The sequence below is a fragment of the Anopheles gambiae genome, chromosome 2 (assembly GCF_943734735.2).
Source record: "Anopheles gambiae chromosome 2, idAnoGambNW_F1_1, whole genome shotgun sequence".
Classification (NCBI taxonomy): Eukaryota; Metazoa; Arthropoda; class Insecta; order Diptera; family Culicidae; genus Anopheles; species Anopheles gambiae.
Window position 1 is genome coordinate 71,500,198 of NC_064601.1, and position 144,179 is coordinate 71,644,376.

The 144,179-nt window shown below is 41.1% G+C and overlaps 8 protein-coding genes and 5 long non-coding RNA genes across 16 annotated transcripts; 3 read left to right on the forward strand and 10 right to left on the reverse strand.

The window, feature by feature from the left end:
• Positions 1-4,706: 4,706 nt before the first annotated feature.
• LOC133391363 (uncharacterized) lies at positions 4,707-6,341 on the reverse strand. 2 transcript variants are annotated; one of them, XR_009764867.1, is made up of 3 exons: positions 6,141-6,341; positions 4,818-5,410; positions 4,707-4,748 (listed from the first exon to the last, which is right to left on the reverse strand). It is a non-coding gene; the product is annotated as an uncharacterized LOC133391363 (long non-coding RNA). The 2 variants fall into 2 exon arrangements; XR_009764868.1 differs by having other exon boundaries at positions 4,713-5,234; positions 5,366-5,410.
• A 10,208-nt stretch (positions 6,342-16,549) lies between these two features.
• Positions 16,550-18,241, forward strand: LOC133391674 (uncharacterized). Its single transcript, XM_061647338.1, has 10 exons — positions 16,550-16,734; positions 16,826-16,933; positions 16,993-17,046; positions 17,107-17,160; positions 17,329-17,442; positions 17,501-17,614; positions 17,674-17,727; positions 17,802-17,849; positions 17,907-17,963; positions 18,144-18,241. Exons 1-10 carry the CDS (start codon positions 16,626-16,628, stop codon positions 18,239-18,241), a joined length of 810 nt encoding a protein of 269 aa, XP_061503322.1. The 5' UTR covers positions 16,550-16,625.
• Positions 18,242-18,979: 738 nt separating this feature from the next.
• LOC133391769 (uncharacterized) lies at positions 18,980-21,513 on the reverse strand. Of its 2 annotated transcripts, none has more exons than XM_061647903.1 (4): positions 21,125-21,513; positions 20,638-21,052; positions 20,238-20,545; positions 18,980-20,182 (listed from the first exon to the last, which is right to left on the reverse strand). In XM_061647903.1, the coding sequence occupies exons 1-4, from the start codon at positions 21,303-21,305 to the stop codon at positions 18,990-18,992; spliced, it is 2,097 nt and encodes a 698-aa protein (XP_061503887.1). In that variant the 5' UTR covers positions 21,306-21,513; the 3' UTR covers positions 18,980-18,989. The 2 variants fall into 2 exon arrangements, with proteins under 2 accessions (XP_061503887.1, XP_061503886.1); XM_061647902.1 differs by having other exon boundaries at positions 20,638-21,055; positions 21,125-21,511.
• Positions 21,514-32,368: 10,855 nt separating this feature from the next.
• Positions 32,369-33,626, forward strand: LOC133391678 (uncharacterized). The gene is made up of 2 exons (XM_061647340.1): positions 32,369-32,978; positions 33,058-33,626. Exons 1-2 carry the CDS (start codon positions 32,648-32,650, stop codon positions 33,624-33,626), a joined length of 900 nt encoding a protein of 299 aa, XP_061503324.1. The 5' UTR covers positions 32,369-32,647.
• Positions 33,627-52,477: 18,851 nt separating this feature from the next.
• Positions 52,478-54,066, reverse strand: LOC133391983 (uncharacterized). Its single transcript, XM_061649533.1, has one exon. It carries the CDS (start codon positions 53,809-53,811, stop codon positions 53,173-53,175), a length of 639 nt encoding a protein of 212 aa, XP_061505517.1. The 5' UTR covers positions 53,812-54,066; the 3' UTR covers positions 52,478-53,172.
• A 6,361-nt stretch (positions 54,067-60,427) lies between these two features.
• On the reverse strand, positions 60,428-61,690 carry LOC133395135 (uncharacterized). Its single transcript, XM_061663831.1, has one exon. It carries the CDS (start codon positions 61,688-61,690, stop codon positions 60,428-60,430), a length of 1,263 nt encoding a protein of 420 aa, XP_061519815.1.
• A 2,732-nt stretch (positions 61,691-64,422) lies between these two features.
• Positions 64,423-66,078, reverse strand: LOC133391656 (uncharacterized). Its single transcript, XM_061647225.1, has one exon. It carries the CDS (start codon positions 66,076-66,078, stop codon positions 65,440-65,442), a length of 639 nt encoding a protein of 212 aa, XP_061503209.1. The 3' UTR covers positions 64,423-65,439.
• Positions 66,079-66,332: 254 nt separating this feature from the next.
• LOC133395136 (uncharacterized) lies at positions 66,333-70,910 on the forward strand. The gene is made up of 4 exons (XM_061663832.1): positions 66,333-66,634; positions 67,533-68,589; positions 70,642-70,764; positions 70,902-70,910. The coding sequence occupies exons 1-4, from the start codon at positions 66,603-66,605 to the stop codon at positions 70,908-70,910; spliced, it is 1,221 nt and encodes a 406-aa protein (XP_061519816.1). The 5' UTR covers positions 66,333-66,602.
• Positions 70,911-72,429: 1,519 nt separating this feature from the next.
• LOC133395137 (uncharacterized) lies at positions 72,430-73,692 on the reverse strand. Its single transcript, XM_061663833.1, has one exon. The coding sequence runs from the start codon at positions 73,690-73,692 to the stop codon at positions 72,430-72,432; it is 1,263 nt and encodes a 420-aa protein (XP_061519817.1).
• A 10,389-nt stretch (positions 73,693-84,081) lies between these two features.
• On the reverse strand, positions 84,082-84,375 carry LOC133391536 (uncharacterized). The gene is made up of 2 exons (XR_009765026.1): positions 84,292-84,375; positions 84,082-84,224 (listed from the first exon to the last, which is right to left on the reverse strand). It is a non-coding gene; the product is annotated as an uncharacterized LOC133391536 (long non-coding RNA).
• A 1,346-nt stretch (positions 84,376-85,721) lies between these two features.
• LOC4397751 (uncharacterized) lies at positions 85,722-87,680 on the reverse strand. The gene is made up of 3 exons (XR_009764995.1): positions 86,855-87,680; positions 86,486-86,797; positions 85,722-86,422 (listed from the first exon to the last, which is right to left on the reverse strand). It is a non-coding gene; the product is annotated as an uncharacterized LOC4397751 (long non-coding RNA).
• A 5,208-nt stretch (positions 87,681-92,888) lies between these two features.
• On the reverse strand, positions 92,889-94,841 carry LOC133391492 (uncharacterized). The gene is made up of 2 exons (XR_009764996.1): positions 94,663-94,841; positions 92,889-94,581 (listed from the first exon to the last, which is right to left on the reverse strand). It is a non-coding gene; the product is annotated as an uncharacterized LOC133391492 (long non-coding RNA).
• Positions 94,842-106,826: 11,985 nt separating this feature from the next.
• On the reverse strand, positions 106,827-108,246 carry LOC133391658 (uncharacterized). 2 transcript variants are annotated; one of them, XR_009765136.1, is made up of 2 exons: positions 107,466-108,246; positions 106,827-107,219 (listed from the first exon to the last, which is right to left on the reverse strand). It is a non-coding gene; the product is annotated as an uncharacterized LOC133391658 (long non-coding RNA). The 2 variants fall into 2 exon arrangements; XR_009765135.1 differs by having other exon boundaries at positions 107,462-108,246.
• Between the last annotated feature and the right edge of the window lie 35,933 nt (positions 108,247-144,179).

A 144,179-nucleotide genomic window follows, 5' to 3' on the forward strand; every position in this document is an offset into this window, starting at 1 on the left:
CATTTCTCAAACACAATAAAAGCGCAGCGTAGGTATAGATAATCAAACATTTAACAGTTGAAACTATTTATACATAGCACGCCAATGCAGGAACAGTTTAAACAGTATAACCTACAAGAGTTACAAAAGTCAACATTCATGCTAACAAAAGATAACAAGATAAAAATGATAACTTTGAAACATACAACCCTCAATGAGCATAAATAAAACCATCACGTATCTTAAGGCAAGGCCTCTTTGCCAAGGTAAGACCTAAGCTCTTCTAGTAAGGAAATTTTTAATGAAGTATATGTTCGCCTGGTAGATCCATTGCAGGATCAAACTAGGTAGCGATGAAAAGTTTTCGCAAAGTTTAAGTTAGGCTTATACCAGTAAAATGCTAATTTTCCTCAAAAGGTGTTCGAAAGCCACTGTGACCAATGAGTGTAGCTTGGAGTAAGGTAGTGGTAATCGCTCTTGCGGGCGTGAAAAATCAAAATTGTTTGATTCTGCGCTAATGAAATACATGCCGGCGGAGGACAAACAAAAAATTATACGCGACCATGGTGATATGACGGGTCGCAAGTACCAACAACATAGACGTGGCTATCTCGGTTCGCTGGAGTAGATGCCACAAGCCCTAATGAAGCTGCTTGAGAACATATCATGGGAAACGATTAGCGATAAACCCGTGCTGTACAACATTTTCGTGATTGTAAACCAATCGTGGCTCGCAAAACCTCGCAATCGTACACGTTGCCGTCTTTTTCCCCGTCTAGATCGATCTCAATCGCTTCCAGATGATCAACATACAATACATTGTCAGCGTAATAAAGCAGTGGGTTTTCGTCATCGAAAAATTCATACTGTATTTGTATACATACCTTCTTCCTCTTTTTTTTGTCTGGCATATAATCTAAAAATAGAAAACTGGGGTTATATATCTAAAAATATACATTCTATCACTCCTTTACTACCCATTTTTGTGTGTTTCATCGTAAATTTCGCGCAAATACAACAAACAACGTTTTACCGACAAAAATGTAAACAATGATGAAATGTCATTCGAACGCGCTACCGCGGAAACGCAGAAATGTTCATGCTGGACATCTCTGCGGAACTGTTCTACTGTTATACTCGTTTGAACGCGGGCGCGGAAAACGCGCGTCGTGTATTTGCGGCCTAACGTGCTTGGTATGGTGAACTATAAAAGCGAGAGAATTCGGGAAGCAAGAATCAGTCGATGTACAACTTTTAAACAATACACGTCAATAAAGAGAACTTTACATTTGGTATTAGAAGTCGGATGAGCACGGATGAGCACGGATGATCAAGGATGTGCACGGATGAGCGCGGATAAGAAAAGAAATGGAAGGACGTGATATTGGATGATAAAGGTGTATGCGACTCGGAATTTGCTGTTGACGAAATTCCTACGAGCGACGTGTGTGTGTGCTTGTGATAGCTGCGCTATAGCTTGGGCAAAGACGTGCGTTTCGTGTGCGTTGCGTGTTGAGATGGACGCGCAACCGACTAATTTGGATACGTGTGTTGTGTGCTGTGCTGTGTGAAGAGCATACGACTGGAAGACGTGTGTGTGTGCGTTGAGTGTTGAGACGAGCGCGCAATCAAAATCAGGAAGACGTATTTTTGCTTGCGTGCTGCGTTCTGGCGCGGATGCGCAACCGGTATACGCGAAGACGTGTGTTTGCTTGTGTGTGCGCATCGGGGCAATTTGAAGTCGTGTGTTCGCTTGTATCCCGGCAGGCAATTGACAGCTAAACTGATGGCGCCGGAGGAGGAGAAACGGGCGCCCAACCGTGCATGGCTCAGGCGCCCAACGGAAGACATGATTGGGCGTGGGGGGGTACGGATGAAACGGACCACCCGTTCTTTCGTGTATTGTTTACATTCGTTTATCCGTGTATTTCTTTCATTCGGGTTGTATATCAACACAGCTTCTTTTCAAATTGACCGTTACTTTATTGAAAATTAAATATTCTAAAAATACACTATTTTTCATACAAACCTTATTCAGCGCACGAAAACGTTTATCACGCAGCAGCATTCACCTGTAATTAAATTAAAACATAATACATAAAATAAGTAAAAAAAGTTATTTGCGTTTCACATAAATTAAGCGTTGAGAATGCTACACATTACCATTAATTATAAGAAGCCAAAACAACATGTTTGTTTAATTGAACATGTTCAAACAATTTGTTGTCGTCATCGAGGACTAAGCCAGCTTCATCGTTTTGGCAGCATTCCGTTACCCAGATGTGATTGTCCTTCGTGATGAAGCGTAACTAACCGACCGTACATGATGTGGCATTGATGAGAACGGTCTATCTGAAACTAAAGAAAGAAGAATAATATCAGTCAAGTGCATTTCATGCTGATCGTTCGCGATCGTTTCTTGTATGTACAAAGGAATAAGGGCGACATTTTTACATATTTTTTCATTTGCACGCTTCCTACCCGCACCAGTGCAACCGGTGCTAGCGGACGAGCTAACACCCAATACTATGCCATAGATTTGGGCGCGGTTGTTGCGTACCTGTGGGCCCAGCATGTTTTTACACTCTCGGAACGTACCTCTGTGGCCCAAACATATGTGCTAGCATTTTCAGAGCGCAAGTATCGCCTTGCAATCATAACGCGTCTACCACGTCCATTCGTTCGGCGTACGTTTGCTGCAGGTGGTTGCTGTCCGCTTGGGCTTGCTCCAATATGCTGCGCTTCGTACGGTGGTGATGATCTTGATGTTACCAAATCACTGCGACTTCCGGACGGTTGTGAGAGCCAGCTTTAATTCTCACACCACAGTTGAAATAGACACTATAAGAGAAAAATATTGTTAGGGGAGCGCAATCCATGTAAACCATTAATTTTAATTATATTACTTTAATCGTCAATTTGTCTTTCTCTTACATTTTACACTGTCGCTAATTTCGGTAGCTTAGGTAAGCTAACAGTACGACGATGATCTGAATACCGCCAATTACCGGCTCGTAGATGCATGAACGCATTCATCATCACTGAAGATTTAGATGAAAAATATAATGTCGGTTTAGCTTAATAAACATTAAAATGAAATATTTATTTTGCTTTTTCGCACGGCATATAACCTGAAATGAAAAAAATAAACATTGTTAACCAGTTTATCAAACTGTCTTTCTATTACTTTAGATACTGTCAGACTTACTTCAACTTTGCTTCAATTTAGCATGGATCCAAGTTTCAGCCGATATGCATGTTGGTGGCCAGTGACCCACGGGGTTTTCCGTTGTTTCCAGTTTGTGGTAGTCCGGTAGTTTTTACAGAGCAGTGACTCCCACATTCTCCAGACGGTGCCGGAGGAACGCGTGCTCCAATTTTGTCTTTGCGGTGGCATTAATCGATCCGATCCGAATTAATATGATCCGACTACAGCGCGATGGCGAGTAACCCGGAAACACTAAGAATGGGTACATAAAACACGGGTATGTGATGAGTAGCTTGGCGACATTCAGAAGTACAAGCAACAGGCACAATACTCGACATCACACCATATCTTATGCCTTCTTCACAAGTCCTTATACTTCTCCCACTCATTCATAAGTCTGCGCACCGGCAACTCGAAATGCAGTATAAAAGGAAGTTGTGGAAGAGTCTCAAGTGCCACTTCCTTTACAAGTGATGCCTTCGGCCATTGCGGATGTGTAATCGTTTCGTCAGTCAGATGTACCAGTCCGTGTTGTTGGACAACTTCCGACGACAAGTGCAGTGCCATCGGTGGATTCAGTGGCCGGTCAGCGCGAGTCAACAAAGAATGCCAGTCCGTGTTGTTAAACAGCTCAAGGTAACGGATGCAGTGTCAGCGCTGGTCTCGAATGCCGGTGATAATAATCATCATCGGTCAACATTACCTGGTGTTCCTGCACCATTCCGTCCGTTAGGCCAGCAACATGGACAGCAACCATCAACTAGTACTGCTGCGCCATCAGTGGTACCGGTTGCTGATGCTCTACCGCAGGAATCAGGCATGAAGATCGGTAGACAACAGGCATTGACGGGATCTGCAGTACCATCGATTGCATCGCTTGCCGAAGTTCATGCTCCGAAGAATCAGCGTGGTATGATGACCGCTGTTGTAAGACAACATTTACCCACCAGTGCTTCTGCATCGGTGATAGCGGCTGCTGGAGGATCTGTTTGTATTGTGAGTCGTACAAGCCAAAATGATCAGCGTTAATGTTAAAAAACCATCAACGAGTACTGCTATGTTTGAGCAATCTTTTACCTGTGTTCCTAGCCACATCTGTCCGCCAGGCAAGATAGTTGACGGTGGTAACCAAGTGCCATCGACAAGCGCCGGTACATCGTACATAAAGGCCGGGCTACATTGACCGTACTCGCAGGTATAATTTCGATTTTCACTAGCGCATCTGGTGGCGGCTGGTGGAAGCTTTTTTTGGTCGTCGGGGGAATGGTCGTGCCAGATCTCAAAATTAATTAGTTTTTTCGCCGTTTTTCGATGCGAAAACGGCTGAAATACTTGCACAACATATTTATGTATCAATTACAAAGCTTTCCCAGTCCAGTTAAAGTAAAAAACATAGAAAAATTACGTATTTTCTGGAGCATCCCCAAATTGTTTGGCAAAATGCTTCGGTCAGCCGCCGCCAGATGCGCTAGTGAATATAAAAATTACACTTGCGAGTACGATCAATGTAGCCCGGCCTTAACGACTGAACGAGCAAATGGTCCTGTTGTAATAAATTTGCCTGAAAATATAACCAGGAAAAGTGATCAGAAACCGTTTACGAGTTCTGCTACGTTTTCGGTGTACGAACCTGTGCTGCCTTCGTCGCCAATAATGATGATCACCGACGATGAACACCAGGCTGCAGCAGGAGCAAATCAAGCAGTCCTTTCAATTACTTCTACAGAGTATTCTGGAAGCTGCTGCCTTCGTTGTCGGATGCTGTTAATGAAAATAGATGCACGCAGCGCACAGATAATGGTGATTTTAAATGAGCAATACTGAATCCTATGAAGGGTATAAGAAGAAATGCGGAGAGTTTAGCACTTTAAAAAATCGGAAATGAACAACAGTTTGATACATTTTGAGCAAAAATAGCTGGAGATGATTTTGCATTTTGCAGTTATACTTAAATAATAGATGCAGATATCAGCAGCAAGGATGCCAACAACAGGATGCATACGGCTTTAAACGTGATGTTTGATAGGACTTTTCTTGCACGGTGTAGCTGGGAAGGATCGTCAGGACAAAAATAGCTTTTAGTAACTATCCAAATACAGTGCTTATTTAAGTCTATCGCCACAAACCACGTGGGAATAGACGTAGATATGATAAAGAATATTTAAAAAGAAAACTGACACATGCACCGGCAAGAGTAAACATGCAGGGAAATGTTAAAACAAGCTGCCATAGAAGGAAGAAATAAACATATATTTATTTGGTTAAATTGCTCTACCTATTTTAGTTGCTGTTTATACATATTACATACATTACATATTATTTATTGATAAACACATTGCTTTTCCATTTTTATTAATCGCAATGTCCTATTGATACTATATTTATCAATCATCGTTGATCTATTCTTTTCTAATTTTAAAAATTAAATGATAAATTGTACCTTTTATTGTACCTATCACACAGCTAATGGTAAGTAATACACATTTGCTTTGGTAGCTTTCTGGGACAATGCTTGTTTAAGATAAAAAATGTAAAATGGCTGTTGGTATCATTTTGCAAATCACTAACAGCCATCGCGTTTTTGCTCCTATCATTTATTGAACTTTATTGCCCACTGTCAACCGTTTGACCGAGGAGGAACAACGCTAACGATATTCCGGAAAATAAATAATGCTGTTGCATCTTAATAGATATAAACAAAGTGCGTTAACAGCAATAACACGATTACACGACGACAATACGACCATAGCAAACTCTGATGTCACTCGTCGCGGTCAAGCAACAGCAACTAAACCCGAGAAAGGCCGGGATAAGCTGTTCCGTTGGAGCAATTTACTTAAAAGAACAACAAACAACATACGTCGATGGAGCGTTAATGCTCAAATTAATAAATAAACGATTTAGTGAATAGTTAGATAAACACATGCATTCATAATCTATATATAGATGTTACCATCGATTGTTTGCAACGATGTTCACAGTGTGCCGTAACTCTCTTCAATTCCCAAACTTGATATAATTTCCACCTGGAACGAAATGCTCATCCGGTTGTTGCTCTGACCGCGCAGTTCCCATAAGGCCCGCGCCGACGATCCAAGGTTGTTGTAAACAAAAATAAGGATAAGAAAACTAAAAGTAAAAATAATTAAAGTTTCCTTACCATCATGCCCACTTCTTTGATGGCTTTCCAATATCCTTCGCATGAAATCCGCTGGGTGCATACGAGGTGAATTGGATTTGTGAGTCTTCGGACAGCTTGGAACACTCCTGAAGAACATTGATAACATCGATTATTCATAATGTTTGACGGAAAATTTTATTCGATGAGTTATTTAATTTCAGCCCAATGAAAAATTACAAATACAACCACTTTAATTAACATACCTTCCTGCGGAGGCGAAATAGCTGCACGTAACTAACCTCCAATCTTTTTCTCCTGGTAAACGATAAGGACACCAAAAAATATTGAAAATTAGATGGGTACAATCGAACATTAGACGGATACGTATAAATATTTCTAATTTATAACACTTTAGCACACATTTTTGCTTCACACTAAGCATAACAAACTAACATAGGAAGTTTCGATATTTCAACGCTTCAATATTCGCCAACAGCACACAAGTGAATAGCACCATTGATCACCATTGAACTTTTAAGTTCACATTACACACTTTAACACTGAAAATATGCAACTAAAATACATGTTTATCACAAAGACGCTTCTGCATCAAACTCTTTCACTTTGTAAACATAACCTCGATCCATCTTCGCTGCCTAAAATTACACACACACATCCACACACTGTACGTCGTCACATGCCGTTTGGTGATGTTGCACGCACACAGTTGCAGTTCATCACCGCTCGTCCGTGCTTCTTCCTGCTCTTCCATGCGTTTCAACGCCCCTCGCCCTAGTATGAAACGTCAATTGCCTGCCGGGATGTGCTCGTTGAGACGGTCGCGCAATCGGCAAACAAGAAAGTCGCGCGTTTGGGTATGTGTCTGTGGTGAGGAATGAAACGGGTGCAACCGACAAACTTAACCGTAGAGTTGGCAACCAGATTTACACACGTAAGTTGGCAACCGGCATACCCGGGTATTCCACACGTTTTAATGCAAAAACTTAACGATTTTCATAGGTAAACAATGCTTTCTATATTTTAAAGCTGTAAGCAAGTAATGCCGACCATATATTCTCTTCTATTTCATTTATTCATTAAGTTTTTTTTTTCATTTTATTATAAAACTAACAATCAAATTGAAAGTTGGAATCGCTTGAATTTGACTCGAAAATAAGCACAATACGAAAAGAGGAAGAAGAGAAACGTCATTCTCCATACAAAATGTTTGGAATACCCGGGTATGCTGGTTGCCAACTTACGTGGTAAAGTTAAAAAAATTCAAAATAAAATACTTACAGGCTGTTTAAAATTACAACTTATGCACCAAAAAATCAGAAATTAAAAGTTGGGAGGCTACGGAAAATTTCAGGTCAATTAAAGCAATGAATCAAAAGTTATTGCAGTTTAAAATAGAAAAAAATACCCGGGTATCCGATTGCCAACTTAAAGTTTAATCAGTGTGGTGACAACTGCGTTTGTTTACGTTGGCGAAACTCCACAACTTTTATTGATCGTGCGAATTTATAGGGTTCTGCGACAAAGGTCGACGGAGGGATACAGTGCACTCCATTTTGCAACAACGGTTTTGATGGCGGTGGGGAGAAAAGGGATAAATAGCCCCGAAATACGCGCCCTCGATCTCTTTGTACGCCACAACACCAGAAGAAAAGAATAAAAACTAAATTTGTGATTTTTATTCCCAGTAAATATCTACATTTGCTCCTATTCTTTCGGTATTTCGCAACAATCAGTGTTTCACTTTATTTGACTGGCACCAACCTACGAGATTCTCCAGTCCAGTTTGTCCAGTTAATTTAAAACAATAAACAATTAAACCTTTAAACAAACGGAAGCAAACATAACTCAAGCGACTTTCCGTCATTTGATTGCTACGGAAATTACTACCACGAGTAGAAAATCGCATAAATCGTAAGTAAGAACGAAACGAATAAATTGGAATGTGTTCATAACAGACATAATACCTCCCGCTGCGCAAATTCGAGCAGTTTCCAGCGCAGAAAATGCACCAAAATCTGCGCTGGCCAACGCAGATTTTGGCCCGATCCCCGCGCTGGACTTCAGCGATTCCTGCGCTGGGTCGAGCAAGTTTAGCGCCATCTGCTGGCGAAATGGACGAACTATTTATGGCGGCGGAGCAAAAAAAACGGTCGAAAAAATTTAAAAAAATTGGCGCCCATTTTTTCGTCCGCTTCTTCTCCCTCCCTCGCCCTGCCTTGGCCTTACTTGCGCTTCAGCCCGTGTCTTCCGCCGCCAGCTGATTGGGTGTTGTGGTGTATGCGTTGGTTCATATATGTGCATTGCGGTTGTGTATTGTTATTGGTGGGTGTTAGCATTTATTAATTTGTGTGTGACCTTGAGACGATGCGGGAGAAGCTGGATTGGGATTCAAAGTGTTATCGGTGTATTGATGGTTTATTTTATTTCGTGCCGCTGCTGATGAGACCATTCGATGCCCCTGCCAGTTGAGGGTGAAGAAGCCTATTTAAAACAAGCGTAGGAGAACGTCTAACACTAATCTAATATTTTTTAATTTGAACATGTTTGATGCTTCAACGACCTTCTAAGCATCATGTAGCACAGTGTATAGTGGCAATAAAATATTTTTTTGAATGTGCCGAAATCTGTCTCGCGTTTGCGGGTCTCGTCACACACACGCACACACACAGCGCGGGGAAAGTGACCGTTCACTCTATCATGTCGCGATCCCCCACCCCGCCTGGCGCTAAGGATGAGGATGCTACAAGAAAGCTGAACCAACCGTTCTACCGATAAGGTAGCCGTAATCGATCATGCGTGGAGGGGGGGGGGGGGTGGTCTAGTGGCTCGCGAGCGCGCTTTCGTAGGGGCGTTCTCGCGTGCGCGCGCGCGTTTGTGTGTGTGTGTGCGCGCGCGCGTGTGTGCATGTGTGTGTGCGCGCGTACGTGCATGTGTGTGTGTGTGTGTGTGTGTGTGTGTGTGTGTGTGTGTGTGTGTGTGTGTGTGTGTGTGTGTGTGTGTGTGTGTGTGTGTGTGAGTTTGCGCGCGCGTGTTTGTGTGTGAGTTTGCGCGCGCGTGTTTGTGTGTTTGTGTGTGTGCGTGCGTTTGGAAAACTATTTGATTCTGATGGGTACATTTTCATCCGCTGCGGCTACAAAATATCACGCATTTTCGATCTCGCTACCTGAGAGACAACACAACCATTGGCATTGGCATCTTTGCGATCGGCTCTGCTGTTGGGGGTATTAAAAAACACGCGATCTAAGCAAACGTGCGTGTGATATATTGCACATTTATTTCTAATTCAGCTTGCGGACGCAAGTGGAAACAACATTTTGAATTGAATTCAGACATAAGAGGATTCTGGATTTGTTTATTACGGTGCGCGTATGGTGCTGCACCTGTCCGTCCAGAATCTGGTGGCTTGTTGGTTTGGAGTAGTTATCATGACGCCGATTGACCGGCAATGCCTTGGAATGGGTTCGGATCGGTAGGTTCATGTTTTGGTCGAGTGCATTCCGTGAATTTGTCGCGCCACAGCGGTAGACTCGGCAGCAACAAATTCAAAACAAAAACTTTCCCCGAGTGTGGACTGCTATGCTAAGTTCTTCTTCTTATCATTATTTTTATTATTGGCGTAATGGCCTACGCGATCATGCCGGTCTTTTCAGGACTTGAGTACCACGTAGCCGGATAGTCAATTCTTGCTACGGCGGACGGTTCATACGCGATTAGAACCCACGACGGGCATGCAGATGTGCGGAATGATGGCGGTGCCGCGGGCCCGCTCCTATCCAGTGTGCAACCTGCATACTGCCACACTGTCTCCTGCCCGGTGCATACGCTGCGGCAGGGGGAAGGATGCACATCCACAATAAAAAAAAAAACACCGTCATGAACCAGCGGTGGATCTAACGGTAGGCGGACTAGGCGGTCACCGAAGATCTCTAGTCTGTAGTATGCCGTATGTCTACAAGTGGACAGAGTGTTAGCGACAAGGGCCCCCGGAAAGATGGTCATTGGGGCTCCGTGGCAGGAGAACCATTTGCACCTCCCCTCCCCCCATGGCGACAACAATTTTAGGGCCTGTGACCGATGATCGTAGGAGTCCCATGGCCACCCCCCCCCCCCCATCCGCCGGCAATTTAAGTATACCGTTCAATCTTCCAACAGCTGTGTGTCAGTACCCCCTCCTCAGGGGCCTCAATTCGTCTTTCCGCCTTTCATGAACACCTTCCTTTCTTTGACCGATGGATTATAACATTCCGGAAGAAATTACATTTCGCGACAGTTTTGCATACACACGCACACTCACAATCATGCGCAGGATGCTTTGCATATCTATGTAATCCACAACAGACGAAAGCAAAAGCTTAGTGTTAGAAACGTGTTGGGGCGAATTAGGGTTCTGCGCGTTGCACAGCAAACCCTCCATAGTGCACTAGCGATTCCGTAATCATTTTTAAGGCCGGGCTACATTGATCGTACTCCGTAGTGTAATTTCGATATTCACTAGCGCATCTGGCGGCGGCTGGTGGAAGCTTTTTTTGGTCTTCAAGGGAATGGTCGTGCCGGATCTCAAATTTAAGTTGTTTTTTCACCGTTTTTTGATGCAAAAATGGCTGAAATACTTGCACAACATATTCATCTATCAATTACAAAGCTTTTCTAGTCCAGTAAAGGTAAAAACCATGGAAAAATAACATATTTTCTGAAGCGACTCCAAATTGTTTGGAAAAATGCTTCGGTCAGCCGCCGCCAGATGCGCTAGTGAAAATCAAAATTACGCTTGCGAGTACGATCAATGTAGCCCGGCCTTTACATTGCGCTTTTTTGGTTTGATTTGTAAAAATGCAACTTCATCGCCGCAATGTGTATGAACGGTTTTTTAAGCGCCACAGCAACTCATGAGCATTGTCCACACGCGAGAAAGAGATAGCGCTATGGAGGGAAAAAGCACGGACGACGGCTGACAGCGATTGGCCGTCTGACGCACCAACACATCCAAACCTTCGGCAGCGCGCTCAGGCGAGGGGTATGAGGCGGAGCCAGGGACGGGTAGCTCGACGAGCTGCTCGACAAATTTGCCGTTGGAGAGAAAAGGAAGGCATGATAAAATTCTCAGAACTCCATGATTTCTTCCGTCGCTTTGCGCAGCGGGCTTTTTAACATTAGAACCGCCGAATCGCATTCGAGAACTTATTCCGCTTGCCGTCGTGACAGCTCATTGAAATTTTCTGACTTTTATTTAGTTTTAACGATCTTTTGAATGCACCTGTAATTTTTTTTTAAATCTCATATGGTATTTAAAAAAATCATTTTCAACCTAAAACCGCCATATGGAACATTTATGTCCCATAAACAAAATTAATTGTAATGACTGGCCTCTCTGATGTAAACGAGTGACTGTTGTGCTTTTGCAAGTCTGGCAGCACTGGCGTGGCGTGTTTTCGTGACAAGGCATGTCAATACGAATAGAACAATAAAAGTGCGCGAAAGTATTCAACTACTTTACTACTTGCTTACACTCCACTGCAATTTTATTAGTAGCACTGGTTCGTCTGAGAGTCCCTATCCTCCGCTCTCCAACCAAAGCATGGACTACTGTCTAGTTCGTATTGGGATCCCCAGCACAATACTTGCAGATCCAAACAAGTAGCCTACACGTTTCAATTGGTCCGGTTTGCTTGGTCGCTGTGTATGCTCTCCCAACACCCGCGCAACCAGTTTGCCTGGTGCACTAATTGTTTGCAAGGTGCAATATTTATTTGTGCGCCATCTCAATATAACGCTCCAGCTTGGTTTACGACCCGGAGAGATTGTCGATGCTCTGAACAACAGTGATCAATCACCCGCTGCGCAAAGCGACGCAAGAAATCATGGAGTTCTGAGAATTTTATCATGCCCTCTTTTTCTCTCCAACGGCAAATTTGTCGAGCAGCGTTTCGAGCTACCCGTCCCTGGCTCCGCCTCATACCCCTCGCCTGAGCGCGCTGCCGAAGGTTTGGATGTGTTGGTGCGTCAGACGGCCAATCGCTGTCAGCCGTCGTCCGTGCTTTTTCCCTCCATAGCGCTATCTCTTTCTCGCGTGTGGTCAATGCTCGCGAGCTGTTGTGGCGCTTAAAAAACCGTTTATACACATTGCGGCGATGAAGCTGCATTTTCACAAATCAAACCAAAAAAGCGCAATAAGTTCAATTGCTGCAATGTAAAAATGACTAAGGAATCGCTAGCTAACGCTGGAGGGTTTGCTGTGCAACGCGCTGAACCCTAATTAACTCTAATACGTTCAGTCCGGCGCTGATTTTCATCAACTTTTCTATCCGCCGGCATTTAGAACGCAAGCTGATTGTGAAACATTGGCATATTGGAAAGCTCACTTGCAGTCCCTGGGGCATGTCATCGTGCTGAACGTGTTAAGCATTAAGCATAACTTTGTTACCTTAACCTTTTGCTTTCGTATGCTGTAGCTTACACAGATATGCTGAGCCATCTGCGCGTGGGTGTGAGCGTGCGTGTGTGTGCAACACTTTCGCCAAATGTGTTTTCTTCCGGAATGTTATGACCCATCGGTCAAAGAAAGGAAGGTGTTCATGAAAGGCGGAAAGACGAATTGAGGCCCCTGTCAATGGTAACTGATGACCGGGAGCAGGGGGTACTGGCGCACAGCTGTTGGAAGATTGAACAGTATACTGAAATTGCCAGCGGGGAGGGAGGGAGATGGTCATGGGATCCCTACGATCATCTTTCCGGGGGCCTTTGTCGCTAATACTTGTAGACATACGGCATATCAAAGACTAGAGATCTTCGGTGACCGCCTAGTCCGCCTACCGTTAGATCCACCGCTGGTTCATGACGGTGTTTTTTTTATGGTGGAGGTGCATCCTTCCCCCTGCCTGCTGCGTATGCACCGGGCAGGAGACAGTGTGGCAGAATGCAGGTTGCACACTGGATAGGAGCGGTCGCGCGGCAACGCCATCATTCCGCACATCTGCATGCCCGTCGTGGGTTCTAATCGCGTATGAACCGTCCGTCGTAGCAAGAGGTGACTATCCGGCTACGTGGTACTCAAGTCCTGAAAAGGCCGGCATGATCGCGTTGGCTATTACCCCAATAATAATAATAATAATAATAATAATAATAATAAAAATAACTTAGCATAGCAGTCCACACTCGGGGAAGGTTTTTGTTTTGACTTTGGTGCTGCCTGGTCTTCCGCTGTGACGCGACAAATGCACGGAATGCACTCGATCAAAACATGAATCTACCGATCCGAACCCATTCCAAGGCATTGCCGGTCAATTGGCGTCATGATAACTACTCCAAACCAACAAGCCACCAGATTCTGGACGGACAGGTGCAGCACCATACGCGCACCGTAATAAACAAATCCAGAATCCTCTTTTGTATGGATTCAATTCAAAATGTTGTTTCCACTTGCGTCCGCTAGCTGAATTAGAAATAAATGTGCAATATATCACACGCACGTTTGCTTCGATCGTGTGTCTTTTTGATACTCCCAACAGCAGAGACGATCGCAAAGATGCCAATGCCAATGGTTGTGTTGTCTCACAGGTAGCGAGATCGAAAATGCGTGGTATTTTGTAGCCGCAGCGGATGAAAATGTACCCATCAGAATCAAATAGTTTTGGGGTTTCCAAACGCACGCACACACACAAACACGCGCGCGCAAACTCACACACAAACACGCACGCGCAAACTCACTCACACACACACACACACACACACACACACACACACACACACACACACACACACACACACACACACACACACACACACACACACACACACACACACACACACACACACACACACATACATACATATACACAAACACACACACACACACACACACACGCGCACACATGCATGAACGCGCGCACGCCAGCACGCACGCACGCACACACACACGCACGTACGCGCGCCCGCGAGCATGAAAGCGCGCACGCCAGCACGCACCCACGAAAGCGCGCTCGCGAGCACGCACCCCCGAAGTCGCGCAAGCACGCATTCCCCCCCCCCCCCCCCCCCACTAGACCACCCCCCCCTCCACGCATGATCGATTACGGCTACCTTATCGATAGAACGGTTGGTTCAGCTTTCTTGTAGCATCCTCATCCCTAGCGCCGGGCGGGGTGGGGAATCACGACATGATAGAATGAACGGTCACTTTCCCCGCGCTGTGTGCGTGTGTGTGTCGAGACCCAAAAACTCGTGACAAATTTCGGCACATTAAAAAAATATATATATTGTCACTAAACACTGTGCTACATGATGCTTACAAGGTCGTTGAAGAATCAAAAAAGTTCAAATTAAAAAATATTAGATTAGTGTTAGACGTTCTCCTACGCTTGTTTTAAATAGGCTTCTTCACCCTCAACTGGCAGGGGCATCGAATGGTCTCATCAGCAGCGGCACGAAATAAAATAAACCATCAATACACCGATAACACTCTGAATCCCAATCCAGCTTATCCCACAGCGGCTCAAGGTCACACACAAATTAATAAATGCTAACACCCACCAATAACAATACACAACCGCAATGCACATATATGAATCAACGCATACACCACAAACACCCAATCAGCTGGCGGCGGAAGGCACGGGCAGAAGCGCAAGTAGTGCAAGGCGGCAGGGCGAGGGAGGGAGAAGAAGCGGACGAAAAAATGGGCGCCATTATTTTTTTAAATTTTTTGACCGTTTTTTTTTTTTTTGCTCCGCCGCCGCCCGAACTGTCCGAACTGTCCGAACTGCCCGAACTGCGCGACCCAGCGCAGAAATCGCTGAAGAACAGCGCGGGAGACCAGGCCAAATCTGCGCTGGCCAGCGCAGATTTTGGTGCATTTTCTGCGCTGGAAACTGCTCGAATTTGCGCAGCGGGCAGAAGGGGATACTCTGTCGGATACCTCAGATTGCGATTTTTTTATCGATTGGTATGCTCATCTAGTGAATCATCCGACAACAAGCATGAAGATTGTGTTCCAGAACAAGTACAGCACTCAGTTGAAGGCAAGTATCATACAACAGTTGTTTGGCTGGCAAACCACTTTTATAAACTTTTTCACACATATGCTATCAACAAAATAATTTCATTTTATGTTTATTTCAGATAAACAATCTACATGTCAATGCCCTGGAAGAAAGCGTACCTCCGTCACAGACATCGGTACTGAGCCTTCAAAAGAAGTCCTTCATTTTTGAATATTCTGGATTTGGTGGGAATCAATGTTTGGGTCTTGTACAAAGAACTTACAAAAGAAAAGATATCAAGACGTGATTTTCTTTTCTAGCTAGGGAAGATCTTGCCGAAGAGTACGTTGAAATGTCTCGTCGGCGCTGCCAGGTTGAAATGTCTTGTCACGAGGGCAAAAGTGCTAACGAATGCTTCACATGCAACAGACCAGTATGTAAAACATGTACTAAAAGAGTTTCGTACCTATGCGTTTCATGTGAGCCAGGTTCTGATGTAGCAATATAATTTATTGTCCTGGTGCCAAGAAACCTAAAGATGTGTTATAGATGCTTGATATAATTAATCTAGGTGTTCCGTTTGCTTTTGAAAAAGCTTTGCCGTCTTCTTTTGACCATTTAGAACTGTATTGATATCAAATTTTTGTAATGGTTCAAGAGGAAGTCACAGACGCCCACGTAGACCAAAAGAACGAAGAACAAAAGACTTGTTTCATTATCTTATCACTTAAAACTCTACTTATCACTTCACCAGCAGCACCAGTGTCAAAATTCAGGCTCACCCGAGTGTCATCTGAGCCCTCACTGTGAGTGTGGAGTGAGTGTGGAAAAACAGTCCAAATTGACATTCATAACGAAGGGCGGGGGAGCGCTTGCTGTCAAAAATGTGGGTGAAAGAAGCCCTATTTGACTGTGGATCGTTTGGCTAAAAAAAAGTAGGTAATATTGTCCCCCACACTTGTGTACCATTTCATTTCGTGTTGTTGTTGTGTATTGGTATTCCACCGTGTGCTCCCGTTGTGTGCCATTGCGTGTTGTGTGTATTCGTATGCCATCGTGTACTCTCGTACTCTTTTGATACTTGGCCTGTGTGAGAGAAGAGAGAGAGAGAGGTTAGACTTTTTTTAATTAAACTTACCGTGGCGCTGCTGGTATTCGATTCATCGACGACATCAAGTAGGGCCTTTCGCTACAGTCGGCGTTCTCATTTATCTATTGGTCTGGATCGAATACGAGTGTGTTACGTTGCTACATATAGAAATTAATATTGTGTTTACCACTTTCATGATGCGATGGTAATGTTTCATTATTGTTCACAGATATGGAAAACAAAAACAAAAACGTAAGCATCGTAGACGAAAATGGGAATCCTGGTAAGCGGCCCTTAAGCATGCTAAGAAATTTTGAAGAAGAAGAAGAAACAACACTTGGTATGTATTTAAATGTTATAGTTCGATTTTCACCATTCTTAAACTTTGTAATTAATTTGCGTTATGTTGCTTCGATGTTGCTTTTATACAGATTCTGGAAACGCTAAAAAGCAGCAAAAAGAGCAACCATCTGGGACAATGAAGAATTATATTGTTTTTCCAAATGGACAAAAACTAGAAATTCGTGGCACTATTTGTGGTGAGTGTAATGGAGAATTCGTTCTTACGTTGATTAGTAATTTTATCGTTTCCATGCAGGTGCTGTCAATCTGGATCAAACTGTATGTGCGAAACCATTAGATGCTAATCCGAGTGAGTTATTTCAAGATCCTTTATGTTACTTCGTTATTAACAGTACTTTTTTTCTTACAGGCTCCACACAAACACAGCAAACTATTTTTTTAAAAACTGCTGGAGCTACTCCATGTAAGATTCATGAACACCCTTCCCTCAACCTTTTGAAATAATCGTTATCTTTTTCCCGTCACACAAACACAGCAAACTTTTTTTTTTAAAACTGCTGGAGCTACTCCATGTAAGATTCATGAACACCCTTCCCTCAACCTTTTGAAATAATCGTTATCTTTTTCGCAGGTACTACCAAACCTGTACAACAGCCATTAGATGTTAAAAAGTCTGCTGGAAAGCCACATCCCGTTACACAAACACAGCAAACTATTTTTTTAAAGACTGCTGGAGCTACTCCAAGTGAGATTCTTGAACACCCTTCCCTCAACCTTTTTAATAATCGTTATCTTTTTTGCAGGTACTAGCAAACCTGTACAACAGCCATTAGATGTTAAAAAGTCTGCTGGAAAGCCACATCCCGTTACACAAACACAGCAAACTATTTTTTTAAAGACTGCTGGAGCTACGCCGAGTAAGTTTTATTTTAACCAATTTCGTACGCTTTGTAATGACCATATTCTTCCTGCATAGGTTATAGTAAATCAATCCAACAAACGTCTTTGGAAACGTCAGGAGATATTATGGGTAGGTTAATTGACGACACCTTCTTTAAATATGAGTTCGTTACATTCGTGACAAATAATATGTTTTCCATTCAGAGTATAGCAAACTAAAATCGCATTCCAAAACATCTTGCGCTACTCCGGGTAAGCAAATTGAAACATGTTTTAATTATAATTGTGGTAATCTATCTCATTTTATAGGTCCGAGCAAACCGAGTCTGCAAATGGTTAATACCGAACTATCTGGTGGTTTGCTTGGTGAGTGAAAAAGAATTAAAATTTAGTTCATAGACCTAATCAACTTGTTGTACAGCAGCCAATACAACTTATTATGAGCAAACATATTCAGAGCGTAGAAACAAAAAACCAAATAAGGCATGTGTTAAATATATTTGTTTTATTTTTAATATTTGGTTTGTTCTTCCATCTTTATTTCAGATCCCGACGATACTCCATTCTTAATCACCAAGAACATATTACGACAGCTTATTCGTGGTACTTATATGGGTCCGAAGGGTGACTTGAATATATGGTAAATTGTTTTTTATTTGTGATTTTAGATGAAGTTACTAGCGTATTCCAGGAACAAAGGGATAGTTTCATGGAACCAATGTTTCGACGCATGGCCGGAATGGAAGCGACTTTTGCTTCACTGTATAATCAAATCTCGTCACAGACCAATCAAACGAATGTTGATCCAAAAGTGTTGGAAAATTTCGAGTTTGATACCATCGACAGTGGCGAAGCATTGACTGAACTTGACGAGCGACTTAAAAACGATGATCAGTATAAAAATACGTTTGTTGCATGGGTTCAAAGGTACATTAACGTGCCAATAAGTACAAAAAGGATGTCGAAACTGCTCAAAGCGTTATTTACACCCAAATTTCTTTGCCTTCTGACATGGAGTGGAAGAGGAAAAAGAGCAATGTACACTTTGTCAAATTATAAAGGAATAATAGACTTCTTTAAAACTGTAGGAAGTACTGAACTTTCCAAAGTAGGGGACCGTGAAGTTGCAGATTTCTTCATCCTTAAATTGAGATACGCTACATACTATCTAAGCCGGCAGGAATGCAACCAAACAAATAGTTGAGGAATCTTTAAGTTTAATTGAGGTTTAAAAGCCTTTGACTTTACACTTCATTTAATTTCGCCTCTTAATTCATGTGATATCTTAGAATTCTTATATATACAATACAATGCAGTACAAAATAAATGAAATCGATGTTTTGTTAACAAGTTATAATAGTTTTTATTATTCACTAATCAAGTTATTTTGTATTAGTCATTGAGTGTATTTAATAATGGAAATAATACCATATTTCCATCAGCTTCTTTGATAGTTCTAGCAAATTTAAGTATGACATCGGAGCATTCTAATAAAACCTCGTCATTTTTCAAATCATCTTTATAAACAGAGTATATATGTAGATTTGTGGAAGAAATGTGCTCGTCAAAATATTCGAAAATACGGGAAAACATTTTTCCAACTATCATCAACTTATCCTGCTCTTGTCTTACTGAAACAAATTTTAAAATTACGTTTTTGTTGGTCATAAACAAATCGTTGACATCATCATTTCGCAGCTTTAAATTTTTCCTCACATTCATAATAATAGTTTGCCCTCTTTGCGTATAAAACGGCTGACGAAATGGTTGATCGTTTTGTTGAGCTCCTGTAAAATTTTCAAATTCCGATATTCTACGAATTGCCTGTTCTAAACATCTATAGTTAGTTCTAATGAGCCTGTTTTTTATATTTCCTAGCTTGCGTTCATATGCATATGTTGAGTGATAGTCCAGAGGACCAAACCGCTCTACTTCTTCTTCGAGGTGGATTAGACTATGTACATTGGACGTAACAGCTTTTTTATGATATGATGTATAGGCAAATGTTTCTACAAAAGTTTTTAGCATAGTACCAGCAGCTTTCCAGTGTTCTTTATGTTCGGTTGATGAAAATATCGTTATAGCACAGAAATAAAGCATAAAATGCTTATATTCCTGCTCACTCAACAATCCTTCCAATACTACGGGAGCCACGTAATGGAGAAACGTTTTGCAATCTGATCCTTTCCAATATGCTAGGTCGTCAATCGGGCGCATTTTTTGGTTCGTTTCAAAGGGGAGTTTTTGTTTTAGGAGTCTTTGTTTAAATTCTTCACGTTGCTGGCGATTCCATCTTTTCCATTCTTTTAACACTCTTATGTACCAAATGTGAAGTAGTTTTTTTGTAAGACCAATGTCTATTTGATGGAGACGATCAACAACAATCATATCCAGAATGATGTCAAATTCGTCCAAATCAATCAACGGTGTAGACCCCGTACAATGCAGAATATAATCTCCATCTAAAAATCCTTTGTGAGTGCGCTTTGCCGCAGACGTATCCAAAAAGACCATTCGTTGTGACACCGATTCTCCTTCACAGCAACATTTTAAACAGGAGTGTCTTCCAGTATGACCTTGGACACCTGCAAAGAAACAACATTTAGAAAATTTTACCTGTCATAAATGCTTATATTTTACCTTTAATGAAAGCTCGTGCTGGTGTATCTGCGATGATGGCTCGTAATTTTAACGTGATGGCATTTTCTCCCACCATCAGTCCAGTGCTCGATAATAAATTTATCTCATCGACTAGCTGCCGCAGATAAAGCTCATTACTTTCCGGTTTTGTTGGTCCGCAATAGATAGCCACGATCATCACTGGCCAATCCGGCTGGTCAACAATCTTCAACAAAATTGGCCAGAACTGTGTTTTAGATCGCGTATGAAGAGGAAGGCCATCGATGTTAAGATCGTACTGAAGCGTCTGTGGCACTGCAGTATGTTTTCTTTTAAAAGAGAAGGTTATTTAAATTATTACTTAGTATTCTCACATCAGCTTTTCGGGATTCGTATTCATAAGCAATGTAGATTTACTTACCGCATTTCACTTGTCAAGCAGTGGCGTATTCCATTATACCAAAATTTGCCATTTCCTATGGACGAAAGGATAGCAGGATTTCGTCGTGTCCGCAGCAATGTCCTTGGATCTTTAGGCACACGGAGATCTGTGTTGGCTCGAAGATATTTTAACAAACTTTTTAAAGATGCGTGCGATTCTGATCGAGCTAGCGCCCAATACCGTAAGCCCTCTTCGCTTGTCATTTTGGTGTAGTCAGGATCGTTTTCATCGTCCTCAGATGCTATGTCCTGATCGTCGTCCATCGATGCTTCATCTTCCGATTCACTTAGGTTCAGTTCCAAATCCTGAGTTTCTTGAAAAAGCATGAGTTCGGGATCAACTGATGATGCCATATCGGTATTCTCGCCATCGAACAGCTCCGGTGAAGTCGACGCTGCTACAAAGCCAACAAGAAATGCTAATTATAGAACTGTAAACTTAATAGCTGTTACATTAGAATACTTACCTTGTAGTTCTGATGGCGATACCACATTCACAATATCTTCCACCGATTCTTTATACTGCTTTAACAGTTTTGCGGCTCTTCGGTATAAAACGCCAGACTTACGCAGAGCCTGCAAATGGCGATTTTTGCCACACAATTTGTTTATAACCGAGAGTTTTTTCTCATTTGAGTCCATTTTCATAAAGAAAACTAACTTAAATATCAACACAAATGCGTACAAGGTTGCTAAAATGCTGCGAAAGACGCCACGAAGCTGCGAACCACAAACATGCAAAAGACGCTACGAAAAATGTTTTGATTTTTTCCTTCTTCTCTTCCAAACATATTCTCCCTCTTCCCTTGCTGCCAAGTTTCTCAGTAGCGTCACCTATCGGACTTTGCACAAAGCTCTGAAAAATGTATGATTTTGTTGGATTTCGACACTGTTTCAGACAGAAAGGCTCACAAATCTGTGTTTTGACAGCTTCGGTGCTGCTGGTGTTGATTGTTTAAATAATATATAGTTATAAGTTATAGATAGATATATATAGATATATATAGTTATAGATTTACTGTCGTTCAACTCTGTAAGGAATAATTATGAGCGTTTATCACTTAAAGCCCAATACTATTATATTAATGCAAAGAAAAAACCATGGTATGCGGTTGATATGATCGCTATTCGTTTTTTTTATTGATTGAGTTGTTTATAAAGATTTATTATTCTTATTTATGAAGTTTATTAATTATTTTGCCACAAGAAACCCTTAGGAAATAATAAACATGTTTAAATATGTACACATAACGAATGGGACAAAATTATCCCTTATGGCGGTTTTAGTAAGGTTGAAAAGTCCGGCGGTTCTAGTGTGAAGCAATATTTAATATTCGATTTTCAGGGAAAATGCTGAAGGACGTACTACTAGAGTAGAATATGAAAAAATGGTCGATATGTTGGAAATTGCTCGAAACATCGCCAGAGCATTGTTTAAAGGCGATCAAACCCGATTCTGGACTAAGTTGGTAGAAAATCTAAATGCACTAGGGCCGCCAATGAGACCCTCTGCCACATGGAAGCGTGTTTGGTTTGACTACAAGTGTGCTGTAAAGGCCTCGCTACGCGAACCGAAAACTCGAGGCGAAAACTCAAAAATCTGAAATCTTTACGTCAAAAAGATTTCGGGTCGTGTGGACGCGTTTTGTGCACCACCGAAAACACAAAGCCGCTGTCAATTGAAGCAAGCGAAAACTTTCTGTCAGTACTGTCTGTTCAAATGTTTGTTTACAAGCAGAATCGTTTACGCGTTGTTATCGATTGTGTATAAATTTATCCGGATAAAAATGGATACTCTTTTAATGAGTGAAGAATGGTAGGCTTCGCTATCGTGGGCGGTAGAACTAAACGTGGAACAGCTAAGGGGTCGCAACCAGCGAATTGTGCGCAGCTGGTGGATGCGACCAATGTTTTTTCAGCGACGTCAAGACGGCAACCGTTTGTTGGATGATATTGTCGCAGAACGGACCAACGAAACTGTTGTGGATGATAGGCGACCCCTGTTCTCACCGCGACAGTCTTCCTGTCGATGGTGGAGTCCCAGTGAGGATGCCAGTGTGCGCATGCACACTCCGGCGCATCCATAAGCACCGCACGATCAGAGTGTGTGGAACAGCCGATAGAGCAGGAGCTCTCGGCAGGGCACGCGGCCCGTTTTACTGTGATTGTATAATGTTTTATCTGTAAATATAAAACGTTCTGTTTGTGCCGTGTAATACTTCAATACTGTGTATTATTTCATTTGCTCGGACACAACAGAAACAATTAATACCTTCATTCGCGTAAAACCAGAAGATTTAGAATTTTTACTGCGAAGCATTGCGCCGGAAATAGCTCGTATGAATACGAATATGCGCGATGCCATCACCACTCAAGAAATATTGCTAATATTGCTTCTTTACATAGCTACAGGCCATACCTTCAGTAGCTTGCAATTTTTATTTCGGGTTGGTATGATTAGCACGGCTTAAAAACGAAAAATATTTTTTTTTATTTCAGGTGTCTCGTTCTTCGATTAGCAGAATTGTGAAAGAGACGAGTCTTTGCCTAAATAAAGTGTTACGTCCCTATTTGAAGGTATGCGTTTGAATAGTGTTGGATGTATTAAAAAGTTCATGTTCTCTAATATTGTGATTCATGTGTGATTCATGTCATCATACAACTCAAGTTAAACTAATTATTCAATTATTTTTTAATTCATTTTTCATTTTCATTCAATACAGTTCAAAACATAAACACTACCTAAAAGCTACAATAAAAATTCAAAGTAGTAACTAAAACAAAATTATAAATAAACCCTATCCTATCCTAATTCTATACTGTATGCTAACAATTTACAAGACTATCTACTATCTAACTAACTATTAACTAATTATATACAACTATCTACATAACTCAAGGCTGATCCCCATCGCGACGGTTGGCCCGGTTGGCCAACACAAACTCCTCGGCATCTAGCATGGTTCGCTGAATCCTTGAGGTCACAACACGCTGTTCCTCTGGCGTGAACCTCGTCAGGAATTCAGCGACCCAGCGGCCAAACACATTCTCCGAGGAGTTTGCATTGACCATCGTGGCTTCCGCCACGCGTGTGAGGGCCTCGCTCATACGAAGCCCCTCGTCGCTAGGGGTTCGTCGACGACGCCGTCCTTGCCGAGGATGGGACAGGTTTTGGATGGGAGAGGCTTGGAAAGGACTGGAGACTTGATGAGGAAAGGATACCTGAGAAGGGGAGGGAAGGGGAGAATTTCGGGAGGGTGTAGGATGACGGATTGGTTGATGGAGGTTGGAGGTTGGCTGGGACTGAAGAGGTTCGCTGGGACTGAAGGATTGGGTGGAAAAAGTGTTTGTAGGGTCGGGACTAAGGGAACAAGGTGGATCATACTCAATGTATGAGTGATCGGAAAGGATCCGGGATCGTGCAACGGCCGAACCCGTTGTGACGAGGGAGTTCAGAGCAAGGCCCTCATCTTCCTCGTCAAGCTGAAATGAAAAATGGGTACAAAATTAATAGAAATAATAATGGAAAAAAATCTTGTTTGCAAGATAGAAAATGTATGCTTATATTAATAATCCTTGCATCTACCTAATAATATTTTATACACAGTGAAAATTATGGGATAATCTCGCGTATTTTTTTTAAATTTAACATTTATTATTACTAATAAATAGTCGAAGGTTCATTATGTTTACTTTACAAAGGCTTTTGTCTTAATTTAAATGCACGCTAATTCAATGTTCCTTTTTATTTTCAGCTACCGTCCACTAAACAACAATGGCTGGAGGCACACCGGTGGACAAAAAGATAGGAAAAAAATTTGTTGTGTGTTTTTTTGCGTGCAATAGGTGTGTCATCGCCAATAGTTGTTGTTGTTGTTAATATGGTTTAGAGAGGCTTTGGCTCCTGCGGAGTTCGTTGGCCTCTTATCGCCAACAGATCGAGGCGTATGTTGTTGTTAGTATGGTTTAGAGAGGCTTTGGCTCCTGCGGAGTTCTTTCGCCTAACGTTCGAGGCGTACTGAATTTGCAATCGCTGTTTGTTTGCCTTTTATACTCGCATTTGTGGTGCGCTACTTATCTGAGTTTTGAGTAACGGCAGCGTTTTTCGGTAGTATAAAAAGAGATCCAAACCGTGTTGCGCTTCATTCTTCATTCAGTGGTAAAGGTGAAAGTTTGCGATTTGAAAATTCCACAAATTCATCATAGGTCGCGGAAAGCACAGCACTCCAGAGGAGCGGAAACATATTCAGGGTTTGTATCGTGAGAACGTGCCTATCAAAACCATCTGCAAGGCGTTCGGCCGTTCGCGGACGTTTGTGGACAACGCCATTCGTAGCGAGGCTACGGGTAAATCCACAGGTCGTCCGCGAAAAACAACGGCTGACGTTGACGCGCAGATGGTTGAGATAATCAAGGCGGACCCTTTCAAAACTTACAATCGTATTAAGCAGGAGCTTAGATTGCAAATTTCGGCGAAAACGGTGTCGCGCCGTTCACACGCCGGTGGGTTCTGTGCCCGGAAACCACAAAAGGTTCGTAAGCTAATGCCGCACCACATAGAAGCGCGCATTCGGTTTGCCGAAGAGCATTTAGCTGCATCCATCTTTTGGTGGAGCAAAATATTTTTTTCGGATGAGTCCAGAATCAATCTGGATGGTTCGGACGGCACTAAATACGTCTGGCGCCTTCCTAAACAGGCGTATCATCCAAAAAATACTATAAAAACCCTTAGTCACGGAGGCGGCCACGTAATGGTGTGGGGTTGCTTCTCCTGGCACGGCCCGGGTCCTTTGTTCCGTATCAAAGGGACACTGAACTCGGAAGGGTATAGAAACATACTACGTCGTAAGATGTTGTCACACGCCCGACAAAAATTCGGAGACGAAGAGCATTACATCTTTCAGCACGATAACGACTCAAAGCATACATCACGATTAGTTAAATGTTTTTTGACAAACGAGTATGTGCAAGTTCTACCGTGGCCTGCGTTGAGTCCAGACCTCAACCCGATTGAAAATCTGTGGTCAACTCTCAAGCGTCAGCTTAAGAACAAGCATGCACGTTCTGCCGATTCGCTATGGAGACGCTGCAAGGCTATGTGGAAACGCATAGACAGAAGCGAATGCCTATGTTTTTCGGTCACAGAAAAAAGTTCCTATTTTTATGTCCACCAGTGTATCACAAAGGTTGGAGCAGCGTTGGAACTTCCCCCATGCCATTGGTGCGATGGACGGAAAGCATGTCAAAATCCGCGCTTCTGCACACAGTGGATCCTATAACTAAAATTACAAAAACTTTTTTAGTATTGTGCTTTTAGTAATAGTGGACGCTGACTGCAATTTTCTGTTCGCGGATACGGGAGGAAAAGGAGGCATTTTGGATGGAGGAATACTTCGAAACAGACGATTGTTTCAAAAACTGGAAAACAAGTTGTGAAATATACCTGATCCAGAGCCTTTGCGAGTACCATATAGAGTTGCAGTACCGTACTTCTTGGTAGGAGACAAGGCTTTCGCCTATACCGATTACTGCTTCCGTCCATTTGGTGGAATCCGTTCACCTGGAAGTTATCAGCGCATTTTCAACTATAGACATTCCCTAGCTCGAATGCCCGTTGAAAATGCGCTGGGAATTGTGACAAACAAATTCGAAGTATTAAGTGGGCCAATACGTCTTCCACCGGATGTAGCAAAACACGTTGTTTTAACGCCATTATGTTTACACAATTTCTTGCGTAAAAGTGCTTCAAGGCATATCTACTCGCCACCATCTTCATTCGACAGAGTCGTTAACGGAAACTTGATACCTGGCGATTGGAGAGCAAATGAAGGGTTAGCAGGTCTGCCAGGTGTTTCGTCAAGGACACCTGATCGATTGTTGAATATTCGAACGCATATAGCACTAGACTTCAAACATAATTATAATCATTATGGTTGAACTATTAACCATAATGGTCAGGTCGTTGCGCAACATGTCAAATAAGAATAAGCCATTGAAATACAACGAATTTGTTTGAATTGATTTATCAACGACATCGTCCTTAACCTTCACTAATAACATGTTATGATATTGATGTGATATTATCTATATATTTAACATTAACCATACAAATTGACCAACACGCTGAAACAGCTACTTTAACGATGAAACTCATGGTGATTGTTGCACTCTCAAAACATGAAGACTAACATCAATAAAATCAACAGAAATATGAAATAAAATTAAATATAACTACATTACTCGATTATAAACGGTTTATTGGCAACAGTTGATTTACAGATCAATGAAAACAAATAATTATAATCCTTAACTAGTAAAAACATATATAATATTTTAATATTGATGAAATATATTGGTAATATAATATTGAGAGGCTTTACTCTGGTAAATTTAGGGTTCAGAGGTGAAAATAAAGTATTTAATAAAAACAACATTTGTAGAGTTGGAATGCTGGTACAAATCTCGATATGATGCCGGGCTTTTCTGCAGCAAACCATGGTCTTGGCCAAAGTGGGCAAGTTGCACGTAAGAAGGTATTAGTATGTTATAAATATACCATTTGTGACAACGCTGCTTCCGAAAACTTTTTGAAGTGATATCATGTAACAAGATAACACGAAAAAACATAGAGCTTTCAAAGAAATATCATATAAGATCAACAACAATGCATGTAACCACGCATGAATTGTAACAAACTCAGTTGATTTTGCAACGCATGCAAAAAGCTAACTTTTTTAATATAACACATAGGGCAAAAGTTATTGAAAAAACAGAAATGGTACACGTTGGTACAGTAGCACGTTGAAAGTATGTAATTCTAGGGATAATTTCAACGGTAAATAATTTTGTGAACATATTATCCTGTATCACATGGTTATTAAATCAATGGATGAACTTATTGCATCCCTGTTTGCATTGTAGTTATTATTTTGTATGGTCACCTTGAAACCATAAGCAGGGTCATTCGCCAATTGTTGCACACGACCAAATTATTGCTCATTATTTCACCAGAGCAAAAACTATGCCGGTTTGATACTATTTAATGAAAATGGTATCAAGCTACCGACTAATTTCCTTCGATTTCGAAATATGAAACTAAAGAATTTCAAGGCTGTGACGGTTTTGCGCATTATTTGCGCACTTCGTGGTAGGTAGGAAAATAATTTATAATTTACAATATTTAGCCAATGGCTAAATGTTTTTTTTACATTATTATCGATAATGTAACATAATAAAACCGCTTTTCAAAAAAAGAAAGAGCTAATACATTTCATATCTTAAAGTGTGCAACTAATACATTTAATAACAAAGTGTGCGGTAGATCGATTAACAGAAACAAAAAAAACAGATTATTCTTACCGTGTCTGCATGTTCAGCGTCCTCCGACGCATCGTTCATAAACGACAAAGCCTCCCAGGCTGGCCATCGCGGGCGATTAACTTCGGCGTAGGCTAAAATAGTCAACAGGTTAGTTGTAGCCTTTTAGCTTGAATAAAAAAAAAAACAATTTACCTGACCAGGTCTGCATGCTCTGGCGCACTTTGGATCGGTATGACCGATATTTGGCCAGCATGTTGTGCCACATTTTTTTGGCCTCTGCCATGGTCAACCCGACCTCTTCTGCGACACACATCCATGCATCATTTTGACGGTCTCGGTTTTTATAATGCGGAGATTTTTTATTGTAGATGATGTTTTGTTTTTCCACCGCATTAGCCATCCGCAAGCAGAGCTCCAGGTCCTGGAATAGTAGTTAAAAAAATTAATAAGACGTACGGTGTTTTAATTGTAAAACATAATAAGGATAATAACTAAAGAAAACCGGCATAGAAAATGAGATGGTTGGATTTTTGGAGGAGCACGATCCAATAGACACAGGTGCAGGAACAAAGGAAAAATTAAAAAAAAAACCGGTTTAGTAATGAGTTTACTAGAGGCAAGTTGGCAAGAGGCAAGTTGGCAAGAGGCAAGAGGCAAGATAAGGGTGACCCTGGGGTAAATTCTTAAACCATGTAAGCACCACTACTACGACCAACGGCAGTTGCAGCGATCTAGTTTTAACCTCATTCAACATAGTCACTCAGTCGTTGTTAATTAAGTACACCCATACTCACCTCTCGCATATATTTACGCGGTTCCCGTCCTGATCCCGAGCCAGTCCTGCTCCCGATGCCAGGCCTGATCCCGAAGCCCGTCCTGCTCCCGATGCCGGTCCTGATCCCGATGCCCGTCCTGAAATCTGTGCCAGTCCTGATACCGGTGCCAATCCTGCTCCCGATGCCAAGCCTGATCCCGATGCCAGCCCTATTCCCGAAGCCCGTCCTGATACCGGTGCCTGTCCTGATGCCAGTGCCCGTCCTGATACCGGTGCCAGTAGTGATACCGGTACCCATCCTGATATCGGTGCCAGTACTGATATCGTTGCTAGTCCAGGTCCCGATTGCTGTACCGATTTCGATCGCTGTCCTGACGCCGTTCCCGGTCCTGATCCGTTCTGATTTACATTCATGTTTTTAAATGTTTTGTTTGGTTCTGCTAAAATAATATACACATGAATGTTTATGTAATATTAACACGGAAAATAAGTGATAATTAATACCGTACTTTTACAATGCCGGCTTTAAGCTTGTTTTGTTTTATTTTGTTTTGTTGTGATAATGCTCTTCCTTTTCCTGTTGACACCTACAATGCTGTCATTTTGAGTTTTCGGGTTGCTGTCGAAAAGATTTCGGATGAGATTTCAGCTCTCGGAGCTGAACTCTTTTTGACGTAAAGTTTTCGCCTACCCCCCCCCCCCCCCCCCCCCCCCTTTGACCGAAAACTTTTTGACATTTCAATTCATGTAGCGAGGCCTTAAAGAAAAAATGCGGCTTAACAATAATACCATTCATGCAACTGGTGGTAGGCCGTGCCGCCTTAAGCCTCTGAATGAGTTGGAAGAGAGAGTTTCAAACCTCACCTACCTTAATTCAACAATAGTGGACAATACGAGCAAATCACATGGCTACCATCCACCGCCAGCAGAGATAAATAATAACCAGAGCACCACCAATCACTACAACAAAACCACCCAACGAGCATTGTTTACCTTAATGAGGCTGGCTTGAGCGACTGTCCTCTAGATGCAACTCACGGACGGTATATTGGTGGTAGTGCGATGGTCTGCGAGCGAGAGCGCTCCATGCGAATGGATGGCTGCCAATCGGCATGTTGTGAGAGCAAGCATGTTTCTCATTTAGGCAGCGGTCAGAACTTCGCCGCATGCGATTTTACCGCAAGCTTTTGTATGGAATGTGAAGTTTATGACAGCTGCTGCGATTTTGACGCATGCGGCGTTGCGGCAAAATCAAAATCGTTTGATTTTGCCGCACGCCGCATGCGGCGTCATCTGTCATTTCAATAATTTTGGTGAAAGTATCCGTATGTTATTAACTTCATCAACATGGTGCCGGACGAAGAAAAATTGATCTCTTTAGTTCAAGAAAAAAGATGTTTGTGGTCTCATAAAGACGCAAAATATAAAGACAACAAACACAAACAACAACTTTGGGATGAAATTGGACGAGAACTAAATGTTTCAGGTGAGTATTATATTGCATGTCGATGGTATTTAGTAGTATGTACATTTCGCGTTAGTAACAAAACATGGGAGTATGTACCGTCTCCTAGCTGTAGTCGGGACTATCATATGAAATGTTAAGCATAAATAAAAAAGTGTTCTAACCTGAGATAACGTATGTTTCCCCTTATCGCAGTAACTTGTTTGCCATAGGTTACTTATTCGGCACTACAACCGCAGTGTGATTGATCATGCAGGAGTGGTCTTCTTTGCCTCTCGAGGACCTCGTGCCAGTTTTGTTAAGCATGAACACTTCCTCCACGATAAACGTCTCTTTCCTTCCCGTAATTCCTTCCTCTCCCTTCCAGCGCTTCCCACTACACCCAGTGACGGGTCTTCCGGTACGGGTTGCCCTCGACATAAACTATGCATCGCAAAACTCGCACGGGTACAACGGTTTCCGCGTGTGAGGCGCTGCTACGAGTTGCTTCTGACAAATCTTATACTTGAACAGCTTGCCACATTCTCCGCACTCAAAGTGTTCTCCCGTGTGTAATTGCTTTTTGTGATTTTTCAGCGTAAAAATGGTTCGGGCTGACGTGTCCGTAAACATCGCACCGGCAGTACTTACTTGCCCACCTCCACATGCTTGCAGCGCACTTGTTAGTGCAAGTTGAACTTCCCGTTCAGCCGCTTGTCACAGTGAGGAGTCAAACTTCTCGATCGTATAGATACCGTGGTTCTGTTTGATGTGCCGTACCATGCTGCTGGAAAAGTTATTGCCACCCAAATCGCAAATGTAGTAATTGCGTACTGTGTCGTGTATCTGTGCGAAATGGTGCTACAGGAACCAGACGTTTACCGTCTTGCCACAAATCCTCGTTTCGTGTACGGGTCGTGTATAACGTCGTTTCCTGTACGGGCAGGTGCCGATTCGTGAACGAAAGGAACGAAGAAACGATTCGTGCTGCTGTGTGTGAAACGTTCAGTCACAGTTCTGGCAGGATAATGTTGGCCCCTCATCAACGTGCTGATGGGCATTGCTGCGCATTATGGCGTTAATTGCATATTGCACTAGATCGTCTTGCGTCTGTTTCCGTGTTCCTCCCGTGTTCCAAGAATAGGAAATTTGCCAACATGTGAAGGTAATTATTGGTTATATATTTGGTGAGTCAATTTACCAAATTTGTTTCATTTTCATTCTATTTCTACAGACACATTCGAAGCGGAGTATCTCGACGATGATAATGTCCAGGTAGACACAGATCATACTGATGGAGATGGACTTGTGTCGACCAACAACGATGTAGCTATTGCTCCTACAAGAAAGCGTTCCAAGGAAAAGCCTGCTGATGATGCTTTGGAAGCATGATTAGAAATAGAACGCGAAAAACAGCAGCTATTGCGAGACATTGAAATGCGGAAAAGCGAAAAGAATAAATCTACTAACTATTATTTTCTGAATAGTTTGACAGAACCGCTAAATTAACTTTCGCTTGTTGCGCTTGTTGAATATAAAAGAGCAGTTCTCTGCAATTTTGCACGCGTCATTGAGAGAAAATGCACAAAACACTGAAAATCAGATGTAAAATATAGTTTTTTTCCTTACAAAAAAAAAACAAATTATTCATTAATTAGTATCGTCAACACCCACCTCGAGAAAGGAAAGAGCGCGTAGTCTCAATGAAAGGCTGCTGCTGCTTATAAAAATTGCAGTGGCTTTGATTATATATTAGTGATGAATGGCTCGACCCGAACCTATCGGGTCGGAGCCTTCCGTAAGTGACCCGGAGTCATTCGGGTCGACTCGAAAGGTACAAGTAGGTTCAGTAGGTGCAACAACTCCGATAGGTGCAAGAAAGCATAAGTGACACCGACCCGTTGGTGCAACGAGTTCGGGTTGGGTCGGACCAAGGTGGGTTCATCGGCGGGTCGGACGGTGCAGCGAGTTCGGGTCGACCCGACTGATGAGTAGGTGACAAGCGACTTCGACCCGTTGGTGCAGCGAGTTCTGGTCGAGTATTGAACCTACCTTGACCCAACCCGAAATGCACCAACGTGTCGGAATCGAGACTGCTTTCTTGCACCTACCGGATTTCCGGAATCGTTGCACCTATTGAACCTCCTTGAATCTTACGGGTCGTTTCGAACGACTCCGAGTTGCTTCCGGATGTCTCCAATCCGGTTGGTGCGGGTCGAGCAGGACATCACTACTTCACAAACCACACAATCAATCGTCGATATCGGTTGAGTGTGTTTAAATGTATTGTACTAACGAAAGAGTAAAATCGGTTATGTGTGGAAGTGTAGATCGCGCGGGAAAATATTGCTCCGTATGTAGTTGAATGTTTTGATCAACAAAGTGGTGTACAGATTAAAGATTCTCTCTTTTATTTATTTCAAGTTTTATTTTCACGACAAACCATTTACCATGGATATATTTGCAGCAGTCAAAAATTCCAGTGACCTGAAGAAGCTAACCGCGGATGAGGAAGGGTTGGTTCGTCTTTTGCAGGAAGCTGAACTTTTGCCGCCAACACAACAATGCAGCAAGTGCAAGAGGCAAATGAAACTGAAGGTAACCAAGCGCTCCAATGCTTGCAAATGGATTTGCAAGCCTACATCGAGCTGCTGGGAATGTACTGTCCGCACGGATAGTACTTTCAAAAATTCGAGGCTGTCTCTATCCCAGTTGATGGAGATAACCTTCGAGAGGTCTCGAAATACGACGCGGATGGTTGCGGAAGCTGAATGTGCAGCCGGTAATTTATTTTTAGTATTTTTTTCAATCAGTCGGTTTTGATTAATTTTTTGTTTTGTTTTATTTTTATCTCATTGTAGGTAAGACAGCCATTCTAAAATGGTTCAAAATACTCCGTGAAATAAGCGCTGAATATGTGGAAACCCACCAACAACAGATCGGAGGCAAAGGGCTCACTGTGAAGATCGACGAGTCCGTCATTACCAAACGGAAGTACCACAGAGGACGGATCGCGGACAACAACCAGGTTTGGCTGGTCGGTAGTATTTGTCGGGAGACAAAAGAGATTTCTCTGGAGCTGGTTCAGAAACGCGACGCTGGCAACTTGCAGGGCATCATTATGAACAATGTGGCCCCCGGAACGACAATTGTGACGGATGGTTGGCGTGCCTACATCGGATTAGACGGAAAAGGGTATGAGCACGAGATGATAAACCATTCAGAAAATTTTGTCGACCCAAGCGTTCCATTAGTACACACACAGACCATCGAGAATTTATGGCGCTGGGTCAAGCCCTTTTTAAGATCTAAAGGCACAAACCGGGGAGCATTGATTGAATATATACGCGAGTACCAGCTTAAGCGAGCCCAGCCTAACAATTTCATTACCATCTTGCGTGCCATCCAATCAGTTCAGGAGTTTGAGTAAGTATTAACATATTCTTCTTCGTATTTTTAAACACTTTAAATTCATCGAGCTCTTTCCAGCTGGCTAGCTAATGCCAGGAAGCGGATGTATTATTATGCAACCGCTATCTTGGAACTCCGAATCCTACCTCCTCGTGGTGCTAGCTGGAATGCGACGTCAATCGCTGACGATCGTATACTAACAGGATCGGGGGACTATGTTTTATTTTTATTTATTTATTTTTATTTATTTTTTTCTGTCTACATACTTAGCCTTGACCTTTTATTATCATTGACAATACAGCATACGTATTTTACTCGACTGTATGTTAAACAATAATTATTTGACTAAAGGAACAAACTCTTAAAACTATCATCAGGACGATCACATGTTGGTACTAACCACTCCCCTTCGAACAGTCCTTTCCTATTCAGTTGGGCTCTTCTTCGTAAAACACTGACCTTCCGCAACAGTGCTCAATGCCCGCTGTGGCCTGCGAGCGTTAAAATCTTCAATCGGTTTCTTTGGCTTCTCTGTTCTTCAATGAAGGAAAATAAGTTGATTGTTATGCACTAAACTAGTTTTCCAAACAACATGCTCGTCATGGGCTCAAGCCCCTCATACGTAGGACTGACTATCCTGATCTGGGTGATCAATAGCTTAATTACACTGATACATCCATTAGTGGTACAGGCATGCCAATAATGACAACAGTTATATCCAAAGACGAATAAGAGAAGTAAAAACACCTGACTACATTGATTGTTTTTTCATGAAGCAGACTGACCAAACCTTTTCGCAAACTAGTTCCATTTCTCACACAACGGTTTGGTTGATGATAGAACACCTTCTGTTAAGACGGAAGCACTTTTATCGTATCCATCTCGATAACGCAGCACATTCTTTCTATTTGGCTTAACGACATACACATCGACCTATACAGGATTTCGAAACTGATTTAGTACCACGCAGCCGGATAGTTAATCCTTGCTACGGGGGGACGGTCCGTATGAGGTTTGAACCCATGACAGGCATGTTATTAGGTCGTAAGAATTGATGACTGTATCACGGGACCGCACAGTGTTGCACTTTCTTGCTATTTATTGCGTAACAAATAAATAATTGTTATGCTTTATTTTCGCTATAGCTGACATACGTGGTCATGCAGACGTTATGTTTAAATGCTTACAAGACTTATTCGTATCACCTAACCGGACAGTTAATCACTGGTTGGTGTGTGCTGGGCGAGGGAATAGAACTACGTCAAACCTATACAGATACCAACTTTCTGCCATATGGGCATACGGAATGATAAATATTTTTTTCCTATTTCAAGTCACTTCGTCATGAAGCTAGTTGAATAGGTCATCTAAAAAAAATGCCTAAAAAATTATCCTACAATAACATATTTATTTATTTATTTATTTATTTTTATCTTATTAATTGCTCGGCCACGTTGGGTTACAGCAATAGTGCTTACTGACTATAGTATACAATTATTCACGAAGGAGTTGGAAGGAGTTTATGGTACGGAAAAGGAGCGAAGACGGGATCGGTAGACAGGATAGGATATGTTGAAATCGAACAGATCAGAAGTACTATTAAAAGACGACATAGCTCTTACAAAAGGCTCATTGCGAGCAAAACGTGTACGACATATAGGTAACTGGAGACGAAAACGATAACGTAAGGTGCGACAAGGTGCATACAAATGTAAGCGCGACAGAAGTGAAGGAGTATCAATCGTATTGAGCAATATGCCAGCGACGAAAGAAGCCTGAGCGACCGAGAGGCGGTGCTCCAACTTGGCAAGGCCTAATAGATTGCATCTATCGTCATACGAAGGAAGCGGAATAGAGTGATGACCCAGCGACCTACGAAATACGATCCTTGTAAAACGTCTCTGGATCCTCTCAATCCTTTGGAGCAGAGATAGTTGAACAGGAGACCAGATGACACAGGCATATTCCAGTACGGAACGGACCCAACAACAATAAAGGGACTTAAGACAAAAAGGATCACGAATTTCAGTGGACATGCGACAAATATAACCAAGACTTTTGTTGGCCTTGTTGATGACATAGTCCGTGTGCTCCTTGAAAGAAAGACTCGGGTCAAAGAAGACGCCAAGATCCTTAGACAAGGACGCACGGGGAATAGGGGCATCACAGACACTATAAGCATGAGTTATACTTGTAGAAGATCGGAAGAAAGACAAGACAGAACATTTTTCAGGACACAGGACTAAACCGTTAGAAGCACACCATGTAGAGAATTTACAGAGCCAGGATTGAAGGACTAGACAATCAGCTGTAGAAGATACAGGAAGAAAAATTTTAACGTCATCCGCATATAGCAAGAAGCCGTTAGGAGGAAGGATCGAAGTACAGTCATTGAGGAAGAGAATGAACAGTAAGAGACTAAGGACACTACCTTGAGGGACACCCGAAGAACTAAGAAAACATTCAGAGAAAGAGCCACAGATTTTAACTGCATATGAACGATTCTCAAGATAGGAGTTGAACCACGGCAATATAGAGCCACCGAAACCTAGTTTTCGAAGCTTAGCAACAAGTAATGATAGAGGTATACTGTCAAATGCCGCTTTGAAATCGGTATAGATAGTGTCTACTTGCTTACCACTAGACAGATAGTGATATAGGGAAGACAAAAAACACATTAGGTTGGTGGACACTGAGCGATTGGGCATAAAGCCGTGTTGTTCCGTAGAAATATAATTTTTTACACAAGGCATTAAAGATAAATGGACAATTGACTCGAGGATTTTAGAACACGCACAAATAATAGAAATGCCTCTGTAGTTTGATGCTAGTGTGCGGTACCTTTCTTATAAATGGGAACAAGCCAAGCTAGTTTCCATTGACTAGGAAAAATCCCTACACTAAGCGAGCGAGAAAAAAGACGAGTGAGAATAGGAGTGAGGGTATTGCCACATTTTTTCAAAACACAGGCAGGGATGCCATCGGGGCCTGGTGAAAACGAAGTTTTAAGTTTGGATAAAGCGGATTTTACTAGGCTTTCACTTACAACGACTGAATTACATGATATCACATCAGAGGGCGTGTAAGACAAGCCTACGTCCAAAGGAACCTTAAAAGTACTAGGATCGACAAATACACTAGAGAAATGTTTGGCAAACAGGTTACATATATCAGGATTGGACGTAGCAGAGGACAGATCAAGAAACAGGGTGGATGGAAGGCTAGCAGAGCCTCGCCGAGAGTTCGCAAAACGAAAGAATGACCCAGGATCAATAGTGAAGCGCATTTGAAGACGCCTAACGTAGCGACGATACAGATGGCGATTAAGAAGACGATAAGCCTTAGCCGCATATTTATATACACAAAGATTGTGTAAAGTATTATTTAAACGGTAGGCGCGTTGAGCGCGGTTTTTGTCCGATTTTAATAGACGTAAAGCTCTGTTCGACCACTTAGGATTAGGAGCGGGTTTAAGGAGAGGACAGCAGGAAGGGAAGGCGGAAGTGATTACATTAGTAAACGCTGCTACAGCTTGATTTATGTCACAGTCAGCATCAATAAAGGACCAATCGGTATCGGCTAATATACGATGAAGCTTTTGGTAGTCCAATTTCCTAAAATTGAACATACGAGCCGTAGGTATTCGTTGGGAGGATGCAGGGCGAGAGTGCGTAAGGAGCACGCTTGTCTCAAGAGCAGGATGATGATTGTCTAGCGCGACGAGTGGAACAGGTGAAGCTATGACGGGGGAGCAGCACTCCAAGAAGGCAGCATTGGCAAATAGAAGATCTAATTGTCTTCCGCGTATATTTTTTATGCCGGATAATTGCAGCAAACCGTTTACCGACATTCCATCAAGCAGAGAAACATTTTCACGAGATACACCAGTAGGAATGAACTGATTAACGCACGATGCCGACGGTTGCCAGGAGAGTTATGGTGAATTAAAATCACCAAGTAACACCATAAGATCATTTGGTTTAAGTTTGCCAGCAACGAAACTAACACTCTCATGTAAAACGTCAAGGACTACTTCGGAAGAACGCAAATCGGGTGGGATGTAAACGGCGCCGATATAGATTGCAAGGTTTTGAAGCTTAACAATTGTCCAAACAGACTCCAGCGAGTCGAACGGCAGTGATAAAGTTGACATGTTCAGCACGGAAGAGCAGGCAATGAGTACACCACCACCACGGCAACGGTTACTGTTGAGAGAATTTCGGTCGCAGCGATAGATGACATACGCATCCCCCGAGATAAGAGAGGACGGAATTGAGCCATCGAGCCATGTTTCAGTTAACACCAACACATCCATATCAAGCTCAGATAGAGAGAGGCGTAACTCGTCTAGTTTTGTGCGCAATCCTCTTACGTTTTGATAGTAGATGTTTAGTCGATCGATCGAAGGAATGAGAGAGCGAGATGCGCCGGGAGTGCTCTCGCTGCAAGTTATTAACGGCGGAAGAGAGTGAGACGGATTGTGTGTATTAGATGCAGGGTTAGCTTCCGTCAATTCGGGTAAAGTCGGTAGTTCATGAAAATCTTCAGCCGGATCAGCCGATTTACGCTTGCTGAAAGTACTGCGTATAAGGCAAGCTCATAGGACCATGATCGGGCGAAATAGTGAAATCAGCGTTTCGCAGTTGTGTCGTGTGGTTGATAGAAGGTGGCGATGAATGATGATCCGATTCACGGGTAACAGGCGCAGAAGGTGCATGGGATGCTGTAGTAGTGGGTCGCCAAACATTGACGGAGCGGGGATTAAGGTCGATGAACTCCTTAAAAGAGATCCCGCGAGGCCAGGTTGAAGCAGCCAAAGCAATAGCCCGGTGCGAATCCGGTACACCAATTTTAAAAGATACGTAGGAGAGCGTAGAAAGATCCCGGTCGCGTCGTACAAGGCTGTATACCAAGATGTCGTCTGTCCCTATGTTGGAACAGGCCATTTCACGGATCGCTTCAATCGGAGTATCAGGAGCAATACGGGAGATAAAGACCCAAGTACGGCGTGGGCGTTCAGGAACGGTCGTAATATTGTTGTAGGACAACCCTGTACCCGATGACAGCATAGCGCGTGTAACGGTATTGGTAGGCGACGAGTCGGGAGAGCGATCCATCAATCGACGTTTGGAAGGATTCTCACCAACAGCTTGATGGGTGAGCTTAGAGGCCGCAACTGGATTCGTGGTCGTTGAGTGCGTAGCAGGAATCGCGGAATGGTGAGCACTCGATGTAGTAGTATGCGTGGCAAGATGAGAGTTGAGCTTGTTCATTAGTGAGTTGAAGGAAGTGAGAAACTCACGGTGCATGAGATCAAGCCCCTTGATGCCATGCTTAACTTCATCAAGCGTTGTGAGTAGTGGAGCCTGTGAGTAGTTGCGTTCCATTGAGTGAGAAGCAGTAAGTGAGTCGATGAAATCTTTCACGGAACGAATTGATGATGCTGATTCCTGTTTCATCAAAGCTATCTCGTTTCTAAAACAATCCAGTGAAGAGGAAAGTTCGAGTCGCAAGCCAGCTGATGTCGCCTGCACAGAACGTGAGGTATCGCGGAAATCGGACAGCAACGATTCCAACAGGTAGGCAGCATCACGAGAAAGGCCGTGCGAGAAGCGTAAAGAGTCAACGGCCCGCAAACGCTGAGCACAATCCGCGCAAGCCCAGAATAAATTTTGTGACTTCTTAAAATCACGCAGGAGCGGGGTTGAAAGTCCAATGCACTTATCGTGGTAATAGTGTTCACACAGACCGAAGCACGGAATTGGATCGTTGCTAATAGCACCTTCACATTTCTTACAGATCACGGACGCCATCGCAAAATAGCGCAAAGTTCAACTGCACAGTGAGTGGTCACAACAACCGCAGGCGGATCGCAATGTATATTTGTTGAACCGTACAATTCACAGGTGCCGCACAAATTTGTGATACGTGAACGCGCGAGTGCAAATTAACCGAACTAAAACAGTTCAAGCACTTAAACACCAAGAAAATCGCGATAAAAATCAACTTGGAAATAGCAGAGTGAGAAAGCACAACCAGCCGCTATGAGTGACAAGTGACAAGTGTAGTACCATCAAGTATCAAGTATCATCAAAAAAAACTCATTAGCTCTATCTTATCGTTGCAACGAAAGGTGCATGGCAGCGCCGAAATGACCCGCTGCGCAAAGCGATCGAAAACTTCTCAATCTCAAACTGCAAACATATTTCACAGCCCATGGCTGTGAAATATTTCGCTTTCAAACTTGTTGCAAATTTATAAATGAAATATTTCGAAATTTTCAGCGCTGACATTTTAGGATGGAAATATTTCTTTGACCGGAATCCAAGCGTTTTCCCTGACATTTCTGCTCGCTTTTTCGATCGCTTTTGGCGGAAAGCGATCGAAAATCCGAGCTACAAAACAGCTCGATTTTGTCGTGCGGGATTTCTGCTCGCTTTTTCGATCGCTTTTGGCGGAAAGCGATCGCAAATCCGAGCTACAAAACTGCTCGATTTTGTCGTGCGGGCGCTCTCCTTTATATAGAACTGAAGCACTAAAGGTACCACGAGAGGCTGGTCACGATTTTGTTCATCACAATGCAAAACCCATCAATTGCCATTCAAATACCACTACATGTTATAAGAGAAAGGGTTTACAAAACTAAAGGGTACAGGTACAGTATCGGACAATGAGATAGGGCCTCTTTTTATCATTGCACCGTGCACTTGTTTTTCGTGTGTGTGTGTGTGTGTGTGTGTTTTTTGTTTTTGTTTTACGAGGGGGAATCTTCGAAAGACTCCCGTTGTCGCACGGGTGTTGACATGGGATTCTTACCCAGTAAACCCCCTCCTTGGGCCATATACCCTTCCCCATGGGTTCACCTTTCGGTATGCTTCTTGGGGAAGGGCTTATGCAATTATGTGTGTATGTGTGTGTGTGTGTGTGTATGTGTGTGTGTGTGTGTGTGTGTGTGTGTGTGTGTGTGTGTGTGTGTGTGTGTGTGTGTGTTTGTGTGTGTGTGTGTGTGTGTGTGTGTGTGTGTGTGTGTGAGCGTGTGTGTGTGTGTGTGTGTGTGTGTGTGTGTGTGTGTGTGTGTGTGTGTGTGTGTGTGTGATCATGTGAAACAACGTGCGTTCACACTTGGATAAAAGCTAAAGTTTGCATCGACAGCAGCACTTGTTCCTCGGAAGAAAACGAAGGTGTGCTGATTGATGAATGTGCATGCGACAGCGATGCGAAATGGACACGCGCACAATAGCAATGAACTCGCTATTCCCTCACAGGTGTTTCTCCGGTGCACGCCATTGAAAGTCCTGCGTGCATCTTTCCGTTGAACGTTGTGTGCGCATGTTAAACTTTGTGCGTGCATTAAGCAAGCGCGCAGGTTTTCGTTTGATGGGCGTTTTGTTTCATGAGCGCGGCAGTATTCTTTTCTCGTTTTGAATGGGTAGACGCTCACTCGCTTACTCATTGATAGTTTTTATCCATACGCTTTTTTTCGCTGCTCTACAACGATGTAATTCATCACGTATAGAAGCAGAACGCAGGCAGAGCACGGGATCAGCCGTGTCCATGTTTTTAACCAGCGCGTTCTTGACGGTCCAAGCAAGCAATGTTAGTAACAATGGGTCGAGGTAAACATTGTACCGATTATCAGCGCCATATCATAAAGCGAATGGCGGACGCTGGCATTAAGTGCAAAACGATCGAGTTCGTGATGGAACGATCGCGCACTTTTGTGGCAAACGCGCTTCCGACAACCGAAACGTGCTTGGACAACCGAAACGCGCTCGGACAACCGAAACGCGCAAGTCAACCGGACGTCCTCAGAAGACCACGGCGAAAGAAGATCGTAAAATTGTTAATAGATCGAAAAAGTCACTGATCGCGAGGGCGGTGGTCCTGCTTATTACATCAAAAACCTTACCCAAAACACAGAAAAACTACTAACAAATCTATCCGAAACGACATACTTGTGAAACAAACACACACACCAATACACACTCAAACATACATACACACACATTCACACACACACAAACACAAACACATACAAACCACACATAAACCTGTCCCAACGGGTGCATGGTGCGTTGAAAAAACTAATGCCCTATCATTATGTCCGATACTGTACCTACAACAATGAGTATAGTAAAAAAGGATTCATACAGAATGGGACAAAACGGCAAAACGGAAGAATTCGAAGAGGGAGAATTCGCAAAACATACCCGTGCTTAAATACGCATTCCGCAAGGTTGCGCGGAGCGGGTGCAAATTTCCATAGCATTTGTCTCTATAACCCTGTCCTTGCATTAGGGTGGGTCCTTTTTTGAAGCTACAATGTCGTCAAGGGCCGGATTCAAATAGCGAGCAACGGAAACCGGCAATGATAGTGGTACCAATTCGTCAACTTGGTCAGCAACTGAGTTCGATATACCACTACAGCCAGGCATCCGCGGCTTACTCCCATCAATAGAACTGCCATCAACATCAGCAGTGCCAGCAAAAGCATCATGGGTACAACAGTATGCATCAGCATCAGCTGGAATGGTGTCGACGATGAATGAGGCAATGCTCGGGAAACCATCATCGGGGGCCTTTACGATTCTAGTTAGTTTTTTTGTATGGAATTTGACAGTTGGAGGCTAAAATCATGTAAACAATCCATACAAAACCACACAAAAAACTAGCCTGCGATTTTCAGTCTAGAAAATTTTAGCCTAAAAGCTAGAATTTGATTCGAGTACCTGCTCGAAAACACGGGTTTGTTTCCCACGCAACAATTTCCCATATAAATCTTGACAACATTTCCTTAAGACCAAGGGCAATAAGGCAATCCGGATTAGCCTAGTGTTCACCCGGATAAGATTGAATTTGACATGTTGACAGAGCCGTTTAGCCGGTTATTCGAGTTCAAGCCTGATGACATTTGTTGAAGCGGCCATGTTTATTATTTGACTACGATGGTGAGTGTGTGTTCGAACACATCGACAGGGAAAAAAAGAACTCACTCCACCTATCCCCTCCCCCCCCGCTTCCACCCCTTTTCGGCTTGTGTTAATCATATTGAATCTGTCTTGTTTTTCCTCCCGACTACCTACTTCATTCTCCCTCTTTTTCACAAGTGCCACCCGTGTTGCTATTGCACCGTTATTCCTTGAATTTGTTTTTATTGTTCGAAGTTTCGATGTGATCAGTCGCGGATCCTAGCGAGAGTCATTTATGCTCATTTGGCAGCCGGAGTGTGTTGTATCTGAAAGAAGAGAGGAGAACATATTGCTACAAAGTATATTATACTTACCATCGATCTTTAGCCGTCCGTGTTCCTGTTCAGCACGGTATGTATTTGACTATCGTAACGATTGTGATTAATGTGGTTATTTGAAAAATAAAACTCGATTTACTCCTCGTAGGCATCATGCATCAGCCAGACAAAGAAGAAGAAGAATGGTTAGAACTGAGTACTTTTTCCTTTTCTTCGTCTGAACTACTTAGTGAAAATGTGGCAGAAACAAGTTTTGGTGCTATCAAACGAAAAAAACAGGGACTAAAATCTCAAAACCATTATTCTCCAAATCGAGGAATAATTTTATCACAGAACAGATCAGCAACTCCAGTGCCGTGTTCGTCCACTTCAAATTTTAGAAAAGAGAGAAATAATATTGACCATACATATTTTACCCCAAGAACACCTGAACAGCAGAACATTCCAATTTTAGAAACTAATCAATCAACTAAAAGAGATTGTAATTTATTGAGCATCAGTGAAGAAACTAGGTGGGAAAATATGTTAGGAAAAATCGTACGGAAATTAGAAAACTTGGAGGTAAAAATTGATTGTATTGTAGACAACGTATGCATCGACAGGAATACCCAGCGGCGCGTAAGATTTGAATATCAGCAAATTAGTTCAGTGCAGAAGATGAAGGAATTTGACGAAAAACTTGCGGATATGACATATTTATATCGCACAATAGATTGGCTGAAGACCATCATTACAGAACAAGACATAGAAAACAGAATGCATGATGCATTAGATATTCTAATAGAAAGGGTTTTTTTTAGCACGTGCACCTGGAGTGGTAAAGGGAAATTAGAAAAAAAACACGCATTTGGAGAGTTTCACAACATTTTAAAAATGTTTCAACTATTTGCTGGTAATAATTTTAAAATTCCTGCAGAAGAATTTGTCAAAAAATATATTCAAAAAAAACTTTCGCACGGCACGGATAGAGCAAAAGCACAAGGTATAAGAAAAACAAGTTGCCACAAAAGACGAATTCATTGAAAATTATTGATATAATCCTGACTTTTATCTAAGTAATACGTTGTTTTTTTATTATGCGAACCGTACCGTATGGCATTGCGCGTTTATTTTCGGGTTCTTAGAATAAAAGACCAAACTGAATTGAATATTAAGACATTTATTTGACGCACGTTTCTCATTCTTTTCTGAATTAATTAGATCATGTGGAAACATAAGAAATTTATTTGTTTTACGCAATAACCTCCTAAATTTATCAAATAAGCGTATGTAACAAAGGAGTGAAATATAATTCGTTACCTAAATCTATAAGCACTAATTTGCACATAACATCTTCAATGCATACATCACTTAAATTCGATGACAAATCTGTAGCATTAGCTTTAAAGTTGTATATTACACTTGACGGAACTGGTTCCGAAAATGTATTCGCCGTTTTTGTAAATTCATATGCCTTAATTGTAACGCAATCCAATGTTTCAAATGTTGTTACATATTTGAATATTTTTAGATTTTTAGTTAAAAACCAACAATTATTATGACTTTGTCTTAGCATAAAATTTTTGTTTATGTGCAGTACTACTTCCTGTTTAGTTATTTTTTTAAAAGGATATGTTTGCTCAGAACGTTTTGTAGCAATTTCAATTTCCTGTAATTCTATCACACGGTTAACTACTTGTGCTAATGGGTTTGGGCCACTTCTTACCACATTTTTCATGGAAAACAACTTGTTTTCAAAAGGATAAGTGGAAATTTTGGGAAGAGGTCCATGATTTTTTACATCAGTTACAACGTGGAGAAGATTATGCACATTGCTTGTAACATGATTTTCGTGGTAATTGGTTGCAAATTGTGCAACAAACTTTTCTAATAAAATCCCGGCATATAACCAGTGTTTTTCAAATTTCGAAGAAGATAGTAATATGCAGCGACATAAAATAACTTGAAGTGTTCAAAAGCTTGTTTACTTATGTAACGACTAAGTATTGGAATACTTGCGTGACGTAAAAAGCTTCCAAACTCTAAAGCTTTCCAAAAGGGCAAATATTTCAATGAACGTAGTTTCCTGTTTATATCGCTGGGAAATATAATTTTAAGTAACAGCGCTGATACCTGTGATTGTTGTTCTGGTGACCATTTTGGAAAAGGCTTGAGGGCGCCAGTGACAAAACCCTGTATCAATTTACGAAATACACCTATATCTATAAGATGAAGTAGATCAGCGATAATGAAACCAACAATAAGATCAAAGTCATTCAAATAAAATAGTGGAGATGTGCGTTTCACGTGTTCCTTGTACACACCGCCTTTTAGTTCCTTGTCAGTGCGAGGTCAGCTTGAACACTTTTATAAACAACCTTTCGTGCGCTTTTAATAAAAGTGCCTACACTCTTACATTTTATGCATCCGTGCACTGCATTATGATACGCAACTCCTGTAAAAATTAAAGTAAAAGGTACGGATTATTTTATTTTGATAGAACATTTCAATCAAACCAATACCTTTTAAAAACGAGCGCGCAGGTGTATCAGCAATTATTGCACGTAACTGAATATCTCTCATTTTTCCATTAATAATGGTTCCTTGGTCTGATAGATGGTTTAGTTCGTCCACCAATTGACGAAGATAGCCCTCAGCATTTTCTGGCTTTGATGCTCCACAAAAAATGGCTACCACCTACACTGGCATTGGATCAAAATCCGGCAACGTCATTAAAATCGGCCACAATTGTGTTGGCCCGCTGTTATGTAACGGCAATCCGTCCATGGAAAGATTGATATTAATTAGGCTCGTTGCGGGTGTAACTTGGCTGAAATAGTTGTTTTGTATTAAAACATGTATGACATTTAACATGTAATTGTTTTATCCACTCACCAAAAATATTGTTTAAGGGTTTTCTCGACTCCACGATACCATAATTGTCCACCAGCCACATTTTCTATTTGATTGCCAATAAGAATAGGAGTTTTTAAAAACGTTCTGGCAGGTTGAAATCCGTTTTATGACTAAGCAATTTCAGCAGTTTGGTTAAAGTTGTTAGCGGAACTTTGCATGAAAGAGCCCATAGTCTAAGAAGTGTTTCAAATGGTTTTTGGAAGTCATTTTCGCTTTCTTCTTCGGTATCACTCTCCGCATCAGTATTAGTTGACGGAATAGATTCCACGTCTTCATCATCTTCCAAAAGTTGAGTATCACTATCAATGCCTTCTGGCATGCCAAAGTCTTCTTCAATCGAAGTAGGAACAACTGAAGGGCCAGCTGAAAAAAAATGTTTACATAATGTTAAAAAATTCACTTAACTCTATTACAACAACAAAAAACCTACGTTAGGGATCCATCAATGCTTGCATTTCACGTTCAAAATTGGTTTGGTGGGTTCGGCAAATTTTAGCGAATTGCCCCGATTTTCTCAATTTCTTTGAGTACATATCACCTTCGAAGCTTGTGTTAGCTTGAAATAAGCCTGAAACTTCGATGAAATAGTTGATTTGTACGACCAAAACAAAAATAAACGCCAAATAAATATTCACTACAGTATTGATTGCAGCAAACAAAACACTGAAAATGGCTGATGCACAACCACTCACTAACGTTGAAGAAAAAACAACTCGTAAGAGGAGTAAGAAGCTACCGACGACAAGTTGAAACTCGTATGGAAGCAACACGCTCAGGACGGGGAACCGGGCAGACAAAGCGAAATCAGGTGAAGGGAGCTTCCAAACCAATGACGTTGGTACTGCGTCCATACCAAGGATAATGTATTTAGAAGGTTGATTTTTATCGCTTTTGCTGGGCGACATTGTGGGGGACCTCTGTCACTCTCTGCATACAAATTTCATTACCCCGCACCAGCCCTCCCCGATTTTTATACCCGAGCCCCAGGAGGAGAAATGTCAAGTCGAGAAATGTCATTTTGCTCTGAACAACTTCACCTTGTCATTTATAACACCTTGGCCCATACAGACAACACGGATTTGACAGATCTCCATACATTTTCCTGCTCGATTGTTGCGTGCAAAGTGTATGAATATCAGGTGGTCTCGTCCCATACAAATTGACAACTAATTTCGAAATCAAAAAAATCTCCTTTTGACAGAATGGGTGAAGTGAATTTCCATAGGAACCGTTCGCTTTGTTCTTAGCAACACATACGTAGTACACATTGGTGTCCTCATCGACGGCATTATTTTGATCCAAAAACGGATTTTAATTAGTTCAGATTTGGTTTAGCTTACAGTAACATATATTTTGAGTGCTTTTTAAGGTATTTCAGTGCAAATAACGAAGATTCTAAGATTGTTTGTGTGTAAGGCAAGTCGTCAGAAAGCTTGTTTGGGGAAATGTTTTCACCCATGCTGTCAAAAAGTGACGTTCAACTTTTGCTATGAAAAACAGGCTATGAGACCACCTGATATTCATACACTTTGGTTGCGTGGGTTACATTTATCCCAAGGTGCATTAAAGAAATCAGGTGATCGAATCTGGAATCAAAGTGTATGTAGTCCAGGTGGTCTTATAGCATTTTTTATAACCAAATTTGAATATCACTTTTTAACAGAATGAGTGAAAACTTTTGCTCCAACAAGCTTTCTGGAGGCTTGACGAATACTCAAAACACTTTTACAATCTTCATTAAGAAACAGAAGCGATAAAAATCAGCCTTCTAAATTCATACACCTTGGGATAAGCCCACCTGTATATTATACTCACTTAGATAGCTGCTCGAAAACTGCTATACAATGCAAACAGCTGACAGGCTGAAATTTCAGCCTACGAGCTTCAAACGGAAAGGGCCCCATCATCAGCTAGACCGCTAAATTTATCTTCACCAACTGCACTGCCAAAACCGCCATCATCATCAACAGGGCCGCCAAAACTTCCATCATCATCAGCTGGGCCGCTAAAGCTAGCACCTAGGCCGCTAAAGCTAGCATCATCATCAGTTGCACCGCCAAAACCACCATCATCATCAACAGGGCCGCCAAAACCGCCATCATCGTCAGCTGGGCCGCTAAAGCTATCAGCTGGGCCGCTTCAGCTAGTATCATCATCAGTTGCACCGCCAAAACCACCATCAGCATCAACAGGGCCGCCAACCACATCATAATCATCGACAGGGCCGCTAAAGCTATCAGCTAGACCGCCAAAACCATCATCATCATCAGCTGCACCGCCCCAACCATCATCATCTTCAGCTGGACCGTCAAAATCACCGTCGTCATCAGCTTCAGCCACGTGTCGAACTGCACCTTCTACTGTTTCAGGATTTACCGTGGTTGACCTAGAAGCAGCACCGACTTTGGAGCCAGCGTCATTACCAGAGTCAGTACCAAATCGTGTTCTGGCCGAATTTTCCAAAACGGAGCCAATGAATTGGACACCCAACCTCGTCACATTGCTGTCCCAGAAGGTAGATTAGCTACAGTCATCCGTGGACAAACTGGAAAAGCGGTTTACTCGGCGAGACAAAGATATCGCACTGCTCCAGGTGACTTTGGATGACGTTGAAAACAACGAGTGCGGACGCCCGAGGACAACAGATGACGAGAATTTCCAATTCAACATGTTAGACAGCGTAGAAGAGTAGGTGGAATTTGAAGATAAGCTGGCAGAGCGAGCATACGTTGAAAGTGTGTTGAGATGGGAGAACAATCGCATTACCATGGAGGAATCTAACGCCAGACTCTTTGAAGCAAAGGATTTGATCTTCAGCAGACAACTCCAAGCAGTGTTGGACTGGCACGGGTAAGAAGCAGAAACATCCTCTACGAGAGCGAAGAAAGGTGGTGAAGTTTTTCCAAGCATTGTGTAGCAACCGATATATGTCCGTGAACGAGGCATTGGTGGCTAAATGTATTAAAGACAAATTTCGATATGCCCAGAGTCGTCTCAATCAGGAAGGCTTGCGCCAAAGTGGACCGCGCAACAGAGAATTTTTCGAACACGAATAACATAACTTTTAAATTTTGAACTTAATAAAATACAACATACTCTTACTCAAGTCATATAAATGAAACAATTATTTAAAAAAAAGCATTAGCAAGTTCACAATTATGGACAAAATATACTTTAATAAATATACCCTATACTTTGCTGTGCGGTACTGGGACAAACTGAAACACATCAGCCTCATTTGTATGCACCGTGACTAGTTTACACTTTATCTCCTCGACAGGTATTTTTTTTTATAGAGAAATCTTAATCCATCATGCTGGCAGACCGGATATTCATTACGAAGGACGAACATGGAACATTAAAATTTTCGAAGGTTTTCCTAAAAATATTACAATCGACAAACATGCTACCTTCCTCCTGGGATGTTGTTTTGTACATCGCAACATTATTATCTTTCAGCAAAAACCAACAATTTCTATCGTCCGCTTTCAAAGAACAATCAGGCATCGCATGAAGAATAACAGTTTGTCCATTGGCTTTAATATATGGGAATGATTTTGAGTTTCCTGCTTTGGCATATTGGATATGCTGTAATTTAAACAGCCTATTAACAGCCTGTTCCAAGCAGTTTTTTCCAGATCTTAATAATTTTTTAAATTTTTTGAAGGAACGCTTCGAAAGGATATGCCGACAAAGTGTGCAGTGGACCAAACCTGTCTACATCGTCAAACACATGTATTAGGTTGTGAACGTTGGCTGACACTAGTGTGAGGTCATATACGCTCGGGAAATCAATGACCTATTGTCGTAATAATTCCCTTGCATAAGGCCAATGTTCCACATACTCTTGGGAGTTAAACAGTGTCATGGCACAGAAGTAGTGCATGAAATGGGTGTATTCCTCATCTGTGAAATATATTCACGAAAAGGGGCTGGCTGTGATATTTGGAGGAAATTTGAATAGGGAAGTGTACACCTTTATCGCTGGTCGGTTTGCAACTGTATATTCGTTTGTCCTTTTTTTGTATATAATAATTCATGCAGTTCATAATTCATGTAGATCGAGCAGTTTCTAACGTCGAGTAGTTTATAACCTAATCTTAGTTTCCTAACGCTTTGTTTTATGCAATTCAAATTTATGTTCGAAAATAATTATTCTAATTCCAACATTCCCGGCCACCAAAGAAGAACTTCTTTAAATTTCATGCAAAATATAAATTCAATAATGAGTTCAAAAAAGAATTCAAAAACAGTTCGACTCTTGAACCTGACGCTTATCTCCTATCATACTGCTCGTGTGTGTAGATGTGTGAATGTGTGTTGCGTGTATCTTGTTCTGCCATGAGTGCGAAATGTAAACAATGTCGCGTAGCTTGCAGCTGCGCGTTACTCAGTGCCAGTGGTTTCCTTCTGCTCTAAGTTGCTAATTACGTCCGGATTAGGCAAAACCGCCAGACGATTTGCTTCCCTGAAGCAGTGCGCAGTGTAACGACGCGAACAACATCGTCCTTTCCAGGGTGTACTGCAACGATGCGCCCAATCGGCCACGAGGTAGGAGGTACATTGTCTTCCTTAATAATCACCAGTTGATTTTCTTCCAGCACCGCTGATTTCCCGTTGCAATATTCGGCTCGAGCTTGTAACTGCTGCAGGTACTCCGGATACCATCGAGCCCAAATGGTTTGCAGAAGTTTGTGTACCAACTGGTATTCTCTCAAATAGTTGCTCGGTGTCTCGGTGTAATCGATGATTGGTACCGCTTGCAGATTGCCACCGACGAGGAAGTGTCCCGGTGTCAATGGTTCCAAGTCCGACGGCTCATCGGATAGAGGTGTAATCGGTCGCGAATTCAAACATTGCTCTACCTGGGCAAGTAGGGTAAGCATGCTCTCCTGTGTGATGCTTGTTGTTCCTATTGTTCTGACTATATGCTTTTTAGCTGCCTTCACCGCCGCCTCCCATAAACCTCCAAAATGTGGTGCTCTTGGTGGGATAAACTTCCACTTCATATGATTCATCGCGCACCAATCAAATATAGCAGCTCGATCATGTTCGATATGTACCGCTCTTGTTGAAAAACATACAAATATGGCGATGTATGCTTTAATCGGACTTCTGTTGCGTATGGTTTGTTTTATATAGATTGGTCCGCAATAGTCTACTGCGCATACTGAGAATGGTCTTGTTGATGTGACTCGTGATGTTGGCAAATCGGCGATACTTTGCTTAATAAGTGTGGGTTTGGCCTTAAAACATGCGTGGCAACTGTGGTACACAGACTTGCATAAATTGCGACCGCCAATTATCCAAAAGCTTTGGCGTAGTGTTGTTAAAAGCAGTTGTGGTGCAGCATGCAGCTTACTCAAGTGTATCGAAACAGCTAGTAGAGCGGACAGTGGATGTTTCGATGATAATATTACCGGGTGTTTTTCTGATTCCGACAGATGTGCGTTACTGAGCCGGCCACCAATGCGCAGAATACCTTGCGTATCTATGAAAGGGGAAATCCATTTTAATTTGGAGTTCTTTGGCATCTCTTTGCCCTTCTGCAGGTGTTGTATCTCCTCGGAAAAGGTGTCTTGTTGCGAAAGATAACACAACTAGAGTTCTGCCGCCTTGAGTTCGTCTACAGTGAGCGGAGGGATCTCCTTAGCATGGACCTTGTTTCCTACGCGACGCTTTGCGTTTTGTATAAAGCGCAAACAATATGAAACAACTCTTTGCAGTTTGTGGTAGATCGAAAATCGTGAGAACAAACTGTTTTGAAATTCGCAGATTAATGCTGTGCTTGCAACCCGTGACGATAGTTTTTCATCTTCTGCGCTCTCATCTTCGCTTGGTGATGGTGTGTTCTGTGGCCATTCTTCCGAGTTGCATGCTAACCAATGTGGCCCGTGCCACCAGCGCTCACACACTAGCAACTTTTCCGGAGTTAAACCTCGCGAAATGTCGTCTGCTGGATTGTCCGAGCCTGGAACATGCTTCCAGCATTGTATTCCAGCCGTTTGCTAAATTTTTGCAACCCTGTTTGCAACGAAGGGCTTCCATCGATTTGGTGCTGAATTCAGCCAGTGAAGGACAGTCATGGAATCGGTCCAACAGATGGTGGTAGCAGAAATTTTCAGTGATTGCTGGACTTTCTCGTATAGGAGTGTGGCTAGTCGTGCTGCACATAATTCCAATCGAGCTATGGAATGTGAATTGGATAACGCAACGACCTTTGATTTGGCTGTCAGCAGCTGCACGGTGACTCCTTCCATGCTTTCAGCCCGAATGTAGCAACAAGCACCATATGCTAGTTGTGATGCGTCAGCAAAGATATGAATTTGCAGACTTGTTGCCGTGCATTGCTATATGTACCGTGGGACTGTCAAAATGCGTAGTGAAGATAGTGTAGAGTGAAATTTCGACCATTCATGCTGTAAGTGCGATGGTAGCTCGCTGTCCCAGTCATATGCCTTTCCATTAAACTTGAGAGCCCATAGTTGCTGCATAAACATCTTTGCGATGATGATCGTTGGGCCCAGTAACCCGAGGGGATCAAATATTTTGGCGATGTAAGATAAAATTAGCCTTTTAGTTATGCTGGGTGTTGTAGGTGGTATCTCAATACGAAACCGTAGTGTATCAGTTGCCGGTTCCCATACGATGCCTAACGTAGATACTTGTTTCGAGCTCTTCCACTCGTGCGAGAGTTGTACCGCCACATCTTCTGAAGAAACGTTCTGCAATGCTTCGGTGCGGTTCGATGCCCATTTCTTCAGCGTGAAACCAGCTGAATTTAGCATGTCTGAGATTTGCCTTTGTATAACGATTGCTTCGGACAAATCATCGGTACCCGTTAGCAAATCATCTACCTAAAAATCGTTCATGACCGCGTTCATTGCCAAAGGATACTCTTCCTTGTGGTCAAGAGCAATTTGTTTTAGGGTCCTGGTTGCCAAAAATGGAACAGAGGCTGTGCCGTACGTAACCGTCTGTAGCTCAAATGTCGATATAGGATCTGCAGGATGTTCTCTGTACCGGATGCGCAGATAGTTACGGTCATGAGGGCTATGTAAAATTTACCGATACATCTTCTCTACGTCTGCAGTGAGAGCAATGGCACGAGAACGAAACCGAAGGATAATCGATAAAAGATCTTCTTGAACGACTGGTCCCACTAAGAGTTTGTCGTTCAATAAGTAACCACTCGAAGTCTTACAGGATGCATCGAACACGACACGCACCTTCGTGGTTGTGCTTGATTCCTTAATGACAGCGTGATGTGGGAGGTAGTAATGCTCTACCGAATCGTTTGCAGGACTGGTAAGCCGCTTCATATGCCCCAAATGCTCATATTCTTTCATAAATTTCACACACTCTTCTTTCATTTTAGCATTGGTGTTCAACCGCCGTTCGATAGAACGCAGTCTGCGATCGGCTATTTCCTTCGACTCTCGACGATATTAGGGTTGGAGTTAAATGGCAAACTAACGACATACCTTCCACTTGAGTTGCGAACAGTTGTTGCTGCGAAATGCTTCTCGCAAGTATTCTCCTCAACCGATAGCACAGGATCCTCGGCTATGGTTTCACTCTCCCAGAACCGCTGCATGGTCTCCTCCAGTGGAGTGTCGTATGCAGATAGATGGCACAGCCGCGGACCGATGGACGAATGATGAGTGTTGCCGGTGACAACCCAACCAAAATGGGTTTCGACCAGCCACGGTTTGCCTCTACCGATAGAGCGCTTGCGACCGGTGTGGAGCTCCCAGAACGTATCGCCTCCGATGACGATGTCGATTTGCCCCGGACTGTTAAAGGTGCTTTCCGCCAATGCCACGTCCGGCATTTTCCATGAAGAGACGTCCGTTGGTGATGTAGGGATGTTTGCGGATGGCGTGTCCAGAACCAAGAAAGTCATCTCCGTTGCGAAGGGTTGTGTCTTGGACTGAACGGTAGCGACGATGGAACCCTTGGTCTGCTGTACTGCATTGCCGATGCCCGATACAGCGACGTTGACGCTTTTGCGACTCGTCAGCAGTTTCCGTGCGAACTCCTCAGCGATGAAATTAGACATGGATCCCGAATCCAACAAAGCCCTTGCTTCATGGGTGTTCCCGTAGTCATCCTTGATCTGGATGTTTGCCGTCGCCAGAAACACATTGTCTTCATTTGACTGAGCTGACAATGTTACCGTTGCGGGTGGAGCATGTAGGGATCAAGAGTGAGAGAGAGAAGTTTAGCGAAATCAGAGAGAGCGAAAATATTGAAACATGCAAAAATGAGGATGAGAGAGGAGAGATTGGACGAAAGCAGAGATAGAGATGGAGAAGGCGCGTGGAAAAGGAGACGGACGTCTACCGGTAGTTAGCGGTAGCTGGGATCAAGAGAGAGTGAACTCCGAGAGTGAATCGAGAGAGAGAGTGTGAGAGAGGGATAGATCGTGAGATCAGGGAGAGAAGACAAGTCAGGCGACAGGGAGAAATAAAGGAGCCTCGGGTCAGTCTTGTGGTTGATCGCAAAGAGATCGGTTGAGCGTGAAACAACAACAACAAAAAAAAAAAAAAGAAATTGAATAAAAAAAAGCCTGATAAATAATTAAAATGTGTGACGATTACGACAATGGCGCATGTCGGTAAGTTTGGTGGTTTGATTAGTTCGAGATATCCTATAGCATATATAAAAAGGCAAAATAAGGTACTCGGTGTTTGTTTCGCGTGTTTTGCGTGCGTGGTGTGCGTGAACAATGTAAGGACGGAATTGACGCTTTAGCACTACCATTGTTCTCTTAACAAAAGACCGTGCATAAAAAAAGTGTGGACAAAATTGGCGCTCATACACCAGCCTTGTTCTTTTGACGTGATGATGTGTGTGTGAATAATGTGTGGTCGGAATAAAAAAAAAAAAAAAAAGGGGAGAGCCTCGAGCGGTTCGGTTTGTATCATGATACGAATAGCCAATTTTGATACAAAAAAAGCGAGAACCTCGAGCGGATTGCGCATGTGTATGATAAAATGAGAGCCTCGAGCGGTTCAGTTTATATTGTAATACAAAAAAAAAAAAAAACCAATTGCGTGTATGTTAAAAAAGCGAGAACCTCGAGCGGTTCGCACGTATATATACATATTATAAAAAAAGAACGAGAACCTCGAGCGGTTTGAACGTGTGTATGAAATAAAAATGAGAGCCTCGAGCGGCTCAGTTTATATTGAAATACAAATAACCAATTGCGAGTATAAATATATATATATAAAAAAAGCGAGAACCTCGAGCGGTTCGCACGTGTATATATATATTAAAAAAAAAGGGGAACCTTGAGCGGTCCAAACGAATTTAACATAGTAACATAACAAAAAACTAGCTGGTATGCAAAAAAAAAAAACGGTGATTCGAGTAAGGGGGGGCGACTCAACACGTATTCGAAGAAACCTTACCGCACGCGTGCGATCGTGATACACACACATTGAACGCTATTAACACTTTAAGCGCCGCGTCATATGAAATCGCATGACGGTTTTGCTCACCGCTCAGCTTTGTATCTGACGCTCAGTGATTCTCTTGAGAACGAATGAGGTAGGAAAGAGAGAACGAGAACGACATGTGCTACGCCGCTTATCGCAATCAAACAAAAGAGTGATAACAATCGCACGACAAATTGTCGCTCTCATCGCTCTCTTGCCATGCGCTACGTGCTCACTCGAAAAACTGTGACGTCAGGCTGGCGGTCAAAGTGTTAAAACAAAAAGGGGTACAGGAAACTGACATGAACTATTCTATTGTTGTCTTTTCGTTAGCGACAGTGAAATAACAAAAGCGAACGTTGACGCTTTGATTCGGGCTTTGGAGAAAGAAAAGCAGAAGAACTCCTTTTTAGAATCACTGTTAAAGGATGGTTGCGTGAGTTCAACGAAACGACGAAATGACTGGATCGAGGAACCTTCCGACAACCAATTGTTCGAAGCTACTCCTCGTGGATGTTCTACATTTCTTGATTCTGGAACACAATCCACCAACGAGGCTTCCATGTCGGCGTCCATGTCTTTCGCCACATTGCAAATAGCCGTTTGCCAACCGAAAGACGGAAAAGAAGAAGTGGACAAGACGACATTCGATAGATGGAGAGAGTTATTTGAAGCGGCAATGGAGTTTGCGGGAATTACCAGTGAAACTCTAAAAATGAATGCCTTTAAAATGAAGGCAGGCCCTTCACTGTTGGGCATTCTAGAAAGTACATCGACAAATGATTCAGCCAAGGATGCGAAACTATTTCCATACACTAACACAATGGATCGATTAGATCACTATTTTAATTCCCATTATTACGTGTTTCGTCAGCGTCAAAAATTACGCACGATGAACCAAATCAAAGGTGAATCGGACTACCAATTCGTAAAACGAGTGATCGAATCTGGGAAATTATGTAATTACAAGGAGGAACAATTAATCGAAACAATTGTCGACGTGATACAGGTGCATGCTATTAACCCCAAAGTACGTATGGCAGGATGGAAAATTCTCAAAAAACGCGGAACAATAACAGATCTACTGGAAAAAGTTCGAACATGCGAAATAGAGAAATTTAACGAAAACGCTTTCGCTAGAGACCACAGACAAAATGAAACTACATTAGAGGTTTCCGCTGTGTCGCATAACACCAACGCAAAAATGTCACGCACTAGGGAGTTTCAACGTGATTATCCCTCATACAAACAAAAACATTGGGGTATGCAGGAGAATAGAGGCTTTAGCAAAGGCGAATTTTCAAAATTCTCCACAAATCGTTCATTCGGTATTCGTCGCATCCTGTGTAGGAGATGTAGCAGCAATACACACCAGCCAGAAAACTGCTACGCTATAGATAAAAGATGCCGCCGCTGCAATGTCATAGGACATATAGAACGTGCGTGCCATCCTGATCTCTTAAACAATAGCAAGCGCTATCCGACAGATGTTGTCGAACCGGCTGTACCTAATAAAATTCGGAAAATTGCTGCTATTACGGAAAGCGGTATTCCTGGAAAGTCGGATCACGAGCAAACAGCCGATGTATCGCAACAAGTGCTTCAAAATAATTCCATCGAGATCAATAATTTCGTGAGGGAAAACAAATCTTTGCATAGCATTTGCCAAGAAAAAATCGATCTCGTGTTCATTACAGGTTACGTAGCGGGCCTCGCTATTAAATTTATGATTGATTCGGGTGCGGATGTTAACACTATAGGGAAAGATAGTTTCGATTGTCTATCAAAGGAAGACCCTAAGTTGTCTCATATTTTCAATTTAAAGAAAGGGTCTGATCACCATTTAAAAGCATACGGAATGGAAGAAGACATTCCGGTAATAGCTTCCTTCGTAGCTGAATTATTTATATCTAACGACCGCCCTCGAACGATGGAAAAATTCTACGTCGTGCCTAACGAAAAAGCATTATTAAGTAGAAACACAGCATTGCGATACAGCGTTTTACAGCTGGGCTTGAACATTCCAGTTAAATCATATTCGGGATATAACACAATCCGATTATTACCCGGAGAGATTTTCGTATTGACAGATTTGATCGAATTTCCTAAATTTAATGTTGCTCCTGTAATGTTATCATACGATAAAGAAATGCCACCATCCCGAAACGTGTTCACCAGTATTCCACCAGCGTTTAAAAACGAAACGTTGAAAAGATTGGACGACCTTCTAACTACGGGCATCATAGAACGCGTTACGGACAAAATGGAAAATTCATTCTGCTCATCTTTGTTGGTGGTTCCAAAAGGTAAAAACGACATCCGTTTGGTCGTAGACCTAAGAGGTCCTAATAAAAGAATCATCAGAACACCATTTCGAATGCCAACATTGGAGGCGATTTTATCAGAATTAAATGGTGCCTCATGGTTTTCCACGATCGACCTGTCGAGTGCTTTTTTCCACGTGGAATTACACCAAGACTGTAGACACCTGACAAATTTTTTCGCTGGAAATGGTACATTCAGATTCAAGAGACTGCCATTCGGTCTGTGCAACGCCCCCGACATTTTTCAAGAAATTCTACAAACGAAAATATTAGCAGGATGTCCAGGTGTCGTGAATTATTTAGACGATATTTTAGTTTTTGGTAGCTCGAAGGAAGAGCACGATAGTAATTTAAAAATTACACTCCAAAGACTGCGAGAACATAACGTCCGGTTAAACTCCACCAAATGCGTGTTCGGATCCCAATCGGTAAAATTTTTAGGGTTCAATTTATCTGGAGACGGATGGCGAGTTGAAGACGATAAAAGGAAAGCAGTGGAAAATTTTCGAAGACCGGAGTCGTTGTCCGAGGTAAAAAGTTTTTTGGGCTTGGTTAACTTCACCGAGCGCTTTATCCACAAACGTGCCGAAAAGACTACAAACCTTAGAGCACTCGCAAAGTCAGACACCTTCTACTGGACAACGCAGGAGGAACAAGAATTCGAATACTTAAAGACAAGAGCATTAAACTCTATTGTCAGGCTCGGATATTTTGACCATAAAGATCGTACGGAACTATACGTCGATGCGTCTCCGACCGGGTTAGGTGCAGTTCTCGTACAATACAACGAAGAAGGTAGTCCGCGTGTAATATCGTGTGCGTCTAAGTCCCTTACCCAATCGGAACAAAAGTATCCTCAAACACAAAAAGAAGCACTGGCGATCGTTTGGAGTGTTGAGCGATTTTCATATTACCTGATAAACAAATATTTCAAAGTAAGGACTGATTCAGAAGCCAACGAATTTATTTTTGGCGGGTCTCATCGCACTGGTAGACGAGCTATGACAAGGGCAGAAGCATGGGCCTTACGTTTACTACCGTATCATTTCGGCATCGAAAGAGTTCCTGGTAATATGAATGTCGCCGATGTTTTATCCCGACTAATTTGCAAGTCACAGGTTGACGATGCTTTCGACGAGGACAACGAAAAGCACATATTGTATTCCTTGGATGCGGGAGACATGTCTATTTCGTGGACGGAAATACAGACAGCCTCGGAGACAGACGAAGAACTGGAAGCAGTAAGGTTAGGAGTTCAAACCGGAAAATGGTCCAATGCTCTTAAACGTTATGAATCCGAATCAAAACATCTAAGAACGCTTGGTCACATTGTTTATAAAGACGATCTAATAATTCTACCTACATCTCTTCGTTCCAGAGCAATTAAAGCAGCTCATCGGGGTCACGTTGGTTGCGAAGCTACCAAACGAATTTTACGGGAGTTTTTCTGGTGGCCGAATATGGCAAAACAAGCAGCTCTATTCGTATCTAATTGCGAAATATGCCTGGTTATATCTAAAAGGAATCCTCCTATACCTCTTTCCAGTAGACAACTTCCAGATGGACCATGGGAAATTTTACAAATTGACTTTTTGTCCTTACATGGCTACGGATCCGGTGAATTTCTCTCAACCGTAGACACCTACTCCCGTTATTTACATGTTTCTGAAATGAAACAAACTGATGCCAGAAGTACTAATGCTGCCCTTTGTAGAGTATTTTCAGTTTGGGGGCTACCTCTCATCATACAGAGCGACAACGGACCTCCTTTCCAGGGATCAGAATTCATCGAATATTGGGAAAGTAAAGGAGTGAAAGTCCGGAAATCGATCCCTTTAAGCGCGCAATCCAACGGAGCCATCGAAAGGCAAAACCAAGGAGTTATTACAGCCTTGGCAGCGGCAAAACAAGAAGGTAGGCCCTGGAGAATGGCGTTAGACGAGTACATCCACGCTCACAACACACGGAAGCACCATTCACGGTTAGGAGTGACGCCGTTCGAGCTGTTAGTCGGTTGGCGATATAGAGGAACATTTCCGTGTTTATGGAACTGGAAAAACAAATTAGACAGAAATACGGTCCGAGAAAATGATGAGTTTTCAAAACTGGTTAGCAAGCTGTTTGCTGATAGTCGTCGAGGAGCGAAGGAAAGTAACATAATGGTAGGCGATATCGTATTGACTACTGTTTTACAAAGATCTAAGACAGATCCTACTTTTTCGAAGGAGAGGTTCACAGTGTTAGCAAGGGAGGGAGCAAAAATCGTTTTAATTAATGGGAAAGGTGAGAAGTTAACTAGAAACATACAAGATGTAAAAAGGGTCCCCAATGGGGCAACAGAACAATCAATTGAGGAGGAATTAGTAGATCCAATTGAAACTACAGAAATCGATTATAGCGAGAGTGATCATTTAAAAAGACCCAAAAGAATCATACAAGTCCCTAAGAAATACAAAGACTCAATTATGTATCATATTTGCTACCAAGAGTAGGGGTGATGGAAGATTTAGGGATCAAGAGTGAGAGAGAGAAGTTTAGCGAAATCAGAGAGAGCGAAAATATTGAAACATGCAAAAATGAGGATGAGAGAGGAGAGATTGGACGAAAGCAGAGATAGAGATGGAGAAGGCGCGTGGAAAAGGAGACGGACGTCTACCGGTAGTTAGCGGTAGCTGGGATCAAGAGAGAGTGAACTCCGAGAGTGAATCGAGAGAGAGAGTGTGAGAGAGGGATAGATCGTGAGATCAGGGAGAGAAGACAAGTCAGGCGACAGGGAGAAATAAAGGAGCCTCGGGTCAGTCTTGTGGTTGATCGCAAAGAGATCGGTTGAGCGTGAAACAACAACAACAAAAAAAAAAAAGAAATTGAATAAAAAAAAAGCCTGATAAATAATTAAAATGTGTGACGATTACGACAGAGCATAGGGTGGTGAATGATGTAGAAGTGTGTGATGACGCTCACGACACGTGCGACACGAATAATCCGACTTGCACGCTCTAACCTGATGATTGCTGCTCAAACAGTTCCAGCACAGCCGCTTCGATGCGACGACGTCCCGTCGCTGTTGGACCTCCTTGGCGATGAACACTGGACAGTTGCGCAGTGTGTGGTCTTCGGAACACTCCAATGGACACTTTGGCTGTTGGGTGTGCGCAGTCGATGCAGCAGGAGCCGAGCGAGATGTAGCTGCATTCGCGATGAATCTCCGTTGCCCTGGTTGACGAATGAGACCGGCCACCTTGATACCACTAGCTGCTTGATCCTTCACGAAGTTGTTGGTCGATTTCAAGATTTGGATACGATCTTGCACGAAGTCGATCACATCCTTATATTTGTCCGTCGTGAAGTGCACGGAATGTTTCTCCCAAGCCAACAATGTCTCTCGATCCAACTTCATCAGCAACATGTTTGAGAGGGGTGTATCCCACGAGTCAACCGGTTCATTCAGCCTTTTCAACCCGTTGACGAAGCGGGTGAATTCATCCACCAGGTGTGTGAGCTTATCAACGCACACCAATTGAACTCCCGGAAGGTAGTGCAATTTGCGATAGTATTCGCGAATCAAAAGACGAGAATTGTCGTACCGTTTAAGAAGCGCCACCCAGGTAACCGAATAGTTGTCCGCCGTTAAAGGTGTATGCTCGAAGAGTACCGCCGCGTCCCCCTTCAACGATGACAATAAGTATTGGAGCTTCGCGATAGATGGAAGCTCGGCTGAAGCGTCGATCATTGCGATGAAGCGATCTCGGAAAGAAAGCCATTTTGTGTGATCTCCGTCAAATGTTGGAAGTTCGATTTTGGGCAAACGTAAATTTGGCGCGTGGGGTCGACCGAATGCAAGCGTTGAGGAAGCCAAGCCCGTAGTATCATTGAGCGAACCTTCTTCCTTTGGCTGTCTTTCCCGTAGAAATGATTTTAGCTTGCGACAGCGTTCTTCAATATCGATCCGTTCCATTATGCTGGCTTCGACCGCTTCGTCTTTATCTTTAAGCTCTTCCAGTTTCGAAACTGCGGTGAAAAACTCTTCCTTATGTTTCGCCAGATCTTCTAACGCCTCCGGAATCTGCTTGGCATCATCACTCGAATATTTCGCCTGGAACCGTTCCAGCGATTTTATGTTCTCCAGGGCGATCCTCTTTTTCAGTTGCACTGCTTTAATTTTCTTATCCATTGCACAAAGAAAATACTGCGATATCACACGAAAATAACGAACAAAGCGACGGCACGAAATTCAAAATGATGGCGTGTAACCGACCGTTGCCCTTGATGCGGGGCGATATGCGATGGCGGGAATTGTCACGGAATGACTTGCACACTTGACGACGAATACCGAATTCCACTCTTGATGCAGAATGAAACTTATTTCTTCTCCGTATATCACGATCCGGTTCGAAGGACCAAAAATGTGAAATATATTCACGAAAAGGGGCTGGCTATGATATTTGGAGGAAATTTGAATAGGGAAGTGTACACCTTTATCGCTGGTCGGTTTGCAACTGTATATTCGTTTGTCCTTTTTTTGTATATAATAATTCATGCAGTTCATAATTCATGTAGATCGAGCAGTTTCTAACGTCGAGTAGTTTATAACCTAATCTTAGTTTCCTAACGCTTTGTTTTATGCAATTCAAATTTATGTTCGTAAATAATTATTCTAATTCCAACATTCCCGGCCACCAAAGAAGAACTTCTTTAAATTTCATGCAAAATATAAATTCAATAATGAGTTCAAAAAAGAATTCAAAAACAGTTCGACTCTTGAACCTGACGCTTATCTCCTATCATACTGCTCGTGTGTGTAGATGTGTGAATGTGTGTTGCGTGTATCTTGTTCTGCCATGAGTGCGAAATGTAAACAATGTCGCGTAGCTTGCAGCTGCGCGTTACTCAGTGCCAGTGGTTTCCTTCTGCTCTAAGTTGCTAATTACGTCCGGATTAGGCAAAACCGCCAGACGATTTGCTTCCCTGAAGCAGTGCGCAGTGTAACGACGCGAACAACATCGTCCTTTCCAGGGTGTACTGCAACGATGCGCCCAATCGGCCACGAGGTAGGAGGTACATTGTCTTCCTTAATAATCACCAGTTGATTTTCTTCCAGCACCGCTGATTTCCCGTTGCAATATTCGGCTCGAGCTTGTAACTGCTGCAGGTACTCCGGATACCATCGAGCCCAAATGGTTTGCAGAAGTTTGTGTACCAACTGGTATTCTCTCAAATAGTTGCTCGGTGTCTCGGTGTAATCGATGATTGGTACCGCTTGCAGATTGCCACCGACGAGGAAGTGTCCCGGTGTCAATGGTTCCAAGTCCGACGGCTCATCGGATAGAGGTGTAATCGGTCGCGAATTCAAACATTGCTCTACCTGGGCAAGTAGGGTAAGCATGCTCTCCTGTGTGATGCTTGTTGTTCCTATTGTTCTGACTATATGCTTTTTAGCTGCCTTCACCGCCGCCTCCCATAAACCTCCAAAATGTGGTGCTCTTGGTGGGATAAACTTCCACTTCATATGATTCATCGCGCACCAATCAAATATAGCAGCTCGATCATGTTCGATATGTACCGCTCTTGTTGAAAAACATACAAATATGGCGATGTATGCTTTAATCGGACTTCTGTTGCGTATGGTTTGTTTTATATAGATTGGTCCGCAATAGTCTACTGCGCATACTGAGAATGGTCTTGTTGATGTGACTCGTGATGTTGGCAAATCGGCGATACTTTGCTTAATAAGTGTGGGTTTGGCCTTAAAACATGCGTGGCAACTGTGGTACACAGACTTGCATAAATTGCGACCGCCAATTATCCAAAAGCTTTGGCGTAGTGTTGTTAAAAGCAGTTGTGGTGCAGCATGCAGCTTACTCAAGTGTATCGAAACAGCTAGTAGAGCGGACAGTGGATGTTTCGATGATAATATTACCGGGTGTTTTTCTGATTCCGACAGATGTGCGTTACTGAGCCGGCCACCAATGCGCAGAATACCTTGCGTATCTATGAAAGGGGAAATCCATTTTAATTTGGAGTTCTTTGGCATCTCTTTGCCCTTCTGCAGGTGTTGTATCTCCTCGGAAAAGGTGTCTTGTTGCGAAAGATAACACAACTAGAGTTCTGCCGCCTTGAGTTCGTCTACAGTGAGCGGAGGGATCTCCTTAGCATGGACCTTGTTTCCTACGCGACGCTTTGCGTTTTGTATAAAGCGCAAACAATATGAAACAACTCTTTGCAGTTTGTGGTAGATCGAAAATCGTGAGAACAAACTGTTTCGAAATTCGCAGATTAATGCTGTGCTTGCAACCCGTGACGATAGTTTTTCATCTTCTGCGCTCTCATCTTCGCTTGGTGATGGTGTGTTCTGTGGCCATTCTTCCGAGTTGCATGCTAACCAATGTGGCCCGTGCCACCAGCGCTCACACACTAGCAACTTTTCCGGAGTTAAACCTCGCGAAATGTCGTCTGCTGGATTGTCCGAGCCTGGAACATGCTTCCAGCATTGTATTCCAGCCGTTTGCTAAATTTTTGCAACCCTGTTTGCAACGAAGGGCTTCCATCGATTTGGTGCTGAATTCAGCCAGTGAAGGACAGTCATGGAATCGGTCCAACAGATGGTGGTAGCAGAAATTTTCAGTGATTGCTGGACTTTCTCGTATAGGAGTGTGGCTAGTCGTGCTGCACATAATTCCAATCGAGCTATGGAATGTGAATTGGATAACGCAACGACCTTTGATTTGGCTGTCAGCAGCTGCACGGTGACTCCTTCCATGCTTTCAGCCCGAATGTAGCAACAAGCACCATATGCTAGTTGTGATGCGTCAGCAAAGATATGAATTTGCAGACTTGTTGCCGTGCATTGCTATATGTACCGTGGGACTGTCAAAATGCGTAGTGAAGATAGTGTAGAGTGAAATTTCGACCATTCATGCTGTAAGTGCGATGGTAGCTCGCTGTCCCAGTCATATGCCTTTCCATTAAACTTGAGAGCCCATAGTTGCTGCATAAACATCTTTGTGATGATGATCGTTGGGCCCAGTAACCCGAGGGGATCAAATATTTTGGCGATGTAAGATAAAATTAGCCTTTTAGTTATGCTGGGTGTTGTAGGTGGTATCTCAATACGAAACCGTAGTGTATCAGTTGCCGGTTCCCATACGATGCCTAACGTAGATACTTGTTTCGAGCTCTTCCACTCGTGCGAGAGTTGTACCGCCACATCTTCTGAAGAAACGTTCTGCAATGCTTCGGTGCGGTTCGATGCCCATTTCTTCAGCGTGAAACCAGCTGAATTTAGCATGTCTGAGATTTGCCTTTGTATAACGATTGCTTCGGACAAATCATCGGTACCCGTTAGCAAATCATCTACCTAAAAATCGTTCATGACCGCGTTCATTGCCAAAGGATACTCTTCCTTGTGGTCAAGAGCAATTTGTTTTAGGGTCCTGGTTGCCAAAAATGGAACAGAGGCTGTGCCGTACGTAACCGTCTGTAGCTCAAATGTCGATATAGGATCTGCAGGATGTTCTCTGTACCGGATGCGCAGATAGTTACGGTCATGAGGGCTATGTAAAATTTACCGATACATCTTCTCTACGTCTGCAGTGAGAGCAATGGCACGAGAACGAAACCGAAGGATAATCGATAAAAGATCTTCTTGAACGACTGGTCCCACTAAGAGTTTGTCGTTCAATAAGTAACCACTCGAAGTCTTACAGGATGCATCGAACACGACACGCACCTTCGTGGTTGTGCTTGATTCCTTAATGACAGCGTGATGTGGGAGGTAGTAATGCTCTACCGAATCGTTTGCAGGACTGGTAAGCCGCTTCATATGCCCCAAATGCTCATATTCTTTCATAAATTTCACACACTCTTCTTTCATTTTAGCATTGGTGTTCAACCGCCGTTCGATAGAACGCAGTCTGCGATCGGCTATTTCCTTCGACTCTCGACGATATTAGGGTTGGAGTTAAATGGCAAACTAACGACATACCTTCCACTTGAGTTGCGAACAGTTGTTGCTGCGAAATGCTTCTCGCAAGTATTCTCCTCAACCGATAGCACAGGATCCTCGGCTATGGTTTCACTCTCCCAGAACCGCTGCATGGTCTCCTCCAGTGGAGTGTCGTATGCAGATAGATGGCACAGCCGCGGACCGATGGACGAATGATGAGTGTTGCCGGTGACAACCCAACCAAAATGGGTTTCGACCAGCCACGGTTTGCCTCTACCGATAGAGCGCTTGCGACCGGTGTGGAGCTCCCAGAACGTATCGCCTCCGATGACGATGTCGATTTGCCCCGGACTGTTAAAGGTGCTTTCCGCCAATGCCACGTCCGGCATTTTCCATGAAGAGACGTCCGTTGGTGATGTAGGGATGTTTGCGGATGGCGTGTCCAGAACCAAGAAAGTCATCTCCGTTGCGAAGGGTTGTGTCTTGGACTGAACGGTAGCGACGATGGAACCCTTGGTCTGCTGTACTGCATTGCCGATGCCCGATACAGCGACGTTGACGCTTTTGCGACTCGTCAGCAGTTTCCGTGCGAACTCCTCAGCGATGAAATTAGACATGGATCCCGAATCCAACAAAGCCCTTGCTTCATGGGTGTTCCCGTAGTCATCCTTGATCTGGATGTTTGCCGTCGCCAGAAACACATTGTCTTCATTTGACTGAGCTGACAATGTTACCGTTGCGGGTGGAGCATGTAGGGATCAAGAGTGAGAGAGAGAAGTTTAGCGAAATCAGAGAGAGCGAAAATATTGAAACATGCAAAAATGAGGATGAGAGAGGAGAGATTGGACGAAAGCAGAGATAGAGATGGAGAAGGCGCGTGGAAAAGGAGACGGACGTCTACCGGTAGTTAGCGGTAGCTGGGATCAAGAGAGAGTGAACTCCGAGAGTGAATCGAGAGAGAGAGTGTGAGAGAGGGATAGATCGTGAGATCAGGGAGAGAAGACAAGTCAGGCGACAGGGAGAAATAAAGGAGCCTCGGGTCAGTCTTGTGGTTGATCGCAAAGAGATCGGTTGAGCGTGAAACAACAACAACAAAAAAAAAAAGAAATTGAATAAAAAAAAAGCCTGATAAATAATTAAAATGTGTGACGATTACGACAATGGCGCATGTCGGTAAGTTTGGTGGTTTGATTAGTTCGAGATATCCTATTGCATATATAAAAAGGCAAAATAAGGTACTCGGTGTTTGTTTCGCGTGTTTTGCGTGCGTGGTGTGCGTGAACAATGTAAGGACGGAATTGACGCTTTAGCACTACCATTGTTCTCTTAACAAAAGACCGTGCATAAAAAAAGTGTGGACAAAATTGGCGCTCATACACCAGCCTTGTTCTTTTGACGTGATGATGTGTGTGTGAATAATGTGTGGTCGGAATAAAAAAAAAAAAAAAGGGGAGAGCCTCGAGCGGTTCGGTTTGTATCATGATACGAATAGCCAATTTTGATACAAAAAAAGCGAGAACCTCGAGCGGATTGCGCATGTGTATGATAAAATGAGAGCCTCGAGCGGTTCAGTTTATATTGTAATACAAAAAAAAAAAAAACCAATTGCGTGTATGTTAAAAAAGCGAGAACCTCGAGCGGTTCGCACGTATATATACATATTATAAAAAAAAGAACGAGAACCTCGAGCGGTTTGAACGTGTGTATGAAATAAAAATGAGAGCCTCGAGCGGCTCAGTTTATATTGAAATACAAATAACCAATTGCGAGTATAAATATATATATATAAAAAAAGCGAGAACCTCGAGCGGTTCGCACGTGTATATATATATTAAAAAAAAGGGGAACCTTGAGCGGTCCAAACGAATTTAACATAGTAACATAACAAAAAACTAGCTGGTATGCAAAAAAAAAAAAAACGGTGATTCGAGTAAGGGGGGGCGACTCAACACGTATTCGAAGAAACCTTACCGCACGCGTGCGATCGTGATACACACACATTGAACGCTATTAAAACAAAAAGGGGTACAGGAAACTGACATGAACTATTCTATTGTTGTCTTTTCGTTAGCGACAGTGAAATAACAAAAGCGAACGTTGACGCTTTGATTCGGGCTTTGGAGAAAGAAAAGCAGAAGAACTCCTTTTTAGAATCACTGTTAAAGGATGGTTGCGTGAGTTCAACGAAACGACGAAATGACTGGATCGAGGAACCTTCCGACAACCAATTGTTCGAAGCTACTCCTCGTGGATGTTCTACATTTCTTGATTCTGGAACACAATCCACCAACGAGGCTTCCATGTCGGCGTCCATGTCTTTCGCCACATTGCAAATAGCCGTTTGCCAACCGAAAGACGGAAAAGAAGAAGTGGACAAGACGACATTCGATAGATGGAGAGAGTTATTTGAAGCGGCAATGGAGTTTGCGGGAATTACCAGTGAAACTCTAAAAATGAATGCCTTTAAAATGAAGGCAGGCCCTTCACTGTTGGGCATTCTAGAAAGTACGTCGACAAATGATTCAGCCAAGGATGCGAAACTATTTCCATACACTAACACAATGGATCGATTAGATCACTATTTTAATTCCCATTATTACGTGTTTCGTCAGCGTCAAAAATTACGCACGATGAACCAAATCAAAGGTGAATCGGACTACCAATTCGTAAAACGAGTGATCGAATCTGGGAAATTATGTAATTACAAGGAGGAACAATTAATCGAAACAATTGTCGACGTGATACAGGTGCATGCTATTAACCCCAAAGTACGTATGGCAGGATGGAAAATTCTCAAAAAACGCGGAACAATAACAGATCTACTGGAAAAAGTTCGAACATGCGAAATAGAGAAATTTAACGAAAACGCTTTCGCTAGAGACCACAGACAAAATGAAACTACATTAGAGGTTTCCGCTGTGTCGCATAACACCAACGCAAAAATGTCACGCACTAGGGAGTTTCAACGTGATTATCCCTCATACAAACAAAAACATTGGGGTATGCAGGAGAATAGAGGCTTTAGCAAAGGCGAATTTTCAAAATTCTCCACAAATCGTTCATTCGGTATTCGTCGCATCCTGTGTAGGAGATGTAGCAGCAATACACACCAGCCAGAAAACTGCTACGCTATAGATAAAAGATGCCGCCGCTGCAATGTCATAGGACATATAGAACGTGCGTGCCATCCTGATCTCTTAAACAATAGCAAGCGCTATCCGACAGATGTTGTCGAACCGGCTGTACCTAATAAAATTCGGAAAATTGCTGCTATTACGGAAAGCGGTATTCCTGGAAAGTCGGATCACGAGCAAACAGCCGATGTATCGCAACAAGTGCTTCAAAATAATTCCATCGAGATCAATAATTTCGTGAGGGAAAACAAATCTTTGCATAGCATTTGCCAAGAAAAAATCGATCTCGTGTTCATTACAGGTTACGTAGCGGGCCTCGCTATTAAATTTATGATTGATTCGGGTGCGGATGTTAACACTATAGGGAAAGATAGTTTCGATTGTCTATCAAAGGAAGACCCTAAGTTGTCTCATATTTTCAATTTAAAGAAAGGGTCTGATCACCATTTAAAAGCATACGGAATGGAAGAAGACATTCCGGTAATAGCTTCCTTCGTAGCTGAATTATTTATATCTAACGACCGCCCTCGAACGATGGAAAAATTCTACGTCGTGCCTAACGAAAAAGCATTATTAAGTAGAAACACAGCATTGCGATACAGCGTTTTACAGCTGGGCTTGAACATTCCAGTTAAATCATATTCGGGATATAACACAATCCGATTATTACCCGGAGAGATTTTCGTATTGACAGATTTGATCGAATTTCCTAAATTTAATGTTGCTCCTGTAATGTTATCATACGATAAAGAAATGCCACCATCCCGAAACGTGTTCACCAGTATTCCACCAGCGTTTAAAAACGAAACGTTGAAAAGATTGGACGACCTTCTAACTACGGGCATCATAGAACGCGTTACGGACAAAATGGAAAATTCATTCTGCTCATCTTTGTTGGTGGTTCCAAAAGGTAAAAACGACATCCGTTTGGTCGTAGACCTAAGAGGTCCTAATAAAAGAATCATCAGAACACCATTTCGAATGCCAACATTGGAGGCGATTTTATCAGAATTAAATGGTGCCTCATGGTTTTCCACGATCGACCTGTCGAGTGCTTTTTTCCACGTGGAATTACACCAAGACTGTAGACACCTGACAAATTTTTTCGCTGGAAATGGTACATTCAGATTCAAGAGACTGCCATTCGGTCTGTGCAACGCCCCCGACATTTTTCAAGAAATTCTACAAACGAAAATATTAGCAGGATGTCCAGGTGTCGTGAATTATTTAGACGATATTTTAGTTTTTGGTAGCTCGAAGGAAGAGCACGATAGTAATTTAAAAATTACACTCCAAAGACTGCGAGAACATAACGTCCGGTTAAACTCCACCAAATGCGTGTTCGGATCGCAATCGGTAAAATTTTTAGGGTTCAATTTATCTGGAGACGGATGGCGAGTTGAAGACGATAAAAGGAAAGCAGTGGAAAATTTTCGAAGACCGGAGTCGTTGTCCGAGGTAAAAAGTTTTTTGGGCTTGGTTAACTTCACCGAGCGCTTTATCCACAAACGTGCCGAAAAGACTACAAACCTTAGAGCACTCGCAAAGTCAGACACCTTCTACTGGACAACGCAGGAGGAACAAGAATTCGAATACTTAAAGACAAGAGCATTAAACTCTATTGTCAGGCTCGGATATTTTGACCATAAAGATCGTACGGAACTATACGTCGATGCGTCTCCGACCGGGTTAGGTGCAGTTCTCGTACAATACAACGAAGAAGGTAGTCCGCGTGTAATATCGTGTGCGTCTAAGTCCCTTACCCAATCGGAACAAAAGTATCCTCAAACACAAAAAGAAGCACTGGCGATCGTTTGGAGTGTTGAGCGATTTTCATATTACCTGATAAACAAATATTTCAAAGTAAGGACTGATTCAGAAGCCAACGAATTTATTTTTGGCGGGTCTCATCGCACTGGTAGACGAGCTATGACAAGGGCAGAAGCATGGGCCTTACGTTTACTACCGTATCATTTCGGCATCGAAAGAGTTCCTGGTAATATGAATGTCGCCGATGTTTTATCCCGACTAATTTGCAAGTCACAGGTTGACGATGCTTTCGACGAGGACAACGAAAAGCACATATTGTATTCCTTGGATGCGGGAGACATGTCTATTTCGTGGACGGAAATACAGACAGCCTCGGAGACAGACGAAGAACTGGAAGCAGTAAGGTTAGGAGTTCAAACCGGAAAATGGTCCAATGCTCTTAAACGTTATGAATCCGAATCAAAACATCTAAGAACGCTTGGTCACATTGTTTATAAAGACGATCTAATAATTCTACCTACATCTCTTCGTTCCAGAGCAATTAAAGCAGCTCATCGGGGTCACGTTGGTTGCGAAGCTACCAAACGAATTTTACGGGAGTTTTTCTGGTGGCCGAATATGGCAAAACAAGCAGCTCTATTCGTATCTAATTGCGAAATATGCCTGGTTATATCTAAAAGGAATCCTCCTATACCTCTTTCCAGTAGACAACTTCCAGATGGACCATGGGAAATTTTACAAATTGACTTTTTGTCCTTACATGGCTACGGATCCGGTGAATTTCTCTCAACCGTAGACACCTACTCCCGTTATTTACATGTTTCTGAAATGAAACAAACTGATGCCAGAAGTACTAATGCTGCCCTTTGTAGAGTATTTTCAGTTTGGGGGCTACCTCTCATCATACAGAGCGACAACGGACCTCCTTTCCAGGGATCAGAATTCATCGAATATTGGGAAAGTAAAGGAGTGAAAGTCCGGAAATCGATCCCTTTAAGCGCGCAATCCAACGGAGCCATCGAAAGGCAAAACCAAGGAGTTATTACAGCCTTGGCAGCGGCAAAACAAGAAGGTAGGCCCTGGAGAATGGCGTTAGACGAGTACATCCACGCTCACAACACACGGAAGCACCATTCACGGTTAGGAGTGACGCCGTTCGAGCTGTTAGTCGGTTGGCGATATAGAGGAACATTTCCGTGTTTATGGAACTGGAAAAACAAATTAGACAGAAATACGGTCCGAGAAAATGATGAGTTTTCAAAACTGGTTAGCAAGCTGTTTGCTGATAGTCGTCGAGGAGCGAAGGAAAGTAACATAATGGTAGGCGATATCGTATTGACTACTGTTTTACAAAGATCTAAGACAGATCCTACTTTTTCGAAGGAGAGGTTCACAGTGTTAGCAAGGGAGGGAGCAAAAATCGTTTTAATTAATGGGAAAGGTGAGAAGTTAACTAGAAACATACAAGATGTAAAAAGGGTCCCCAATGGGGCAACAGAACAATCAATTGAGGAGGAATTAGTAGATCCAATTGAAACTACAGAAATCGATTATAGCGAGAGTGATCATTTAAAAAGACCCAAAAGAATCATACAAGTCCCTAAGAAATACAAAGACTCAATTATGTATCATATTTGCTACCAAGAGTAGGGGTGATGGAAGATTTAGGGATCAAGAGTGAGAGAGAGAAGTTTAGCGAAATCAGAGAGAGCGAAAATATTGAAACATGCAAAAATGAGGATGAGAGAGGAGAGATTGGACGAAAGCAGAGATAGAGATGGAGAAGGCGCGTGGAAAAGGAGACGGACGTCTACCGGTAGTTAGCGGTAGCTGGGATCAAGAGAGAGTGAACTCCGAGAGTGAATCGAGAGAGAGAGTGTGAGAGAGGGATAGATCGTGAGATCAGGGAGAGAAGACAAGTCAGGCGACAGGGAGAAATAAAGGAGCCTCGGGTCAGTCTTGTGGTTGATCGCAAAGAGATCGGTTGAGCGTGAAACAACAACAAAAAAAAAAAAAGAAATTGAATAAAAAAAAAGCCTGATAAATAATTAAAATGTGTGACGATTACGACAGAGCATAGGGTGGTGAATGATGTAGAAGTGTGTGATGACGCTCACGACACGTGCGACACGAATAATCCGACTTGCACGCTCTAACCTGATGATTGCTGCTCAAACAGTTCCAGCACAGCCGCTTCGATGCGACGACGTCCCGTCGCTGTTGGACCTCCTTGGCGATGAACACTGGACAGTTGCGCAGTGTGTGGTCTTCGGAACACTCCAATGGACACTTTGGCTGTTGGGTGTGCGCAGTCGATGCAGCAGGAGCCGAGCGAGATGTAGCTGCATTCGCGATGAATCTCCGTTGCCCTGGTTGACGAATGAGACCGGCCACCTTGATACCACTAGCTGCTTGATCCTTCACGAAGTTGTTGGTCGATTTCAAGATTTGGATACGATCTTGCACGAAGTCGATCACATCCTTATATTTGTCCGTCGTGAAGTGCACGGAATGTTTCTCCCAAGCCAACAATGTCTCTCGATCCAACTTCATCAGCAACATGTTTGAGAGGGGTGTATCCCACGAGTCAACCGGTTCATTCAGCCTTTTCAACCCGTTGACGAAGCGGGTGAATTCATCCACCAGGTGTGTGAGCTTATCAACGCACACCAATTGAACTCCCGGAAGGTAGTGCAATTTGCGATAGTATTCGCGAATCAAAAGACGAGAATTGTCGTACCGTTTAAGAAGCGCCACCCAGGTAACCGAATAGTTGTCCGCCGTTAAAGGTGTATGCTCGAAGAGTACCGCCGCGTCCCCCTTCAACGATGACAATAAGTATTGGAGCTTCGCGATAGATGGAAGCTCGGCTGAAGCGTCGATCATTGCGATGAAGCGATCTCGGAAAGAAAGCCATTTTGTGTGATCTCCGTCAAATGTTGGAAGTTCGATTTTGGGCAAACGTAAATTTGGCGCGTGGGGTCGACCGAATGCAAGCGTTGAGGAAGCCAAGCCCGTAGTATCATTGAGCGAACCTTCTTCCTTTGGCTGTCTTTCCCGTAGAAATGATTTTAGCTTGCGACAGCGTTCTTCAATATCGATCCGTTCCATTATGCTGGCTTCGACCGCTTCGTCTTTATCTTTAAGCTCTTCCAGTTTCGAAACTGCGGTGAAAAACTCTTCCTTATGTTTCGCCAGATCTTCTAACGCCTCCGGAATCTGCTTGGCATCATCACTCGAATATTTCGCCTGGAACCGTTCCAGCGATTTTATGTTCTCCAGGGCGATCCTCTTTTTCAGTTGCACTGCTTTAATTTTCTTATCCATTGCACAAAGAAAATACTGCGATATCACACGAAAATAACGAACAAAGCGATGGCACGAAATTCAAAATGATGGCGTGTAACCGACCGTTGCCCTTGATGCGGGGCGATATGCGATGGCGGGAATTGTCACGGAATGACTTGCACACTTGACGACGAATACCGAATTCCACTCTTGATGCAGAATGAAACTTATTTCTTCTCCGTATATCACGATCCGGTTCGAAGGACCAAAAATGTGAAATATATTCACGAAAAGGGGCTGGCTATGATATTTGGAGGAAATTTGAATAGGGAAGTGTACACCTTTATCGCTGGTCGGTTTGCAACTGTATATTCGTTTGTCCTTTTTTTGTATATAATAATTCATGCAGTTCATAATTCATGTAGATCGAGCAGTTTCTAACGTCGAGTAGTTTATAACCTAATCTTAGTTTCCTAACGCTTTGTTTTATGCAATTCAAATTTATGTTCGAAAATAATTATTCTAATTCCAATATCATCTGTTAACCTGCCCTTTAAAATGACCGAACTGGCATTATGTAAGAAGTAATTACACTCCATTCCTTTCCAGAATTTAATATATTTTAAGCTTCGAACCTTTTGAGCGAATTCTACAGGGAACTTTAGCTGTTCCAGGTCCTTGGAAATCGCCTTACGCACCTGTGGAGACCATTTCGTTGCGGCAGAAAACTTTCCCTCCGACCATCCCCTCATACACTTCCGAGATATCCCATAATCCTGGAAATGCATAGGTTCGCTCGAAATAATATCTGCAATTGTATCGAAGCCATCAAGGTCTGTTAAAGGGGTTGCATTGTTGTAGTGACCCACGTATACACCCCTCTTGAAATCGTCGTGATTCCGTGGCTCATCATCAATCTGCCCATAATAGGTGCGATGTGTTGCGGGATCTTTGGTTGTCACCGTTTGACACTTTTGATACCCACTATGGGCGTTGAAGTTATTTTTTCATTTTTCTCATTTTTTTCATATTTTTCAAAATAATTTAACTCCTTCACAAACGATCGCAAATAATCCTCAACCGATTCCGGTTTGGATTCGCCCGCAAAAATGGCCACTGTCATCACCGGCACCTCTGGCATCTCAGGGAGCCGCATTAGAATCGGCCAGAATTGGGTCAATCCACTTGTATGAAGAGGTAACCCGTCCATAAAAAAATCCAATTCTATTGTCCCTAAATTTGGAGTCACCAGCCTATAGTGCAACCGAAAACGTATTAGTTCAAAACAATCTTTCCAACCCCCTCCCCTCCCCAAACCACGTTTAAAAGAAGAAAACACGACATAAAAGCACAAATACAGCTACCCCCCTCCTCCCACCCATGACACACACACACACAATCACCCCACCCCTCTGCTCCTAACACAGACACACACATTCCCCCCCCACCCCCCTGCCCTAACTAAATAAGAAACATGCTTACTCTCACAACATGCCGATTGGCAGCCATCCATTCGCATGGAGCTCTCTCGCTCGCGGACCACCGCATTCCCACCAATATACCGTCCGTGAGTTGCATCTATGGGAAGGTCGCTCAAAGCAGCCGCAATAACGTAAACATTGCTTGCTTGGTGCAAGTTGTGGATGTTTGCAATCATATAGGAGAGTGTTGCAATTAGTGTTGGGCATTGTGCGCGAGTGCGCACTGTGTACGCACAGCACACCTCATTGTGCGCACTGCACAGCACACTTTGTACTGAGCGAGCACACTTCGCACAGTGCGCGCACTTCGCACAGTGCGTGCGCACTCCGCACTTTTCGCACACTTCGCACAGTGCGCGCTTTTTTCGCACAGTGCGAGCACACTTCATGCTGTGCGAGCACACTCCGCATAGTGCGCGCACTTTACGCACAGTGCACAGTCCGGACGTTTCGCACACTCTGCACAGTGCAAGTATATTTTGCAAACATCGTGCAGTGCTTCACTTTGTACTGTGCGAGCACACTTCGTACCATGTTATAGGAAGTCAGGTGGTGTAGTACTGAGCATGTTTTGACAAACCGCCTTTTAGCATTAGCATCAGTTAGCATTAGCGACTCCGATCCGTTGGTGCAACGAGTAAAAGTCGGGGCGAATCAAAGGTCCATAAATCGCTTGCACACATTCATACCACACACATGCCCATCGCCCCCCCCCCCCCCTCCTCTCGCCCTGTCCCATGTACCCATTTCTTTGGTTAATTACAAAATTTGACTAGGGCTCCGACTGAAAATTGTAATTTTTGTATTAAAACATGCCACACTGGCAATGAATTATGTTTCTCGCTCCCAATGGCTTGGACCAACGATGATTAACACGTTGTCTGCCACCATACATGCCCACTGAACTGCCCCGTCAGGCCACGGAATCACTCTTTGAAACGAATGCATTTGCTTTTGCATTTTTTCTCTTTTAAATCAAATTCACCAATTCTCTTTGTTGTCTCAGTCGCTCCACAATGTCGTTTGTTGGGCTAATTCCATGGAATTTCATTCTTGGAACCCCCCTCCCCTCCCTTCCCTTCCCTTTCTTTACCTCTCGCAAAAGTCGGTGACATTTCGACTCCAACGCTTTGCAACGCTTTGGTACGCGCAGGCAAACGATGCTACAACAATGACAGGCAAAGCATGGGCCGATGAAAGGCACGTGAAACTGTGAAAAGATCGTTTACGTATTGTCCAAGCTGTCCCGATCAACCTCAACTTTGTGATGAGTGTTTTAAGATTGTGCATCAAAAGTAAAGGATGAATAAATGAACTCCAAGATCTTTTAATTATTGTTCATTCTCATTCTCATTTATTTATGAAAACATAATAGAAACTCATTTTGATATTTGAATCATTTTTTTGAGAAATAATAACCGTGAAAGAAAAGCATTGTGAAGAACCGATCCAATACGTGCAAATTTATCTCTTGTAACACGTCTTTTCTAATGTGTAATGTGCCAGCCACTATGTGGACGACGTGGCCCGATCGGAAAAAAACCCGGAACGGAAAAAAAGTTATACTTAATGCGACACGTACCGATATATGGTTGTGAATTGTGTAAGGTAATTTCTTCGTTTGAACCGTGAGAACGGTTGGCTATCTGATTATGTTTGTTGTGTTTCTGAAGCGCGCTATTGCTTGAGGCGTGTTTTGCTTGATATATGTTTACTTGAAATGTGTTTTACTACATCCGCACATACGCTTTTACTTCGCAATGAGGTCGTACGCAACAGATCAACTCTACACTTCTTGCGGTAGCTTATCGGCTGACTCGGGCTGAGTGGCTGGTTTGAATGGTTGATTGTTTAATTGAAGCAATTGTCCACATCTTGGGGCTAACAGAATTATTATTTGTTTGAAACATTGATTCATATGAGAAGTCATCGTCTGTTTAGTCATCAATATACTCCACGGCTCTGTAATGGGATGGGATCCGTAGCCCCAGTGACGTCCTCGTCGTGCAGAGTGGTAACATGTGTCACCACATATCCAAGCTTGGGTACACGGGCTTGACCCAACCCCTTGGGCGGATGGTGGCATATGGCGAACCAGGATTTGCCATATGGGGGGGTGGGTATGCCGGGAAACCGGGTCTGGACGTCGGGGGGAGGGGGGGGGAAGGGGGCAACCCGACGCTAAACAAAACGATCACGTGGGCGCGAGGCCAGTCACCCAGTCCCATGAATCTACGACTACGGAAAAAAGGAGGAGCCGCTATAATGACGAGCTATACGAGATGTACGGCGACCTCACTGTCGTACAGCGTATTAAGCTCGCCAGGCTCCGGTGGGCTGGCCATGTTATACACACTTAAAAATATTTCACGACCTCGGTTAAAAAACTGCCGAAATCCGTCGGCTCTTTCGATTCTTGCTGATATGTCAGTTGAAAAAACCCAGTAGCCGAAAATCAGTACCATTTAAAACTGAAATATCAGTTAAATAAAAATTTGAACCGAAACTCGGCAACACAACATGCCGAGCACATACGTTAACACTGCTGTCACCGAGATAATAAGTCAAAATAACCGAGATTTCAGCTTTACTACTTGGATTAGCCGAGGCTCGGTATTCTATCTGCCATTCGCCATTCTGTTAATCTCGTGCTAATGAAACGAAAACCTTTCGGAGTGATGTTGTGATGTAAAATAAAAAATGTAAAAAAAAAGTAAAAATGAGTCTCTCAGCGTGAAAAAAAACGAGAATCAGTTGCGTGCGATCGAGCACAGGTATGGAGCGGGGTTGGGGCTAGGAAACTCAATCAGCGCACGCAACCGGTGCTCTTCAGAGCGTCGCTCGGAGCAGTCCCTATTTAAGGATCAGATGTGGAAGCTAATCCGGTTGGTTCAACCTTTGCCAGACCGTTCAGACTTCCAGGATTCATTTCCGGTCACCTACACGAGGTAAGTATCAACACTCGATCACATGAAATCTAAAAAGGGTTCATTCAGACATGTTTCACTCTGCCCGCTTTACAGAACCGTGCCTGTACCAGTGCCCACTCCTTGTCCGGCTCATTTTCCTGTACCGGTACCACATCCAAACGCTGTGCCCCATCCGGCGGTTGAATCGGCGCCTGTCTCAACGCTTTCCATCCATGGCCTCGGCAACCACAATGTCACATATTATGTCACATTTGTCGAGCCTTACAAGGGGTGTTATGTGAATCTTATCGTCCGGATATTTGTCTTCACAAAACAGACCTTGTAAGCGTGATTCGCAAGGCGCCCCATACAGAAAGTATACGCGACTACCGTCCCTTTCCGTGATGTACTTCATACAGGCGTTGTATGCGTTGTGCGATTTAACACCTGAAAGAATATAATAAATATATATTTTCTTCTTCGTTTCTTCTGAAAGGTCTTCTAATCTAATGCTATAAATATTCAAAATGGCCGAGTTACACGGTTGCATAAAGTATGACCTTTGTCGAAGAAAGTATTGACTCTCTACTGTCACATTTCTATTCGATTCTGCTGCGTTTTTAAATTTCATAATCATATTATTTTTCAACAAGTACCATTCATCACGCAGGCCTTGTCTTAACAAAAAAATCTTTCATACATGCAGCGTGGTTCGATTTTGCTTCATCGCTATTACTGGGTATTTGAGCAAATCCTGATCTGCTCTGCTGCCTGTGATGTTCATATTATCAAACTCTCTTACACGGTTAGTAACTTGTGGCATGATGTTGTTCCCAGTTCGGATAAAATATGTTATGCTTTGCAGCATACTTTCAAATGAGTATGTGGAATAATCATCCAGCACCCCAAAGCGGCACACGTTATCGTACAAATGCTTTAAGTTATGCACATTGCTGGTGATAGTACTTTCACCGTACAAAGTAGCGTAGTCTTGAACGAATTCACCTAGCATTTGGTGTGCCATAGTATTGCTCATGAGCTGGTGGTGAAAAAAATCTTTTCGTTTTCGTTTGTATGTTTTGAATCCCTAAAAGATTCCTTTGCGATTCGATTGAGATTGGGATTCGTTTGGGATTCGCTTGGGATTCTGATTGGAATTGGGATTGGGATTGCGATTCGATTGGGATTGCGATTCGATTGGGATTGCGTTTAGGATTGGGATTGCGATTCTGATTGGGATTCGTTGAGGATTCGATTGAGATTCTGATTGCAATTGGGATTCTGATTGCGAATGGGATTCTGATGGCGATTGCGATTCGTTTGGGATACAGGGTTTCCCACGATTTATTGGTTGGTTCTCATCAATTTTTGGTGGGTTCCCATATTTTTTTGGTGCGTTCCCACGATTTTTTGGTCGTTTCCCAGAATTTTTTGGTCCAATTGTATTGATATCCAATCGGAAAATACCAATAAATTATGGGAACGAACCAAAAATTTATGGGATACGACCAAAAAATCGTGGGAACACACCAAAAAATCATGGGAACTGACCAATAAATCGTGGGAAACCCTGTAAGGATTTGTTTGGAATTGGGATTGGGATTGCGATTCGATTGGGATTGGGATTGCGTTTCTGATTGGGATTACGATTAGGATTGCGATTGAAATTAGAGGCTTTCCCCGAGATACGCTATTCATGGGTCGAGAGAAACCACGTATCTCTAATTTCGGAAGTCGAATCACGCAGTTTTCAATCAAAATCTAGCAAATGTTCTTGTAATGAGAAGTTATAGTCACTAAATAAATAATTTGATTTGATATTGAATAAAGATTCACGTATCTACTAATTATGATTGAATAAAGAATTGAATAAAGATACGTGTTGACGCTTCGCTTGGATGTCAAATGATAACTTGACGAAAGTGAGTTTCGTCAAGTGAGAATGAGCACGGTAGGAAATGATGAGTAGCGGGTGAGTTGCCACTCGCTTGAGTGGCAATCTTAGAAAAATTATAAATAGGGCAACATAACCCGTCCGGCAAAATGAGTGTATTTTTTGAGTGATTTGAGTACCGTCCCCCGTTAGTAGTTACTCTTAGAGGAATGAGTTATACCCTCGCGCGAGGCCTCCCCCTCCCCACCCGTAACGCACGGTGCGCTCTGCAGTTCTCAATGTGTTGTGTTCTTTCCCATCATGCTACCAACACATCCAAAGATATTTGTTTCTTTCGTTTCTCGTTTTCTTTCATTCATTGCCACGATCTCAAATACGCACTTATTCTAACAACAAACACAAACACGGTCATTTTTGGTTACATGTAACACTTTATTGAAACATAAATTACACTTTCACAACACATTTAGAATACTTCATACTCACGAATGGCGTCATACTGTAAAGTACCGGGTCGAGCCAGGCTGCGGGAAACTTGTCGACAATCTGCGTTGCCTCTGTTCAGCAAATTCTTACCTGTCGATGCACGCACTGCATGTGCGTCTGTACACACTGTTCACTTCACACTTTATCAAAACACACCGGCGCACGAGACTTATAACGAAATGCGCATCAACGCACAAACACTGCGCGCGGAACTTAGAACGAAACGCGCACAACCATCTCCGACAAAGCGTCGCGCTGTACTGGTTCGATGCTGTAGTGTAAGCGAGACAACACGATGTGACGAGCAGCTCCAAGTTGAGCTCGCTGAAAGAAGACACACACACACACATTCACAGACGGCTCGTCAAAGCACGGTATTTGTATTGGTGTTAGTGAAGCGCGCGTGTAAAACAGAATGCGAACTCTCATCGCAGCGCGTTTCTCCTTGCTTCCTCATGCTTCCTCGTACCCCTCTGCCTGAATCACTCAAAATTTGGGGTCTCATTGTTTGCGTGGAATGAATACACTTTCTCTTGCACTTTGGAAATTCAAACACATCGGTAAATATTCAGCGCACGCAAAATCATATCCGAAACGTTCGCGATTGTTCAATACGCGTAGCTACTAATTATGATGTAAATACTGCAAAGTGAAATAATTTGGAGTAAAATCGAATAACCTCTTATTCCACCTTCAACTATTTCCTACACCCCCCCCCCCCCCCGCCCCCGCTGCAAACTAGAATAAAAAGCTATACGAGATTGGGATTGGATTCGAAGATTCAAATCTCTTCCAAGATTCATTTTTCCCACAACTTCATTAGATGCCGCATTACGCCCAGGTCAACCTAATAAAGTTGATCCGTTGAAGGCATGTCCATAATTATATCGAAATTGGCGAGGTCTACGAGAGGAGTGGAGTTTCTAATATGAGCCCGGTACATTCCATCCCGGAACAGTGAATCTGTGCGGTTCGGTGCGTCAATGCCCACGAAATATATCCAGCGCGCCAAATGATCGTACCTGGTACGCTCTGCGCACTTGAGGCAAGATTCGTGCCCGGTATGTTCTATATTTCCTATGTGTTTTTGCACGAAGCCGTAATTTCTTTCGACGAAAGAACCCGTACACGAAGCACTTACACACGGATAAAGATAAACACGTTTTATTTGCAATTAAAGTATACTTGCGGTGATCTCCGTTCACGTTGAGATCAATATGATAAGAGAGCGATCGATCCGCTGATCGATCGCTTTATAGATGCTTCTCGCAGGAAGCAGGATAGCGCATTCTCTCGTTGCCACGTGCCGAACGATAACGTGTCGGCCCGTGATTGGTCGAGCTGGTGCGTGGGAGAAACGCATTCTCCTAGACGTATGCGGGAGAAACGCATGCGAGAATTCGCATGCCGACGTGTCGGAGTCGACATCAGGATTACAATTCGATTTGACCGTTTATTGCGACAACCACCTATGGATAAAAATAACAGATTAGAAATAGCAAAACGCTATTTCGTGCTGCCGTAATATACCCTTGACGAACGTTCGATTATGTATTTCAAGTGGTACACGATCCACAATATAATTTATAAAATATTAAATAAAAGAATTAAGAAATCATAAATCAATATACTGCAATATATGTTATAAATAATATAAGCACACAGAAAAAAATCTTTCACAAAGGATCCAAAAACAAAATGGTTTATTGAAGTGCAATTCTTATATGCCCTCGAATAAACGTTGCGTAGCCCTGTAACCGGGCCATTTTAACTAGTTTAAGTAAAAATATCGTAAAATTGTGCATCTGTTACACAATGCATATAAGACGACGGGCAAACATGAATAAGGTGATTTTCGATAAGTTTTGGAGTATCGACACTGTACTGAGGGTTAACATTGAGTAACTACAACATTGAGTACAGTATAAAAAGGAAGTACAGGCGGTCCCCGAGATACACGGTTAATGGGGACCAAAAACGGCCACAAAATACCGCGTATCTCGAATTTCCGCGTAAGTCGAATCTCGTGATTTCCAGCTAAAATATCACAAATTTTCATGTAATTTTGCAAGTAAAGGGTGGTTTTAGTCACTTTATGAATTATTTGATATTATTCTGACTGAATATAACTGTTTTAAACCTTTTTAAATAGTTTTTAACATTTGATCAAAACGGAAATTATTTGGCAATTTGCAATTGATGTGTCAAATCAGTACAATTTGCTCAAAGAATTGTCAAATTTAGAAAACCGCGTATCTCCGAATCCGCGTATAAGAGGTACCGTGTATCTCGGGGACCGCCTGTATACATACAGAATGAGACAATGCAAATATCCGTTGGCAAAACGGAAGAATACGAAGAGGGAGAATTCGCATAACACATACCCATACCCAAATACGCATTCCGTATCGTTGAGCGGAGCGGGTTAGCAAACACATATAAATCTTGCTTTAGTCTGTATCCTCCATCTTTCTCAATACAACCAGTACGCAGTGCACTTCAAGTATTAGAAATAGTATTATTCAAATATTAGGTTCTGATCATTTGAAGCATTTGAACATGTCGTCAAGGATCGGATTCAAGGTACCAAAAGCGGAAACTGGCTGTGATAATGGTACCAATTCGTCAACTTGGTCAGCAACTGAGTTCGATATACCTCTATAGCCAGGCATCCGCGTCTTACTCCCACCCATAAAACGGCCATCAACGTCAGCAGTGCCAGCAAAACCATTATTGGCACAACAGCACGCATCACTAAAGCTATCATCAACAGTTGCACCGCCAAAACCATCATCATTATCAACAGGGCCGCTAAAGCTATCAGCTGGGCCGCTTAAATTATCATCATCATCAGCTGCACTGCCAAAACTGCCATCATCATCAACAGGGCCACCAAAACCACCATCATTATCAGCTACGCCGCTAAAGCTATCAGCTGGGCCGCTATAGCTATCAGCTGGGCCGTTAAAGTTATCATCATTATCAGTTGAACCGCCAAAACCATCAGCATCATCAGCTGCACCGCCCAAACCACCATTACCAACATCTGCACCATCAAAATCGCATCGTCATCAGCTTCAGCCACATGTCGAGCAGCACCTTCCACTGTTTTTGGATTTACCGTTGTTGATCTAGAAACAGCACCTAGTCCGGAGCCATTACCAGAGCCAATATCAAATTGTGTTCCAGCCGAATTTTCTACTTTGGATCGTGAGTTATTGCTTAATTAATGCAGGTTGTTCTCGAATATTAGAATATAGAGTTAATGGTGAGAAAAAAATCAATACAAAAAAATAAACATTTTTTACATATTCTGCATGGGAGCAAAACAATCACTAATGAGTTTTCATTTCACTCATTGTGCTCCCTATTTTTTCCAAAATACGTACCGAGAAGAGTAGCTCGCGAGCGCCCCTTTTCTTTTCACTACGTATTTTGTCCAGGCAACAACCCTCTCAACAATCTCAGAGAGAATTTGTATGAAATTTCTTGGGCTTGTTCTCGGCTTGTTCTCGGCTTATTGGTATAAACGTCACTCAGAGAACAAGCCCAATATGAACAGGCGCTCAGTGACGTCACGGTGTAGCCGTATTGATGCGAGTCCACACAATGGGGATCGACCCATTCCAACTGCTGTCAAAATGAAACAACAAAGGTATTTGGTTTGCATGCGTTTTATTGAACAATAACAAGTCGACAAGTGGCGTCGTTTTGAGTAGCTAAAAATCAGTTCCGGATTTACGTTTTTTCCTATTCCAGCTCGTATTAGTTAGTGAAATAGTTGTTCGGCTTCCGGTAAATCTGTAAGTGAAGGAATCAAAGCGTTAATACATCGAAATCATAACAAATTAGTTGATTTTACCTGTACCTATTATTTTAGATAATCATGACATCAAACGTCGGACGAGCTCCCGATGCATCGACGAGTAGTTCCCAGGAAGGTCCTTGTGTAGAACTAGCGCAGGAAAATAAAAAAGATATAAGGACAGTTTTGAATGCAGTGATGGACGTGCAAATGAAACAGGACGAGATTTTAAAAACTCAAAGCCAAAGCCAAGTTGAACCAACCCAAAATGATGATGGGCATATGGAAGATGAAGAATACTTTTTGTTCGCTTTGGTTTCAACCAAGATCGGTCTAGATGACTTAGAAGAAAGCATAGCGTCAGCAGAGCGCTTCAATAATTTAAAAGGATGGCTTATGAAGAAGGTAAAAGCATCAAACGCAAAGAGCAGAATGCATCGCGTTCTTTACCTATTATTTAATAGGATATTTATAGTAGATTGCAGTTGGAGTGGACGGGGAGGCAACGGGCCTAAGGTAGAATTCAGGAAATATTCTAATATCCTCCGTCTATTTGCTGTTGTCGGAGGAGCAGGAAGGGCTTTAGAGGATTCTATTGTTGAGGATTTTTTTATAAAGAAATTTAAAAATTCGCAATCAGCTGCCCAAGCGAAAGGCATTGTAAAAAGTGTCAGTCGTGGTACGTTTTCAAGAAAGAAGAAGAAGAATTAGATAAATAAGATAGAGTTCAATAATGTTCCTTTGACGATTTTTTTTGCTTTGGATTTGTTGATATTGATAAGGTTTTTTTTTTATTTTTGATTGTTGCTGAACTATTAGTCAATTGAAAAATATAAGGGAATTCATAAATGCTAGTAAATGTTGATAGTAATTGATTTTTTGGTTTAAGGTAGTTGTATGAATTATTCTAAATAATGTGGATATCAGTAAATATAAAATATTATGAAGTTTAAGTTATAAAAAGTTTCTATGAGTAATTTTCCTTTAACATACCAATTTTTATATTCATAATTGATTGAACTGGTGCAATGAATAAGTAGCAAAGTTAGCTTTAAGATTATTACCATAATTATGATACTTCATAGTTATCATACTTTGTGAATAACTTTTACAGAACAGAGATGGTCACATGCACGTTTGTCGAATACTCACTTGCTTACCTTTTTATCAAGTGCTAACCAGTTTTGAGGTCTACCATGAACCGCTTTCAACCGCCGTCGTTTATTAGATGATCTATTGATGAGGTCTAATGGGGACGTATGTTTTCAAGTGGCACGACCATTTACGGGACTCATACAACCTGAAATTTATATTAAATATATTTTCACAATTATCAGCTTGGAATAACGGTCCCCAAAGCGTACTTACTCAAAGATGTATATGTTTAAGTACAAGCAAGCAACGCCATACATTGAGCACGTATTTCTGCATAGGATGGTTATGCACTTTAGGGATAACAATTCGGTTAAATCGGAGCATGTACTCGACTCGAGGCAACAGCGTGCTGGTTTGATGTTTTTTATATAGTTCAATGAACTAGTACGTACGTTTTCGGCCAAATACTGAACCATGAAGCCTTACATCAATTCAGTTTTGGTAACCTTATAACAAGTTAATGTCAGCCGCTTCATAACTGCAGAATAATTTTATGGAATACGCATGATAAGATGGATGGTACGATGCGAATTGTTTACAATCTCGTTTCAAATGTTGCCGAGGAGCAACCGTAGTTCAGGTTCCTTTTTTACTCGTTGGCCGCTTCGGGCAGCAGCATGAAGCCTTGCGCGTACGATGCCTTTCGTGCTCCGTGCTCCGGCGAGTTGTTTGCTGCCCTGAGCACGGTCATCCTTCGGCGTGGATAAGTAGCTGGAGAAGTCTGCTTAGTCTTTTGGCATCACCGGAACGCTATGGTACAATGCGACAATTTCCGTCAACTAGTCGCAGTAGAATGATCCACGTGATATCGATCAGGAACGCATTCAGCACATCCTTGTTCCACACGTCGAAATCCTTTCCTTCTGTGTCTTGCCGAACGCCAGCATCAGGTGGCACGCTGAGCAGATCAGTTGCATGTAATCGTACTCTAGTGTCGTGCCTGGACATCGTCCCGTTGTGTACAATTTCCACAGTGTCCGGCACCGCATATGCCGATTCGTTCACAACACGGGTTACCGTTAGATTTTGCGCATATAGCCTACCGGGAGAAAGGTCACCTACATTAAAACCAGTCAATTAAAACAGAACAAGTTCAACCCACCAGGAACATATCCTTCATCCCCGGAAAATGCGTCCGAGTGTGGGAAGGGTGGTAGTGAGCCCCTTTTTCTGCATCCCTTCACAGCTGCAGAGGGCATTGACTATTGACTATCCCCGCCAGGAACAGTTATATCTGAAAAATCACACCCTAAAATGAAACAATCATCGAAATTAAACACAAGCACACCTTACCTCAGCGTCGGCATCGTGCGTGAAGGCTAGAAATTTCATCCGGTTTTATTCCATACTCAAGCATTTTTTTTCGCTTCCACCACAACTAAATCATACTTCCGTGGTTGATTTTATGTTTATTCTACAAAACAAAACGTTTTTAATGACAAATATCATATAATTTACATAAAATACTTACAAAATCACCGCACACGCAAACACTTGCTGTTTACATTTTGGCTTCACTCTCATTTGACATGTCAAAAATTTGCAAGCCCCAAAGTGTGGATCAAAAAGGAAGGTGGGAGGGGAGAGAAGGTGATGAGATCGAAGTCCCAAGCGGAAATTTTCGGACGATAACTTATACACTCTCATAATTTGACAAGCAATATATGATTGTATGTGTGGTTCTTCCATTCGTAACATTTCGCTCTCCAAGCCAAGCGTTGAAGCAGGTTATGTGTATTTCTTTTTGTGTATTACGTTTAGCTTGCATCAGTTGTGTTCTTTCGTATCGTATCATTCATATAAATACCAACAATTTAAAAACTATTTAACCTCAAAATGTGTAACGCTAGACGTGCAATGAAGATAGCAAATATGCCATTGCACGCTGTTGTGGTTATGTGCCGAAAAAAATCTGAATCTCGTACACTGTTTCGTTTGTCAAATCGTGCACGAAATATCAATCGAAAAAACAGCCGAAAAGTGACATTTTCACTCGTTTGGGTATGTGCCGAAAAAAGTCTGAATTTCGTACACTATTTCGTTTGTCAAATCGTGCACGAAATATCAATCGAAAACACAGCCGAAAAGTGACTTTTTCACTCGCTTGGGGTGGTACGAAATGGCCGTTGCAAAAACCGCATGCTCGGAACCAAGGTTAGTTGAGGATAGAGGTTGAAGCATCCAGTGTAAATTGACAAGCAGCTGTGGGAAAATTTTGACAGTTCGGTAAGAGGTTGTTTATGTTCTCAGACCTACGGCATGTGGATGTAGAAACATGTGGATGTGGTTGTAGAAACAAACATTGTAAATCTGTGTCGCGCAATAGAGTTGTGAAAAATCACTAAATTTGTACAAAGCATATCGTTTATATTGATCTAAGTACATCACACGGCTTTCTAAAAAGGTAAATTTTTGATTATTATGTGTTTTACTGCAACAAGCCTAATTTATGTTTGCTATTTCAGTGTGCATCATGTCAACCTGCGCTGCATCCTTTTGCCAACACAGCCGCTACATAGTGAAAAAAATGGGTCTGGATGTAATTTTTGGGTCTGGATGTCTGTTAATCATAAATTTCCAACAGACCCAACGCTGTTACGCAAATGGGTAGAATTTTGTCAACGAGAGGAAGCTTGGGTGCCATCGATAAGCAGCATTTTATGTTCAGCACATTTCAACAAAACTGACTACCAGCTAATCAATTCGCCTTCGAAGGCTAATAGAAAATTTTTAAAAAAGCTTAAGCCGTCTGGTAAGTTTTCATGTAATGTCCCACACTAATCTATACTAATATAAGCATACATTTGATAAAGTTACTAAATTTGAAGGGTTCATACATGTAGCTGCTGTTTCTTCGACGTTTCGCCCAACGTCGATGTTTTACTCCGAATCGAGTTCATGTTTTCCTTCGTAGACCATAAGGTTACTCCGACTTTTAAGTATTGAACGAGTTATTAGGAACGCAATGATAAGCAACCAGAAAGTAAATAATCAAGTTCATTATTAAAACCAGGACTAATTATCGTGAACGATTCGCAAAGACTAATATGATCTGCATACATCATCTACATCAGTGGTCTCCAACCTGTGGTCCGTTGCGTTAACAGACGTGGTCCACGAAAGAATTATTTTTGAAAAAGAAAAGCTTAATACTATGGATTATAGTACACAATCATTATAAAATTTTCAACAAGCATATCTAAAATGAGATTTAAACGTATTTTTGATCAAAAACATCAAGTAAAGTTAAAAAAAAGTATGCACTCATTAGATGTGAGCCGCGGCAAATGTATTTTCAAGCCAAGTGGTCCGCGATCCTAAAAAGGTTGGAGAGCACTGATCTACATCATTGCACACATATTGCTTTCTCAAACTTCCTCCTCAAATTGTGCCATTATACCGTTTAAATTTTGTTTGCTTCGTTGTTCCCAGTTGCTTCATTAGAATGTGCGCAACATATATTCTTACAGGTCATCCACCACATCCGAAGTTTTGTTTTACTTTATGTGATTTTAGTACTATTTTCAGTTCCAACATCCGTTCAACGCAGGTTTTACAGGAAAGAGCTTCTTTTGAAAATCCTGCGATTGATTTGTTCGTAAAATCCTACCGTGTATGCTTCCGCCGTGAATCGCTCCGGTGCGATACTTTTCGATGTTCATATAGATCTGCACATACATTCATTTAATTTTGGTAATCGATGGTTTGTCCGCCAGTTCACCATCGAATGAATTGTCTTATGCAGTAATACAACATACATGACGGTATCGTTGTTGTTCGATTCCATTGTAGCAGAAGGCTTAGCAGAAGGTCCATTTGAAACGTTGTTTTCGTTTTTGTTCGATTTTTCTGCAAGAGAAAATGTGGAAGTTGATTCAAGTGGCAGTCCCACTACTCCTCGCGAAGCCGTTGGCTTTGGGTTTGATTCAATTTTCTTGTCTTCTTTTGGTACTTGATTCAGTTTTCCTGTGTGTATCAGATTATTTATTGACTCATTATGAAGCACACTTTGTTACGCACTAATATTATAAGTCAAATATAAGGTAAAAATTATAATAATTTAAGACTCTTTTCTTCAATGATGCACTAAACAAAAGCTTAGATTGAAATATTACTATTCTAAGCTCGAAAGTGATAAATAACGGATGGGAATTAACGTAGATAAGTGAAACGGTAATATTTTGCTGAATCATCTATTTGTCTGCAAAAACTATTATACATAACTTTAAGCGCTTAATTGTAACAATAACAGTTATTCACATATAATAAAATGTAACAAATATTTCTTAAATAAAAAATACATAAATATGAGGCAAATCTATTTCAATTCGTTAATTATTTCATTCTTACCTTTTTCAATTTAGCTTTCCCGTCAGTGATAAAATCACAAGCTCGTGAGCCTTCTAACAATGTAGTACAACAATGTAGTACTAACAATGTAGTACAACAAATTGAAACGGACGAGGGTCGCATCGATACATCTGTAGAACATCATGATGACGATCTACCATCAGATAATATCACACATGCGAAATGCCAAAATTGTGTACAAAATGAAACAGAAATTGAACTTTTAAATCAAACTCTTAAAAACACACAAGATAAATGTAACAACTTATTAGAGGTTAATACATTTTTATCAAAACAGTTTGAAATCGTCAGCAAAGAACTTACACAATCCCAAAAAGAAATTGAACTTTTAAAGACTAATCATAATAAATTTAAAGATGTTGCTATATCACCAAACGAATTCACAACCAGAATGAAAAATGTTTTAAAAGATACGCTTACATCAAATCAAATAGATCTGATTAATGAGGAACGTAAAAGAGTTAGATGGACTAAAGCAGAATTAAGTAAATTTTTTACACTTCGTTATTTAGGAAAAAGAGCATATCAGTATTTCAGAGATAATTTAAATTTCCCTGCAGCATCAATTTCAACACTACAACGATACGGAAGAACATTGAACCTCAAGCAAGGAATTTTAGATGATGTAATTAATTTGCTAAAAAACATTACCGTTGATCTGCCGGAGTGTCATCGGGAATGTGTTTTGTCATTCGATGAAATGAAAGTGAATAGAATTTTAGAGTATGATCCGGCCTATGATGAAGTTCTCGGTCCTCACAATTATTTACAAGTAGTAATGGCAAGAGGATTGTTCAAAAATTGGAAGCAGCCAGTTTTTATTGGTTTTGACCAACAAATGACCAAAGAAATTTTATTTGAATTAATCAAACGTCTTTATGCTATAAAGATAAACGTTGTTGCAATAGTTAGTGACAATTGCCAATCTAATATTGGATGCTGGAAAGATTTAGGTTCTCATGACTACTGTCATCCCTTTTTCAGTCATCCAATAACGAAGTGCAATATATATGTTTTTCCTGATGCTCCTCATCTGTTAAAACTAATAAGAAATTGGTTGATAGATACTTGTTTTGAATATAACAATAAGTTGATAAAGGCAGATAAATTGTTTGAGCTGGTAGCTTATAGAAATGCAGCTGAATTAACTCCCGTTCATAAACTAACACAAAATCATTTGGTTATGACTCCTCAGAACGTCAAAATGTTCGAAGAGCTGCCGAAGTATTATCCAGAACCACAAAGGTACTTTCCTGATGATTGTGATGCACAAGAGTTAGCCTCATTTATAGAGAAAGTCGATATGTGGTTTAGTGTAGCTAACTCATATTCTCCATGTGCTAAACTTCATTACAAAAAATCTTTTAATGCAAATGAAAACCAATTAGCAGCATTAAGTGACATGTTTGAACTGATGTCAAACATTACAGCATTGGGGAAAAAATCTATGCAAGTTTTTCAAAAGTCTCTTTTGATGCACATAACATCGCTAAAAATGTTGTACGAAGATATGAGAAAAAAACACAGCATCGTATATATCTCTACTTATAAGGTTAGTATTGAACAATAGTGAAAGATTTCAGTCAACTAATGTTATGTTTTATTTTTGTTTACAGCTTAATCAGGATGTTTTGGAGAACTTCTTCTCTCAACTTCGCCAAATCGGAGGCATACACGACCATCCATCTCCATTACATTGCATGTATAGAATCCGAATGATGATTCTTGGTAAGTCACCGACTACATTGAAAAATCATACAGAGCTAAAAAATGATGATGTAGAGAATAGTCATGAGCATCACGAGGAGTTTCTATCTGCAACAGTTTTTTCTGTAGCGGATATCCCTCAATCTGTTCCAGATATTTCGGTCATGGAAAAAGCAAATCAAATCTGCCAAGCAATTGAAGAGTGTAGTCAAGAGTCGGACTTAATAAGTACAGTCAGTAGTACCTGCAATGTGCAATCAGCTCAAGAAAGTGATGGACTGCAATATGTAATGGGATACATAGCTAATAAATATAATACTAAGTATCCAGAATTAGATTTAGGCGTCCAAACTTTTAAATTAACAACTGACCATTGTTATAGTCAACCTCCTACCTTTGTGCAACATTTGTCCGCAGGAGGATTGTTTGAACCATCGCCTACATTTTTATTATTAGGTAATCGAATGGAAAAATTTGTCTTAAAAATGCATCCGGATGGTACCTTTAGTAAGACTAAAAAAATTGTTGCCAAAATTGCGAAAAATATTCAAAACCAGATAAGCGAACTACCAGTCGAAATAATACGGACCTTTGCCAAACAAAGAATGATTGTTAGAATGCGCTTCCTTAATTTAAAAAGTAGTACCGAAAATCTCATGAAAAGCAAGCGAAAACATGTAAATCAACATGGAAAAGGCGCAAAAAAAATGAGAAAAATATTGAACTAGTCTATACATTATCTATTCTCATGTAAATCAATTAATGAGACATGTAATTAATTTGTTTTATTTTCGTTGTGTTAATGCCGATAGTATTTATTTAATTATTTATTGGACTATTTACTAAGATATTTGCTAGTTAGTTTATGTAAATTATCTTTTTATCTATTATTTTATTTATTTATTTATTCATTTATTTATTTATGTATTTATTTATTTATTTATTTATTTGTTAGTATAATCAAATTGTTGGTAGTCGTATACATAGATTTTCCTTGTGTTTTATCCATTAAACAGACTTCATTTTTTTATTCTGAAGGCTACCATATGTGATGCTTATTTATTAATCTGTGTTATGTAGTAATCTGCATCCATTTATACTATTTTCTTTGGTTATTTGTAATTGGCTACCGGTTTTTGATTCAATGTTTCAGTCCTAATACTTGTAAATGTTTGAATGAGTGATTTATCGTGCATTTTTTGGGACAGTCTGGTGGTACAGTCAAGAACATACCCGTCATGTGTTTAAGCCCGTATCTATCGTACTCCCCAAAAGATTAGAAGATGTACAAGAAGATTCATAACGCCGAATAGATCTAGTTTGCTTTCATTTCATCGTCTGCAATGCCCCAGAATTAATTACATCACACTACAATGGTCTTCATGGGGTTCTCAATTAGGTATATTTAAATAGATCATGATGAGTCGTTGTAGTAAGAAAATACTGATATGCTCTTTTATATTTAATAAGAACGGACCTGCCGTATTCCACGTATTATTTTTTTTATTCTGTATTATTGTAATGAACTATTGATTTTTTGCTTTAATAACCCGTAATATTTTGAAATGTATCTTAGCAAATGTGTAAAATAGTCCACATTACCTCATTTTCATGTATAAATAACCATTTTGTAACAACAATATGATCTATAATCGTAAATCACTTATTAAGGTTTGTCAGTATATTTTTGGATTTCACACTGATGTAAAACACTGAATTAAAACATGCAAAAACGCTAGCACGTAAGGTATTCCGCTGTATTAGAAATTATTTAGAATAATACGGTAATAAAACATGAGAACTTTTTAAATTGTTATTTAATGCATGAAAGTGCATTGTGTTATCAATACACTGAAATGTACAAATAAAGCAAAAACAATCAAGAAACTTTACCCGTTCACCAACTGTATTTTCTCACTCACTCATCCGAAAAATTACCATTTTGTTAAAGAGTAAGTAAGTAAGTAATGGAAGATCCAAAATTAAGGTGTTACGATCAGTGGCTCGGATTAAGGGTGTCGGGGGCCCTAGGCGGTAAGACTAGTTGAGGCCCCCTGTCAATTGTAAATGGTGTTCTAGGGGGTCAGTCGATAATCAGTCACAGGCTCTAAAATTTGCTGGCAGTGGAGGGGGCGGGGGGAGGGTGAAAATGATTTGCCAGCCTTGGGGCCACAACGTCCATCCTTCCGGGGGCCATTGCCGCTATTACTCTGTCCATACGGCATACTATAGACTTCAGAACTACGGGTCCCCTAAATCGGCGGGGCCCCAGGCGACCGCCTAGTCCGTCTACCGGTAGATCCGCCACTGGTTACGATGAGTATCTCATAGAAATGCATTATTTTGCATACTTCTTGTTTCCTATTCTCAAGATGAGCTAAAACGCACCAGTTTTTGCCTATCTATATCTAATATATCTAAGCAGTTTGTTCCTTCCTGGGCAAATCTTCCTAACGTGGCCACGTATGGAATCATAAATTAGAAAATAATTAAAACCGGTATAAACTTACAGCTACGCGCAGTTGTTAACCATTATACGCTGTCAGTAAAATTTTCGAGGTTAATGATAAGCATATGGCACAATTCACCGCTTGACTGTAAGTGGTTCCTGACTCTCTTGCGGAAGGTAAACCATTATCCTGATTACAAACTGCTTCCAATTTTTAGGTATAACTAATGCCATACAAATCAACAATGCTAAGCTTTCTGAGGTGTATGGTGAATCGGATATCCTAACGGTAGTCAGGGCGTATGATACGATGGCTGGGGCATGTAATGAAAATGCCGTAGTAATGGCCTCCAAGAAAGTGGTCGGTCCTGTGTTTGGTACTAGGTGGATCCGGAATCAGACTAAGCAGGGACTGTCGGTGATCGGATGCCTGCATTGATGGACGCTGAAGGCATCGAGCCTCCTGATAAAATAGTAGTAGTCCCGGCCATTCAACGGCGCTGGGCTCAATCGTAAGCAGGCCAATGAGAAAGAAAAAGTGAGATAAGAGCAGGATTTGAGGATTGGAGCTTTTGGAAGTTATTGGAGTTAGTTTCCGTGACCTGTGATTACATGGAGCTAGATATGTACACGAAGCTGCATATGAAGTTATCAGCACGAGTAACAAGGAACTGGAAAGATTGCGATAAATAAAAGTTTAGTTTGTAACACCTAAAGCAATAAACCACATAGTCAGTTTTACATATACGCACGATTTGTATTATTTCACATGTTTTTTCTGTATTTGAACTAAAAAATGCGAGCTAAAAGAACAGCACCCATCTGCTGCAATTATTTGTAAACACTTTCTTACTGAACTGTCAAAACAGGATTCAAAATGTCAGACCAGAAACAAGCTATAATTCGACCTCTATCCTCAATAGACCTTGATAGCTATTGTTACATGTAACTGTGCCGACAAACCGCGTGCCTCTTTTATGGCACACGCAAACCAAAACAAACAGATAATGACAGGAGATAGGTGTAAACATCTCGGCTGTCAAAGTCGATTTTCGAATTTCGGATATCGGGAAAAGGGTAACGTTCGCTGCGTAACGCGATGGCGCAAGATGGCGATGGCGATGGCGGGAAGAAAGGGCTTAAATAGGCCGTGCGCAGGATAATCGGCCTCTTTCAAATACTAGCGAACGACAAAGACCGCGTTTTTAAAACTACAAGTGATTAATTGCGTTCGGTCGAGCCGGTGTAATTAAGCAAATTGTACGTTGGTGAAAACGGTCGTTATTTTTTCATATTCGCTATCGTCGAGGAGCCGACGAAGTTGCTTTCGCAACAGCTATATCATAGGTTTGAGATCGAAAGCTTGGAATATTGGCGAAGGTTAATCGGCCAAAACGATAAGAAAAGGTTAGATGGAAACAGAATTGCGGTAAACCGAAATATTATAAATAGGACCGAATGCGTTGCGAACCTTCTTCTCGGATCGAATCTCTGGGTAAATAGATTATAATTTTGGCGCTCGCCACAAGCTGCCTAAAATCGTCTACGGCTTGTAGAGGATTTGAACCACATCGGTTATAACACTCGGGGCAATTAGTTTCAAACAAGCTTTTTTTATATATTTTTATGCGAGTGGGTGAATCATATTTTTCTGGAATTAAAAGCGGCGAGCGCCCGCTCATTAATGGGAGCTTGCGAACCTTATGATTCCCGCTCTCCTTGCCCATGTCTAATCCGTGGACAAGCTGGAAAAGCGGTTTACTCGATGAGACAAAGATATCGCACTGCTCCTGGTGACTTTGGATGACGTTAAAAACAGCGTGTGCGGACGCCCAAGGACAACAGATGACGAAAATTTCCAGTTCAACATGTTAGACAGCGTAGAAGAGTTGGTGGAATTTGATGGTAAGCTGGTAGAGCGAGCATATTTTAAATGCGGCGTTAGATTCCTCCGTGGTAATGCGATTGTTCGCCCAATAGCGAAATGAGAGAGCCCATTTGCAAGTAAATAAACACAAGCATATACATCGCACACAAATATGTTTCACAATACAGTAGAACGTCGACTATCCGGGCAGCTCGGGACCGAGCGGATGCCGGTTAATCGATTTCCACGGATAATGATTCAAGAAATGTCAATTTCATATAAAATTTTAAAATTTACTGGTTTTACTAAAAATTCACCTTAAACCATTCAATTGATCACTGATAGAATAATTTTTGAATCAATAACAATAGATTTAACAATTGTTTTTCATCAAAAAAGAAATTCAAAAATATCACTAGACTCTAGATAGCTCCACAACACATGTTTTTGCTAAGCTGATCATCGCAGAAAATGTTCGCCACGATTGGCTAACTGTCAAATTCATGCGCACGGTTAAGCCGCCCGCCGGTTAATCCGTCCCCGGATAATCGACGTTCTACTGTATGCTGTGACAACAGCGTTTGTTATGGTTCTGGGGAACACCACAAATGTAGTGAGGAAACTATTGTAGAGTTCCACTGCTCGACAGGAGAAAACTCCATGGCGAACGGTGGTGAGAGGATAAAAGGGCCGGACGACGGACTCCCAGCCTCTTTTCGCGCCAGTTTCTCGGGAGAATAAAAACTAATTTTGGATTTTTGGCCACAAAGAAATATCTACATAATTTTCTTTTGAATACCTTTTCGCAACACAATAAATAAACTTAAACACACAAGTTTCATTACTTCCATTGCACAAATAAACACATTTTGGGGTGACATATGTCGAGCAAATGAATTACGCGTGCATAAAAAAACTGACTTTAACAATCATTGATGTGGTCACTTCAGTATATGTGTGGTTTAACCCACCAAACTGACAGTTTTTTGGCTTTGTTCGATGCAACTGAATTTTTAGTACAGGAAATTGGTGGCATTTTCGGTATCTTGGTTATTTGGGTTATGGCAATATTTCACTTGGCATTTCAATATGACGAAGGTGGAGGAAAATGCCGTTACTGTTACCAAAAGCTGTCGAACAATCGAGGATCCACGTCGAATATGAAAAGGCATCTTGAACGTAAGCACCCAACAGTTCCATTGTATAGAGATATACCACCATCTACATCCAATACTCAACCAGATACGCCAGTTGTTGAAGATAGTATATAAAAGAAAAGTTAAGGTACAATAGAATCCTTTTTTCGTCAACTAAACCATTAATTTGTCAGAAGCACAAAAACGAATCGACTGGTTATTGCTATTGATCATTTGCAAGGAATATCAGCCGTTCTCAATAGGCAAAAATGAATATTTTGTGCGTTTTGTAAAATATTTAAATCCTAAATACGTATTACCTACTATAGCAAAACTATAGCAAACGCATCATTGCCAACATTATACAATGAAACATTTGAAATTTTGCATTCTAATTAAAAAAATAAGTCAACAGTTTCGCTTACTGCAGGTTTCTGGACAAATAGTAACCAAATTAGTTTTTGTGCTGTTACTACCCACTTTATAAACAACAGCAATGAATTATGCTCCAACTTATTAGAATATTCTGAATGTTCCATCATCCATACAGGAAAAAAAACCCGCAGAATGGTTAAACACTATCTATGGTACGTTATTCGTTATTCGTATCTGTGATAAAATATTCGTTTTGGTCACTGATAATGCTTCTAACATGATGGCAACTAGGCAACTTATGCATCTAAGCATAAGATTATACATTTTTCTTATGGGGCACATATGTACATTGAATTTAGTCGTAAAAAATGCTATACAACATTCTACCATCAGCACAGTCGAAAAACAAATTCACAGTGCATTTCAGAAAAAGTTCTAATGCAGCTCAAATGCTGCTTGAGATGCAAACCAGTTTAAATTACCCTACTTTAAAAATTAAAAATGATTGTTCTACACGCTGGAACTCCACATTTGATATGCTGGACCGTTTAAAGAAAAATTGAGTACCATTAGTTTCTTGCTTAGCATCGATGAAAATCGACCGAAACATTAGACGAAATAGATTGGGTTATAGTACAGCAATCCACCAAAATTTTTAAAATTGTTGAATATTGTAACAATTGAAATAATGACAAAGAAAACTGTAACCCTCGCAAAATTGGGGTACTTAACGAGGTTGCTATTGAAAAAATTGAACCAGAAAAAAAAACAAGTAAAGCTTTGTTCCTCAAGTTAGTGAGTTAATAGAACTACTCATTCAAAAACTTCAACAAAAGTTTGTAGCCAGTCGGTCACAAATAGTATCATGCGCGAATTATTTGGACCTTAGATAAAAAAAGATGAGTTTTTAGGGAACATTGAGGAATTCAAAGGGGTTTATGGTGAAATGAAAAAGAATATAATTCCACTCCAGCCACAGGTTAAAAGCACAGTTGTAGAAGATACAGATATAGGAATAGATAGTGACGATGATATTTGGGAACCTTTCTCGCGAATAGTACAAAGCGAGTAACAAAAATCTAGTCCTAGAATTATTGCTGCTCAGGAACTAGATAGATACATAGCCAATTTGAAATTGAAAGAAGATCGCCTTCATTGGTAGAACGAGCGTAAATTATGTTATTTGTCTTTGTACACTTTTGCTAAACGGTATTAAAGCATTCCAGCGTCGGTAGTTCCATGCGAACGAATGCTTTGAAAAGCCGGTTATATATTAACTGAAAAAACAGAATTACATCTAGGAAATTGAAAGAAATTCTGTTTGTACAGCATGTAGCTTGACCTTGGCCGCTACGTTTCGAATTATACGCATAATTGCAACTAAAGGTGGTGATAATGAAGTGAGAGAGATCGGCGGAGATCGATTGGAGAGAGAGAGAACGATGAACGGCGGAGAGAGTTCGGAGAATCGAAGCAGAAGCGATGGCGGAGAGAAGCGGGACTTCGGTGACGGCTAGCATGTAGTTTGGATGTGTTTAGAGTGTCGATTAAATAGCGGGAATTTAAATATAATAAATTACGTTAGTTATAATCGTAAAATATTAATTTATAGTCGTTTCAAGCATAACAAAAAATTACGGCCCTATAAAAATGTATAACATTGTAGTAAATTCCACTTAAATAAAACATGGATTTATGTGAAAGCAAAGTAATTATTATTTCAATAAAGTTCATGTTCAGGCTTAGGCACGGAAGCCCTGCCAGTTGATTCGTGTTTAACGAAACACGAAGATCATTCGTTGAGTTCGGAGCGTTCGGGCACGATCGATTAGTTTATAAGTATAAGTGAATTGCGTGAAATAAACTCTCTTCTAATTGTGCAATACAAGGAACAACACCCGGTAGTTATGAAACATTAGAAAAAGTTACACCGAAACGCGAAAGAACATTATCCGAAATCGTATCGATCATTGGTGCCGTGACCAGGATAACGACGGATTCTGGTTGAAATAATTTTAAGGATTCTCGCGATATTTGTGATTATTGTGCGTGTCACTTTGCTTTAGTCGCAACACCGTCGACCGAGCTCACTGTGTTCGCGAAATTTAGCGTCATCCTAAAATCGAACTATGCCAACCCAACAACGCATCCTATCGTCCAGAAGGACAGCGTTGCTAGCGATGTTACCGGATTACGAAAAGTTTCTCATAGACTTTTACCCAGAACGGGATGCAATGCAGATCGACCCTCTCATTGCAAAAATCGAACAGCTTTCCATCGACTTGGAAACTGTGCAATGCCAATTAGAAGATGCAGCAGTCATACACGACGAAATTGTGCATACAGTCGTTGCCGCTAAATTTTGACTCTAACTCACTTATTTTTGTCTCGAAGGCACCAATTTTTGACAGCGTTTCACAATTTTTGCCTCGAAGGCATCAATTTTTGACAGTGCGCATCAATTTTTGCCTCGAAGGCTTCAATTTTTGACTGTGAGTCAATCGCTTTATTTACAAAATTTTATGTAATTTCTGAAAGTGTGTGTTCTGAAATGATTGAAATTAAGTTAAGCAGTGAATAATTTTATTGATAGAATTTAAAATAAAACAATTGTTTTGCCAATTTACAAGATTTAATGGAGTGAAAAATATTGGCATGTATTTTCAGCTGTAAACAAAAGCTTTAGAATTTCTAAAATTTCATCATTTTTTCTCAAGAAACAACCAATTCACGCAGTTTTTGTATTTTTTATGTGTTGTGGAATGACAATTGTTAAAAATCTGCTTAAATACCTTGTAAAATTGTCATTATTCCTACAAGAGTCAAAAATTTATGACTTACAGACAAAAATAGGTGCGTTAGAGTCAAAAATTGATGCGCACTGTCAAAAATTGATGCCTTAGAGGCAAAAATTCATGCGCACTGTCAAAAATTGATGCCTTAGAGCCAAAATTTGGTGGCAACGACTGTAATGCCGTTGTACGCGATGATTACGATGACCGTTTGATACGCATAGAAGCCGTGTTAAAATCAAACAAAATGCGTTTGCCGCGAAATGAAAGCGCAGGCATAATTTCTTTGGCAGGGACAAAACAGCCCACCATCGCGCTTCCCGGGTTAGCTTGTGGTTACACTCGTGTAAACAATACCGCGGCGACACCTAGCGGAAAACAAATGTCCTACCAGCATAAAAAAGCTAAACCTTTACGCGAAGCAAATTCCCCGGCTACGACTTACGCACACACACGCACATGCCCTATATGCTATTCGCAACACTCTATAGCGAAATGCCCGCAATACATGCTCATGAATTCGGATGAACGATATCAGAACGCAAATACACTCAAGCTCTGCCTAAATTGCTTGCACGACAATCACCACACGCGTGATTGCTCGTCGCAACACAAGTGTAAGCACTGTAGTTCAACACACCACACACTGATACACACACCGCACAACACCAGCACATTTGCCACTGCACCGACGCCAGCTGCGCAAAATGTTCCCGCGTGTTACACACATAAAATCTGTGCATTTTCCACGGCAACCAAGGCAGCTGCGCAAAATGCTCCGGTGACACACACAACACTAACGATCACACGGCAAGCACTCAAACAAACAGCGATGCAGCACTGAGACAAACTTCTGAGAAAGTTCTGTCTCAAACTGCGGTTATTCATACTAGCGATGCACATAGTAGAATGCATCCTGCAAGCGTACAGTTAGATGGTGTAACTCAGCTTATTCCAATCAGTAATCGATTCGCTTATACATCAAATACAAAACATAATTCGATCGACATCACTCTGATTGGTGCGGATCAATTTTCCATCCCGGTGCAAAACACGGTGCTTGCGAAGTTTGCGTCCAAAGCCACCCACTACGAGCTGGATGTTGATGTTTTGATGATCCCCAAATTGTTAGAAATCTTTTACATGCCATCGGTAGCATGCATGGCATCACGAAATGAATCCACCGAGCGATTCTGTAAAGAAGAAGAAGCACAAGTTAATGATAGATATTCACTCGAAACGAAACGAATCTTGAGATTCATATGGTGAGTGCTACCATAATGATAACGCCTACTAATTTTCCTTTGTTTACGTGTTACAGCCAGTGTTGCGAACGGTGACGTTCATCGACATAAAATTGTAAACATTCATTCGATTTGAAGCTTCCCATTCCCATCTCTCTCTATCATTTGACATTCCCGTCAAAAAATGTCATTTGACATGAAGACATTTTCAAGATACATTCATTTGACATTCGCCAACCTGTATGAATAGTGATCTGTGTCGTATTGCAAACGGCCGTATTCATGTCAAACTACAACAGAGCGTGCGGTGCAAAGGCTTTCATTTCAAAAAATGTCTTTTTTTTTTGTTCAAAAAATGTCAAATGACATTCAGACTACATTGTTTACATTTCATGTCACTGCATCAGCCCTGACGGTAGCGACACGAATGAATTTCGTTTAACGACAGTCGTGTCGTGGAAGCATTGAATGTCATCAGCCAAAAATTATTTTGACCGGCTGTTTACGGTGACTGTCATGAAAAATGTCAACAGTTAACAACACTGGTTACAGCTACAAGCGATTGTCGCGTATCGTTGCATACTGCATTCACTGCGCACGTAACACTAAGGAAAGGTCACGCACTCAACGAACAGCAGCAAACCACCACGCACCTTTAATCATCACTACCGAGCGCATGAAAACTGCAAACACTGTGCTACACCATACAGCGCAGCTGGATGCGTTTTCAATGGATCTCGGGCAGCCCGAAAAAGGCAACGTGGTGACGAAACAAACACCCTGGCGAACACTAGCTTCACTCCTAAACCCTCTAGGAATCATTCGAATAGGAGAAATAGTATGGCATTCTCAGCTACCCTACTATGCAAAGTATCCTGTCCTGCCTCCTAAAATACAGTCGTTTACGCACATGATCGACAAGTGCCGTTACACGGAGCATTCCCCTCGATGTATACGCAAGCAACCAACACTTTGGCATTCACAAATTTCATAACTACCACGATTGACTGCGCGACGCGGTTTACCAGCACACAACGCGAGTGCTGCAAGCGAGCTTCATGAGCTAGTTAATCTGTTCCGCGGCGAACAACTATACTTATTCGTTACAGATTGCAACTGAATTTGCATTTGGCACTTTCCTCTACACACACTACCACCCTCTTGCGGATTGTGGAAGGCAGCAGCGAAGACCGTCAAGCGATAACTATCTACACTGCAGCTTTCACCTGTACTACCGGTCAAAACTTAATCGAGGCAGCGACGCGTTCGCATTTTCCTCTATCGATGCCTGATGACCCTATCGATTAGTCGTCACTTACCCCAGCGCATTTCCTAGTTGACACATAGGTTCAGCATTTGTCGAAGGCTTGCCTACAACAGGTACAACGCGTTTATTCTATGGCGATGATGAACAACAACAGTTTAGCTTACCTGGCAGACAGATTATCCCGAAGATCGGTTTGCTCCTTTGCAACACCACACGGCATACGCAAACCGAAGACGATAAGCTGGCACGGGTAGTAAAGCTGAAAATAACGAAAGGTATCGTAACTTGCCCCCCTCATAAGAATTTGTATCTTACCTGCACCTGAACGCGAAGGCACATACGTTTAACTTCCGTTATCTTTATTTGTTATTGTTTTGATTATTGACTTGCGTCAAGGGGGGAGGATGTTCAGGCTTAGGCACGGAAGCCCTGCCAGATGATTCGTGTTTAACGAAACACGAAGATCATTCGTTGAGTTCGGAGCGTTCGGGCACGATCGATTAGTTTATAAGTATAAGTGAATTGCGTGAAATAAACTCTCTTCTAATTGTGCAATACAAGGAACAACACCCGGTAATTATAAAACGCTAGAAAAAGTTACACCGAACCGCGAAAGAACATTATCCGAAATCGTAAGATTGAACAGTTCATTTTATTTTACCTAATCGAAAAAATGACGATTTCACATAAGTGTCAAATAGTATACTTTGCCATCAGTCCATCTATCAGAACTATTAGTTATACCAACTCGACGTTAAGAATTCGCGTTAAGCCTAAACTATTGCTAAACTAAACTAAACTGCTCGACGTCGAGGAGCAATAGAAAGCTATGACGGGAGGTGGGTTTGATAAAACACGAAGCAACGAGACAGACAAGTGTAATTATGGGAGTTTAGGCCTGCGCTTGTTTTTAACCGAATAACATGATGGCATATGGACAAGAAGACAAAGAATATAATCAACCATTCGTCCATCTTTTAAGAAAAAAATATCACTACATAGTATGATTAGTATTTTATGTTTTTCTTATCTATACGGAGCATTTATTTTTGACTTTATTGATGAAAAAAATTACAAAAAAAAACACTTCAGTGTATTAAATGAAAAAGACTCTGTTTTTACTTGAGAGCTGTTTTTTATTTAATTTATCGTTGATATCGGGAACTTTAAGCGCTTCAGAATACTTCCGACTATTACAACGGCTCTGTAGGCCACGACGGCTCCAAAGGCTAAAACCGGCTCCGTCGGCTCCAACGACTACGACGACTCCGACCGGCTCCGGACTAGAGATGTGTTCTCCGGATTCCGACTCCATAGAGATGGAATCGCTAGCTCCACCGAAATCGTCCGGAATCGTCCGGAATCGTTGGAATCGTCCGGAATCGTTCGAATCGTCCGGAATCGTCCGAATCGTCCGAATCGTCTGGAATCGCACGGAATCGACTAGAATCGCTCGGAATCACCTGGAATCGTCCGGAATCGCCCGGAATCGCCCGGAATCGTCCGGAATCGTCGTAATTGACCTGAATCGTCTGGAATCGTCGGAATAGTCGGAATTTCATTTCATTTCATTTAATTTATTCACTGCTTAACCTACTACAAATAGATACAAACAGTAACACAAAAAGCTAGCGTGCATGTCCAACGCTATTAAGGAACTCAGTGCGCGACAATCCTGGCTCAAATGAACGACAGGCATATGTGTGACGGCCGAAACGTGAAAGCGAAACGTCTGGAATCGACCGGCTTCGGCTGGAATCGACCGTAATCATCCGGAATCGTCGGTATCGACTAAAATCGACCGGAATCGGGTGGAATCGTCCGGAATCGTGCGGAATCGTAGTCAACCGATAGTAGTGAATGTGAGAAGCCACATTTAATACATATTTCACTTTCTCCGTCATTGCTTTGCATACACCTCTGGCAAGTATGGCTTCCCCAAATTGTTTGAAGCGTTCATGAATCCTCTTAGTATATTGGAAACAAAAGAGCTTACCCGGAACCCGGAACAAAAGAGCTTAGGAATCGAACCTATAAAGGCCATGTTATTAAAGTCGTACAACTTGATAACTGTGTTCATAATTAGAGCCATGCTAAAGGAAATTTCTAAAGCTACAGAAATCAAAATAGTACAGATGTAAGAATGTTATTAGTTGTTGATTAACACTAGGTTTACGGAGCCAGTCAATTTGACGGAATTTTAACTTTGCAGTGAAATACGAACAATACCTTTTGTTTAATTCTTTTTTTCTTATCTAAAAATTCATCATAACAAACTATAACTTTCTAACTAAAACTATATTTACATTATATATTAGACGTTTCAAGTCATTCATACGTTCACTGCTAATTCATGATGCTATATTCCCCTATAAATTAATTTACAAAATTTAGTTCAAAAGTTATTCATATCTATTATAAAATTCCATACTTCAAGCAATACGGTCTTTTCGGACCGTTCCTCCTGAAAAAAAATAAAAATCTATAGTAACTTAAACACTCATTTAGATTATTGGAGCCTCTATTTTTTGCAAATCGCATGCTGATTCATTACAGTTGTAGGTTTTTAAAATTATGTTTGACAAAAATCATTTCTTTTATTTTTTTGACGTCAACCTATTTCTTTTCTCCGTTAAGATGTAACCTGCTTTTGAAAATATGCGTTCACTAGGAACAGAAGACGCAGGAATACTGAGATATTTTTTAGCAAGCGTTGATAATATAGGATATACTACTTCTCTTTCCTTCCACCATATAAATGGATCGCATTTTACCTGTAGATTTTGTTCAGACAAATAGCGATCCAGTTCAATCGCGGCAAGCATTCTAGAAGGACTGATTGAATGTTCTGTATTGCGAACTTTTTTTAATGATTGTCAAATATCCTCATCACTATCGCTACCGTTATCGCTTTCCTCAAGTGTATCAATGCTATTAGTGTTATAATGTGGAAGCATCTTTTGAATTATTTTTTCGTATGTGTCTTGGTATTGCGCATTGTTTCCCAAAAATCCTACTTTTTTTTAATTTTGGGTCTAGGAAAATCCCGCATGACACAATTTCTAAATTATTTGTTGCCTCAAACCTGTCTTCAAGTCCAACTATTAGTACGTCTACTAGTTCAGCTACCTTTTCATGAAAGATTTCTTTCTCTCTTTTTTCCTTCATTTTTTGCAATAAGGACCTAGTTAAAAACCCCATTATTGAAATTGTCACAGTTACCGTCGAAATTATGTTAGAAAAAACAGTGTTAAAAAGCTTCAAGATTTTGGTAACCTGTTCTATGATACACCAATCGTCTTCATCTAGCTTGGATTTGATTTTCAGTGTCGCAATACACGATGCTAGTGGGATCCTATTTTGTTTAATACGATCTAACATGTCGTACGTGGAATTCCATCGAGTGGGACAATCTTGTTTTAGTTTTAGTTCAGGGTGATTTAAATTCGTTTGCATTTCAGAAAGCTTATTGGCAGCTTTTGAGCTTTTTTTGAAGTGCATGACTACATTTTTAACTTTCTCTAATGTACACGAAATCTTAGGAAGTGCATCTTTAACTACTAAATTTAAGGTATGGGCACCACACGGGAGATAAGAAATATTTAAAAGTGCTGCAGCTGATAGCATATTGCTAGCGTTATCTGTAACCAAAGTGACTGATTTGCTGGTAATGTTAAAGGAGTGAGATATATTCTTAATCAAATCAGCTACATTCCTCCCGGTGTGACTTTTGCAAAACTCAGAGCAAACTAATAACTGTGAACTCAGTTCGTATTGATATTAATATAATGTGCTGTGACTGTACAAAAATCATCATAATTGATACTTGTTCAACATCACGCAGTTGTTGATGCCATGAGTAAGTTGGTTTGCACGAATTTGAGCGTATCGTTATAAAGCGCTGGTAACGCACCGTTTGAAATACTTTTGCTTGTAGGTAGAACGTATTTAGGGTTTAAAGCCTTAACAAAACGCACAACATATTCGTTTTCTACTACAGAAATCGGTTGATACTTTTTACATATCATTAAAAGTAACAGATTATCAATTTTTTCCTCGATTCTGCGCTGATAACCTTATTGGAAGTGAAATAATTGGCCAGCGTGCTGCTCACGTTTCTTTCTGCTGAGGTACATTCCAACGGTGAATCTAATTCAGAATCAGGTTTAGGGAGATTATACGGTTCCCTAACACTGGCACAGGGGCTTCGGATGAGCTTTAGAAAGGCGTCTTACTCGGTTGAGGTTCAGGATACAAGAGAGCGTTTATTCGCTATTGTCACATCGAGGCGCATAAGGACAAGTATCTTATGCGCCTTGTTTACGCCCACGAGTTGGGCGATTATATTATAATGCTGCTATCGAGCAGTTTCCTAATGCTGCTATCGAGCAGTTCCCTAATCTTGCTGTCGAGCAGTTTCCTAACATAGTTCCCTACACAGTTGTCGATGGAGGGTTATTTCTATGCACCGGAACAGTAGGATGTTTATGACTGAGATGCCGCTTCAAGTTAGATGTTGAGCCCTTAGTGTACGACACTACCTGTTGGCAGTAACGACATTTACCTCCACCTTCAGATTTCACGTAATGCAGCCATACATCGCTGGTTGGGAGTGCCATAGTGCGAAACTGGAAAACACACATTTCAAATGTATTTCTAGTTTACTAATACTTTTAAAACAGCGATCAATTTTTCCTTACCTATTACTCTATACCCTAGAAATGGTCTGAACGTCACCGCAAAAATTCAGCAATCACCGGTGCGCTAAAGGATCGTTCTTACAAACTTAACAGCACTTGTACTTGTACAGCTGAAACGCGATCGCTTTCAGCAATTCAAATGGTGAGAACGTTACCGCAAAAGATCTTACATACGCTGTAGACTTTTGTACTTGTAGCTTTACATTGGTTGTTTACTGATCGATGGTGCACCAAAATATGTTTCTTACACAGCTCACAACACTGACATGCAATTATTTGTAAGAAAAAAAAAACTTACCGGCACTGGATAACTAAGCGGTATTAACTAACCCTGTTCACGCTGTTGTGTGCTGGTACGATCTCTTGTACTGTTTTGGCCCTTCTGACGTATTCAGCGATCTTCTGACCCATCTAATATCAAAAATTCTTAACGGGCAAATCGATCGCACACTACCAAAGAAGTTGACGTAGGACAGAAAAAGCTAGTCACTCCGTGTGCGGGTGCAACAGTGATCAGCTTTATCACGAAACCATAGGAAATCTGGTGAACGGAGGAGCGGCGATCCCTTACGAGCTACTCGAGGAATACACGGCGGCAGTCTACAAATAGCTTCAGGGGACAATCGACCCACAGGTTTCGAGATAATCTCTTATCTCGAATACGACCTCAAACTGGTAGCTTCTGATAAGTCGTACCAGCACGAGTGAAAAACGACTGTGTTTGAAGCATTAGAGTCGTTCCTCAACCAAAACTAAGCATAAGAAATGTGCTTGCCAAAACCACCTGAAAAGAAAGTAGAAATTCTCACGGAAGAAGAACTTTTTATTGAAATAAGGCGTTTTAAACATAATTTTAGACAGCTGGCAAGACTAAACGAATAATACAAATAAATAGAAACAAATTCGATGTTTTAGGATAAAACAAACAAATGTTTTTCTCTGTAACTTAAAAGAAAGAGCATAACTTTTCTACTTCAAAAGTTTACCTTGACACCAAAATTTAAAAAAAATATTTTTCATTTTTACATGACTAAATTGAAAGAAATAGAAAATTAAAATTAATTAACAAAACACTGTATCAAAATCAGGGAAAAGTAAGACACTAGCTAATGCACACCAGCAACATACAGAATACAGGTAGACGAAATATACTCCGTATTTATAAAAGAAGTCGTAGACAAACTACGACAAATACGACAACAAAAAATTATTATATTATATTAAATTTTATAACAATATCTTTCAAAACTTGATTACTAACATTATCAAAATAATCAACAATGAAACAAATAACACCAATAACAGCTCGGACAATTTTAACGACATTTAAAAAAATAAGGAACTAACATTAAAGACCACAGCTCACGTAATCATATTGCATTATCATTATCATATCGTTATCTGCATATAAAAGACAACAACAAATCGTTCTCACTGCACACGGAACAATAAAGTCAAAAGCTTATCATAGCGGCAACGGGTGCCATACCAACATTCAGCGATAGATATGACGAAGCCGGGCGGCTTCGCTATAAATGCTAACGTAAACCGTCGATGAACAACATCGTCGCATAATGGTGCAAGTTGTTCAATTGAAACTAAAGGGTCAGGGAATAAAAATCGTAGGTACAACGGTCAATAGAGTCGACGAAATATTAAACAAAATCAAGGCTCATTGTTACATTTGTAACCGTGCAGACGAACCGCGTGATTATACGAGTTAGGTAAACAAACGGTTGTCATAACAATTAGGTAAACAAACGGCTGTCAAGATTGTGTTGGGGTTAGGATCTTGAGCGCCAAAGTTACAGTCGACATTCTCGAAGATCGGGGAAAAAGGGCAATGATCGCGATGTAGCGATGGCCCGACGGCCATCACGGGAAAAAAGTTATAAGAGGAACGCGCGTAGGTCACGTTAGCTCTCTACGTTTTATACCGTGCAAGGAATACCGCGTTTTTTTAAACCCCGCTTAAAGCTTGTGAAGTTTTGTGAATAAACGAATTGTAAAATAGCACAAGTATAATCGCGTCGTTATTGAAACGGTAGTTACGGTTGTCGAGGAGCCGACAAGTTGCGTTCGCAACACTCATATTAGAAAAACCGAATCACCAGAAGATATAGCCACATCCATACACAATGTAATTGTAGGTACGGATGTAATTGTCGAGCAAGTATTTCACATCATACCAGAACATATCAAAATACCAGTAGAAGGTATACTAGGTGATGATGATGATAAGTCCCACCTCTTTCCCCAACATAGGTTTGAGAAGGACGGAAGTATCTTTACGATAATATTACTCTGATAGGTATATTAAAATATTTTGTACGAGCAAGTGGTGGCATCGGAAAACTCTCAGAGGAACTGTTCGAGTCATACACACACCCAAGATGACCAACATAGTTTCATCAAGAAAAACGGGTCATACCTCATCGAATACAATGGTATTCCCTAGCATCCTTTACGTAGCCCGCCAAGAACCAGGTAGAGATTATTTCATAGACGATCGATGTACAGCAATTATCCGCAGTACGCGAAACTCGATATACGCGAATTCACAGTACGCGATTCCTCTAAATTTGAGGGCTCCATGTGTTTTTTGAAATTATTTTAATTCTTTGAAATATTTTATGCTCTATTTGGACTTCCTTAATGTTCTTAAAGCATTTTGCATCTAATTTGTGCAAAAGATACCTTTTTTACAACAAAAAACCTTACTGCAAAATTCTGTGGCGCTAATTTTCAACCCTCGAACCGGTAGTGTAAACTATTTTTCCATAGGAATCTGCTATACGCGAAAACTCGAGATAAGCTATTGTGCTCGGTCCCGTATGATAGCGTATATCGGATAATGACTGAATAATAAATTACAGCACCTGTATTTTCTCTGTAAAGCATGATGGAGAGTTTCTGGAGACGCCAATTGAAGATACCATCAATGGCAAAATACTCATACCTCCCAGATGCGAAGTAATTAGAATCATATCACATGAATTAATTAGTACAAAAAAACCTATTTGTAGCATGCTTATTGTTGCAAGCGCGACACCTTTATTTTCTGAATTTCATTTAAGTAAATTTCTCTTTACGCACGATCACCAGACGATTACATTTTCAAACATAACCGATCGTATTTTCAAATTTAAAATGAGCAAACCGTTCAAAACGCTTTTTAACCTTTTCAAGTGCCCTGGCGACGTGCATCGGCGCGATAAACAGCATAAGTCTAGGAATATGTCACGCATCCAGTAGGGCCATCTGAATTTTTGACCTGCATTTTTTAGCAGTCAATTACTTCAATTCATTTCGAGCCTATAACGGTTAACTTAGGATTACAGCATGCATGTGTGTCAAGCTAGACCAACTCCGTAGAAGCGTAGAAAAGTTCTTCATCCATTTTTCTCACGGCCATAAAATTGTTAAACCTAAATCACTCAAACATAGATGCGTTAATAACATTAACCAGATCATGAATTCGAAAGCAATAAGTTCAAGTATTTGTCAATGATGCAATACATCCGAAACATGCACCACAGAATTCAAGTGTTAGGTACAGTCACGCCAAAAAGGGAAAACCACAACGCCTGCAATCAATGCAACAATTTGTTCTCTCCAGAGAAAGCAATAAAAAAAAGGGATCACATTTCCTTCAGGACAACGCTTGACATAAAACAGAACCAGAAAACCTCTCAGAAGATACATACAAGATAAGGTTAGGATTAGAGTTGATACGAATCAAACTAGGAGAAATAAAGACAGTTAGAATCTGGAACTCAAAGCGTTCGCATCATTTGATCCGAAAATATATTAACTCACGTAACTCGTATAAATAAAAATGTAAGATAAGACAGAGTACTGCTCAGTTACGCACAGTACGCACAGTGACACGGTTCAGTGGAGCCATTTAGGTCTTATCGTAATTCGTACAAACAACACAAATGTGTTAAATTAATTCATTGTGTCCACTCGTTACCTGGAGCCTTGATGGCTCCCAATGATCATCCGAAACTCTGCTTTGTTTTTGACGAATTGACCCCGCGAGTGATGTTTAATCCTTCTACACCGCAGCTCTAACAATTGCAACCTGATCCGAACATAACATATTTATTAAGTGACTTTATAGTTATGGTACGACTCTAAATTCGTTTTTGGTAATAATCCGTGTAGTACTGGCTTTAAAAATTTAGAAAAAAAAGATGTGAAAAAGTGTTTTGCACAATTCAAATATCCACTGTTTTTATGTATCTCCTCCGTCAAATACGTTTTCCCTGACATTTCTGCTCGCTTTCTCGATCGCTTTTGGCGGAAAGCGATCGAAAATCCGAGCTACAAAATTGCTCGATTTCGTCGTGCGGGTCGAGAAAGCGAGCAGAAATGTCAGGGAAAACGCTTGGATTCCGATCGAAGAAATATTTCAATCCTAAAATTTCAGCACTGAAACATTCGAAATATTTCATTTATAAATTTTCAGCAATTTTGAATGCGAAATATTTCACAGCCATGGGCAGTGAAATATGTTTGCAGTTTGAGATTGAGAAGTTCTCGATCGCTTTGCGCAGCGGGCCATCTGATCTCTTTAACACTAGAACCGCCGGACTTTTCAACCTTACTAAAACCGCCATATGGGACAATTTTGTCCGATTCGTTATGTGTACATATTTAGACATGTTTATTATTTCCTAAGGGTTTCATGTGGTAATAAAATAAATTAATAAATTAATAAATAAATTAATAAACTCCATAATTAGGTATAATAAATCTTTATAAGACGACGAACCAGTGCTACAAATAAAATTGCGCTAGAGTGTACGGTAGAATGCTTTTATGGACTAGACGATTGAATATTGCGAAAACATAACTTTCGCGCACTTTTATTGTTCTATTCGTATTGACATGCCTTATCACAAAATGCGTACACGCCAGTGCTGCCAGACTTGCAGAAGCACACCCCTCACTCGTTGACAGCAGGGATGCCAGCCATCACAATTAAATTTGCTTATGGGACAAAAATGTCCCACATGGCGGTTCTAGGATAAAAATGATTTTTTAAAGAACCATATGGAATACAATTATTTTTATTAGCGCATTCGAAAGATCGTTCAAAATAAATAAAAGTCAGAAAATTTCAATGGTTTGTCACGACGGCAAGCGGAATAACACACCTTTTTCTAGTGCGATGGGACAAAAAAGTCCCATCGGCGGTTCTAGTGTTAATGCACCTTGGGGTAAATGTAAACAACACCGTGTTTTCGAGCATGTAGTCGAATCTAATTCTAGCTTTGAGTCTAGAATAATCTAGACTGAAAATTGCAGGCTAGTTATGTGTGTGGTTTTGTATCGAATGTTTACATGGTTTAAGCCTCCAACTGTCAAACTCCATACAAAAGCTGACTAGAATCGTGAAGGGCGCAAATGTTAGCTTTTTAGCAGCAAAAGCTCATTTTATTGATGAAACGGACGGCAAATTGACATCTTATTTATTAGATTGTAACGAGTCTGCAAAACGACATACGGCAGAAAATATAGATCAGTGGTTGAGAACTGTTATGGATAACTATAATATTTCAAAAAAAAGTTTGTTATGTTGTCACAGATAATGCGGCTAACATGAAGAGTGCAGTGAATACCTTAGGAATCCGCCACATTCCATGTTTTGCTCATACGCTTAATTCAATTGTAAAATAACGCAATCAGTAAAACAATATCAGATATGCTTACAAACATACGGAAGATTGTAACACATTAAAAAAAGCACAATTGCTCTGTTGAAGCTCCAGGAGATGCAGAACAATATGAAATATCCAAAGCTGAAACTTTTGTTAGACGTAGCTACACGGTGGAATTCTACGTACTATATGCTGGAGCGATTTTATCCAAATCAAGAACCTATAATTTCTACTCTTGCATTGCTCCGGTTAGAATATGAATTAAGTGAAGCTGAATGGCTAATTATGAAGGAGGCGTCTGACATACTAAAAATATTCGATGTAGTAACCAAAGAAATGTCAGCTGAAGAAAATGTAACCGTATCAAAGGTTCGTGTTTTGCATAAGCTACTGTTGTCAAAACTAAAATCGTTGTTGCAAACTAAGTCTTATTCGGTCTTCGGTCTTACCAGTTTTAGAAATGATGCAATTTTTGATCGATGGCTTAAATAACAAATTTAAATATGCATACACAACCTCTGTTCCCCGAGCAACCGTAGAAAAAGCAGAAAAAGAGCTTTATAATTACGTTGCAGAACCTATGGCACACCGTAACAATGATTCATTGGAATGGTGAAAGTTAAACAAATATAAATATCCAACAGTCTACCAAGTAATGCTCCGTGAGTTGTGCATACCTGCTACTTCAGTTCCTTGTGAACAAATGTTTTCTAAGGCAGGAGACATTGATCGAAGTAAACGGAATCTACTAAACCCAAACAAATTGAACAAAATATTGTTCATAATACGAAATAAAAACTGCAAGAACTGATTTAGCAGCAGTGCTTAACAAAGCATTAAGTGAGCGTAAAATCAATTGAACTACTGTTTTTTTCATTTTACTTAAATTTAAACGCCATAAATATTTCATATTTTTACTACACTACCATTCCTATAGTGTGCTCCTAATAATCAGTATACTTCTACTAATTTGGTTAAACACAACCTTTTTGATAAGTGTTAATGCTAAATACGCTGTCATGCTTGAATTTGTTTTTTTTTTTCTTTAATTTTATTTCAAAAATACTATCCTTAATTAGTAACAAAGGTCGTTTTCGCTGGTTTCAGAAGCTTTTTTGAAATAAGGATTTTTGCACATGGATCCAGTGACGATCACTGCAATAAACGATTTTTTTTTTTTCAAGTTTAATTTAATCTAGACAGTTGGAAAAATTCTTAATTTCAAGCTCTTTTGAATGCGATAGCTAAGCTATACGCTGGTTTCAAGAGTTGCTAATTTCGAATTCATGAAGGAGAGTTTTTAGTGGGTAAAAATCCCACACTACCCGGGGATAATGTATATTTTAGAAGATCCTCTCTCCTTATAAAACAAAACAAAAGGAAAAACAGTAGGGAAGTAATCCGAGAATCCGTTATTAATCTATCTTCCGATGGGATTATCTGTGTGTTGCACAATGCGGTTATATAGTAGAACTATTCTGAATCAACTACATTTACAGGAAGGATATGACCATTGGGACATTATCTTTCTGTCACACTTCATACTCATCTTTCATGTTATTGCATGCTGTTAGTGCCATTTTTTTTATTAAAATAATACAATAGAAGGTTCATATCTACTAATTATCCTATCAAAGCTTTAAGTTCATGTTTATCCGATACCTCAAATATCTGTTTGTTTTCTATAAGTTCTATATAATTTACGAATAGACTCATAGCCTTCGCACGTTTTGTTGAATTCAAGTTTTTTAATTCCGGTTTTAACATTTCAACAAATGAAGGGAGCCTTATATTATAAAATACTACTATTTCTGAAAACATCCTCCAGTATTGTTAATTTTTTTTGCATGTTTTAAATTTGTGTTCATAATTGTCTTTGTTTCCACAAAAAGTACAATTTGGGTCAGATATTTCTTTATTGTGCCAATAGGTTTCCGCTTTTCCCATGTTAACGAGGCACCACTAAGTACACGAAATGCTCAATGAGCGCATAGGGCTCAAAAAACGTACAGCGCCTTGTGTAGTGCACAGAAAGCGCACTGTGCGAAAGTGCTAGCGCTGTGCTAGCACTTCGGCACTGTGCTCAGAGAGCGCACTGTGCGAAAGTTCTACCACTGTGCTATCAAAGTGCTGGTACAGTTCTAGCCCTGCTGCACTGTGCTCAGAGAGCGTACTTTGCGAAAGTACTAGCACTGTGCACTTCCACACTGCTCAGACCCGCTGTGCAAAGCGACGGAAGAAATCATGGCGTTCGGAGAATTTTATCATGCCTTCCTTTTCTCTCCAACGGCAAATTTATCAAGCAGCTCGTCGAACTACCAGTCCCTGGCTCCACCCCATACCCCTCGCCTGAGCGCGCTGTGACAGCTATCGATGTATTGGTGTGTCAGACTGCCAATTGCTGTCAGCTGTCGTCCGTGCTTTTTCCCTCCCTATCTCTTTCTCGCGTGTTGTCAATGTGAAGCGTGGAGAAAGGAACCGTTGTGAAATGAAAACAAACGATAACAGCACTTCAACCAGTGCACATCTTCGCAACCTTCGCAAAGTGTTTGTATTAAAAGAGTGAAAATGGAACGTAATCCAGATAAAAAGAGTGGCTTGGTGTACCATGCAGCTAAACGGGCGTATAAGCGGCGTTTGGAGGAGGTGGAGAGGGAATTCCGTCGTACCCGGAAACGGAAGCTGCCGACTGTGTTTGAGTACTTGAACGGTTATGAGTGAGGTGAATGTAACGAGCAGTGTTATTAAATGTTCTACAAGTCTATATTACAGAAAAACCAAGCCGATGATGCTGAGCCATCGTACATGGAAGCCCGTTCCGAGCTGTTTTACAGACAATGATGCTCCGCTTAGCGACAGCGAGGAGGACAGCATGGCCGACGCAAGCAAGATGAAGCAAGATGACCGAGAGAAGAACACTCCAGCGATGGAAACAACACACGGTAAGTGAAATCAGGAATAAATAATATATACACAACTCTCAATATATCCGTATCTAAAATAGAACCTAGATCTAAACGTATCTAGAAATACAATATATTCGTACAAAGAATATAATTCCTAGAATGATGTCAAATTCGTCCAAATTCATCAACGGCGTGGACCCCGTTCTTAATATATCCTCCATCTACAAATCATTTATGAGTACGCATTGGCGCAGACGTATTCAAAAACACCATGTGTTGTGCCACCGACTCTCCTTCACTGTGACATTTTAACATGAGTGTCTTTCAGTACGGCCTAGTACACGTGTAAAAAAAATTTAGAGAATTTTATCTCTCAGAAAAGCTTATATTTTATCTTCCATGAAAGCTTGTGCTAATGTATTTGCGATGATGACTCGTTATTTTAACGTAATAGTATTTTCTCTCTACTATTATTAAAGTAACACTACTTTTTCAGAGCTATGTTTGTATTTTCTTCCACCATGAATCCAGTACTCTATAATAAATTTATCTCAACGACTACGTTCCGCAGATAAAACACATAACTTTCTGGTTTTCGTTGGTCCGCAATAGATAGCCACGATCACCACTGGCCAATCCAGCTGGTCAACTACCTCCAAAAAAAATGACCAGAACTGCATTTTAGATCGCGTATGAAGAGGCCATCGATGTTAAGACCGTACTGAAGCGTTTGTGTCACTACGATATAATTTCTTTTAAAAGAAAGTTTTTTAAATTATTACTTAGTATTCTCCCATTAGATTTTTGGGAGCCACATACTTTCTAAACAAATGTATATATTCGTATTCATAAACAAAGATAGATTAACATACCGCATTTCACTTGTGAAGCGGTGGCGTATTGCATTATACAAAAACTTGCCATTTTCTATAGACGAAAGGATAGCAGTATTTCGTCATGTCCGCAGCAATGGTCTTGGATCTTTTGGCACACAGATATCTGTGTTGGCTCGAAGATACTTAAGCAAACTTTTTAACTATGCGTGCGATTCTTATCGAACTAGCACCAAATACCGTAAGCCCTCTTCGCTTGTGTTTTTGGTGTAGTCAGGATCGTATCCATCGTCCTCAGATGCTATATTAGGATCTACGTTGGCCATCGATGATTCATATTCCGATTCGCTTAGATTCAGTTACTAATCCTGAGTTTGGAGCTCTATACGATTCTAGTCAGCTTTATTAAATGGAATTTAACAGTTTTAGGCCAAAACCATGTAAACATTCGATACAAAACCACACATAAATCTAGCCTGCAAATTTCCCTGCTCGAAAACATGGCAAAACAAGGTGGTGTATTCATTTATCCAAAGATGCATTAAAGAGATCAGGTGATGGAATCTAGAATCAAAGTGTATGTAGTCCAGGTGGTCTCATAGCATGTTTTTCTAACAAAATTTGAAGATCACTTTTCGATAAAACGGGTGTAAACTTTTGCACAAACAGACTTTCTGAAGGCTTGACGAATACACAAAATACTCTTAAAATCTTCATTCAGCATCAGAAGCGTTAAAAATCTGCCATCTAAATACATACACTTTTCTAAAAGTCCACCTTTATACAATACTCACTTAGATAGCTGCTCGAAAACTACTATACAATAGAAACAGCTAACAAAAAAAATTCAGCCTACTAACTTTAAGCCGAAAGTGTCCCTTTCTTGGAAAAGCATGAATATGTGAGATCAACTCATGGTATCGTCGGTGTGTAGGATTGCGCCCTACACTAGATAACCTTAAACTCGCGATTCGAGTTTCAAAGGGAGCAAAAATCAGCACGATACCAAATACACCTGAGAGCGCTGACAAGTGTCAAGTAAGAGCTACCCGCCAAGGACTCTGTACAAGATTTGCCAGCTGGGTGATTTGAAGATATAGAACAATAAATTCTGACTCCACAATCTGTGCTGTTAACTGAATTCTGCATGTATTTCTTCGGGTACTTATTACACAGTACTGTGTTCGGTTAGCGATGTTTACTTTTTGGGGTTTGTACGCTGGCTTAATTTCCCCTCTTTCCATTAACATACAAATGTTTCCTAGTTATTAGCCAATACACCACCCTTTGACCCCATAGTTTGCATAATTAACTATGTAGATAGCGCTACTGAGAAGTGTGGAATAGTTGTGTTATTGCCTCGAGATGGCGCTGCTCTTGGTTTTACGGCTTACTTCGCGTATGCAACAAATTGCCTACATTTTGGCGCATTTAAATCCTAAACAGTCTATCGTCGTACAGGGTATCGTCGCCATCGGACAGCTCCGGTAAAGTCGATGCTGCTACAAATCCATCAACACATGATAATTGTAGAACTGTAAACTTAAGGGTGTTACATATTCAGCCGTACCGGCGAACTCGTTCGTTCCTGGGAGCGTTCGCCGCGACGCTCATTTTCACTCATTTCATAGCCCTCTAGATCAAAAATTAGAAAACCGTATAGATTTTGTACTGGCCATCCTAGTGGTACAACCCTGTCCACTCATGAGCGACGAATGTTTCCCGTCGAACGAGTTCGCCGGTACGGCTGATTAACACTTACCTTGTAGTTCAGATGGTGATATCATATTCACAATATCTTTCATCCATTCATCGGACTTACGTAGTAGCGATGGGAAAAATGAATATCAGAAGGGATTCGAATCTTCGAGTCCCAATTCTGAATGGGATTCGAATAGTTGAATCTCAATCAGAATTCCAATGTGGTGTAGCGTTTTATTCTAATTTGCAGTGCAATTTCAATCGCAATCCCTAACGCAATCGGAAACGCAATTGCAATCCCAATCTCAATCGCAATCAGAATCCCAATCGCAATCTGAATCTAATGGAAATACCCATCCCAAATGAATCGTAATCCCAATTTGAATCGAATCCCTATCGATTCGCAATCCGATGCCCAATTGAATCCCAATCCCAATCCCAATTAGAATCGCAAATGAATCTTTTAGGGATTTAAATCCTACAAACGGGATCCGATCCGATCGAATCTTTATAGGGATTGAATCTTCGAATCTTCCGAATCCTGAATCACCCAACACTATTACGCAGAGCCTGCAAGGCGATATTTGCTACATACAGTAGAACGTCGATTATCCGGAGGCGGATTAACCGGCGGTCGGCTTAACCGTGCTCATAAATGTGACAGCTGTTGAAACGTACAGCGAACATTTGCTGCGATTGTCAAGTCGGCAACCAGTTTTTTGTGCAGCTCCGTAGTGTCTAGTGGTGTTTTCGAAATTTAGTTTTGTTGATGAACAGTGGTTAAACCGATAGTTATTGACTAAAATAATATTCTACTAACGATTTATCGATTGATTCAATGTGAATTAATCATAAAACTAGTGGATTTTTTTATTTTTATATGAATTTGACATTTCGTGGACCATTATCCGTGCAAATCGATTAACCGGTAAACGCCCGGTCCCGAGCTGCCCGGATAACCGACGTTCCACTGTAATACCAAGAGTTTTTTTTCTCATTTCAATCAATTTTTACGGTGGAGTTTAATAGAAGGCTAACATAAATATCGACACAAATGCGTACAAGGGTGCAAAAATGCATAGAATACCCTAGAACATCGCCACGAAGCTGCAAAACACAAAGATGCAAAAGACGCCACGAAAAATGTTATGAATTTTTTTCCTTTCTCTCCAAACATTTTCTCCATCTTCCCTCGCTGCCAAGCTTCTCAGTAGCTTCACCTATCGGACTTTGCATAAAGCTCTAAAACTGTATGATTCCGTTGGATAGGTGAACCTTTCTGTCTGAAACAATGTTCAAATCCTTGTTTGTATGTTGGTGTGGATACAGTTGTGGAAAGTAACATTGAAATTACTATTATACAAGTAAGATAGCGAACACGATGACAACTATTGATTTAAGGTGCGAAGTTCTGTTAGCAGTGTTGTAGCACTACCTCGCTGATACGGGGGTGGATCCGAAGCCTCTAGAAGATTATCATAGGCTCTCCACCTCCTTCACCAACTCAATACGTTCCCGTCGTACAGAACGGTAACATGTCTCAATTATCCAAGCTAGGATATACGGGGAAATCCAACCCCTTGGGCGGATGGGTTGCATGGCTAAATTGAGAGGAGGGTAGATGATGATTGATCTTCATGACTCTACCAGGGAGCGTCTGTTCTCCATGTCAGGAGCGGTTTCCCCCCAGTGTATGTCTCTTCCCGAAGGGCTGCGCTGGCTTCTTCCGTCTTGGCTCGCTGTAGGACTCTAAAAAGCCAACGAGCGTAGGCCCTACGACGAGACTGGAGGTTAGAGGAGAGGACTTGCAAGCCACCCTCGTAAAAAACACCAAAGCAACGAACAGTCAACAAGAAGAAGTACCGTATCGGACCAATCGATTCAGACCCACGCATGAGAAAAAGATTTACCTTTGGAAGCTCGGGACATAGAACTTCAAAACCCTCTCATCGGATGTGAAGACCTGAATTGCGTTCGATGAGGTCTGGGCTCGTGGTTTCGAAATAGTAGCACTTCAGGAGGTATGCTGGAACGGCACCGTCTCGCCGTACCGTAGAAACTGCACGATCTACCAGAGCGGTGGAAAGACGCGCGTGCAGGTTGAGAATTCGCAATGTGCAGGTTGAGAATTCATGGCAGATTCTTCAAGATTCACTTAATTCTGGTTTGCAAGTAGACAACTGTTAAAACTAAACAAACTTGGTTTTTCTAATATGTTAATTGACTGGCTTTATTCTTTTTTAAATAGCAGGTCCATTCGTTTTAAAAATCGACACTACTTTTTCTTCGGCCTTTTGTCCCTCCTCTGAAGTGCCACAAGGCTGCGTCTTGAGCCCTCTATTATTCGTACTTTTTGTCAGTGATGTTCATGAAATTCTCCCGTCTGAAGGTCATTTACTGTATGCTGATGATTTAAAAGTATATTCAACTATCAGAACGCACAGCGACAGCCTTCGGCTCCAGGAGTTTCTTAACTCATTCTCTTTATGGTGTTTCTTCAACCAGCTAAGTCTTTGCCCTGAGAAATGCTCTGAAATATCCTTCAGTCATAACCGCAACCCTATCCGTTACGAATATTCACTCTCCAATTCTGTGCTGTCTCGAACCTCCCTTATACGTGATCTTGGCGTCCTTTGGGATGATAAATTATCACTAAACGAACATTTAGAGTCGGTTAACGCAAGTGCTTCTAGAACGCTGGGGCTTATATATAAACTCACCAGAGATTTTCGTGATCCACTTTGCCTCAAGTCACTTATTTGTTCTTTAGTTAGATCAACGTAGGAATACGCTTGAGTGGTCGTTGGTCCAGTCCGTTCTGGATGGATCTTAAGATTTGAAAAGGTCCAAAAGCGTTTCACAAGGTTCGCTTTTCGACGAATGGCTGGCCCCAACGCCGATATGCCCAGCTACGAATCTCGCTGCAATTTGCTAGGTCTAGAATCCTTAGAAGTAAGACGCTCCCAAGCGCGCGTCCTTTTCATCGGACGCATGCTCAATGGTCACATCGATGCTCCCACTCTCCTTGAGCAGATTGGCTTGTACGTACCCTCTAGAAATTTAAGGGCACGTAGCGCACTAAACATGCTTTCTCGTCACATCACATTTGGTTCCAACGAGCCTCTTCTCCTGTGTGTTCGCGCTTTTAATATTAGCACAGATCATACCCACCCCCTTTTATAATCCTTTATAATCCTTTTCCCTGATACTCTTCCTTATCCTCTTCATTTTCTCATCCTCTTTTTTCCGACTATCATATCTAATCTTATTTACTCTTCTTTTCTTATGTTTCTACATTAATCTGATATCCGTTTTCAAGTGCTCAAAAGTTAACTTTAGTATTGGGAATTAAGATAGGTTAAGTAAGGAATAAGTAAGATTTAGGAATTGAGAAACTATTAAGCTGACAATTTTAATAAACTTGAATTGAATTGAATTGAAACCAGAGCATTGAGCATTGAGCAGAGCAGAGCATTCTCGCTAAACTCGATAAGCTAGGATTTCCCAGCTCGCTCGTACAGTGGCTTAAGTCTTACCTAATTAATCGCACATGCATCGTGAAAATTAATAAGCACATGTCCAAAGAAATAGTCAGTAGCTCGGGTGTGCACACAAGGAAGCAATATTGGCCCGCTTCTCTTCATATTGTTCATCAACGATGTTGCTCCCGACAATATCAGTCTGTATGCCGACGATGCAAAAATTTTTGCGCCTATTCACAACACAGGTGATTGTACATTGCTGCAAGACTGCATCGAAATTTTCTGTTCGTGGTGCAAGCGTAATGGACTGACTATCTGCAGCGCTGACATCGAGAAATGCTACTGTGTGTCTTTTAGTCGATGCAGGAGCCCAGTGACTGGGACCTACTTCATGGACGGCACTGCACTTAATCGACAGAATCATGCCAAAGACCTGGGCGTTCAGCTTGACTCTAATTTGAACTTTAAACAGCATATCGATGACATTGTAGCCAGAGGAAATCAATTACTTGGCGTGGTTATCCGGACAACTAATGAATTCCGCAACCCCATGTGCATCAAAGCTGTCTACAGCTGTATCGTTCGTTCGGTTCTGGAATATTCGTGCGTAGTCTGGAGCCCAACTACCGCTTCTTCAATTGCTCGACTTGAGGCGATTCAACGTAAACTCACGCGATATGCCCTACGCCTACTTCCCTGGCAGGATCGCAATAATCTTCCTCCGTATGCTGCGCGGTGCCATCTTCTAGGCCTTGAACCTCCTTCGGTTAGAAGACGCAATGCACAGTGTTCTTTCATCGCTGGATTGCTAAATGGCTCTAGCGACTCATCGCCTTTGTTGCATCGAGTCGATATCTATGCACCATCCCGAACACTTAGGTCTAGAGAAACTCTACGGCTCGCTCAACCCCGTTCCAGGGCTGGTCGGTCTGACCCTATGTTCCGCATGTCGGCTGTCTTCAATACTGTCTCGGATTGCTTCGACTTAGACATCTCACCTCAGTGCTTCAAGGAACGTCTCCGGCTTTTGCCATGGCCGCAGTGAATTGCGCTGCAAATCATGTTTTGTTATGTTTTTTTTTTTGTGTTTTTTTTTGTTTGTTTGTTTGTTTGGTTTTTTTTTATGAACTGTTACATCTTAATTAGGCCACAGGGCCCGTTGAAGATTAATAAATAAATAATAATAATAAGAAGTGGTGGGAGCTCGGAATTGAACCTATCCGATTTCGCGATCAGAATCGGCTTCGGAACCGGAATCGACCTGGGAATCGCAATTTGCCCAGATAACGGAATTACAATTACTCAAGAATAGTATGATTGGACCCAAAAGGCTTTTTTATATGGCGATGCCGAAACTGATTGTGTTTGAAAGCCAATTCTAATTTAGAAGACAATTCCGATTCGAGAGCCCATTCCGATTCCGTGGTCAATTTCGGAACAATTTCCGAATCCGGAGCTGATTCCGGAATCTACTCTGGAGCCGATTCCGGAACCAATTCCGGAGTCGATTTCGATTCCGAAGCAATAATCGATTCCAGAAACTGATTCCGGATCTACTATCCGGAATGGATTCCGGGAAATTGCGGAGCTAGCCGGAATCGATTCCGACAAAAATTTCATTTTCCCATCACTAGTATGGATCATAAAACAGTTCAATTGGCATGAAGGAAAAGAATGTGCTCTTATCTTTTTGGTGAATTGTTTTTCTTCAAAAATAACCTAAATGCTGATATACGTATGCGACATAACATGTTTTTACGCAGTCAGATAACCGTTAGATCATAAAGAAATTAAAAGAGTTGATTTGAGATTCAACGTTTATAAAAGAGTTATTAGATGTGAGCCCAACAATCAACTGTTAATTTGTAGCGTATACGCTTAATGCGTTCGTGATGTCAATATCGATCAATTATTAACAACTATGAGGGTCCTTTCCGTCTTAAGTTGATAGGCTCAAATTTCAACCTGTCAGCTGTTAACATTGTATATCAGTTTTCGAGCTGCTATCAAAGTGGGTATAATATACAGGTGCGCTTATCCCAAGATGTATGAATTTAGAAGGCTGATTTTTATCGCCTCTGCTTCTGAATGAGGATTTTCAAGCCTCCAGAAAGTTGGTTTGCACAAAAATGTTCACCCATTGTGTCAAAAAGTGATATCCTCATTTTGTTATATTAAACATGCTATGAGACCACCTGGAATACTTACACATTGATTCTGGATTCCATCACCAGATCTCTTTAATGCACCTTGGGATAAATGTAAACACCACCTTGTTTTGCCACTTTTCGAGCAGAAACTCGGATCTAATTCTAGTTTTGAGGCTAGAATAATCTAGACTGAAAATTACAGACTAGTTTTGTGTGTGGTTTTATACAGAGTGTTTACATGATTTCAGCCTCCATCAGTTAAACTGCATTCAAAAAACTTACTAGAATCAAAAAGGGCCCCATGGTTATGTTTCAACGACTGTTAATTTTTAACTATTTCTTTGGTAATGCCGACTAGTATAAGTCGCTGGTTCCAGGCGTTCAGAAGGTTCACAACTATAGAAATGAAACTTATTAATTACCTGAAAGAGACAATAGCTGGCATCGCGAAAGAAATGGTTTAAAATTAACAGTCGTTAAAAATTAACCAGAGTCGTTAAAAATTGCTAGAATTTGGCATCGTGAACGCATTGAGTTCATTTGTTAATTTTAACGACTGGTCCTATGCCGCCGTTAAACAAACGACTGTCAAGAGCGTATGCGATACGAAGTAACAGTCGTTTAATTATACTGCTCGATGCTTTTCCCCGTGTTTGCCTAAATGCGATATCGAGCAGTCGTTAACTGTTTTGACGGTCGTTTATTTTAACAGGAATGAACAACAAATGAACTCAGTTAAACCAAAATTAACTTCAAACGACTGTTAAAATGTGTTCATTTATTCGCGATGCCGGCTAATGCTACTGAATCAAATATAACCATTGAAAAGAGGCGAATGAACTAGACCTCAAAGTCTCTATAAAAATAAGAAAAAGAAAGAAAAAAATACAGTTGAAATTATAGCGAAAAAACTCCTTTTTTGTACATGCATCTTCCACTGCTTGCATCTTCCACTGATGCAAAATCCACTGCTTGCGCTGTAGATGCCGGCAGAACGGAAAGTTGATAAAAACAGCGCCAGATTGAACCGGGCTGAATATGTTAAAGCACTGTCAGATTTCAGAAAACGTAAATATCGGTTTTGGCGTTTTGTGGTGTAATACAAAACACACTTAACATTCCACTCTCGTTTTTTATTTACATTAATGGAACATCGAAAATTGAATCAACTTCTATTTAGTTGGCACTAAATAACTGGCGTGATATAAAGATACTTGATATAAAACTGATACAACTTGATATCAAACTGATGAAGTAATTGACAAACCAATTTGTTTATAGACTATTTACCTGTTCTGATTGCCTTGATGAACTTAAACAGCTTCACGGAAAAGCGTCGCTTCATCGTTCACACACAAAAATGCACCGCTCCAGCTATTTGGAAAATAGCTTTTGTGGCTTTCTTAATCCACAAAACGGGAAACGTTTACCGAATCCATCCTCTTGCTTTACATTGTACCAAGCACTATTGTTACAACTCCTCGAATCAAGCAAATTGCAAACGGCGAATAAGTGCAAATCGTCACCCACATGACCGTGCTGCCAGCTAAATCAACAAATCTTTTCGTTGGCCTGCTGAGTAAGGCGGCGCTCTAGCAGCAATCGAACACGACATCCGACACGAACAAACCCATATAATCATATGGAGGTGCACTGTCAGACACAAACAAATAAACAAGACAAACGTCGAGTCGAACATGTCAGTTGATTCTGTCTGTGAGAGCGTTTCTACATACACCGAGACTGCAGGTGAGAGATGGCTGTGAGAAAATTGACAATCGGTTTCTCACGCCGGTGTGTGTAGAAGCTCTAAAAAGCCCCGAGATGAGACTTTTAAAATGATGTTGAAAAAATCCATTTGAATCGCTAAAATGAACTCAAAAAAGTTTCTTTTACTTTTTAATAATATTTTTACGATTATTAGACGGCAAAAATGCAAACTAAAATTGAACGTTCGCCATTAACTGCCACTTCAATTTTTTCTCAGCTCCATCGTTCTTTGCATGCCGAAGAGATTTCTCTAGCCGAAAATGCTGTGAGTCGCTGTCAAAGCATGCTGTCAGTTATTTTCTCAGCTGATTTCTCGGTGTATCTAGAAACGCTCTGAGAGCGTTTCTACATACACCGAGAAAGCAGCTGAGAGATGGCTGTGAGAGAATTGACAACCGGTTTCTCACGCTGGTGTGTGTAGAAGCTCAGGAAAGCGTCGAGATGAGACTTTTTAAAATTATGTAGTAAAAATTTGAATCGCTAAAATGAAGTAAAACAAAATTCTTTTACTTTTTAGTAACATTTCTACGATTATTAGACGGCAAAAATACAAACAATAATTGAACGTTCGCCAAAACCTGCCAATTCAATTTTTTCTCAGCTCCATCGTTCTGTGCATGCTGAGGAGATTTCTCTCACCGAAAATGCTGTCATTCGCTGTCAAAGCATGCTGTCAGCTTTATTCTCAGCTGCATTCTCGGTGTATGATGAAACGCTCTGATGTTCGATATCCACCTGTGCTGTGAGTACCTTGGCTGTTAAACGCTTCACAGCTACAGTAGATAGAATTCAATTCGGGACATTTTTAAGTTTGTTTACGTAGTTTGTCTCTTTTTCTTCTTAAAATTGCGTGAAAAATATTTAAAATAGCTATCAATAATTATTGTTAAACTTTTCAATCAATTATAACATCAAATATAAAGGATTGAAACGTATTAAACCATTGTGTGTACATAATCCATGTGTATGCACTGTATGTGTTTTGGCATGGACGTTTGTTTACATTTTTCAATATTAAATTTGAATGATTTCTATGTTACTATAGATGTTAATAACTAGTAAATTATGAGTTGAATCTTCCCCCTGTAGGTGGATATTCATTTAAACTATGAAAATGCTTCATTTTCGAGACGAAAAGAAAGGCGTATTGCAGTGCATCATGACAGGGCTATAAGACATAGAACAGCTGACGAGCACCTTTCGCACTGAGTCGTGTTTGTTTGTCTCATTCGATTGAACCCAGAGCGCCGCCTAAACCGAACGAACTTGACAGTTTGCACGGCCGCACCAAGGTGGATAGAGGAGATCAGGTGATAACCCAATAAATAATCCCGCTAAACAAAATCAATCAGTCTGCGAACTCCCATATTAAAAGCGGTGGCAACGCTTTTTCGCATGCGATTTTATCGGACGGCCTGTCAAATTTTTATATGAGATTTGACAGATAACGCCGGACGACGAAATCGCACGTCCGACGTTATCTGTCAAATGCCATATAAATCTCGTCCGATAAAATCGCATCCGATGAGCGTTGCCACCGCCCTAAGGCCCGTGTCTGTGCTTCAGGGCGGTGGCAACGCTCATCGGATGCGATTTTATCGGACGAGATTTGTATGGGATTTGACAGATAACGTCGGACGTGCGAGTTCGTCGTCCGACGTTATCTGTCAAATCCTATACAAAAATTTGACAAGGCGTCCGATAAAATCGCATGCGAAAAAGCGTTGCCACTGCCCTCATCGCATGCGATTTTATCGCACGTGCTGTCAAACGCTTTTTCGTATAATATTGCAATTATTTGGATGATTTTAATAATACAGTATAACGTCGATTATCCGGGGACGGATAAACCGGCAGGCGGCTTAACCGTGCGCATAAATCTGACAGCTGTTCATGCGTACGTCGAAAGTTTGCAGCGATACTCAAGTGGGTAACCAGTTTCTTGTGCAGCTCTACACTCAAGTGCCACAAATCCACAAAACGACCACTAAACGGCTTCTAAACGACTCAAGTTCTCTACCTAAACGGAATATAGAAAGACTTCGTTTAGCAGACGGCAAACGACTCATGCATTCTAAAAATAGCGAAAAAGCTGGTGGCGCTCTCTGTTGGTGGGATACTCCAACCAGTTGAGCTTCATCGCTTGGAGGAGAGCTTTCTCATTTCCTCTGTACTGTTGTATGGTTTCGCATTGAAGTTATGCATCGCTAGAACCAGAACGGCGATACGATTGTTTAAATACAAAATCCAACAGAAACCACCAGCACTGAAGCAAGTGAGATTTGAGTAATGGTCGTTGGTGTTGATACCCGTGTATCTGACCACACGACCATTCATATAGATTTTTGCTCAGAAAGTTAGAAGGCTATATAGGTCATGATAAGATGAAACTTGTCGAAAAACATTGCAAGAAAAGGATAGCAATATAATGATGAGTTGTAATACGCCATCTATTGATCAAACCAATGAAGCTGTGGAGCTTTCATTTTTTTTCTATGGATATTCAATTTTCCAGTCGTTTAAGCTTAATCTGTGGCGCTTGGGCAGTGTCTAGTGGTATTCTCGAAATTCCTTTTTGTTCATGAACAGTTGTTAAACCTATAGTTTTTGATTAAAATAATATAATACTAACGATTAATCGATTAATTTCATGTGAATTAATCGCAAAACTAGTGAATTGCATATTTTTTATATGCGTTTGACATTTCTTGAACCATTATCCGTGCAAATCGATTAACCGGCAACCGTCCGGTCCCGAGCTGCCCGGATAATCGACGCTCTACTGTATAACGATTGTGAAAAATTAATTTGAGATTGTTCCTACAAAACACCACACATTTAGTTTGACAGATAAAATCAGATGCGGCGTCCGACGAAATCAAAACAATTTGATTACGTGGGATCGTCGCATCCGATTTTATCTGTCAATGTAATCATGCATTTTATGTAGGAACAATATGAAATTATTTTTTTATAATGATAAAACCATTCAAATCATTAACATTTTCGCAATATGAGCCGACATAGCGTTTGACAGAAGCGTCCGATAAAAACGCATCGGATGAGCGTTGCCACGGGCCTAACCGTTCACCGCTCAAAAAGACATACAGCGACAACGTCGCGCGCGACAAAAAGTAGCTCAATTTTGCAAACAGAGCTACTCGTCTCGCGCGACATTTTTGCTTCATTCGAAATAATCGAATTATCTAGTTTGTTTACAAGCCAGATTAATGCCAAACGCAAAAAAATAGATTTGAACACATTGTAACCTATTTTTGTGTGTTTTCAAATAAAAAGTTGGTTGATTGTGTCAAATGAACTACTTTGATCTCCACAAAGTGAAATTTTGAGCTATTCCTCGCCACGCGGGACGTTGTCGCTCTATGTCAATTTGAACGGTGACATGTTCGACTCTGTAAAAATGCGGAATTTTCGGAACGGAAAAGACGAAGAATCGGAAGGTGTGCGCTGTTCTGATTCTCGATCACGAATAGGCGAAAGGCCATGAGAGTGACAAAATGCTGACAGATTTTTCAAAACGTGAGCTTTTGTAAAAATTTTGTAACCTGGAGCAGCGCGATAAGTAAAATATAAGGAAATAAAGTTGACAAAAGTTGACAAAAAATGACAAAATTTTACGTTCGCGAAAAAAGCGTAAACAAACAGCTATTTGGCGCAGTTGTGACCCCTTTGCTATGATAATAATGCTAAAATGCATGATTCTAATTGATTTACGTATCTATTTCGCGCTTCTTAAAAGAAATATCGATGATATTCAGATGTTGGATCTTTTTTTCGTTCTTGTGCATGTTTTTGGTGCGGCAACAAGAAAAGCTCTTTTTTGCACTTGACAAGCAATTTTGACAAACTTGAAATTTTTTTCAACATTTTGTCACCTCCATGGCAACTTGCTAAATGCCGTTTTATTTTGGCGTTTATGCGTTCGATACTTAAATATTAACGTATGACCGCAAACAAGGTGTTCATGTTTTCGAGATTTATTCACAAACAATTTTCGCTTGCTACAACTCGATGTTTGTTTTGTTTGTTTGTGTCTGACAGTGCACCTCCATATGATTACAGCAATTTTCCGCAGTAGCATACATCGGGTTACGAGCGGCGACGAGCTGACAGATCGAGAACAATGGAAATTTGTAGCTGTCATTTGTAGCCGCATACATGAATGCAGCGTGTAGGGCCAGCTTCAGATTGCGCATATATTCGTTTTATCAAAACATATGTCATTTCGCGTAGCCAACCCTGAGCTATAAACGTCATTTCCATACAATTTCAGATTGCGCATAAATTTTCAAGATTATATGTCCGAGATATAAATTTTTTTTTTGACAGATAAATACTGGCGTCCCCCGAGTTACGACCCCCTTGAGTTACGACGATTCGCAGATACGACGATTTTGATTTTGACAGTTAAAAGTTGTCATTGACAAGAAATTGATGTATTTTTTTGAATATCTGGGCTGATAACCGTTATACATACATTTCCAAAGATTCCACAACTACCCTATCTTGAATATCTATATTGTGTACGGTTTTGAAAATATAACTATTACATTATCGAACATTATTTTAAATAAAATACACGATATCATAAATTCCAACACTTCAACTTCGGTTATAATCTTTAAAATCATATATATTCGACATACGACTTTTTCGACTTACGCCTTGCTTTGGGACATTTTTTCGGTCCCAAATACAGTCGTATCTCGGGGGACACCTGTATATCAAACCGATCCGTTTGACAGATAAATATATGCGCAATCTGAGATTGCGCATCGTCTATTGCTACGGTTATGACCAAAGTGGGTATAGGGACTAGATGCAAGGTGGATTGTATAATGAGGTGTAGTTATAGCGGTTTCGGCGATCCTCCCCCCCCTGGGCTCCGATTTTGACAGATGGTTTTCCGCTTGTATATCTATTGATGGATTGTTTACGTTTTGCATGGTCAATATTTGGTGGAGATCAATTTGGGTGAATATTTTAGTTTATTAGAACACTGTCCGTGATTTAAAATGGAAATTTTCCTTCGAGAACTTGAAGCGTTCGCCAAACGCGGAAAACTAACTGTCAGTTTTCTTCGTCGATTCTTCTTCCACCTAGCTGTCAAAACGGGCAAGTTATAAGGACTGTGTTCTAATAAACTAAAATATTCACCCAAATTGATCTCCATCAAATATTGACCATGCAAAACGTAAACAATCCATCAATACATATACAAGCGGAAAACCATCTGTCAAAATCGGAGCCCAGGGGGGAGATCGCCAAAAGCGCTATAACTATACCTCATTATACATTCCACCTTGCTCTAATGCAAAGTCTATATAATACAGAGGTCGAGTCGTCCAGAACATTTGATCAAAAAGCGTGGGAAAGTTTTGACAGCTGGATGAAAAAGCTTCAATAGTTTCATCGTAGCATACATTGAGGTTTTAGTTGTTGTGCATGCAGTGGTCTGAAAGCATTTTCGGCCATTTTTACATCGTTTGTTTATAATATTGTACTTTAAAAAGTTGACGAATATCAAGAAAAGATAGAATTATAGTGAAATTATCAATTACAACAAGATCAGTGCCCGAAATTACGACGAAATCTTGTGCAGTTCAAGAGGGTCAAAGCTAAGAGGCCAGATTTCTGATTGTGGTCATTTTTAAGTGATTAATTACTGAAAAACTACTCCATGCCACGTTCATGAGAAAGAAATGTATAGTTAAACTAAGTTTTGAGCACAAAATGCACAATTAGCCCTAAAAAGTGTATGGTTGTTTGGAATCGTTTGCAAACGCTTTTTCATCTAACTGTCAAAAATAAGCTTTCAAAATGGTGGACCAAAATGGAGCTATGCATCGACCTCTGTATTATATGGACTTTGGCTCTAATGTGTAAATTAACATGCAGGTTGACAGGGCCAAATGAGCTACTTTGATCTACGCGGAGTTAAATTTTGAGCTACTTTTTGTCGCGCACGACGTTGTCGCTTTATGTCTATTTGAACGGTTATCTGTCAAATTCCATTAAAATTCATCCGATAGAATCGCACCGGATCAGCTACCACCCTAAGCATTTTTTTCGCCCATAGTTTCAGCAGTTACCCATCCAGACAGCCTTCTTTTAATTTACCCATTCGAACAGTTTATTGTTGATTTGAGAGCAATTTAGAGGTACGAAAAATTAAAAAAAAGTTTTGTTGTCTATGAAAAGTTAGCCATATTAACATAACGAGTATTGTTTTATCTATTTATTTATTTATTTATTTATTTACCAACACATTAATGTTAGGAGATTCGGGATTCGGAAAATTCGATGATTCAATCCCTAGAAAGATTGAATCGGATCGATTCCCGTTTGTAGGATTTGAATCCCTGAAAGATTCCATTGCGATTCGATTGGGATACTGATTGGAATAAGGATTGGGATTGCGATTCGTTTGGGATTGGTATTCCATTGGGATTCGGATTGGGATAAGGATTGCGATTCGACTTGGATTGGGATTTGTTTGGGATTCTGATTGGGATAAGGATTGCGATTCGATTGAGATTGGGATTTGTTTGCGATTCGATTGGGATTCGATTGGGGTTAGGATTGGGATTCATAAGGGATTGAGATTGGGATTCGATTGGGATTTTGATTGGGATAAGGATTGCGATTCTATTGTGATTCGATTGAGATTGGGGTCCTGATTTCGATTATAATTCTGATTGAGATTGAGATTCTGAATCGATTGGGATTGGCATTCGCCTGGGATTCCAATTGGGGATCTACTTGGTATTGGGATTGCGATTCGGTTGGGATTAGAATTGCGATTGAGATTGGAATTCTGATTGGGATGAAAATTTGGCCCAAACAGCGATATTTCTAACACTCGCAGTGTTTCCATGCTGCACCCTTGAAATGCTTACTGTAGAGTTGCGTGCAAGTTCAGCAAGAGAGAGAGGATCGCATGAGTGGATGAGCGCTGAGCGCACTGGCTCAAAGAGAGAATTGTGAGGGAGAGGAATTGATGAGAGCGTATACCCGACAGACAAAGAGAACGAAATTTTCAGGCGAGGGGTAGGTAGAAACACGCGGTGGGGGCCCGGCCCAAGATCGGATCCAAAGTCCGTTGTTTTGGGCTCGAAATTAAAAATGGCGAATGGAGCGCTACCACGGAGAGAATGCGCTCTCTTGCTTGCCTTTAAAATACACGAGGCGCTCTCGCTGTAAAGAACGCTCGCTCGCGCTGTTTCATCGTATTTTCCTCATACCCCTTCCTTCCCGTTTCTTTCGGCTTGCGCAGCGCTGAACTGGTACCCCCTCCCACTTGATTCCAGCGAATTGCGCTGCGCTGGACTGACACCCCCTCCCGCTCGTTTCTTTCGTAGCGCGCTGTGCGCTTTCCTTCATTCGTACTTGGTACACCCGAATCAAAACAAAAACTTGAACACATCAAACTTGGTTTATATTTTATCACTTTTATTGCAAATAAAGGGGCATTTTCACACATAGCTTCACACAATCTTGCCACAAAATCACACACATTATTTATATAAAAAAAATCGCCGTATTTAAAATAGTCGCCTAACTGCATGGATACCGTTGTTGATGTTCAATACAGCAAACAAATATTAAAATGAAGCAACGCAAATCACACATTTAGGATAAATGATAACAAATAAGCGCAGCTTCATTTCAATGTGCACAACACTTCAACACTTAGCGAAACTTCGATCGCCCGGGACTTAGGCTAACACGCGCGCAGCCTTTCACGGCGAACGCTTGAGCTGAACTGTCGATTTCGTGTGGTGGCAAGAAGGGGAGCGCACAGAGGAACACTCGCTGCACTAGTGCGAGCGAGACACCGATACCCGCATGCCGCTGCGAGAAAACCAAACTGAGCGCGCAGGCTGAAAGTGAACGCACACATTCACACATGTGTAATTGTGTGAGTGCAAAAACTGTGTAGAAACCAAAACACGCTCGCGCCTCCGAGCAATTCCGCGAATTTCCAACCGTCTCCCCATGCTTCTACATGCCCCTCGCCTGAAAGTTGCACACTTTTTCATTCTCATTGCTAGTAGGGTATAATGTCCCTCGAGTTCAATGAAGTGTTAGATTTGTTCGATTTTAGTATGTCTACATCTACGTTCAAGGGGAAATTGCGTCTACGTCACATTTAATGTTAGCTTATAACTAGAGGTCTATTTATATGTTATAAATGATCATTGTTATACATATCTTAATTTAATTATAAGGTTGCCGATTAGACACAATGGTCCGTCGGTTATGCATGAAATAAATAAATAAATAAATATAAGCAGGTGCTCAAAGCAAAGAAGGGGCTTTTTAGGAATAAACAGTTGGACAGACAACTATTGAACGCACCGAACTAACGGACAGGATTCTACACTTACAAACGGTGCAAGAATGCGATTACGATGCTCTGTACGTCCTGGTTGGTAATGTCATAACCAACAGTGTTATTAAGAACATAATTGTGAATAAGAGGGGAATGACGACGACAAAAAGAGATGACGCTACATTTACTAGGACAGAGCTCTAAGAAGTTTGACGCACACCAGGAAGAGAGGGAGTTAAGAAGGGATTGGAGTGCGCTGCAATCATCCTCTTGCATCACTGGAACAAATACACTACTCCGTGCCACTGAAGCGTTTGGACGTGTTTCTTCGTTGCTCCTGTGTGCTGTCTGTTTTTGGTGTGATTTTTGTTTGAAATTGTTCGTTTTTGAATTTGTGAAGCTGTTCCTGTCGCAAATTTTGCTGTGTTGCTGTGTTGAAGCATTTTGTTCCTGCATCGTACGAGAATTTCTACGAGAACGCGTACCTGAATTGTATTTTCTACGTGATTTGTGTTTCATCGGCGACTGCGGTTCAGTGTTATTGTCCCTGCTTCATACACTCAAAGAGTAATTCGCACCAGCTCATCAATCAGTGTCCTCTCCGTTCACTCTCATTGCCCACCTAAGTGATCGATACTCTCTCCCATAATGGACTGTGCAATCTGCTCTACTATTATCAACAAAGATCCGGTTGTTTGTATTGGCAATCTTCCTTTTTCGGAGTGCAATTCTGCCTTTCATCCGGAATGCATTAAACTTGCCACCACTTGTGTTAAGGAGGTGGCACGTAATCGTGGTCTCTGCTGGATGTGCGAGAAATGCCGTGACTCGAGATCAGATTTTTTCTCATCAATTTCGTGCTTGATGAATACACTGAAAGATGATTTGAGAGATGCAATACGGAGTGAGCTTGATCAAAGGATATCTCAGCTGGATCCAAATAGAGTGATGCCGCAAGAGCGTGAGAAAATCGCTCCGACTGTGAGTACCATCTCTCTCACCGATAAAACATTCCACACATCCACCGATACTCCTATGTCACCAACACCAACTCCCGTCAAACAGAACTCATTACCACACTCACAATCGCGTATGCTCTCTGATAATGAACACATTAATCCAACACAAGCAATTCTTCACACCGGTACTGCCAATGATCACATCAACACAGACACCATACAATTCATTCCTGCACCTGAGCCAAAAGTTTGGATGTTTGTAACTAGGATTGCACCCACTGTAACTGAGGAGAACATGAAAATGTTCATACTAGGAAGGCTAAAATGCACTGACTGTTCGGTGAAGTGTGTCATACCAAGAGGTCGTGTTACAAGCTCTCTAAAGTATGTGTCCTTTAAGATCGGCATTCCATCGGAGTTTGGCGAGCTCGCTTTCTCTCCTTCAACTTGGTCATGCGGATTTGTTTACCGCCAGTTTGAATTTCACCAACGTACACAGAAACAATTCACACCAACACTCCCGGTATCTTGCTTTCCTGCTTCAAACAATTCAACTGCCAGAAGTTTCTCAACTACTAATTTTATGCATAATGATGTCAACTGCATAAATGTGATCCCACCAACATACACAACACAACATAGTCCATCACCGAGCCATCATCTTAAAAATGCAAACTCACCTGAAACTCACCTGACTCAAAATAATTCCTCCGGTTCGACTTTTTTAAGCCAACATTAAGTCATTCAACTTTACCTATGGAGCCAGTACTAAACACATTCAATATCTTTTATTAAAACGTGAGAGGCTTACGTACTACAACCTCTGAATGTTTTGCTAATACTGCAATCGCCGACTGGGATGTTATCGTTCTTACGGAAACGTGGCTAGATGACAGCTTTCCATCTGAGCTTTTGTTTGATAACAACCGCTTCAATACATTCCGTACGGATCGTTCTGCAGCAAACAGTAACAAATGTAGAGGTGGTGGTGTCCTCGTTGCGATCAATGCAAATTATGCTTCCTCTCTGTGCTCGACAAACACATCTACAATTGAATGCCTTTGGGTTCGAGTAAAAGTTCTTAATGTTTCGTTAATCATCGGATCATTTTATTTGCCTCCTGATCAATCAGCCAACATGGACACCATAAATGCATTCTGTAATTCATTGCACTTAACGAGAGAGAAATATAAGAATGACTTTTTTATTCTTTTCGGGGACTTCAATCAACCTAATCTTAAGTGGGATATCAACGGTAAATTTCCGACACTGAATCTTATGCTTACCCGACTATCCCCTACCAGTCAAGCTCTACTCGATGAACTAAGCTTTGAAGGTCTTCGCCAACTAAACACTGTTCTAAACCACAACAACAATATGTTAGATCTAGTGTTTGCGAACGACAAAGTTACTGAATACATGAGGCCAATCGAATAATGCATCGAAAGTATTGTTGAACCTGATGGACATCATCCAGCTTTACTTACATACTTCACGCTCCCGCAATGCAGTGTACCGTCATCTCAACCCCCACGTCTAGCAGATTTCAATTTCAGACGAACTAATTTCACTGATCTTGTTTCTGCACTCAACCAAATCAACTGGGACTCTATCGCTGATTATGACGACATCAACGACAGTGTGGCTGAATTTTCTTCTCAAATGAATGAACTGTTTGAACAATTCATCCCACGGTTTAATGTTCGTGCTCATCCACCATGGACCAATTCTGCACTACGCTTTGCTAAACGTCGAAGATCACGAGCCCTTAAAAAACTGCATCGACTAAAAAACAGCACTAATCAAATAAATTTTGCTCGCGCCTCAAAAATATATAAGCAGCTGAACCGAATCGCCTACGCCAACTACGTCAGGAAAATTGAAATCAGTATCAAAAGACATCCCACATCATTCTGGAAATTTGCTAAAGATAAGGAATCCTGCGGACGACTTCCTTCCTCGATGCAGTTTGAGGGAAACACCATTACCGGAGATGAAGAGTTTTGCGATGAATTTGCCTCATATTTCTCTTCTGTGTACACCAACAATTCCTCGGTACCGTCTAACTCAACATCGGCTTTATCCTTCATTAATGATGAGGTTAATTTATGCACACCACTAATCAACGATGATGAGGTGGAATCTGCTATTTCGTTGTTGAAGCTTTCCTACGCTCCTGGGCCTGACAATATTCCCAGCGCAATTCTCATTAACTGCAAGGCTGCTCGCATTCCCATACTGACCAAACTATTCAACAAATCCTTGCAATCGAAATGCTTCCCGCGTCTTTGGAAATCATCGTGGATGTTTCATGTTTATAAAAAATCTGACAAAACAAATGTGTACAATTATATATGAATTTCAAAGTTATGTGCGTGCAGTAAACTGTTTGAAAAGATAATGTCTCGTCATATGCTCCAAGCCTTTTCACCATTAATTTCTAATGTTCAACATGGCTTTATGCCGAAACGATCGATTGAGACCAATCTAATATACTTACTTAACTTTTGCCACTCCTATATTGACAAGGGCTTACAGGTTGACGTCATTTATACTGACTTCTGCGCTGCTTTTGACAAGGTCAACCACTTTCTATTGCTATCGAAATTATCAAAGTATGGTGTTCACACAAATGTTGTTGAGTGGTTAAGAAGTTAAATAACTGATCGTTGCATTAACGTTAAGATAGGAACTAGTTTATCTGCCACATTCCATAATTTATCTGGTGTTCCTCAAGGGAGTATGTTAGGACCTTTACTATTTATTATATTTATTAACGATGTCGTGTTTGCTATTCCTCATGTTAAATTGTTATTATATGCTGACGATCTAAAAATGTTCCTACCTGTTAAATATTCTGACGACTGTGAAATGTTACAAGACTCGTTAAACTATTTTTCTGCATGGTGTTTTAATAATGAAATGTTACTTAATGTTAGCAAATGTAGTTGTATAACATTCTCAAAGAAAAAAAATCCTATTATTTATAACTACAAAATCAATGAAGACAGCGTTCCACGTTTTTCTCAGGTTCGGGACTTAGGAGTTATTTTAGACAGTAAGCTTAGTTTATCTAGCCATTATCAAACTATCGTCACTAAAGCTCTTAAACTGTTAGGATTTGTCTTACGTGTCTCAGCCGACTTTAAAGATCCTTTCAGTTTAAAAACATTATACTGTTCTTTAGTCCGTCCCATCCTGGAATTTGCCAGTGTAGTTTGGTGTCCCCATCAAATCACATACATAGATAAAATTGAAAAAAATCAGAAAAAAATCACACGTGTCATGTTTCATCGTCTTCCCTGGTCAAACCAAATTCCACGTCCTTCGTATAATGTTCGGTGTTTACTATTTGGCTTTGAGACTTTACAGCATAGGAGAACTACGGCTCAGATAACTTTTATGCATAAACTATTAATTGGAGATTTTGATGCACCTGACATTTTAAATTTTATTTGCTTTTCTACTCCCTCTAGAGGTCTTAGAAGTAGAGAGCTACTAAGAAGCCCTTTTAGATCGACTGGTTTTGGTGCCAATGATCCACTGCTCAAAATGATTGATGTGTATAAAAGGTTAGGGTTATCAGCAGATTTCAATCAATCCGTTAGTCAGCTGCGTCAGCATATTCAAGTTAGTTCTAGGGCCATACTTTAAAATTGTACTCTGTAAGCATTAAGTTATTTAGGCATACTGCCCGATAACTTTGATTCAAATAAATAAATAAATAAATAAATAAATAAATAAATAAATAAATATTTTAATGTCATCTGCATATAGAAGGTGGTTAGGAGATGGGAAAATAAAACTAATGTCATTTATGAATAACAGAAACAAGAGGGGACTTAGTACACTTCTTTGAGGGACACCAGAGGAATTGGAAAACGGTAAAGAAAAGGACGATCCGTAACTTACATGAAGATTTCTGTTAGAGAGGTAAGACCCAATCCAGTGAACTGAAGACGTAGATAAGCCTAATTTAGAGAGCTTCATCAACAATAGTTTATGAGATACTCTATCAAAAGCAGATTTAATATCAGTATACATAGTATCAACTTGGTAACCAGTGTCCAAATACTGGAACAATTTGGATATGAACGACATAAGGCTAGAGGTAGTGGAACGTTTTGGCATAAATCCATGCTGCATAAACGTTATATACTGCTTCGATAAAAACAAAAGCTCAGAATGAACGATGATTTCCAATACCTTGCCACTAGCGGGAAGTAGGGAAATACCACGATAGTTGCTTACTTCAGATTTACAGCCTTTTTTAAAATAGGACGGAGCCAACCAGTTTTCCATAGAGCAGGGAAACATTTATGTTGAAAGGAGAGATTGAAAATGAATGTCATTATGGCAGCAATAGCGTTGGTGCACTTTTTAAGGATGATTGCAGGTATACCATCTGGGCCAGGAGAATAAGAAGGTTTTAAGGACAATATAGCTGTTGCAACATTTTCGACGGTACAATTTAGGGAACGGGAACACAAAACATCGCGAGGTGTAGTAGAAAGTCCACCCTGTAACAAATTCCTCATCATTAATGTAATCAGAGTAGGCGTTGGAGAAGTGATCGGCGAAAAGTGCACATATCTCTTGTCCGGAACATGCTGTTGACGAACCATAAGACATAGTACTGGGCAAACGATGATTGTTAAGAAGGGAAGAGATATAGCTCCAGAACTGTATTGGGTGAAAAGTAAATCGCTATTGCAAGAAAGCTATGTAGGACTTATAACGGGTCCGATTGTAAATGCGATACGCCGTTGCTGCATATTTGAACGGTCGTTTAGTGTGTGGATTACGGAGTGTTCCGGCAGGGGCCATCATTAAGCCAAAGAGTTTTGCGATGGATTGATCAGCCCGGTACACCTACAGGAAGGATTGCAGATCCTTGCCCAGAAAGGAGGGGATTTTTGCCTTTCCGAAAAGAATAAATAACTTTGCATTTTGTTCACTCCGCTCTTCCTCCCAACGCCAGAATTCAATTCCGTCTGACACGGACAATCTGTAAGCCTTTTGGAAACCCTCTCAGCGGCCCCTTCTGCCTTCATTGATGAGAGGCTTGCTTTAATGCGTGCACTTCTTGTATGTCTGCCTTGTGGAAATTCCAAAAGTCCAAGAAGTATTAAAGGAATTAGCCAAACTTTCATTACCCGAGTGCACTTTGCTCAGTTTTGTGTACGCTAAACATCTTTTGTTCAAGGATGTTATTATTTATATTTAATTTACTTCTCACAACTGCTACAAAAACGTTTGGTCATCATAGCATTTGAAATTCGATTCAGCATGGTCCTCAAGGTGAAAAAAATAAGGGACCAAAAGGCGGTCGGATTTGAGAGCGTTTTGATTGTGGATTGAAGCAACTTTGTAGGAATAAAGCCAGGCAGGCAGGACGGGAACAGTTCAATTCCACTAATGGATAACCATTCACCGTTGCCACCCGATCGAATTTGATCCCGAAGGATTAACAAGGATTAACTATCCGGCTGCGTGGTAATGAATTAAGTCTCGAAAGCCTGTATAGGTCGGTATGTCCGCGTAGGACGTTACGCCAAATAGAAGAAGAAGTAAAACATACTTATTTTAATGCACTGTTTAATAATTGGAACAAAGAGAGTGCTTTGATCATAGTTATTGCACAGCCTAAAACCTCCTTGTTTCATCGTGCTTTCATCTTGACAGTGTTTTGTTTACAATTGGCGTACGGTTGCTCGTGCAAGTTCGCTGCTTATTAAGCGAAATTAAGACTTGAAACAAGGACAAACATGTAATGTGACATAGTTTCTTATTGTATTAAACATTATTCGATAGAAAATCATTTTAAGGCTCAATTTTGTCTATTTCAGTGTATTAGAAAATGATCAATAATTGGCAATGAAGTGTGCAATAATAAAATTTAGAGTTTTTGTAAGTGTGCAACAATTGGATTTTTGAATAGGTTTACAAAATAGTATTTTTTGCCATTACTACTGAAAGACGTAATGAGCGAATTGCTTGAAGGTATTTTCACCTTTCTCTTTTAGTCAGAAATGGCGTGAAACGTGATCAACAGACAAAAAAGAGGAAACCTTTTGAAAAGTATCAAAGCTCTAATTTATGCTAAAAACCTTGCTCCTTCTTCCCTAAGAATACCACGACGCAAAACAAAGCGGAAAAAAGGCACACCATCAAACCCTAACAAAAACGAATCGAATCGAATTATATTCGAATCGTTCACCCCGCCTTTTCTAAGCCCGATCATCAGTCCAGGCCCGGTGATGAGCATTCTTCGGGGTGTTGCTATTAGCGTAATTGTTTCGCAATTCTCTGTCCAAGATACTTACACTTAGGACTTACACACTCACACACCCATACACCCGCAAAACACACTGGCTGGCTTCACTCCTCAAAATGTAGAACCAAAGTCGGAACATTACACAGTTTGTAACCAACTCGCTTAAGTGTAACAACTCGCTCATAAAATAATGACGAACACCATTGTTTCAAGATTTGGTTTTATGAAGTCGTTAAAAAATTTGCCTCGCGCTCTTCGGGATCAAATTCGATCGGGTGGCAACGGTGAATGGTTATCCATTAGTGGAATTGAACTGTTCCCGTCCTGCCTGCCTGGCTTTATTCCTAAAAAGTTGCTTCAATCCACAATCAAACCGCTCTCAAATCCGACTGCCTTTTGGTCCCTTATTTTTTTCACCTTGAGGACCATGCTGAATCGAATTTCAAATGCTATGATGACCAAACGTTTTTGTAGCAGTTGTGAGAAGTAAATTAAATATAAATAATAACATCCTTGAACAAAAGATGTTTAGCGTACACAAAACTGAGCAAAGTGCACTCGGGTAATGAAAGTTTGGCTAATTCCTTTAATACTTCTTGGACTTTTGGAATTTCCGCAAGGCAGACATACAAGAAGTGCACGCATTAAAGCAAGCCTCTCATCAATGAAGGCAGAAGGGGCCGCTGAGAGGGTTTCCAAAAGGCTTACAGATTGTCCGTGTCAGACGGAATTGAATTCTGGCGTTGGGAGGAAGAGCGGAGTGAACAAAATGCAAAGTTATTTATTCTTTTCGGAAAGGCAAAAATCCCCTCCTTTCTGGGCAAGGATCTGCAATCCTTCCTGTAGGTGTACCGGGCTGATCAATCCATCGCAAAACTCTTTGGCTTAATGATGGCCCCTGCCGGAACACTCCGTAATCCACACACTAAACGACCGTTCAAATATGCAGCAACGGCGTATCGCATTTACAATCGGACCCGTTATAAGTCCTACATAGCTTTCTTGCAATAGCGATTTACTTTTCACCCAATACAGTTCTGGAGCTATATCTCTTCCCTTCTTAACAATCATCGTTTGCCCAGTACTATGTCTTATGGTTCGTCAACAGCATGTTCCGGACAAGAGATATGTGCACTTTTCGCCGATCACTTCTCCAACGCCTACTCTGATTACATTAATGATGAGGAATTTGTTACAGGGTGGACTTTCTACTACACCTCGCGATGTTTTGTGTTCCCGTTCCCTAAATTGTACCGTCGAAAATGTTGCAACAGCTATATTGTCCTTAAAACCTTCTTATTCTCCTGGCCCAGATGGTATACCTGCAATCATCCTTAAAAAGTGCACCAACGCTATTGCTGCCATAATGACATTCATTTTCAATCTCTCCTTTCAACATAAATGTTTCCCTGCTCTATGGAAAACTGGTTGGCTCCGTCCTATTTTAAAAAAGGCTGTAAATCTGAAGTAAGCAACTATCGTGGTATTTCCCTACTTCCCGCTAGTGGCAAGGTATTGGAAATCATCGTTCATTCTGAGCTTTTGTTTTTATCGAAGCAGTATATAACGTTTATGCAGCATGGATTTATGCCAAAACGTTCCACTACCTCTAGCCTTATGTCGTTCATATCCAAATTGTTCCAGTATTTGGACACTGGTTACCAAGTTGATACTATGTATACTGATATTAAATCTGCTTTTGATAGAGTATCTCATAAACTATTGTTGATGAAGCTCTCTAAATTAGGCTTATCTACGTCTTCAGTTCACTGGATTGGGTCTTACCTCTCTAACAGAAATCTTCATGTAAGTTACGGATCGTCCTTTTCTTTACCGTTTTCCAATTCCTCTGGTGTCCCTCAAAGAAGTGTACTAAGTCCCCTCTTGTTTCTGTTATTCATAAATGACATTAGTTTTATTTTCCCATCTCCTAACCACCTTCTATATGCAGATGACATTAAAATATTTATTTATTTATTTATTTATTTATTTATTTATTTATTTATTTATTTATTTATTTATTTATTTGAATCAAAGTTATCGGGCAGTATGCCTAAATAACTTAATGCTTACAGAGTACAATTTTAAAGTATGGCCCTAGAACTAACTTGAATATGCTGACGCAGCTGACTAACGGATTGATTGAAATCTGCTGATAACCCTAACCTTTTATACACATCAATCATTTTGAGCAGTGGATCATTGGCACCAAAACCAGTCGATCTAAAAGGGCTTCTTAGTAGCTCTCTACTTCTAAGACCTCTAGAGGGAGTAGAAAAGCAAATAAAATTTAAAATGTCAGGTGCATCAAAATCTCCAATTAATAGTTTATGCATAAAAGTTATCTGAGCCGTAGTTCTCCTATGCTGTAAAGTCTCAAAGCCAAATAGTAAACACCGAACATTATACGAAGGACGTGGAATTTGGTTTGACCAGGGAAGACGATGAAACATGACACGTGTGATTTTTTTCTGATTTTTTTCAATTTTATCTATGTATGTGATTTGATGGGGACACCAAACTACACTGGCAAATTCCAGGATGGGACGGACTAAAGAACAGTATAATGTTTTTAAACTGAAAGGATCTTTAAAGTCGGCTGAGACACGTAAGACAAATCCTAACAGTTTAAGAGCTTTAGTGACGATAGTTTGATAATGGCTAGATAAACTAAGCTTACTGTCTAAAATAACTCCTAAGTCCCGAACCTGAGAAAAACGTGGAACGCTGTCTTCATTGATTTTGTAGTTATAAATAATAGGATTTTTTTTCTTTGAGAATGTTA

Excerpts from the sequence above, each read along its gene's own strand:
- LOC133395135 (XM_061663831.1), bottom strand. The coding sequence starts at position 61,690 with ATGGATAAGAAAATTAAAGCAGTGCAACTGAAAAAGAGGATCGCCCTG.
- LOC133391678 (XM_061647340.1), top strand. The coding sequence starts at position 32,648 with ATGGATATATTTGCAGCAGTCAAAAATTCCAGTGACCTGAAGAAGCTA. Across the intron at positions 32,979-33,057 it reads GGAAGCTGAATGTGCAGCCG|GTAAGACAGCCATTCTAAAA; the intron begins GTAATTTATTTT and ends ATCTCATTGTAG.
- LOC133391983 (XM_061649533.1), bottom strand. The coding sequence starts at position 53,811 with ATGTCTAATTTCATCGCTGAGGAGTTCGCACGGAAACTGCTGACGAGT.
- LOC133391656 (XM_061647225.1), bottom strand. The coding sequence starts at position 66,078 with ATGTCTAATTTCATCGCTGAGGAGTTCGCACGGAAACTGCTGACGAGT.
- LOC133391674 (XM_061647338.1), top strand. The coding sequence starts at position 16,626 with ATGGAAAACAAAAACAAAAACGTAAGCATCGTAGACGAAAATGGGAAT. Across the intron at positions 17,047-17,106 it reads ACCATTAGATGCTAATCCGA|GCTCCACACAAACACAGCAA; the intron begins GTGAGTTATTTC and ends TTTTTCTTACAG. Across the intron at positions 17,443-17,500 it reads GACTGCTGGAGCTACTCCAA|GTACTAGCAAACCTGTACAA; the intron begins GTGAGATTCTTG and ends TCTTTTTTGCAG.
- LOC133391769 (XM_061647902.1), bottom strand. The coding sequence starts at position 21,305 with ATGAAAATGGACTCAAATGAGAAAAAACTCTCGGTTATAAACAAATTG. Across the intron at positions 21,056-21,124 it reads ATCGCCATCAGAACTACAAG|CAGCGTCGACTTCACCGGAG; the intron begins GTAAGTATTCTA and ends TTGGCTTTGTAG. Across the intron at positions 20,183-20,237 it reads AGCACGAGCTTTCATTAAAG|GTGTCCAAGGTCATACTGGA; the intron begins GTAAAATATAAG and ends GTTTCTTTGCAG.
- LOC133395136 (XM_061663832.1), top strand. The coding sequence starts at position 66,603 with ATGTGTGACGATTACGACAATGGCGCATGTCG. Across the intron at positions 66,635-67,532 it reads TACGACAATGGCGCATGTCG|CGACAGTGAAATAACAAAAG; the intron begins GTAAGTTTGGTG and ends TCTTTTCGTTAG. Across the intron at positions 68,590-70,641 it reads ACCAGCCAGAAAACTGCTAC|GTTGACGATGCTTTCGACGA; the intron begins GCTATAGATAAA and ends TGCAAGTCACAG.
- LOC133395137 (XM_061663833.1), bottom strand. The coding sequence starts at position 73,692 with ATGGATAAGAAAATTAAAGCAGTGCAACTGAAAAAGAGGATCGCCCTG.